The sequence below is a fragment of the Rhinolophus sinicus genome, chromosome 12 (assembly GCF_057876585.1).
Source record: "Rhinolophus sinicus isolate RSI-liver-muscle chromosome 12, RSI-T2T, whole genome shotgun sequence".
NCBI classification, from domain to species: Eukaryota; Metazoa; Chordata; class Mammalia; order Chiroptera; family Rhinolophidae; genus Rhinolophus; species Rhinolophus sinicus.
This window is the reverse complement of record NC_142512.1, coordinates 57,387,618-57,493,948: the sequence shown is the minus strand read 5'-3', so window position 1 is coordinate 57,493,948 and position 106,331 is coordinate 57,387,618. Positions and strand designations below refer to the sequence as shown.

Below are 106,331 nucleotides of genomic sequence, written 5' to 3'. Positions count from 1 at the left end.
GCCTGTGGGCGCACTGCAGGCAGCCTCGCCCCCGGCAACTGCTAGTCTACCTTGATGTTCAGCCCGGGGCTGCCACTGTGCCCGGCTGGGTGTCCCTGCCAACCGGCTTCCTCCAGGCCTTCACCTTGGGTCCTCCCTCATCCTCACCCTCCCTTCACCACCGGGGCAGTTGTGGTCACACATCTGGGGTTACAGGGGTTCCCTTTGGTTCCAATGTCCCTTTGCCCTGCAAGTCACCTCTGCCTTTCTCTTGCCTACAACCAATGGGAAGTGGGAGGCAGAAGGGCTGAGTGGCTGTATCCAGTGGGAGGCACTGGCAGGGCGACGAGCGGCAGGGAGGCTCCGCTACTATTTAGTGCCGACACCGTCAGCGCCAGGTCTCACTGGGTCAGGAAGGGCCCCAGGCCTCGGGATGCTGAGCCCTCGCTGCAGGGGCTCGTGTTGGGGTGCTTACCACCCCTTAGCTTCCTTGAACCCTGTTCCTAAAAACAGCTCATTAAACTCTCTGTGGCCATGTCCTTTGACAATCCTGGCTGACAACAGTTTCAGTCTATTTCTCCCAGTGCTTGTTGGTTTGAGAGAGGAGGTACCCTACTACCTGCAACAGCAAGTTCCACGGACGCTTTTTACGTGTAAAGTTTCAAAACAAATTCAAAGATTTTTCTCCCCAAAGAATTTATATCTAGAATGTCCTTGGGGGAACAGTTTTATGTTTTTCAAATTATACAGCTGAACAGCAAGGTTTCTTACCACATTAATTTTAAGCAGTTTTGTATGGACGAAACAGCACATGCTGTGCCCCCATTGTCCCCGGCAGGAACCCACTCCCCCTGTCCCTCCAGTCTGCAGGGAATGTACATCGGGAGAGGGCGCCAGACCTGTCACTGTCAGAGTCAGGCAGCTGAGGCCACGAGGAACAGAGTGGCTCCGCGGGAGTGTGCTGGGCCCGTAACCCAGAGGTCCATAGGTCAGAATCATCTTCTGTTACAAGGGCACCTTTTTGTCCATCATGACCTCTGGCTTTTGGGTCCATGGGCAGCAGAACCCACTCAACCTTTGAACCCTCGCATCCATGTCCATGTCCCATGAAAACACACAGGCCCCTGTCAGCAGATGGTTCATGGTGTAATGGTCAGCGCTCTGGACTCTGAATCATGGATCTGAGTTCAGATCTCAGTAGAACCTGCATGTGTGAGGGTGTTACCTGCTAACGGTGACAGGGAAGGACGCGCTCTGGCTGTGGGCCAGCTGGTGACGTGGGTGTGGTGAGGGAAGGTACAACACGTGACAGGTGACGTGGGCCCATCTGAGCACATGCCGACCCCGGGCTGGGGAGGGTGGCCTCTGGCTGATGCGACTCCACTCAGACACGCTCGGGCTTTGTTCCGTATCCGTCACCAGAGAGTGGAAAAGCGGACTGTAAGCGAATGATGCCGAAACGTGCTCTCGCACAACAAGTCCAGTTACGAAGCCCTATTGTGGGCAGGTGCATGGTAGAGAACCAGGTGAAAACACCTAACATGCCAAGGCTTCCCTGCGTGAGGGTCAGGAGGATGTCGTCACTGTGGAGAAGCACCCAGGGCTGTCACAAGCGTCTCATGTCACGGGACGGGCCCTGATGAGGATGGGGTCCCGGGTCTGGTAGGTGCCTGTTTGCCAGCCCTTTCTGTTGAACTGTTTGTGGGCGAAATGCTATCTCCCCCTCCTCATTTAAGGCAAGCCCCACAAGCGATGGGTGCAGGGTGAGGGGCCCCATGTGAGGGGTCGCGGAGAGGAGCTCCGGCAGGCTGTCAGGCCTCCCCCACCTCAAGGTGAGTGTAGCTTAAAGACTGAACGGAAAAGTGCACATGGGGGGGCCCCTGGCGCCAGTCCCCACAGAGCCCACAGGGAGACGGTCTGGCCCCAGAAGGAATGTGGCCCAGCGCTGCCAGAACTTAAGATTCTTTTTAAGAAAAGCCAGAAATTCAGATTTGTGTAGGAGCCCCCCTATTCCAAAAGGTAGCAGTTTATTCATGTTATGGCAAAAACATTTTCAAGAGTTAACGTATGTGACTAAAACCAGGAGCCAAACTAGGTGACCCAGGACTGCGGCTGCAACCGGCCCGCCCCCACCCGCCATGCTGGTGTTCATCAAGCCGCAGGCACGCGGACGCACTTCTCAGGTCTGTGCGGGCCACATGGGGATCTTTTCAAGCCTAAAAGAATCTGTCTTCATTCCTGTTCTTTGGGATTTTTCGGTTTTAGGATAAAAGGATATGTAAACTGGGGCGATGTTTCTCACACAAAATGCTCCAATCGCACACATTACGAAGACAGCACCACATCAGAGCAAGGGAGCCGTCAACAGGTGGGGGCAGGGAATTCTGGAAACCAAAGTCATGAAAGCAAAGCTGAGCTTTCTTCCGAGTCTCTGCACCCCCCTTGGGCACCATCTGTACCGGCTGTTACCACTTGATGTCTCGGCTGTGGGTGGGGTGCCCCGGGTCCCCATAAGCTGTGTGCAGGGTCTCCTGGGCCCGGGGGGAGTCAGCCCCGCCCAGCCACTCCTGGTACAGCGCCTGCACATGTGCACTGGTCTCGGCGGGCCGCACCGGGATGTGGGCGTAGATGCCTTCCATCTGCCGCAGCAGGGCCTTGTCCGTGCGCCCATCCTCCGCCTGGGCCTGGCCCCTGCCGCTCAAACACCCTGAAACACAGGCAGGGAGAGCGTTCTCCCCCTTCCGTCTCAAAGGGCAGACGGCTCTGGGCAGGAGAGGAATGATAGCCAGAGCCTCGAGCTGGGCCCTGGACACATGTCCCCAACGAGGCCTCGGGAACCCTTCCTGTTTCCTGCTCCAACGCTGCTCATGACACGCGTCTACGCAGAACTGAAATAACTCGCTAACCTTTTTTAACTTTGGGTGGCTGTGTACGCAAATCTGGGTTTCCAGTTTCCCTTGAAACGTATTGAAACCAGGAGGGCACAGAAACTGTTAACAAGCCACCATCTCCCCAGCGTCTGCTTAATGCCTCACTGCACTGGTCCTACCAGGGCTGCATCTGGGAGGGGACAGGGACCCAGGAGCCCACACACCAAATGCTGCGGCCTGAACAGAAACCCCTCCCATGTCCACATATGGGTGCTACGTGCTTTCAAATGTGTGAGATGGTATCAGAATTTACAGGATAAAAATCTACTTAAAAGAATCTGCAGCCAATTTCCCCTTGGCCAAGCCTCTCTCCACTTGTGTGCTCCCCTGACAGCACCCAACAGTTGCCACGTTTGACCTCAAATCTCAAAAAGACACTCGGCCGAGGCAGGGAACTCTGCACACTCCCTGTGAGTGGTCTGCGCCTCTCCTCAGACCCTCAGCCCCCTGCTCCCCCAGCCAAAGCTCTAACTCCAGGGCATAGGTGAGACAAGCCCAGCCCCCACCCCATGGGGCTGCAGGCCTCCTGGGACCCCCTCTGCTATCTCACCAGCCGCCTCCTGTCCTCAACTCCTCCCCCCAGGGGGTTCCCAAGGTGACATCTGAGTACCCGCTCTTTCCTCACTAGGTGGGTGTGCAGGAGGGAGAGGCACCATCATGTCACAGCCACTGGGGCAGCGTCCACACTCCCTCAAAGCCATGGCGCTGAGTGAGCCCCAGGGACTCAGCCTTACCCCCAGCGCAGGCGAGGACCTCCACAAAGTGGTACGGGAACCTGCCCTTCTTCAGCTTCAGGACCATGTTCTGGATGTTCCGAAAGCCGCATGCAGCCGCGAAGCGGAGCAGAACCTCCCCGTCCCTCTCAAGGGTAACTTCCTGGAAGTCTTTGTTCCTGCAAAATGAACACACGGGCTGAGCTGTCGTGTCCTCCTGTGGCTTGAGGAGCATTTCCAATCTAAGTTCAGAAGTCCGTGAACAAACACAAACAAGGCCTTTGGATCTTAAGTGGTGTGAGCCCTGCAAACAGGACAGCCCCCTGGCATGCACACGCTGGCCTTGGGGACTGTCCCAAGGCAGCACTGAGCACATGCGCAGCCTGCAGCCGCCCCTGCGCACCTCAGGGCACGGTAGGTGACCTCGCCCACGTCCTCGTTGAACAGCTCCTTGGCCGCGTGCCGGAAGACGTGTGCCAGGTACCCGTCGGAGCTGGCCCCGTCGTGCCGTCTCAGCTCTCCCTCCTCCAGGTCTCCGAACCTCAGCAGGCAGACAGAGCGACAGCGACAGTTAGATCAGTGCCTGAGTTTTACGATGCAAGGCCGCCACGGCAAGATGAAATCCTCTCCAAGTACCTCAGCTCTGGGCACATCCCACTTTACTGCATTTTGATGAGCAGCATGAAACCTGTTTGCATCCGAGTCTGAAGTGGGGGGTGGGGGATGTTCAGACTCCTCAGGGAGTCACTTCTCAGCTGCACCTGTGCCAGGGTGTGTCCCTCAGGATACGGAAACCGGGACTCTGAGGGTGACTCGAGAACACACTGGCGTGAGCCCCGGTCAAAATGGGCCGTGCGGTCAGTTGGCTCAGCACAGGCTGTGGCCACAGGCCCTCGAGTAGCTAAAATTCTATAAACCTCAGTCCAGCCGTCCACAAAAGGGCCTCAAATAGTCCCCACGCCACCACCAGAGGACCCACTGAGTGGCCCATGCGCGCCCCACACGCAGGGGCACCAGTGTCAGCTAGCATCACCACCGACAGCAGGAGCCCAGACTGCCACTCTCAGTGCCCAGGGACCCACGGAATCTGTCGCCTGGGGGTAGCCACACCTGGAGCAGGTCTAGACGCAAACGTCGGAACAGATGGCGCTTGGCATGGCGGTGCAGGTGATAAATGGACGGCCCCGCACCCAGACCACGGACACCCGACGCCCTGCAGCCTCAGAGAATGGCATCCCACACCAGGGGCCTGCCCACATTCGATTCAAGAGCCAGGATGATGGCCAAGGTTGCAGTGGAGCCGTGCAGTGACATGGGAAGTGGCACCCCAGGTCAGGTGCCACCTGCACCCCCATCTCAGCACAGCACGTAAAGTAGGGAGGCCCTGGGACATGTGACACCAGAGATCATGCAGGAGGCCCATCCCCAAGGTGGTCCTCCCTGCAAAAGCCACTTACAGAGTGTCCACAGCAGCGTCTTTCACTGACAGGTCACTTTGCTCCATTATCTGCACAATTTCACCTACAGATGAAGGAGAGGCAGGAGGCGCTGTGAGAGGACGCAGCCGGCGCAGGCGGAACCTCACACTTGCCCCACACCTGTGTCCATGTTATTTTCTTCCTCACAGCAAATTCTAAGTCAAGGTGACCCTGGATGCTGTCCCTCACACAGCAAGGAGCCATCTCAAGGGCAAAGTAACACTAATAGAATGGAAAATGTGACTAAAACCTCAGAGAAGACTCTTAATTCCTCTGTGCTCTTGAAACGAAGGACTGTGGCAAACAAACTCACAATATTTTGTTTCCTAGAAGACTTTGTGGTGACCTCATGTCACCACAGAATGACCGAAAACACACTGGCAGCATTTACATGACACACTGTCTCTATAATGAGACTGCCGGACACCAGAACACGCCTGGCTCCCCTCACAGGCAGGTCCCCGAGGAACCCGAGAGCAAACGGGAACCTAAACCAGCCACTGTGGCACCAGATGTGTGTCAGGTGACTGAACACACCATCTCTGTTCCCAGGAAGAGAGGCCAGGGCATGGTTCCCCTAAAACCCACTGTCCGCAGCAGGTCGCCTGTGGCCCCTTCCTCCTGCAGGGGACGGGGACAGGTTGCTGCGGGCCCTCTGTCCTACTCGCCCTGCCAGTCTCGACCCCACAGCAGCCCGCACAGCAGAAGCCTGTCCTGGGCGTCCACGGGCTGGAGCTCCGGGTCAGGGCCCCATGGAGGGTCACTGCCCCTGAAGGTCGCCCCGGCCCCACCCACCTCTCACCTGAGGTCAACACGCAGTCAGCTCCCCGGGAACTATGCAAAGTTGTGGGAAAATCTTCTCGAAGGGCCTCCAGCTTCTTGTCATAGCAAGGGGCCACAATGACGTGGAAAATCTTGTCTGGGGACAGGTTCTGTGGAGACGAGCAAGCCCGAGCTCAGGGCCGTGCAGCGTGAGGAGGCCACTCACCACTGCTGCCCAGCGCTCGCCCGCAGGCCACCCGCCCAGCTGCCTGCTGCGAGCCAGGCGGCCCTGGTCTGAGCCCGGTCTTCCACAGGCCAAGTTCCTGCCTCACTCCCATCACCCCCCTCGCCCCACCGAGAGCGGCACCAGGCCCACGTGGGGCTGTCGCACTCTCAGCGGCCTGGGGACTTGCAAGGAGAGCTTGGGAACCTGAGCCCGTTTCCCCTGACCTGTATGCAGTGACCAAACATGGCAGAATAAGCCACTGCTGGGCTGTTACTGGACACCCTGACTTTCCAGACACTTCCTACGGGACACCTGCCGGGGCTGCCCCACCCCGTGCCCATGGCTGGGCCAGAATTTGGTGGCAACGCCACCAGGAGCCAGTATCTGCCGAGTGAATTCTGAGGTGAGGCCTGGGAGGAAAGGCCTACTGAGGCCGGGGCGAAGCCCGGGAAGGACATCCTTCCCGCGTTGCAGGGCTCCAGGAAGCGTGCCCGGCGGCCCCTCAGCAGGGCTGCAGGACTGACGCGCAGCATTTAGGACGAGACACTCCTGAGCGCCTGGGAACAGTGGGGGTGGGGCAAGCCAAGGTATGAATCCTACACCTCATTTTCCTGTCCCCCAAGCTGAACACACACATGGATATCACATTTATAACTGTGGTGATCTTACAAAGAGACCAGGTAGAAAGGAAACACTCCCTATCGCTGAACTAACAAGGCTGCCAGGACTGTGGCTTTAAGCAGGCTTCAGGAGACTGAAACACGCCTGCTGCCCAGTCTCTCCAGTTCCCACAGTGCCCGACAACGTTTGCTCCCCGAGGAAACTGTCATCTGACTGAGGACGACACGTGGGGAGCTCCGAAAGACCCCAGGAGGAGGGCCACATTGTGGGTCGCACTGGGGCATCAGGGAGCTCCGGGAGGACCAGGCCTGGCTACTGCCAGTCCCCGGGGGCAGCCCTGTTTCGCAAGCCAGTGGTCTGAGTTGGGGCTGGGAGAGGGAAGGGGACAATACAGTGACCAGCTGAAGACCGGGTGCCACGCCTAGTGGTGGTAGGGGACCCTGGGAAGCCAAGGGCCCTGGGAAAAACTCGAAGGGCAAGGTAGGGCCTCAGGAGTTTGGTGGGAGTGCCCGTGGTGTCGGGGCGGCCGTGGCCAAGGCCGGCAGAGGCCTGCTCACTGCGCTGCAAACGGCCAGGGCGGCGGCCACACGGGGCTTCCTTGGTGCGTTCCTCTCCGGGCAAGGCCCAGACGCCCTCAGCAGGGTGGGCACTGTTTCCACTTGGCCTGGGGCTGAGAGCGCCCAGCTGTGCCCAATGGGAGCCCGCAGCCCCGCTCGCCCTCAGCTCCCAGCACCAGCCGGCCCCCACGTGGAAGCCAGGACCATGACCCATGCCGCCCTCCGGGAAGAGGTTGGCTCACCTGCCGTCTGGCGAAGTAATCCTTCACCAGAGAACCCATGATCTGCTGGGGAGACTTGGCAGTGCAGAGGTGGGGGGTGATGGGGTGACCCAGCACCCGCTCAGCGTACCGGACCCAGCCTGCGGACAGAACGGGTCCTATGTCAGCTCCTCAGGGCTGCTTCCTCCTGCTTCCCATCACACCCCAGGGATTCAGAGCTCCTGAGACCCCATCCCCCTGGGGGAAGCTGGGACACCTCTTCCTTATCTCGCCACAACGGTCAACAGACCCCTCCCCGAAGCCGTCGCCACCTCAGCAGCTGGGGCCGTGGGAATCCCAGGGACGTCCCCAGCCTGCAGGGTGCTGGGCACAGGCGGCTCTGTCGGCCCTGGACCAAAGGACAGAGTGTGACGGAGAGCCAGGACAGCTGGTCCCCCAAAAGACAGGGGAATGCTCTCAAAGGGTTGGCTCCAAGGCAGTGGCCCAGCCTGCATGGTTCCAGCTCTACCTCACCAGCTGCAAACTTGTTCCCACAGCCATGCCCCCTGGGGGCACTGCTGCTGCTGTGGGTGCCAAGGGTATGCACAGGTCAGAGGTCAGCAGACCCAAAGCCCACTCCCTTCTCCCGTTGGGCCTGGCCTGGCGAGGAGGGCATCTCGTGACACCTGCTGACCCTGCAGATGGGCGTGTACACCAAGGGGTGTGGGCAGACCCCTGGGGCAACCGACTGCCCATGCCCCTGCTGGGGAAGAGCTGCAGGCACCAGACTCGACAATCCCTGAACGAACTCTCACATCACGCTGTGACCTGCATGCAGGCCTAAGCGCACTCAGGAAACAGCCATGGTGACCCACAGAAGCCCCTACGAAGTGCACTGGAGTGGGGCTCTCCTCGTCCCCAACTCTGCACGTGTGTGTGCACCGGCTTACCTTAAAGAACAACTACCACGAACAACAGCGCCATTGGGGGCCCAGGCATTACGACCTCGGGGCTGGCCTTGTAGGGCCCCGCCCACCCTGGTCTCAGCCCAGGTGCCAGCACCCCCAGACGCAGCTCTCAGGCAGATGGCATCTGTGCTGTGGGCATGCTTGCTGTGTGCTGGGAAGGCTTCCAAGGCCTGGGCAACCACACAAGATTAGGCCAAACTCCGGGAGGCACAAGCCGGGGCCCCCAGAGAAGCCCGGCCTGAGGGGAAGAGGCTGAGCAGGGGTGCGGGGGATAAACCAGGACCCATGGCCCACAGCGCCTGGCACCCGAAGCCAGACGGGCTAGCGCCTTCCCAGGGACACCTGTGATCAGCAACTCGTGACTGAGCAGGGCAGGGGGCAGAGACGCCACCTGGAGTCCCCACTGCGAGCTGCATGGCAGCACGGTCATGCTGAGAGCCACCCCCTTCTCAGTGACCATCTCTGAGGGCACGAGAGGGTAATGTGCTCAGAGCAGTGGACCAGCACGCGGCCAGCCACTCTCCAGATACTTTGCTGGGCTCAGAGAGCCAACTTCCTGCAATTCTGCCCATGAGCACTCTCGAACCGCGGGATCTCACAAGGCCCCTCCAGGCTGAGCGGCTCAAACGCCCCCTTCCTCTGCTGGGCCAAGGTGCAGCCGGCAGGGACATCGCATGGGTGTGGCCCAGTCCCAGCCTGGACTCCGCGTGTGGGGAAGCCAACACAGGCTCGCCCGCCTCGGTCCGGTTCTACCCACCAGGTCATGTCACCTGACCTTGGTGCTGCTTTAGGTTCCTTAAGTTGTCAGGGAGGCAAAAATGACAATGCCAAATTATAGAAAAGGTGAGTTTTGAACCAGATCTCACCCCACCTCCCTGAATTTGAGAGGGGTGTACCTGAACGGTTAGTTTTGACACGCTGAGGTAATAGAGCTCTGAGAGGAGAATGTAGGATTTTCTACAGGCCCCAAACCTGTAAGTAAACAGCCCTGCACAGCTCAACGAGACAACCGAATGCAGCAAAGGTCAGGCTGGTGAGGCAGGAGTGGCTGGTGCACAGCAGGCAAAGGGGCTGAAAGAGGCGGGAACTCTGGGACAGACGGGGCTCCCAGCAGCACCGTGCTCACTCGCGCACTCGCTGGGGAGAGGGGGGCGCAGAGGGCTCCCTGGGTCCCGTGGGAATGATGGAATGAACTGGCTGCTTGTGGCCCAAGGTACCTGCCTCGCCAGCAGGGGAGGCGTCCTCCTAGGCTCCGCCCCAGCAGGGCCTCCCCCAAGAGGGTCCACAGACAATCTGCTTTGGTGTCAGAAGGCACGGGCTTTCCCACACATCCTGCTGCCCCAGGGGCACAGGCCCATTTGGGGCAGCTCACACTGCTTCCTCCTTGGCTGGGTGGGACCGAGCCACAGTGTCCAGCTGCGTACGGCACTGAGTGACGGGCCCCACGAGGAGAGCATGAGACCCGGGCTGGGACCCACACAGACACCAGGGACCTTGGAAGGTGCCTGCGAGCCAGATGACCCCTGAGCCCTGCACACCTGCATGGCACCTGCAGTGACGCACTGCCGGGGTGGACACCACAGGCAGCAGTGTCCGTTCTGAGCCATGGGCCACACTGAGGCCTCGCACACAGAAATTGGTCCCCAAGCCCGGGAGACCCGGGAGCATCCCTGAGTCACTTTCCTAGGACAAAGCAGGCACCGGGGACAAGCCCGTGAAGTGGAGCACATCCCATGGTGAGCGACACAGCTCAGCCCGTGCACGAACCATGTGGCCTCTTGCACAGACAGCCCATCTCACCTCAGGGTTTTCTCAGTGGGTGGGAAGTATTTCCAAGTTCTAAGCAACCGTAGTATAAACATTCTACATTAATAGAGCACACACCTCGGGATCGACCAGTGACATGTGAGATGCTAGAGAAATCTAGAACCCTGCTGAGCGGAGGATAAAGTGAGGATAGAAACATGAAGAAAAACCTGAAACTTGTGTAGCCCACAACTAGCTCTGACAGAGCAGCTTTCCTTTGCTCTCACAGAGCTCACGTTTTCAGAAACAAACTGTCACTAAACGTCGCTTACCACTACAGCACTTTCTTCCTTCTTCCCTATGCGTTGTCTTTAAACATCTTCTTGTTCCAAAATTTCTAATTTTCCAGAACTAAAAAGCCTGTGATAAGTCACGTCTGTACCTCAGGAACCAGACTCTACACTAATACTAATTAGACTGGTTTAAAAAGTGCTGCCAGATAGAACCTCAGCTTCAACGTAAAGAAATCTTTTTGTTCCATAATTTTTACTAAAGCTGGCAAAGGACAGATGAGTGTTCGCCACGTCATCTTTGATCATGTGGACGTCTGAAATGTCATACTTTTGAGAGAAAATAGATTTACTTTTCCTAATACATAATATTTGCTCCAGAAACTTTAGAAATACAGATAAATGAAGACAAGACATTAGCACTCAGCTGTTAGGTCTCTCCCCCACCCCATCCGCACACCCCAGTCAAACCACCCAGAACTAATGAGTATGCTGAGTGACATGAAATTGTGCACCAGGCCCAAACCCCTTCCCCTGGTCTATGAGGCCAAGTAGGCTGGGCCTACTGACCTCTGAGCTCACCCACTGCCCAGCGCGCCCCACAGGCAGCCTGTGTGAAGGGTGCTTCAGACAAGTGGAGCCACTGCGGCTGGCCCTGGCACTCACCAGGACAGGCGGACGTCAGCATGGGTAACGTGGGCTGCTCCTCACTGTGCTGGTGGTACCGACGCACGAATTCTCTCTGGCTTTCCAGGATACTGAAGTCCGCAGCTATCGTTGTGTCGAACACATAGTGCACCCCTGCAGGGGAGGGGGGCTCAGCTTCACATCGCCGCCCGGGCCTGTCCTCTGAGAGACCAACTGACAGAACAGGTTCCGCAGGCAGCCTCCTGAGCCAGGGTCACCTCCTGAGCCAGGGTCACCCTCCTGAGCCAGGGTCACCCTCCTGAGCCAGGGTCACCTCCTGAGCCTGTGTCACCCTCCTAGCCAGGGTCACCCTCGTGAGCCAGGGTCACCCTCCTGAGCCAGGGTCACCCTCCTGAACCAGGGTCACCCTCCTGAGCCAGGGTCACCCTCCTGAGCCAGGGTCACCCTCGTGAGCCAGGGTCACCCTCCTGAGCCAGGGTCACCCTCCTGAGCCAGGGTCACCCTCCTGAGCCAGGGTCACCCTCCTGAGCCAGAGGTCACCCTTCTGAGCTAGGGTCACCTCCTGAGCTAGTCAAATAAATGCCCTCCATGGTCTCCCGAGCAGGTGTGGAGTCCCCCACGCGTCCCCGGCCACCCTGTGCAAAGATGGTCACTTGCCGCTCCCGAAGGGGCCATCCCGGCAGTAACACAACACCCATCTGCACGAGTCACCTCCTGAGCTAGCGGTCACCCTCCTGAGTTGTCACCCTCCTGAGCCAGGGTCACCTCCTGAGCTAGCGGTCACCCTCCTGAGCTGTCACCCTCCTGAGCCAGGGTCACCTCCTGAGCCTGTGTCACCTCCTGAGCCAGGGTCACCATCCTGAGCGACGGTCACCTCCTGAACTAGAGGTCACCCTCCTGAGCTAGAGGTCACCCTTCTGAGCTAGGGTCACCTCCTGAGCTAGTCAAATAAATGCCCTCCATGGTCTCCTGAGCAGGCGTGGAGTCCCCCACGCGTCCCCGGCCACCCTGTGCAAAGGTGGTCACTTGCCGCTCCCGAAGGGGCCATCCCGGTAGTAACACAACACCCATCTGCACGAGTCACCTCCTGAGCTAGCGGTCACCCTCCTGAGTTGTCACCCTCCTGAGCCAGGGTCACCTCCTGAGCTAGCGGTCACCCTCCTGAGCTGTCACCCTCCTGAGCCAGGGTCACCTCCTGAGCTAGTGGTCACCCTCGTGAGCCAGCGGTCACCCTCCTGAGCCAGGGTCACCTCCTGAGCTAGTGGTCACCCTCGTGAGCTGTCACCCTCTGCTCTCATTTCTATCACTACTGTGGACGTACCGGACTGTGCATCTTTTTTTTAATCAATAGCACATATTTTCAGCAATCAAATAGGTATGTTCTCTCGTCTGCTTTCTCTTTTTCTCTCCATCTATATTTATGTAAACACTGTACAGTGCTCCCCATATAAATGACAGTGTTACCTCGGTTTTCTAATGTGATCCGTTCCGGGAGACCGTTCGAGTTCTGAAATGTTCGAAAACAGAGGCACGGTTTCCTCATAGAAAGTAACGCAAAATGGATTAATCCGTTCCAGACCTTTAAAATCAACCCCTAAAACTGAAAATTTAGCATGATACCATAGATCCATAAAATTTAAGGCGTACGTAAACCGAAATGTTCATCAACAGAGACGTTTGAAAACCGAGGTACCACTGTAATGGAGTATTATCCGGGACCAGCAGCATTTCCTTTCAATTCACTGGTTAAACTAAATTCCAGTCTGTAATGGTCTCTGACATCTTTAAAATAAATGAGTAAACTGATTAAGCCTATCTTTATGATGGTCTTAATTTTATGTTGATTTTTAACGAGCTATCTTTTTAATAAATGTTCTTAAAGTTGGCAAATAAACCCAAGGAAAAAGAATGTATTTTCAATAATTATAATAAAATACTTTAAACAAATAATTTTCATATTTGCAGCCAGTCTAAATCTTAAAAGCAGCCAGTTATTCTTAAAAAGAAACATAATCAATATTCTAAGTATCATCTTAAAGCATCACCTAGAAATTGGTCTGTGAATATCTTCTCATTATTACCATAAAGTACCCAACTACTTATTTTTCAAAAATGTCAAAATCGGGCCCTTCCCCGAGATGGCACAGCATCTAATAACTTCGATCTTCAGAAAGCTAAGACGGGATCGTAACTGCGCCTCAGTTTTGGCAGTACGCTGCGCCATGGGAAGCTGCTGAGCACCGAGCACGCCAAGGGGCAGTGAGGCCAGCTGGCTGGCCATCTATTTCATCAGTAACCCAATGGGTTTGTCTCTAACAGGCCACTGAGGACTAACAAGAATTCATATTTGGCCAATGGCTCAAGTTGCCCTCTTTGAGCTTGCCTGTTGATGGCCGTGTATGAGGATGCTCTGGGGGCCGGAAAAGTCCGCCGCGGGTGGGGGGCCGTTCTAGGCTAACAGCAGATGATACGTCCCAGTGTTCATTCACCGCCGAGACCTGACCCACTTTCGCTCCTCACACAATGGACACAGCCCATCCCTTTCTGCTCTGCTCTCGAGCTTCCTAGGAAACCAGACGCCAGTCATTGCAGACAGGATTCTGTCAAATAAACGTCCTCCATGGTCCCCCGAGCAGGCGTGGAGTCCCCCACACGTCCCCGGCCACCCTGTGCAAAGATGGTCACTTGCCGCTCCTGAAGGGGCCATCCCGGCAGTAACACAACACCCGTCTGCACGACAGCGGGTAAATGACACGCATCTACCACCGTCACAGGCAGGGTCCTCTTACAGCCCTCGACTCTCATGGAAGTGCTTCCCTGGCCTGTGCCCTTGAAAACTGAACTCGAGAGATAAGAAGGGCATATACAAACTCGAGTTATAGCTTCATAGTTGTAGTTATAGCAAGGGCGCCTCACCAAGACTTTTGAGGAAGCCGCAGAGTCTTCTAGATGCATCAGTCACACTGAGGCTGAATTTAGCAGCAAAATAAGGCAGAGACTGAGGACACACTGACACGGCCAGCACCTTGTGCAGTGAGGAGTCACATTTCTAGGAGAAACAGAGAAGAATGTCATACATGTGGGGTCACACAGGGTATGGAAAAGAGACACTATAATAAACAGTCCAGAACAAACAGAACATAACATGTTCTGTGAAAAGATTAGTAAATAGAGAAACACTGGCAAGTGTAACTAAAGAAAAAAGAGGAAAAAGTTAGGGTTAAAAAGCAGGACATCCCAAGATATTCTGTCAATTTTTATAACAATTTCATATTAAAATGCAAATATCTGGAAGAAAATGATAATTTTAAAGGAAAAACATAAATTACAATATTGGCCCATATATAACTGAAATGACTCATAACAGTGAAAAATATACACACTGAAATGGTGCCCAGAGATCTGTCCCCTAAGAGGCCTCAAGCCCAAGTCGTTTAGTCGCAAATTGTAACAGTTTTAAGGAGCCTGACCCGGTGCCTCCTGTCCCCCTGCCGGACGCCCTGCCAGGGGATTTCCAGGGCGCACTCACTTCATTCTCACTCAAATGTCACTTGCTCTGAGGAGGGAGCCAGTTTATGACCAGGAGGGGATCAGCTGTGCCCAGAGCCAGGCTGAGCAGAGAAAAGGAACTGCTGCTCCTCGACAGCCCTGGGAGGCTGACTCAGCCAAGCCCAGAACCGCCCCTACTTCTAAGCTTTCAGTTTCATGAGATAACCATTTCCTTGTCTCACGCCAGTCTGCGTGGGCACCATTATCTGGAGCTGCAATGCTGACTGATGCAGGTATGTACCAGAAGTCTCTGCAAGCATCTATTTCATCATAAAATTTTACAAGCATTTTCACTGGAGTCTGAAAACAGAGGGTAGTGCTATTTATCACCACTGTTACTTGAGAGTGATTCCAAGGTCCTAAACGACATCATCTGAAGAGGTATATGGGTTGGAAGAGATAAAGTTTATCATTTGTAGTCAACAAACCCACAAACCTAAGATAATCCAGGAAACTATTAGCATATTAAGTTTACAAAACAGCCCTGAAGATCAACAGCTTTCGACACACCAATAATAACTGACAGTGTAGAAGATATCAGAATAAAACGTAATACGTAACAAAACAACAATAAAACTCCAATCACATCAAGAACAAATTACAGATACAGAGAACTGAGGAATAACCTGATACAAACATTTATGGGGAAAATTGTCGCCCTTCACTGACGGTCACACAGAGAGCACGTCCACAGATGAAAAGATGATACACTGAAAAACCATTTCTCCCACACTAACCTATAAATTCAATACAACTCCAGTCAAAGTCCTACAAGTAACGCAGGGTAATGTAAGATTAGCCAAGAAAATCTGACCAACAGAAACATGGGCCCAGGTATCAGGGCATCTTAAAATAAAACACATAAACTATACGTATGTTTCACAGTAAGAAAGGCTTTCTTCTGAAATGCAAATTAAACACCATGGGGAGAAGACTGATGTACATAGTTCCGTGGAATGAAACAACTCAGGTGTGAAGGAGGCATCATACACCAGAAGACGAGGGACAGCGACAGAAAGGACCTGGGCCATGTGTAACAGGGGTCCTGGGCTGCAGGCTGAGGATGCCGAGCAACACAGCAGGTTCCTGGGGCTTGCGGGGCCAGCTCACCTCTGGGTGTCCCCACGGGAGAGCATAACCCTCCAAGTTGTCATGTGCCTAGAGGCAGGATTTTGTTGCTAGCAGCTGAATGTAATTTCGAGCTAACACAGAGTATAAACATGCAGCATAAAATGTAAATGGTCAGTAAATGTGTCCACGACCCTCAGGCTCACTGATCAGTAAGAATGTGCAAGGGAGACCTTTCCTACCGCCAGAGCGGGAAGCACGTGAGCCTGGTATCGGTGTGACCAAGAGAGCTGGGCCCCGGTGTCCTCATCTATCGCTGTGGGAGCATAAGGGACAGCCACTTCTAAAGGTCTCTGGCAGACGCTGCCGACCCCACAGAGTCAGAAGTCTGTGGTGGTCCCACAGAGGGTCCCAGGGCCTCAGCCGTAATAACTGTTTCACCTCATAAAATACTGAAACCACGTGGGTTCCAGAGGACGAGGGTGAGCAGGTGGGACAGGTGTACATGGTGAACATGGCCGACAGGGCGAGGATCTCCTGGTTCAGATTCTGGCCTGCTGCCCACCAGGGAGGTCACACCCAGACCCAATGAATGCTGACAACAGAAACACATGTATTTCTGTGTGAACGTGGGACTTGTCGGGGACATGCCACAGGATGGGTGGCAAACACTGAGAAGCCTGCTTGACTCTGCCGAACGCCGCACACCCAGCACTGCCTGGACAGCAGCAAGGGCTCCACGTGACACCTGCGCAGCCATGTGGGCAGGGGAACTTCCTGTGAGCAGTAGTAGCAGCGGGGCAAACCGAGGGGCGTGCTGCCAGCTCATCTGCCTTCATCTTTCCTTCCTTTTCCTCTCACCTGTCTTCCAGGCAGGAGTGACTCTGGGCTTTCTGGAGGTCTGCAGAGCCTCGCCCCAGCCTGTGGAGCCCATCAGGACAGAACCCCACCTCTGAGAATGCCCCCGAGGCCTATGCACATCAGCTCAGCCACTGTGCCATCCCATGATGCCAGAAACACCACCATTGTGTGACCTCACACGGCCAAAGCCTCCCCCAAGCTGGGGAGCCTAGTCGGTGGTACGACCACAGCCCCTGCCCAAGTCAGTGAGGGAGCGTGACTCTGGGCCATTTGATTTTGTTCTGATGGGGAGGGGCTCTGGAGAGGACTGACTATGGAAGGGGACACGGGGCCAGGGCCAACCTGTGTGCACCATGTCCCAGCAGAGACTTCCGAACCCCGGACCTCCACCCGCCTCCTCCAGGCCATGGCGCCGAGCACCCGGACCCCATACCTTATTAAGGTTCAGAACACGGAAGAAGTCCTTGGCATTCTGCTGGGAAACCTGGACTCCTTCCTCTTCAGTCATGCAGCTGTCACACGCCAGGCAGTCACTCAGAAATATCTTGGCATCAGCCAACTTGTGGAATTCTCCCTTCTGTGAAAGAAAGATGCTGTTTTGGCCTGATTCCTCAACAAGAGCTCTGTATCATGTGCTTCTTCAGGGAAAGTAACAGCGTAAGCACTGACACACCTGGGACAACACCAGGGCCAGGCCCAGCACTCCAGATGATAGAGGGAAACAGGGCACGGATGCAGCCCAGTGATGACAGGGAGTCTCACAGGTGACCATGGGAGCAGGCCAGCACTGTCACTTGCACTCCTCTGTCCTGGGAGCTGGTCCCTCCTCCTCCCCACGCCCCCTACTCTATCCCTCGGGGGCTCCAGCTGTGGTCCAGCCCCCACTGCCTGATGAGCTCACCCAGCCCTACGGTGCCCACGGAAGCTCCCTGCCGGCGCTGGCACTCCACGTGCAACAGAGCCCTTTGCCACCCAGGCCTGAACTGTGGACGCTCAGTAACAGTCAGTCCGCTCAGCTGTTCGCCCAGACTACAAACCTTGGCACCCACCTGTGGCCCCTCATCTCTCCTGACAGGTATTCACTCTGCAGCCTGAGGTCCGCTACAACGCCCAAGGTCTAAGACACAAGCCACCCCCTCTGCTCGGAGGCCTCTCCACACAGCTGGTGGCCCTTGTCCCTGTCGCTCCCTATGGCTTTCACTTCCAGCCATACTGGCCCCAGAGGCTCTGGGTCTCACCATGCGGGAAATGCTTCACGAGCCCAGCCCACCTCTCGGGCACTCAGACACCTGCTGGAACAGCCCTGCTCAGCTGGCATTCACGTATTGTCTCTCGTCCATGAAACGCGAGCTCTGGGAATAGGAACCGGGACTCCTTCCCTTGGGTTCTGCAGCACCTCCAAGAGTCCCCGCATACTGAAGGAGCTCAATAAATGTTTGGTGGATGAACACACAAACATTCTGAAGCCTACTGGAGCCATTTCAACAAGTCACTGAGAGCTCCTGACAGCTGTGCATTTATTTTTCCTTCAAACATGACTTGGTAATAGATGGCTCTGGGTGGGCCCCTCCCGACACCACCCTCCTCCCACGTGCCTGAGTGTCACTGTGTAGCTCACCCTGGGACCTCATTACATTGCGGACGCACGCTCACGAGGGTCTGAATGGGGCCCCCGAATTTGTACTTCTAAGGTGGTAGTGGCACAGGATGGGGCTGGGGGGTCCAGAGCTGCCGCTCCAAGGGTCTGGAGCATGTGGCCTGGCACACAGCTGGTGCCTAATAGGTACTGTGGAGCAGCACTGAGAATCCTGCCTCCACTGCCCTGCAGAGGTGCCCCCCCCCCCACCCCGTACTGTCGCACCAGCAGTGCCTCCCCCAGCAGCCTATGCACCGCACAGAGCCTCCTGCGGGAGTTCCCTGGCCAGGCCCAGGCCCTTCCTACGCCTCACGCTGCCTCCTCCGTCCCCTCCTGCGTCCTAAACACATGCGCTCTGCAGAAACCTGTGCATCAACCCTTCCCCCAACCAGCCTCCCTCCCACCTCCACACCAACACCCCACAGAACTCGGCCCACGGAGCTCAGATCACTCGGTTCCGTGTGCTGCGTCCTCTCTTGCTTTTGTCACTCTGACTGGCCCAGCCAGGCCCCACTACCCTCTGCCTTCATGTGGCTTTTTTCGATACTCCCTGTGCTCCACCAGCTGAGGCTGCCCTCCATCACCTGCCCCAAAGCACATCTGATCTGTCCCCTTGTCCAGACAGCCTCAATGGCTCCCACTGGCCTTCTCCCAGACCACTCTGTGCCTGGTGGGCTCATGTCCCACCCCAATCCTCACCATCCTGGCGCCCAGTCCAGTAGCCCCTTCCCTGCCCATCCCGACAGGATGTCCACCCACTGAGCTGGCGGGGCGTCCACTTAGGTTGTGTATACACGTTATCTCGCCGTCACCACAGCCCTGGGGGGTGGGGAGAAGTAACCTAAGTCCCTATGTCCCTGATAAGGAAACTGGGGCTCCCAGGGTAAGCTGTCCATCTAAGGTGATGCAGCCGGAGGGCGGGAGGGGAGGCCCCAGCCCACTGCTCCAGGTCGCAGGCCCAAGCACTCTATGCCCTCTTCTGCCTTAGCGCCTCAGTGCCTGTTTGTTAGCCCCTGCCACTCGCTAAGCCCTCTAGTCGCAGAGCAGTGGGGGACACAGAGGGACCCGGACCAACACCTGTCAGTCAGTCACATCAGGACTGCTAAACTAAAGAGAACACCTGTGCCTGCTTCTCCGTGCTGCCAATTCTCTACTTGTAAGACCGGTACCAGGACTGCCTAGGGGACGACGTGACCTCAACCCCCATCGCATCCTTCTCTCTGTAAATGGGACAACAGTAGGGCTTACTTGAAGTGCTGGTTCTGAGCGTGAAATGAGATCGCACAGAGAAAGCACTTCCTCTGGTGCCCAGCTCAGGGTATGTGCCCCATAAGCCAGCACTACCAGCGAAGGAGGATTTAAGAACTCCAGAAGTGAGAGAAGAAACCGTTAGAAAAATACACTTACAGAATCATAAGATCTGAATCACTGTGTAAACTACCTACCTAAACCCCCATTTTATAGAACGTTTCATTAAAAAACAGAATTGGAGCTTTAAACATTACACCATCACTTTTAATGAACGACCAAGAATGGCATTTTCTTTGTTCCTAACGCAGTTTGTGTTGGTGTACTTTGAGAAGACAGCCCTCTCACCCTGACGGTCAGGTGCCTGCACCTGCCTGAGGAGCCTGCCTGCCTCTAGGCAGGGGCTCGGCTTTAGCCCACTCCTTCCTCACATCTTTCTTTCTTAGAGCAATGATGTGTGCAGCGACGTGAGTTCCCAAAGAGAAGAAAACCAGCAGCTACTGTTTACTCCAGGCTGATACAGAACTGAAGAATCTACTTGCCTCTCCACTCTCCTGGGGCGGACTCGGTACATCGACTGATGCATTCTGTTGGTCATCGGTTTTTGTTTTTTTGCTACATTCCTTGAAAAGGCAAAGGAACAAATGAAAAAACTTTTAATGTGACTCATTTTTTTTTAAATGTGCATGCTCTCTGATCAATTAACCTCACGTCTAGAAATCTTTCCTAAAGAAATAAAAGCACCTGTCCTTGTGAACGCATACGGACACACGGACACGGACACGGACACACACACACACACACACACACCACTATATCTGTATGGTTCACGTTAACTGAAAACTGGCAGCAATGTGCCTTCTGTCAACCGGTAAATTAGTGCCTGACTACCTGGACACCTGTATACTTAGAATACAATGACCTAGAAATATATGAAATGCTCTCAAGAGGCATCTCTTATACAATATTAGGTTAAAAAAGGGCAACTGATAGAATAATAGTTAGGATGTGACCCAATTTTTGGAAAAACAAACAATGCAAAAAATCCCTCAGCTGCACTGTATGGTTTCATGTTATCACAGGATAGGAACACGGTTACATGGTCACCCCGGTGGAGAGGACCAGCCAAGTTTCCTTCCTACACTTCTGTACTGTTTCGTTACTATGAGCACTTAAGTTTTTAGGAAGTATAAAAATCCCTCAAAAACACTACCAATTGTTCACATCAAGAACAGTGCTTGCTATGACTGCCCTGCGGGGTAACAGGTTGGTTTGCTTTTCTGCGGTTCCTGGCTTCAGGGATATTTTGAGCGGATATTTAAGTGCACTGACAACTAAAGAGACAGCAGCACCCAGGGCGCCTGCAAAGGAAACCCGACACGCACGCAGCAGCACCAAACGCCTGGCAAGGCGCAGAGTCAGTGCTCACACCACTGGCTGCTCCGAGTTACGAGCCACCCACCGCCCTCGTCCACCCACCCGCAAGCCGGGCGGACTGTTAAGACAGTGACTGCCCCAGTCTGACCCCGAGGGCGGTCGGGGAAGTGACGCGGAGGCCCAAGCCCTCGCAGCTGCGAGTCCGGGACCGCGGGCGAGCGGCCGCCCGCGCGCCCCCGCCCAAGCTCGCCGAGCCGCCCGCTCTGAGGACAAGGGCTCCAGGGCCGGTCAGCGAGCAGCCCCGACGCCCTGACCCGTCACTCGGCCTCCAGTCCCCCGACCCCGGGGGGCCGACCCCCCGACCCGACCCCTGCCGGACCGACCGTCGGGCCCCAGACGGAGCGCACGGGGCCCACCTTCCGCGTGCAGTGCTCACACTTCATCTGGAGCGGGGTAGGCGAGGGCCAGGGTGCGTGACCTGCGGGAAGCACCGGGAAACTCGGTCACCGCCGCCGGCCGCCCGCCGCCCTTTGTTATCTTCGCCCCCGGCGCGGCCCCACCCAGCGGCTCCGCTCCGCCAATAAGGAAGCCGGAGAGGGGCGGGCCCGGCCCTGGAGCCAATCGCAGCGTGCGGGGGCGGAGTGCGGCCCGCCTCAGTCGGACGCTCCGGAGGTCGGGGCAGCTTTTCGCGCGGCGGCGCCGAGTGAGTTAGTGTCGGAGGCAGTGAGACGTGTTTGTACCGCGGACCTGGGGGACGTCAGCTCCATGCCGGTCACGCACCTCTCTTCTGGTGTTGGCCGGGCGGAGACGGCGCCGCCCCAGCGAGGAGAGGAGAAGGCGCGGCCCCGGCCTGCCGCCATTGCCTCCCCGAGGCGCATCACGTAGGCCGGGGAGGCGGCAGTGCGCACGCGCGGCGGTACTTGGTGAGCACGTGGTCCGCCCGAGCACGAGGACGGTGTGAAGTGTGCGCTGCTGAGCACTGGTGTCTGGTCTGCATCATAGCAGGCACACTGGGGATTCGGCCCTTACACTTTACAAAGAATACTGTTTCTCCACGAAATGATACCACTGTGCAGGGCTAAATGAAAATGGACTCTTAATGATACACATTTTATAAAACCAGGGCATACTCACACAGGATCATCAGAAATGGGAGCATGCTTGGAAGAGTTCAGTCAAGAGTAAGAAAAGCAACTTGTGTGTGTGTCTTTATTAAACTCCAGGCGTCCTCAGGAATCCCAGAACTTTGCAGTCACATAGATCAACAAAATACGTAAGAGTGTTCCAGGTCCCAGAAACCCAACTAGGATCTTTTAATTTTTTCCCCATTAATTATTTAATTTATTTATTTACAGAATTTTTGGTTAATACAGCTTTTTACAAATTGAATTCAGGTATCAACTGGCCGCCAGATTAACGTTCTGCATTGTTCAAATCCATGTCAGCACTTCTCAGAAAACACCTTCCTTCAATCTTCAGCATAAGAGGATGTTTAGGTTATCATTGCATATATTTTTGTTAATGATTTTGAAACAAACAATACTATTATCATGTGTGAAAAAAGCAAATTACACTTAATTTAATCAAAAATAGTGTCCAGGTTTCCCCAATCATCTAATTCCTTTTTTCAGTTTAAATTGGGATCTAAACAAGGTCCAATGTGTTCTAACTAATAGTCTATATTACAATTTGTTTTTGTATTTTTTAAGTGTCTCTTTAGAAAAAAAAAGTCGTTTTGTTCTGACAGAACTTGAGGATCACTTAGAAGCTGCACAGATAGTACAGAGAAGTCTGTGTCTTAAGTCTGTATCTTTGTTTTGTTTTAAATGTGTAGGTTCCATTCAAGAAATCAGATTGTTCACCTAGGGTTTCTTGCAATTACTGACTGCATCCTTCTGGAGTCCTTTAGTATACCTTTGCCCTCTGAATTTACAGTAAAGGGTAATTGGAACATTCTAGTGGCTTGATCCTAGGTTAAATTTTTTTTTTTTTTGGCAAGACTACTTCATAGATGCTGTTGTGTAATTCCATTAGGAGTTTCTACTTTTTGTGATGTTAATTACCAGCCATTGATGAAATTGCCTAGTTCGATTAATCCACCGACCCATCCATCCATTAGGGTGATAGTTAAATCCTACCATTTGTTCTTCATTTATTAGAGGGAATACTTCTACAATGAGAAATTCTTCTCCACTGTTTGGTTTCTCCGTTGTAAAGTTTATAAAGAAAGGCAGGATAAATCCTTGATTCTTTTCCTTCATTAACTGGTCAACAAGACCAAGTTTGTTTCTCAGCATCTTTCAAAAGTGAACAAAGAAATTACATTATGAAGAATGATGTACTTAAATACATGAGTATTTTCAATTCATTCTAATTATTCTTATTGTTGCTCAAATACTTATCTTTTTTCAGCAATGAGAATCTCTTCAGTTAGGCTCTGAAGTTCTTCTAATAAGACACTAATAGTCTCTCTGTTTTTTGATACACTTCCTTGTTCACTTTTTGCTTCAGATCCGAAATCAGTCTTTTCTCCAAGAACCAAGAAGAAAAGGTCTTCTTCCTGCAGTGTCTATCCATCACCCTCTATTGACAAAGCTTAACATCACACCAGAGAGCACAGAAAAAAAATCAAGGGCTCAGATCTATTTTCACAGAGCAGGCAATGAAGTTTGGAATTTAGACCTGAGATATAATGCATTGATAATTGGCACAGTATACAGATTTTATTCACTCAGTTCCCCCACTTATGGACATTGTATTTACTTCCAGTCTTTTGCTATTACCAATATTCAGCAGGATTTTAACCAAATCAGGTATTATTTGTTCACTCATTTAATATTTGCAGAACACCAGCATAGCCTTCATCTTTAAACAGTTTATAATCTAGTAGGAAACGTGAAATTATACAAATAACTGTAATGCAAAGTAGAATTTTATGGGTATCAACCCAGTTCTACCTAAATTCAGAGAAGTAAGATCACTTCCAGCTGCAGCAAGCAGTAAAGACTTAAAGAGTTACTAACAATTTAAATGGACCTTCAAGATGGTGTAGAATCGTAACAGAGGGAGGGCCGTTTCAACAAAGCAGAATGTGAGCTGAGAGAACCTACCGTGTTCAGTCAGAGCCCAGTATTGCTACACCTTAGAGCAGAGGTTCTCAAGGTGTGTGTGATTCCTGGTCCAGAAGTATCAGCAACATCTAAGTTTACAGGTCCCACCCACTTCTGGGAATAGGGTCCAGCAGTCTGTATTACAACAAGCCCACCAGGCGATCCTGAGGCACGTTTATGGTTGGGAACCACAGGCAGAGAGTATCTAAAGTCGACTGGTAAAGGTGAAAAGTTGTCTCCAAAATTTTTATCATGTGCCTATATTGCTAAAACTGCTAGGATTATACATACTGACGTATGTATGCTTTTTATAAGGCAATATTATGCACTGTTGTATTAAATTATGTAAATTACAAAACACGTAAAAATAGATATTGAAAGAAAAATAAATAGGAATGCAAGTTCTAGTATCTTCTTCCAGTATCTCACAGATCTTGCTCATCCCACTTTGGAGACCACTGAAGTAGGCAATGGCTGTGCCGTGGAGGCTCTCCTCTTCCAGGTAGGGCCCGTTTCCTTCATCTGGTTGGAAATAGAAAGGCAACGTTTAAACAATTTTTACCATAAATTTGCATACATCTGTTGTCAGATTAACTTTAAGTGCATATTTTCCTAGCCATTTTAAACGGCGTTTTTAGGTATAAATGACAGAGCTTCTAAGGGTTCAGTTACCCCAGACGTTCTCAGCACAAGGACGGGGCCTCCACAACCCGTGGCCGTCACTGCACAGACCACTTGCTCTCCGATTGCATTTGCTGGCTCCACTTGCTCTGCAACAAAGCCAGGGCTGTTCCGGGATCATTTCTTACTCTACCACGTCGGGGTGGTTAAATGGGAGGTCCGGAAGTCAGCGTCGCCCCCTACCCCAAAGTCAGCGCTGTCGCACCCTCTTTCCTACATTCACTCCGCCGGAGCCCAACCACTCGGAGGATACGCCGCCCTCACGACCGCTGAATCAGCACCACACCCACCTCCTAATTCCAGGAGCCTGCGGTCCCGCCCCCAAGCCGGAAGTGCGCGTCGCCCCGCCCCACAATTCCGGAAGTCACCGCCGCCCCGCCCCACCCTGCGGGTGCGGAAGTCAGACGCCCCGCCTCCAACCCCGGAAGTCAGCCGTCACGCTGCCCCAAGGGCCCGGAAGTCAGTCGGCCCGCCCCCAACCCTGGAAGTCGGCGGATCCAGGCCTCCCTTGCTGCGTCCGCCGGTCTGCGTTTTCGGTAGGCGACTGGCAGTGGTCGCCATCGGGGTGGGCGTCGGGGGTTGCAGGTCCCGCTCTCGGGAGCGCGGGCTCGGGACGCAGACCCTGGTCCTCTGTGAAGTAGCCCAGCGCTTCTGTAGCTGAGCAGAGAGGGGCCTAACTTCCAGAGGACCAGTCCCTGGGGGATTAAGTGACGTGCTTGGTGGCCACAGAGACTCCGGTCAGCACGGGCTGACTCGTTCCCCGGCCTGTGCCGGCCTCGCTGGGGGGCCAGCCCCGGCCTCCTGCCCTGGTGAGCCAGGCGCTCGTCAGCGGGCAGTGGCTGCAGGGCTGCAGCTGCCTGTGTGCCCTCCGCAGCCCCTGGTCTGTTGAGAGTGGTGCCCACACGGTCCAGGGATGTACATGCAGGTGGAGACGCGTACCAGCTCCTGCCTCCATCTGAAGAGGGCTCCGGGCATCAGATCCTGGTCCCTGCTGGTTGGTGAGGATTTCCGTGTTTTCCCCCAAATGAAAAACCTACCTTTAAAGAAGGATGAAAATTAAACTGAATTTTTTTCCTTGTTTTGATCCCAAAATAGAGTAGCTATTTCACTTCTTTGTATTCTTGCAAATCTTGTCTTACGTGCCTGCTGTTATAGATGGTGTCTGTCTGTCTGTCTTTTTCACCACCTAACGTCCTTTCGGTAACGCGGTGCTCTTCCGAGGTCCCCATACCCATGTTTCCCGTTTCACTTGCTTCCATACACCTGGTCGCAGGTGTCTGTGATTTATGTCACAGGCCCACGTGATGGGCGACAGTGCGTCCGTTTTCCTCTTCCTCAGTGAGGAGTAAGTGGGGGCGGCTGCCTGGCCTCCAGTCACGGTGTTGACTGGATTGGAGGTGTGAGGAGCGGCCGCTGTGCCTTCAGCAGCCTGTCTCTGGTCTTTCTTTCCCATGACCCTGCATGTGGCCTCCTGCCTGTTTCTCATGTGGCTGTTGTGATTCTTTGCGTACCCTCGTCTTCATTCCACACCACGTGGGTAAAACCCCCCTCGGCTCCTGTCTGGTTCCCCAGTCAGCTCCGGAGGCCGCATGGACGGACACGTCCAGTGAATACTATGAACAGCATATGCCATGTTTCTGAATGAACTTCCTGGCTGTTCCCCCACTTCTGAATCTGGTGGTCTTCTCTGCCCCTTCTCCCCGCCCACAGCCATCGTTGACAGTGGGGAGGAGGTGGGCTCTACGCAAGGGGGGGGGGTCCAATAAGAAGGCACCTGCTTTCTCTTCGCAGGAATCTTGTCGATTGGCCTGGCTGCTGCCTACTACAGTGCAGGTGAGATGCACCATCTGCCCCCCAGTAACTTCCTCAGCTCTTCAGAAAATAGAACAGGCAAGCCCATCGCTTGTCACCGCCAGCCCCTGGTGGTCCATGGGCACTGCACCACCTTGATGCACTACCCCCGTGCACGGGTGTTCTTCCTAATGGCCACGTCCCGTGCAGCCTGGGCCTTTCACTTCTTACATCTCGGGCATTTTCTTGTGTCAAAAATTATCCTTCGAAAAGGCACTCTCTTGAATCTGCTTAGGGTTCTATTGCAGGGACGCACCATGCCGTCAGCCACTCCCCATGAGTGTCCCCACTTCTCCATCATCACAAACCATGCCGTGATCGCCAAGATCCGACCACTTGAGTAAACACCCAGATCCAGAAGAGCTGAGGGAAGAGCCGGTGGGATGTGTCCCACATGGTCCTGAGTGACAGGCAGGGCCAGCAAGGCCAGGCAGCTGCCCCGGGTGGGGACCCCCAGATGCCACCCCTGCCCTGTCTGGGAAAGCAGCTGTGCTGGGGGGGGACCCTGTGGGCAGGTTGGCCTCTGCCCCTCTACTGCCATCCTCACTGGCTGTGCCCTGTGATTACCCTCCAGATAGTCTGGGCTGGAAGCTCTTCTATGTCACGGGCTGCCTGTTCGTGGCTGTACAGAACCTGGAGGACTGGGAGGTAAGGCCGGTACGGGTTTCAGCTCGGGTTCGCTGCAGTGAGACTCAGCAGGAAGGCAGGTCCAGGCCTGGTGCCCCATCCTGAGACGTTAGCGCAGGGGTTTCTGGTTAGCTGGGTTCGGCCCCTGGGTGTTGGCTGTCCATGACTGTTCCTGGGCCAAGGAATCGTCTGAAGCTACTTTTCTCCTCGAAGCTACTCATGACTGTTTTACCCACTTTCCTCCTGAGTGTTGTAGCACAGAATGAAACGAGGTGCCAGCCTGCTCCCTTGGAGGCCGGTCCCCTCCCCCTTACTCCCTTCTTGAGTCCTTTGAACTGCCTGGCCTGGTCCTGCTGCCTGACCCCTGGCCCCCATTCCCTTGTTTGATGATCTTGGCCATTCTACTTTTGCTGGCAAAAAGGAGAGAGCCCTGCCTTGGTGTCCCACTCTCTTTACCCCCGGCCCCCTGAACTGTCCCGAGTCCTAGGGTCAGGCTGCAGGTGTTTGGCTTTGGCAGGGCAGCACTTCAGGCATCAGGGTTACTGGGATGGAAAGGAAAAGGGGTGCCCCCTTCTTCAGTGCCTGCTCAGGCAAGGGTGGGACACAGTCGGCGAGCTCGGGCCCCCTCCCTGGAGGTTGGTGTGCAGTTGGCTCATGACAGAGGCCAGCAGCCAGGTGACCCTTCTGGCGGCTTTTCCAGGAAGCTGTCTTCGACAAGAGCACTGGGAAGGTCGTGCTGAAGACGTTTAGCTTGTATAAGAAGCTGCTGACTCTTTCCAGAGTCGGCCATGACCAAGGTTTGTGGGGAGCAAACGGGACACTGGGTACCATGAGCTGGATGGAGGGCAGCGAACATGTGTGATGGCTGGGACCGGGCCTGAGGCCTGGAAACACTCGGTGACTGGGGTTGTGGACCACCTCACAGACACGGGGTGCCCCTAGATGCACCCTGGCCTGAAGGCTATTGCCAGGCAGCCCCCAGCTCGTTGACCAGACACTAGGGTCCAGGAAGACATTTACAGCAGTTGGGGAAAGGAAAAAGACAGGCAGTATCATGCTAAACTGCCCAACGTGTCAGACTGCTCATGACAGGCAGGCTTCTCAAGGCCACGATGGGTCCAGCAAACATTCCTTCTCACCCAGAGGATGTTAACCGGCAGCTGTGTGGCCCTGCACTGGTCACTGACCTGTGACATCCCAGGTCAGCGTCTCGGCTGTGTTCTGAGGCCCAGCCTCAGACAGTGACCAGCGCCTTCTGCAGAGTAGCCAGCTTGATGCGGTCCGCTGTAGAGGCCCCTGCAGTGACCGCACTCGGCACACGGGGGGGGGGGGGGGGGGGGCAGGGGCCGGGGTTGCTGCTGCTGCCATGCACCTGACCTGTCCCCACCGCAGTGGTGGTCCTGTTGAATGACATCCGGGACGTGAATGTGGAGGAAGAGAAGGTGCGGTACTTTGGGAAAGGCTACGTGGTGATGCTGCGCTTTGCAACGGGCTTCTCCCACCCCCTCACCCAGAGCGCTGTCATGGGCCACCGCAGGTAAGCCAAGGCGGCCAGTGTGATGGGCCAGGGCTGCTCATCTGGCTCACCCGGTTGGGTGGCCCTCACAACAGACCATGCAGTACGTGGGGCACGGGGAGAGGACCCTGGGGAGGCTGGGGACAGGCCTGCCATCACCGCTAGGGGGTGTTGGGGTCACCACAGGGACAGCAGGGGATGGGGATGCCAGGGGTCCCCATGATGATGGGATGGGATGGGGGCCTCAGGGGTCCCTACAGGACAAGGGCTAGGCTGGGGTCGGGTGAGGGTAGGGGCCAGGGCGGAAGGTGCCGGGTCCTGGTGGGGAACGCTGGGGGTGCTGGCACTTCTTAGTGTGGCAACCAGCCCTTCCTCTCGGTGCTGGCCCGGCCCAGTGACGTGGAAGCCATCGCCATGCTCATTGCCACCTTCCTGGAGCTGCACCGCCTTGAGAGTCCCGGGGAGCTGTCTCAGAGCAGCGACAGCGAGGCCGACGGCCCTGAGAGCCAGAGCTGACCCCGCCGGATCCCCTGGCCTTGGTTCTGACAGCACTTCGGCTGGCCTAATGGGCCACCTGCCCGTCTCCCCCCTCACCCGACTGTGTCCCTGGCAGCCCCAGGGAGGCATCCTGCTGCTTGATCTGCCCTCTGAGCAAAACCACAGCTGGACCTTCTCTGCAGCCTCCAACGGGTGCAGGAAGGGCATGGGCCTCCTGGAATCAGACAGTGCCAGCCTGGGCAGTGTGGGGTGTGACAGGGCTGGGCCAGCATTCCTGCCGAGATGGAGCACTGGAGTGGGGAGGTTTGTCAGCCCACGTCCCGCAGGAGCCAACTCGCAGGTTACAGCGGTGCTTCAGCAGGCCAGCGTGGGGCCAGCGGCTGGGTCAGGCTCTGTGGACACGGATCCCAGCGTCTTCTCCGACCGGCTCCCACACAGCATCCTCCTGTCCAGACGTCCCCAGTAGTCACGAGTGCTTGCCTGTGGACGCTGTGGGGCTCCTCTGGGTGCTGCAAACCGTTCTGTACCAAGGTGGCTCACCTCGTACCCAAGCAGGACTACAGCTGGGCTGTCAGGGGAGCAGCCCCTCCCCCCCTCAGCCTAGGCCAAGGCTACTTGGCAAGAAAAGAGGTTGTCTTGTCCAGCCTCGTGCATTCAAACCAGGACCTCGCCCTTAGAAGTCAGAGTCCCAGCTTCTCTCAACCCTGGGAAGACCTGGCAGTTGGGCTTGGTGTGTGGCAGGAAGTGGGCTGTGCCCATGCAAGCTGGACCTGGAGAGCAGAAGCTCTCGAAGCTGCATCTGGGAACGGCCGGGGAGAACCTGGAAAACCGGGGGATTGCCCAAATCAGGGCTGCAACTGCTTGGGGGACAGTAAGGACAGCAGTTGCTGGCATCCTCTCTTCTCAGCAGCCAGCCCTTAGTTTGGGAACAGTCTATTTAAACCTGCCCACTTAGGTTTTTCAATGGCCAAATCCGAAATGCTTTTTCCCTAAAATAAAAGAGTGGAACGCTGTAGTTGGGTTCTGGTATGTTGGTGTAGAGGGCTGAGAGATGCCCTCTGAGGAGGGGTAGGGATCAGCCTGCCAACTCCACGCCCACCTGGGCTAGCTTGTTTTAGACCCTGTGCTGGGGCCACTGCGAAGGCCTGACTGCCACCGGCCTGAGCCAACAGCGTAATGATGTCGGCCAATTCCTTCAGCGTGACTTGGAGCTTCTACTTTCCTTTTTATTTCAAAAGCATTAACGTTCTCTGGCAGACCAGTGAACAGGGCCCCATGTGCATTTCCTTCCGTGTTTTCCACCTTCCTCTCCCCACGATAACTGCATGCACCATGGGCGCCGTCTCTGCACGGCCGGCCATCCAGGACTCAGGACTCAAGCCCGACGTGGCTGGACGAGGGTGTGGCAGGCCCCCTCTGCTCAAGGGTCCTGACCTGTGTCCGGACCCGGGCTGGCCAGGGGGGGCCCGGGGCCGGCCGCCTCGCCGAGGTCCTGCAGCAGCTGCTGCAGCTGCTGCAGACTGGGCTGCACGTTCTCCTCTAGCCACTCCTCCACAGCATCAGGGTAGAAGACGCGACGCAGGGCGGCCTCCAGCTCCCCAGCAAGGGCGCTCCACCTGCCCAGGAGACTGAAGGCCCAGACAGCAGTGAGCCTGCCCGAGGACGACCCTGGGCACAGCTCATGGCCTCACCCCCATGTCGGTCTGGTCCCGTGCCTCAGTTTACCCATCCATAAAATGGGGCAGTCGGCATTGCTGGGAATCAACGAGTGACTGTCACATTTAACATCTGAACCCGAAACGTACTGTACGACTGGCTGGCAGGGCTTTTCTTGGTGCCCACACCTGTCACACACCTGTCAGTGGTGAACAGCTGGGGGGACAGTGTGTTGGCCTCAGCACAGAGCTGTGAGCCAGGAGAGCCCAGGGAGGCTGACTGGCAGGGACCCTGTGTCCGCTGTGCTGGGTAGGGCTCAGCATGTGGCTGGTTGGGCCGGGTGAGCCTGGAGCCAGCCCAGGTCATTCTGGTGCCCCCGTCTCAGGCTAGGAATGGCCTGGCTTCTCTGAGGTTTAAGGGCATGGCCAATTCAGTGAAGTTGAGTCGCCTGGGGGGTCCACGGCTGTGACACCCAGAAAGCTTGTCAGAGCCAGTCACCACAGAAAGCTGCCACCACGCAGCAGAGGATGGCAGCCCTGGGGGTGGGTGCCGTGGGGGCGGAGGGCTACCTGAGGGCCTGGGGCTGGATGTGCTGGATCATGACTGGGTGGACGAGCTTCCGCCTGCGATGGTAGGAGCTGAACCAGCCGGTCACGTACCTGGGGGCAAGTCCACGCACGCAGGTGGGCCCCACGCAGGGGCAGGGGGCAAGGCAGTCTCAGCATGGTACTTCACAGTCTGCTAGAAATTCTAAAAAGCTGTCTCCCCCCTAGGAAGTCTTGGTGCAGGATGGGCCGCCCTCGCCCTGGCCGGTGCGGGGTGTGGGGCGGGGACTCGCTCCCCTGCCCACCCACCTGTCCCTGTGCAGCATCTCGTCCACGGAGCTGCGTAGGTGGAGGCCAACTTGTGTGATGAGGGCCAGGATGTCGCTGCCAGGGAAGGAGGCAGCCGCCTCACTGCACAGAGAACAAAGGTGCTGAGACGAGGTGAGGGGGGTGGGGGTCAGGACAGGGGGTAGGGATTACCTTGTGAAACCGGTGATTTCCAGGCTCGGAATTCCAAGGAGGTTCTCTACTCTTGCTTTAACATCTTCAGCAAAGCCTCCTGAAACCAACCAGATAGAGGCAGTGAAGAGGGAGGGAGCCTGCACGGGCCACGCTGTCCTGACCTCCAGGCTCTCAGGCCTGGGCGGTGAGCCAAGTGGCCCAGGAGGGCCGCTGGCCAGGCCAGCCGGGAATGTGCCATCCCAAGGAAACCCCGCTGCTTCTCATGAAACGTGAAAATGTGTTGTGTTACACTGAAAATTCAAGCAATGAGGGCGCGTCCCAGCAGCAGCCCGCCTCGGCCCTTCTGGCAGCCCCCATGGGCCAGGCTCACGTGGCACCTTGCAGCTGTTGCCCACATGATTGGAGGCTCCAGAGCAGCGAGGCCTATGGTGCCAACGCGCATAGATGCCCGTGAGAGCTGGGCAGGCGGGCGTAGGATGGTGAGGGTGCACGGCTCCCAGGAGGCATGAGGCAGCCTCCCCGCAGACAGCAGGAACCAGCCAGCCAGTCGCGGGCCTTCGTGTGAGCAGCCCGGCCACGCACTGAACAGCAGGGAGCCAAGGACCGCCCTTTGGCGTCGCGGGCACAGCACAGGCCTCTTCAGACGGCGTGTTGGTCAGGCCCGCAGGCCTGTGTCCGGACAGCTCTGCGCCAACGCCATTCCTCAGCGGCATCACAGCCTAAATGCACACGAGTCATTGCTGCCCTGGTGGCCGCTCTGGGACCCTCCCATGGCGCCCGCGGTGAATAGGAAGTGGCAGTGCTGGGCATCCAGGATGTTGACGAGCCAAAGCAGCTCTGTCTGCACCCCATCTGTGATGGATCTTTGGGGGTTCACCGTGTCTGGGGCCACGTCCCCTAACTTCCTGGCCTGTCCTCAGTTTAGGCTTGAAGACCTGAGCCAGCAGCAGCAGATGGGTGTCTGGGCCAGGCTGTGGCCATGTGCTCCCCCTACCGCAAACCACAGTCCAGCCCGAGGACGCCCGGCCTTTGCGCCTCCTGTCCCCCCGTCCTCCTGGGAAGAGCAGGGCACCGTACCCTGTAGGAGCGACTGCAGACAGACGGCCAGGGACGGGATCCCCACGGGCAGCAGCTCGCACAGCACGGAGAAGTGGTCGTACCTGCGTCCACGGGAGAGGGGCACTCAGTTCCCCCGCACAACAGCAAATCTGGTACACTGCTCCCTGTACCACAGGACAGGCACCTAGAAGCTTCTGTAGAGCTGGTTGCTGCCTCTGGAAGGGCCCCTCAGCTTCCATGTCTGCAGACGCTGCCCACAGGGCCCTGCCTGAAATCTTCAATGAGTTCTTCCTTGACTCAGCTTTGTGAGGTCAGAGGGTTGGGGTTTGCCTCACAGGCCCTACCTCCAGCTGCCACCCCCCACCCTCCCCCAGGGCTTGGGCTGCTCCCCTGCCCTTGGTCCTGGGGCCAACTGGCCTCCTCCAGCTTCCCCATCACAGAGGGGGACCTATAGCCAGGACTTGGCCAGGACCAGCTAGACTTTTAAGTTGGTGTGAATTCCTGACGAGCCCACATCTGGCCCTGTCCTCACTCTACGTGAGCCACGTGTGTGTGGCCTCCAGGAGGCAGCGGGCTCTGGACAGGCATGCACAACAGACAAGGCGTGGGGCCAGGAGGGCAGCAGAGGGCACTGACACCCGTGCAGAGCTTGAGGGGCAGCTGCAGGGGTGAGGGGCCCAACTCCGAATGGCTCTTCTGTGCAGTTGCTCTTTGGGACGCAGGCCTCACCTCTGCCAGCCGGTCAGGACAATGCCCTGCAGCGTGTCTGCTGGCCCATGGGCCGCCACCTGCAGCCACTGCATGTGGTTCCTGAGATGGTGCTCGATGGGCGTCAGGGCCTGGCTCACCCCCGTGGCCCCTTTGAAGGCACTTGCAGCCCACAGCTGCCGAAAACCGCACTTCCGATATTTTTCCATGAGGAGGGCTAAGGGACAAAGTGAGAAGTGTGACCAGCCGGGTCCCGAGGAGGCTGTGGCCACCAAGCCCCCCAAAACATCAATGCCCAATGCCAGGAGGTCCTGACAGAAATCAGAGGAGCCACGCCCGCTGGGCTTAGCTCGGGGTGGGCTTAAATCTCAGAGCAGACGCCGCTCATGGGGACCCCAGGCCACCTGTTCACTAGGACAGGCCATCCTCTGAGGACCCGGCCGCAGGACAGGTGCCGAGGGCCGCTTCCCCAGGGCTGGCCGGGGCTCCTTAGGGGAGGGGCCTGTGGAAGCAGAGGCAATTCAGATTCCGATGAGCCAAGCGACCGGGGCCCCCGCCTCCCCCCAGCTGGGCAGTCAGGGCTAGAGGGTCCCCCCAGCATCACGGTACTGACCCTTGCCGTGGACATCCAGGTCGGCCGTGTAGTCCCAGAGCATGGGCTGCACCAGCTGTGGCACCCCTGATGCTGGGGGCAGAGAGGACATGAGTGCTGAGACCATCCACAAACAGCTCTCAGCCCACACTTCTTGCATAAAAATGCAACACAAGCCACCTTTTCCAGGACACGTGATTTTAGGTACAGAGTCAACACTATGCTGTGTTTGGGGGCAACGCCCCAGCCACAAAGACAGCCAGCCATGAAATGACCAGACCCCTGGAGTCCCGCGAAGGACAAGCCCAGAGCTTCCCGTGAGGGCAGAATGCTGTGTGCAGGCGGCCTTGGGTGCTCAGCCCAGGTGCAGCAGGGACACGCTGCTGATTTAATTCTAACTAATCCTAACCAAAACCCAAGTGGTCACATGTGGGTGGTGGCTGCCATGAGGACACCTGAGCCTTGCAGAAGCGTGGGCATGACCGGGCACCGGAGCACCACATGTGGCCCTGGCCAGGGCTGTGAGTGGACAGACCTCCAACCTCCCGACTCATCCCAAAGCCTCAGGCAGGGCGAGCGCGGGGCCGGGGAGGCCACTGCTTTCCTCAGCGAACCTCAGCCACGGCCCCAACAGGTCCAGCCTCCAGCTGAGCGGGGCCGAGGCTGCTGGAAGCACTGGACATGGTCAAGGCCATGTCCATGAGGACCCTTCCCCTGCATGTCACCCTTCCTGATGGCCCAGGCTTGGGCCTCGTGGCTGCTGTCGTTCACTTCAGTACTCGGGCAACACTCAACTGCACCTTTTAGGGCAACGGCGCCTTCACAGAGAAACTTTAAGTGGTTCTCACGGCACTGGACTCAAAGTTTCGGGGTGACTTAACAGCAGACTTACGGCAGCTTGACGACAGTTTCTACTTGGGGGGTGGGGTGTGCTTGGAGGCAGCGCCGCTCCCTTCCCCGCGGCACCCGGAAGCCCTCCCCGTGGGGCTGACCTGAGAGCTGGTCCTCAGGGATGTCCCGCAGCATGTCGTCCCACACCAGGGGCTTCGTGGCAGGGTGCCGGGCCAGCACGTGGCTGGCCACCGCCTTCACGTGGGACAGGCACAGTCTGGCTTTGGTGTTCTGCTCCTGCTGCAGCCACTGCCGCGAGGCCTCGCCCTCTCCAAGGTAATACACCTGGAAGGAAGGACGACTCAGGAGGGCTTTGCCTTCGGATGGCTGGTCCTTAGCCGTGGACACACTCGGGAGTGACCAGGGGTTCATGCCGTGGCCTGAGAGCACCGCAGGGCCGGCTGCATGTGAGGAGGTGGCAGTGGAGGGTGACCCTGCCTTCTTCACTGAGACCTAACCTTCCACTCGAGATTTCCTTTCACAGCATCCAGGGGCAGAAATAGCTCCGATGTCTACCAGCAGGAACACGCGGTCTGTACATGGGCTGGAGTGTTACTCAGCCACAGAAACGCGCGAAGCACATTCTCAGTGAGAGAAGCCAGACACAAAAGGCCACATGCTGTAGAATTCCATTTATGGAACGTGGAGAAGAGGCAAATCCACAAACATGAAGGAAACAAGGGGTTTCCAGGGGCTGGGGGCAGAGACGGCAGTGGCTGCTTGAGGGTTGTGGGGTTTCCTTTTAGGGGATAAAAGGTCCTGAATTAGATGGCGGTGGCTGCAAAACATGCTAAATGTACTTAGAAGTCACCGAATCGTACACTTTAAAATGGTTACAATGGTAAATTTTATGTTATGCGTATTTTACTACCCCCAAAAAGATTTACTTTGAAGAAAAAAATCAGCTCCTGGCGCTAAAACATCTGCAAACCACCATCCTAGCTCAGGTCCAACCACGCTCGGTGGCCAGCTCAGCATCGTCCTGCCCGGGCTCTGTCCATGCTTCTCGAGCAGTAAAGCAGAAGGCGAGGTGTGGGGCACGGCCCCCGGCACCCCAGGGACCACCTTGCACTGCCAGTGCTCCATGGCCCCCGAGGAACACTTCCTTTCTCCCACCACCCAGAACTGTGTCTTTAGGTGGAGAAAGTAACCGGCACAAACTCGCACCGCTGCCAGCCCTGGCAGCATGATCTGGCCCCCTGCTGCCGGGTGTGAGCGGCACAGCCATCTCGGGCCCAGCCACTCCCACTCCTGACCACTGGTGCCTCCTGGCGGCTGTGCCTGCTGCACTTGCAGGTCTGCCTGGCAAGGTCACGGTCAGCAGCACCAGTGCCCTCACTGGGGATCACCTCCTTGGCCAGTCCTCCTTTATCCTTCGGCACGTGGACTATTTTTCTGTTTAAAAGAAGCCGTGAGGTGGGAGATGACGACCCTGAAGTGAAAGCAAGGAGCTGCTGCACAAGAGGCGATAGAGGCACCCACCTCGTCACATCCGACATGGAGCCACCGGGCACCCGGATGCAGCTCCATGACCTGGTCTAGCATGGCTCCGACCAGTGCCAGGGACTCCGCCTCGTGGGGGTTCAGGGTGTTGGGGAAAAATGCCACTTCTCGGAGGTGAGCGAGAGCCTCGTGCTTCAGCACAAACTGCAGAGAGATGACATGAGGGAACTCAGTGACACTGGGGAGAGAAGCTCGTGCCAAGCTCCTTGCAGCAGGGGACGGCTGCGAAGGAAGCCTGCGTTCCTGGCTCCGGCCTTTGAGTCGTGACCGGCCGAGTCTTGGTTTAAACTCCGACACCTGCTCAAAGTCACCACAGAGGGCGTGTGTGGCAGTGTGAGAGGTGGCCCTGGGTGGTGCTGACAAGAAGCAGAGCCCAGGAGGCCCAGCGGCTTCATCACAGCCCTTCTTTGTCCTTCCAATTCTAACTGGGCCTGGTGAGAAAACACATTAGATCAGGTCCATTCACATTCAGATTTGACGGCTGGGCGGGCTGCTTGCCCGCCCATGAAGAGGACGGTAGTGGCATGAAGAGGACGGCAAATCCTCTGAACAAAACAGAACCAGAACCGTTTGTCAAAAACAACCTCTTCGGGGCTCTGGAAGTCGCCCAAAGGTGGACAGCAAATTGGGAAACGTGGGTTCAGGCAAGACTGCTGTACCTGAGTAAGAACAGATTCCGCAGCTCCGTGCCTAGGCTGCTTCCCTCCCCACTCAGGGCTGGCTGTGGTACCCCCTCGGGCACCGTCAGTAAAAGCAGCAAACACACCCAAACTCTGTGGTCCCCATTGGGGGGCACCGCCAGCAGCCAGAGATGTAAGTGACTCTGGAAACGCGGGGTCGCCCACAGGGCAGCTGACTGGGGACTACACACCTAAGAAGGCTGGGTGGGAAGTAGCCTCGGCTGAACTCAGAATGCCCTCCCCTAGCCCCCAAGGCACAGGGTGGAACCTTACAGGCTTAAGTACAACCGCTGCCCAAACGCTGTGAAGTCAGAGGGGTGAGCCCTAGGAAGCCAGGCTAAAAATAAGAATAAAAATCTAGCAGAGGCGGGCCGGCCCGGTGGCTCAGGCGGTTAGAGCTCCATGCTCCTAACTCCGAAAACTGCTGGTTCGATTCCCACATGAGTCTCAAGTGAGCTCTCAACCACAAGATTGCCAGTTCAACTCCTGGAGTCCTGCAAGGGATGGAGGGTTCCGCCCCCTGCAACTAAGATTGAACACGGCACCTTGAGCTGAGCTGCCTCGCCGGATGGCTCAGTTTGTTGGCGCACAGGCTCTCAACCCCAAGGTTGCCAGTTCAATTCCTCGACTCCTGGAGCTGAGCTGCGCCCTCCACAACTAAGATCGAAAGGACAACAACTTGACTTGGAAAAAAGGCCTGGAAGTACACACTGTTCCCCAATAAAGTCCTGTTCCCCTTCCCCAATAAAATCCAAAAAAAAACTAGCAGAGGCATCAGTGGACACACATAGCAGGAAAGAGAGACCCTGCAGATTAAACCCAGGCAATTTACAACCACCTGCAGGGGAAAAAGTCAGATCTGTTATAATCTGAAACATCCAGTTTTCAACCAAAAAAAAATTATGCAACGTGCAAATAAAATGGAACATGAAACCCAGACTCAGGGCAAAAAAAAAAAAAAATTGCTAGAAACTGATGCTAAGTGAGCCCTGATGTTGGATTTATCCGACAGTAATTTCAAATAAACTGTTACGAATGTTCCCAGAGTTAAAAGAAACTATTTACAATAATGGAAATGAGAAATCCATTTAATGGGCTCAGCACCAGATTTGAAATGTCAAAAAAGTCAGTGATTTGGACAACAGATCAACAGAAATTACTCAACTTGAATAACAGAGAGAAAAGGTGAAGTGGACAGAAATCAGGGACCCATAGGACAACATCAAGCATAACAACGTATATGCCAAGGGGGTTCCTGAAGGAGAGGAGAGGGCGGAAAAAACACTTGAAGAAATAGCCCAAAACGTCACAAAAGTGATCAAAAAGACCAGCTCCAAGAAGCTCAACAAACCCACAGCAGGGTAAATGCAAAGAAACTCACCTCTACCATAACACATTGTAACCAAACTGCCAAAAGGCAAACCCAAACAGGAAATCTTGAAAGCATCAGGGAGAAAAAGACAAAACTTAGGGGAATAAAACAATTAATGGCTGACATACCATGTTCATGGACTGGAAATGTCAACATAGTAAAGAGGTAATACCCCCCAAATTGATTTATAATTTTAACAGAATTTCAGTCAAAATCCCAGCAAGGTTTCTTGTAGATATACAGACAAACTGACTCTAAAATAAACATGGAGAGGCAAAGGAACTAAAATAGCCAAAACAATTCTGAAACAAAAGAATAAAGTTGGAGAAATCTCACCACGTGATTTTAAAGCTATAATAATCAAGATAACGTGGTACTGACAAAGGGATAATGCCTCGATCAATGGAACAGAATAGAGTCTAGAAATAGACCCTCACAAATACGGTCAACTGATTTTTGACAAAGATGAAAAGGCAGTTCCAAACTCCAAAATTTCAAACAAAAGATAGTCTTTTCAAAAAACGGTTTAGCAAAGTGGTTATATACTATACGCAAAACACATAAACCTCAACCTAAACCTCACACCTTACACAAAATTGAAATGGTTAAGTCTAAGCGGAAAATGTGCCAGTGTAAAACTTTAGAAGAAAAGAAGAATCTTCAGAACCAGGTGATGGGCAAAGAGTCCTTAGAAATGACACCAAAATCAAAACTATGATTCAATAAAGAAAAACTGATAAACAGAATTCATCAAAATGAAAGACTTTCGCCCTTTGAAATACACTAAGAGAATGAAAAGACAAACTGCAGACTCAGAGAGAATATTTGCAAATCATATCTAACAGAAGACTTGTATCCAGGATATACAAAAAACTTTAAACCTCAACAGTTCAGAAAATAAAATGGGAAAAACACTTGAACAGTTATTTCAGCAAAAGGGTATAGTCGTGACAAATGAACCCACGGAAATGTCTTCCTCCAGAGGCAGCAACTCTGCTGAGACCTGGATTTTGGACTTCTGGCCTCCACAACTGAGAACAAATTTCTACAGTTTGAAGCCACCTGGTTTTGTGGTCCTTTGTTATGTGTGCCCAGGAAGCACTACCACTCTAAGAGCAGAATAAGGCCACGTAAGTGAGGGGGGAGTGTGGGGTGATGGGGCTGTACTTTGAGACAATCAGACCGGCTGCAGTGGAGGAAAGGAGGGGCACAGTGACCCCAGGAGACCCGTTACGATGGTTAACAGTCGGCCAGGTGAGGTGGTGTTCAGACAGGAGGGTGACAGTGGGACGGAGGCAATGCTGAGCCGGGACACGGAGAAGCAAAAGCAGCAGGTCCTGCCAAGGGGCTAAAAATGCAACAGGTGTCGGGGGCTGGTGGGGATGGTCAGCCCCTCCACGTCTGGAAGGGGCCCTTGGAGACGAGCATCTGGGAGTCATGAGGACAGGAAGGGAAAGCAGGAGCAGAAATGGCACTGTCCAGAGAAAGGGCATCAAGTGAAAGAGGGGGCCTCAGGAGGGGCTGTGGGGACCGCCAAGTCAGTGGCAGCTTCAGGACGGTACACAGCTCATGGGTGCCGAGGCACAGACAGAGTAGGGGGACCAGGAAGCGTGGGGTTCCAGAGGAGGGAGTTGTCAGTGATGCCAAAAGCCTCTGAGAGGAAAGTAAGAGATGACAAAACCTGCTGCTGGATTTAGTGACTCAGAGGACACCAGAGGCCTCAGGAGAGATGCTGTGCAGGGGAACGTGGTCCCCTGCGGTGGAAAGTGATGAGAACCCAGAGAGTACCGCAGGGAGAGTCAACCAGGAAAACTGGGGGGCTGGTTATGGGACAGAACCCCAGAAGACACGCTCCAGAACGCGAGCGCGTACCTGAAGTGAAGACAGCTTTGGCACCACACGTGAGTGATGACGTGGGGAAGGGCTGTCAGTAGATCCAACAGGTGACTCATTAGAGGAGAAATGGAACCTGGGAGCTATTCATTCAGTGTTGTGCTTAGTTTGCGTCCCACTGTTTGCTACAGTCGTGAAAAACACTGCTGCAGATCACACAGCAGCGTGGGGAAATGTTTCCGGTATTAAGTGAGGAAAGGACACAGACAACAGAGCATGTTCTCTTTCCTTGACGCTGCACAGTAATACTTTGATGCATACAAGTTAAAAAGCAAATAGCCAGGCCCCCCAGACTCCGGTGGCGTCACACATCCCCCAGGCTCACCCTCCATGCCCGGACAGAGGGGGCTCTGACCACAGCTCTGCACTCCAGCTGTTCGCAGGGCAGGGGCTTTCAGGAGCAAGCTGCTTCCTGCCTGTCGCCCCCCCCCCCCGAACCCCACACCTGGGCACCAGATGACTCCCGTTCCTCCCACTCACCTCCATGTGTCCGAATGTCTGTACCAAGGGAACAACCTCTAGCTCGTTCAATGTGGCCAGATGCAGGATCTCTTTGATTTCAGAGGGGCTGCAGAGACAAAGATCACCCAGAGAGGCTCACACCAGCTCCGTTCACAATAGATCTCACTCATATCAGTTCCTGTTCCTGTTCACACCGCAGCTCCGTTCACACCACCGACCCCGTTCATGCTCCCTAACCCCTTCTTGTCAGGCTCCTGGGAGACTCTCCTGGATAAACACTAACTCGGGAAAACTCAACAGATATTCTAAAGGTTTCAGAGACACTCCGGCTCTACAATTTGGGGAAATAATGCTGTTCTGACCTCAAATAACGGTTTGCTTTTTACCAGCTATTCTTATCCAAACACTACAGCAGGCTGAAGTCATTTTACCAGAAACTGGGCCCACCATCCGACTTCACTGACGCCCAGACTCTCCCTTTAATATTCACTTCCCACAAAGAGCCTGCTGTGACCATGGCTGAGCCGTCCTGCCCCTGCATGGCCCTGGCATGGGGCTCTCTCCACTCTCCACATCTACCCACAACCAGGTCCGCCGCTCCCCTTTGTGGGACCTATAGCCCAAGCTTGTTATCTCTTAAACGTTTCCAAACTCTTCAGTGAACATGTTTTGTTTTTATAATTAAACATGCATTTAAAGACAGAAGAGGATTGTCCCACCCTTGTCCAATCCCCCTGGCCACTGGCACGCCCAGGCCGCCATGGCCCTCACACCCCACCTTCTCTCACAGGGCAGCACAGGTACCTGTATGCGTACTGGGCCCTCAGCATCCTCAGGTGGCCCTCGTAGGGAAACATGTCTTCATACTCAATGAGGAGGCCGTTTGCGCCCAGGGCATGGAATAGAGGAAAAACCTGGGGGAAAAGAGAGGTGTCAGGAAGAAATGACTACTTGAACGGGAAGTCACACATATGCAGCATGTGGACTCTTTTTAGCTACGGACATGGATTGTAGTTGGTATTCGTATTCTCCCTCTGAACTTTTAACCTGGAATTGTATACTCTGTGTTATACCAAATCAAACTAACGTAGTGACATGTTCATCTGACGGGGTGGGGGAACCACATACTGTGAAGCAGGGCTGCCTCTAAAGTGACTGGTGGCTTAGCTGGGCCAGCGGGGACAGCCCACTCCAGTCACAGAGCAGCCTCTTCCGGCGGAGATGCAGCACACAGGAGCTTTCTAGAACACCAGGAACTGGGAGACCGACAGGGCTCTGGAGGGTTGGCGGGAAGTGCCCAGGATGAGGGTTGGTGGTGAGTGCCCAGAACGAGGCAGATGAAAGGTGATAGAGGCAGGGCAGGTCCCAGCTCCCTCACACGGCTCCTCCCCAGCCCTCCCCCACTGCTCCATCTTTATTTCAAAGGATGTGAATTCTTGTCCTCAAGGATTTTTAGGACCAGGTCATGTCTACTGTACACAAAGCTGAGACTTTCCTCCAGTCTGCCGTCACAGCCAAGGTGACAAAGTGCACACTGTGAGCATTAAAGGAAGGGCTTCCTGCAGATGCTTCAAACAGCAGCCCGTGTCCAGGTGAGGGCCCTCGCAGGTTTCATACGACTTGTGACATTCTTGTTGACATTATTGTCAAAGTTTTCTTTCCCCAAGAAGCTGGGACATTCTGACATGTGCTAGATGGAAGGACACACCAGCTTGGGACTGAAAAATCAACTGTGCCTACTTCATAAAATGAGTAATCAGTAACTGACTGTACATCGATAATAACAATCATTGACTGTATAACACAAGGACACGCATGACCTCATCTCATGCCAATGATGTCTACAAAGATCCTACTTCCAAACGGGTCCCATGCGTGGTAGGAGGGGCCAGGACTTGAACGTAACATTTTGGGGGACACAATTCAGTCCACAATGAAGAGGTTGTGGGTTTCTTTTGTCCTTTCTCATTTTCCTTTCCTATCCTGGTTGCTGTCTGCTCTGTGAGGGGAGTTGGGGGAAATTTCATCTATGCTACTGCCACCATCGTGACCCATCCCAGACCCCGTGCTTGAGTTTTAAGCACACACTTCCACAGAACAGCGTTCACAACGTGAAAGGCCAAACTCAACGCAAAGGTGGTTCCCCGGAGAGAAAAGGCATCTCCCACCTCCGCGAGGTATGAGACCCTTGGCGGGGCTCCTTTAAGGTCCAAATGAACAAGGCGCATCTTAAACGGTGAGGAGCCTGACATCTCACTTTTTTTGTGAAGTCACACGACAAAAACCTCTTCGGCACTTCTTCCTAGTGGAGAAAGGGAGAGTCGTAAGCGGGCAGAGGCTCCTTTCGCCCTCGCGAAACCCCAGGGGAGCGCCAGGACCCCAGTGAAGGGCTCGGAGAACCCGGGAGAGGATGTGGAGACCCCGGGAGGAGGACGCGGAGACCCCAGGAGTGGGGCGCGGAGACCCCAAAGAAGAGCTGGGAGACGCCCCGGCCCCAAGAGAAGGGCTTGGAGACCCGGGGAGGACGCAGGGCGGGGCGAGGGCGCGCCACAGACCGACGCTCCCAGGTCTGCGGGTACCGGGAGAATGGAGGAGGGGAGGGAACTTGGGCCCGGCGAGGCGCGATGCGGCTGTGCGTCCAGGTCCGCGCTCGGGTCCGCCGCGCTCGGCGCTCGGCCAGCGATTGCTCGGGCCTGGCGGTCAGCCCCGCGGTCGACGGCCGAGCGCGTCGCTCCGCGTCCCCGGCCGCGCCAGCCTCGCACCACCTCTCCAGGCGTTCGTCCCGGGCTCGGGGCGGCTCCTGCGTTCCGTCTGGCTCCACTGCGGCTGGCCCGATGGCGCCTCAGCGCAGGGGCGCACCCAAGGCGCACGAGGGCAGCGGGGCGACCGAGCGCCGGCGCCCGAGCAGGTACCGGGCAGTGCGGGAGGGCGGAAGCTCAGAGGCTGCAAGGGCCGAGAGGTGGGAGTGGCCCGAGCTGAGGGGAGGGGCGTCGTGTGGGCGGGGCCGTCGTGTGGGTGTGGCCTGTTGGGCGGGGCCTGAAGAATCCCGCCCCCCGCTGGCGACCACGTAACCAGCAGGGGCTAGAAGCCGGTGGCGGCGTGTCTAGGGGGTCCGGGCTGGAAGGGGGGCTCCCCGCCCGAAACCTTCCTGACTGCCCTACCCCAGTGGTTGTGTGCGGGCCTCCCGGAGTGGCCCCCTCCGAGGCCCCCATCACCCAGTCCCCCGTGTGTCCTCCAACATGAGGGCTCCCAGTTGGATGGCCCGAAGAATGAATAAGAGACCGTCTCATCATGTAGCCTTCCAGGGGATTTTGCTAAAGCTTTGAGAACCAGAGTGTATTTTAATCACTGCAGGACAAATCAGCGTGTTGTGATGCTTGCCCCAGGAGCCATGGACCTTGCTCCAAGACCTGAAGAAGCAGCCTCCTTCTGTTTTGGCAGCTTACCCCAAACAAGGGTGCTTATTTCGAGGAGACTCCAGGGGAGTCCCACCTCTAGATCTGGCCCAAGAGGCTGTTTCTTTCGCCCTTGTCCTCCTCTGCGCCTCCCCCTCCGTGCCGTCCCTCTGTCTTAGCAGTGTCCTTGCCTACAGTTCTGCCGCTGCAGGTCAAGGCTTCAGCCACCTTCTGCTGAGAAGGGCTGGCAGTCTCCCTGCCCGATCCAAATTCTCAGGGGAAAGAAATGATGGGCCTGTTGGGTCAGGTGTCCACTCCAGTCTAATCAGCTAGGCCAGGTGGGCTGGAGGTTGGATAGCAGTTCTAGGGATGGGGGTCTTTGAGGGTGAGCAGACGCCCCAGGCATCTATGATCCCTGTTTAAAATGATCATGTGTCCACCCAACATGGTCTGCCTGCCGTGCCCACCTTAGGACTTATTCAATTGGAATTATTAATATTTATATAGCCGTGCGAGGTGTTGAGAGACATAAAAATAGAAGGCAGCCTCCTGGCTTTTCCAAGATTAATTATGTACTTGAGGGAGCAAGGTTCACCTCCATGAAGGCATGCCCTGATCTCTTTCCTCATTTTCTGCCAGTCCTTCAAGCCCTGCAGCCACCAAATCTCCTAGACAACAGAGCGCACAGCTGCTCGGTTACACACAGGCACAAACATACATAATGTACAGACAGACATGTGCATGGATGGGTACATACTACATTAACACACAGAGAGACACATACATGCACACAGACATGCGTGCAGCTCCAGCACATGCAGTGTGAGCCACACAGTGACCCTGGGTTGTGTAGACAGCATCTTACTTGTGGATCATTTCTGTTGCACTTACATTCTCTCTCTGGCTGGCTTGCAGTTTTAATCAAGTGGGTTTGACTCACACCTAATTTAGTTCATGGTGTGTGTGTGTGTGTGCGCGCATGCATTCCCATGCTGAGGGCACAGGTGTGGGGTTGGAGCAGTCATTTCCAGATGCCGGCAATGTGAATAGTGACAGATTCTGGTAGGACTCCTGAAACAGGTTCTCCATGGGCAGCCCCTATTATTGTCTGCAAGGGGTGCAGTGAGCCCCGCCTGGTCTGATGGGGGGCGTGTCCCCCACCGCATCTTCCCACCTGGCAGGTGCCTCTGGATGGATTGAGAGCTCGGATGACAATTAGTGTACGGATAGCTTAAGGCTGTAAGCAGCAGTGGGCATGGCCTCTGCCTTCTCTACTCACGCAGTGCGTTTGGGTGATGGCAGTTGTGCTTTCTGTTCTCAGCCTGAAGAGTGTCCGGGCATCGCGGGAGCCATGGAGGAAGTGGCCGAGCGCCGCTCTCCTGGGGGCCAGTGCCACACTTGCTGCCCTCCTGCTCTGGGGCAGTCTGGGGGGTGATGACGGCGTCACTGAGGTCCTGGCTCACCGCAGCGAGGTCCTGCCTGGCAGGTTCATCGAGGTGCCCTGCTCTGAAGACTATGACAGCCACCGAAGGTTTGAAGGTACGTGGGCGGGGCGGTGGGGATGCAGGAAAGAGCAGCACGTGTGTCTCCAGTGCAGCGCATTTAACATGCACGTCTGCTGCTGCAGTGAGTTGGTGGGATCAGGTTGGAAGTGGTGGAAGATGTGGCAGGTGACTTTGCCCCTCCCCCAGGTTGGTTAGCCCACACCTGGGTCGGGAAGTGCAGGTGTTCAGGTTCTACACAGGGCAGGCCCTCTGGGCACTGCCACGGCTGTGGCTGGCTTTTCACTGAGGTGCCCCACGCAGCGGGCGCTGTCTGATGGAGGTGACGGTTTGTCTGGAGGATGTAACAGTTGGAAAGGGAGGAATGGGAAAGTTGAAACCAGAAAAGGCATCGGCTGTGGAGTGTCTTAGAGTTTTATCGCTGCAGAAAATGTTGCAACAATGAACGTCACTACGAGGCACGTGGTCGGGTGTGCCGTCCTGGCCCCCACAGGAGGAGGGCGTGGTCAGCAGCCTGGTTAGGGGCTGCCTGGTTTTGCCCAGAGAAGCCCAGAGGCGCAGCGTCTGCAGGCCCAGCGGCGTTCAGCACCCTGGAGAGCGCACACCCCTCTGAAGGGCTGGCGCCGAGGCCACGTGAGACCCCTCGCCCTCAGGCCATCTCTGGCTGCTGCATTTTCTGGCACGTTCCTTACTGCCTGGATGCTTTCTCAATTTGAAAAACCTAGCCTGAGCGACTGAGTTTTACAGGCAGAATTCAGTTTATTTTTTGATTCAGAGCAACGCTTTGAACTTGAACCAAGAAGAGGTTGCCAAGTCCTGCCACCAAGGGGCGCTGTTGTGCTGCTCAGGACTGGGTTTAACGGGAAGAATGCAGTTGGCTTGGCCCGGCCTCTCAGCGGCCAGGACTGGTCTGCGGTTGGATGCTCTGTCGTACGTAGGCAGCTTTTCCCGCTGAAGTCCCAGCGTTCAAGAAAATATTTTTCAGTGGTTAGAGGTGAAGAGAAGTTTCCTTCCTACCCATTTAATAATTTATTAATATTAAAAACAGTTGGAATGGGGGAGTTAGCGTTTAATGCATATGGGGTATCAGTTTGGGAAGATGGAAAACTCTGGAGATGGTGATGGTGATGGCTGCTCAACAGTGAGTGTGCTTAGAGCCACTGAGCTGTGCTCTTAAAAGTGGGTAAAGCGGTAAGTGTCGTGTTATGTGTGTTTTACCACAATAGAAAACGATAGCTGGAGTGTAGTTTGAAGCCTCTGGACTTCCCATCCTCAGCTCTGTCTTGGGGCATAGAAGCAAGAAAGGGCTCTTCTGCTGGAGGGGCTTCCGGTTGGCGCAGGGCTCCTATGAGGCTACTCCCTGCCCACCCAAAGGTGTGTGTCTGCATGTGATGTGTCACTGTGTGTTTGCGGAGTGCACACATGTATGTGCGCTGACACTCAACCGCTCACAGCTCACTTTTTCACCCAGATCATGCTCTTGGCCCTTATCCATGCTGAACACGCTGTGTTGCTGCTGGATTTTAAAATTTCAGAATTCCTGGGGTTCTGGTTCTTTTTTAAAAATTGATTATTTTTTAAAATAATTTTTCCTCATTGAGACTTAATTTTAATATCTATTTCTTTTTTTTTATTTTTAATGAGGAATATTGGGGAACTGTGTTTTTTCCAGGACCCATCAGCTCAATGTCAAGTCATTGCCTTCAACCTAGTTCTGGAGGGCGCAGCTCACTGGCCCATGTAGGAATCGAACCGGCAACCTTGGTGTTATGAGCACTGCACGCTAACCACTGAGCAAACCAGCCACCCACTGCTGGCTCAGCTAAAAATTGATTTCTAACCTAATTACATTGTAGCTAGAGATCCTGTGATATTGGTTCAGACTTTCTTTATGGCCTAATGTGTTTTTGTTAATGTCTCACGTGTACCTGAAAAATGTGTTTTCTAACATTGCATGCAGAGCTCTGTATACTTCTAATCCAAGCTCACGTGTGCAAACCCACTATTCCTTGTGGGTTTCGGTCCTTCCGTCCAGCGGTCACTGACAGACGTGTTAGAACCTGCACATGACCACACCTGCCGCTGCTCCTGGCTGGGCTTCCTGTGTGGGCTGTGTTATGTCCTTGACGTGATGGCATTGGGCACTCTCGGCCGCACCTGTATCTTCCTGGTGGAATTGTTCCTTTTATCATGAGCTTGCCCTCGTTTCCCCCCGACCTTCTTGTCCTATAGCTTGTTGGGGGTAGACGGCACTCTCAGACTTTTGGTTGTCATTGAGTTTGTCTTTACTGTCCACCTTTCTGTGTTGTCATGTTTAAGACATAACCCTTGTAAAAAGCATGTATCTGGCTTTGTGTTTTAACTTAAAAAAGACTCTCAGTAGGATTGTATTTACCCCACAGAAATGAGGCACCCATCGTGCAATGGCCCCCAAGTACCGTTTACTTTCCCACATGACACGGCCCAGAGAAGGCCCCCAAGCCAGTCCAGCACCCTCAGAGCCCATGTGGGACTGCGTCCCTCAGCACACACGCAGTGTGTGGCTCATGTGTTCCCAGGTACTCACTCTATCTCCAAGCACCAGGCTCACATTCCAGGCAGGAAGAGGGGCAGAGGGGTGGAAAGCTAACGGCCAGCCAGCCCCACATGACCCGAGAGTGCCTCAAGGCTCCATCTCACTGGCTAGGACGTGTCCCATGGCCCATCTAATGCAAGGAGCTAACTTGCCCTTCCTGCCAAACACAAGGAGCTTACTGAGCGCCTTGTCTCTGATGCTCTGCCCTGCCTGGCCCCATCCGCCCCACTGGGCTTGTCTGCCGCACCTGGCCCCGTCCACCCCACCTGGCCTACGCCCATCTGAGCCGCTGCAGGCCCCGCGCAGAGCGGCAGAGGGAGCCCAGGGTGGAGAGGTGGTGAGCACTTTGGTGGAAGGAGTCTTGGGACCTTGGGGTAGGACAGTGAGGAGAATTGCAAGCACAACTTTGGTCGTCCAGCAGGGACTTTCTGATGGGGGCTCTCAAGCTGGACCTGCAGTGGGTGGGGTGCCAGGAGCCTCCCAAGTGACGGCCTGGTACAGGCGCCCGCCCAGTGCCATGGTGATGTGTCCTGCGTGGGGCTCACGCGGACTGAAAAGTCAGCCTTGCTTATCTGACATCTGAAACTCAGATCTAGCTGGGGTCCGTATTTTATTTGCCAAATCGGGCGCCCCAAATGCTGTGGAAGGCAAGGCCCCATCCCACAAAACCCCGTTGTCCCTGGGGAGGGCCGCCCACGGATGAGTCTTCAACACACGCGCAGCCTTGTCGGGGTTCAGCCCGGGCTTCGCGTCTCATCCTCGCTCCTCTCTCTCCAGGCTGCTCCCCTACCAAGTGTGGCCGGGGCGTCACCGATGCTGTCATCACCAGGGACGAAGCCCGGCGGATTCGCAGGTGTGAGGCTTCTCTGAGCTTCTGTCCCAAATGAGCAGGAAACATGGGGCTGGGGGGTGGGAGGCAGAGAATTACCACTAAAAAGATGATTTGAAGAATTCATTTAGCACTACATAAGAATTTCCTTGTGTGCTTCCAAGGGCAAGGGTACATTTTTCTAATTTCCAGGAAGAAAGGTCATTGCCTTCCATGATGTGGTTGCTGACAGAATCTTCTAGAGGCCAGGCCTTCTCCAGGGGAAGGGGTTCTGACCATTCAGGAAATCAGCGGTGGGGGTTGCTGCCCCATCAGCTCCTGGGGGAGGCGCAGTGGGCACCTATGTAGGCAGCATGGTCGCCCACAGCTGGGGGTCACTAGGTACTGTGTTTCCCCGAAAATAAGGCCTAACTGGAAAATAAGCCCTAGCATGATTTTTTCAGGATGACATCCCCTGAACATAAGCCCTAATGCATGTTTTGGAGCAAAAATTAACATAACCAGTCTTATTTTCGGGGAAACATGGTAATAGTTCCACCTCCAGAACTGGTTCCAGGACCGGTTGGGGATTAGCCTTTTGGCCCACTACCAGTGACTCACCTGGGCAGGAAGTCTTAGTCTTACCCAGACTTCCTTGTTCAGGTGTTAAAAACCAGATCTTAAAGCTTAGATTTTCCAACAAGCTGTTCAGACACAAAGTCTTTGGAGGTGAGCGTCATGAGGGAGGGTTGGCCTCTGGCCCTCAAGTTACCGCAGACACTGCCGACATCTGCCATGTGCCAGGCAGAGTCTCAAGGCAGAGGCTCCCCATTTCCAGACAGCATTGTGGGGCACGTTGAGCAGGCTCGATGGTGTCAGGGATTGACCCCCCCACCCCCTGGGCAGTTGCCAGGCACTGCAAAGCCTCTGTTCAAGACACTGGAAGCGCCTGCGTCTTCAGGATTGGGTGGTCTTGTCAGGTCCAGCTTGGCCTCCTGAGGTAGTGGTTCCAGAGACCGCCCCCAGCCTGTGGCAACCAGGACCCACAGGGAGCAGTTCAGCTATTCAGAGTGGCACTGGGTCTGGATACTAAAGACGGAGGTCTTTAGTTGGTCCTGAACTGTGTCGTGAGTTGTCAGCAAGGTGACAAAATGTTGCTGTTCACTCACTGAGCTTTGGAAGTTGGGTCTTGTGGTGTAGACACGGGCTTATAACACGAATATTAAACAGTCTGTTAACATTGCACCAATCATGTGATTGGTATTTGCCTAGATGTATCGTAGGTAAGACAATCACTAAATCTGACTTAAAATTATCTTCCCCACAGCATAGCGGAGAAGGGGCTCTCCCTGGGCGGATCTGATGGAGGGGTGAGTTGTACATAGTGTCTGCTTTAGTTTTCTTCTTACCCCTTTAACTTTGATATTCAGGCCCTCGGGTGTCCCCACCACAGGCGTGAACGGGCCCTGGGACCCTGCGGCACCAACCACAGCTGCTCCGAGGCTGTGAGAGTTCCCCTCTCCTGCAGGCGCATCACAGCCCCTGCTTCCGATCACATCTGCATTGCAGACCGCAGGGCAAGGGCAGGCTGGGGCAGGGGCGGGGCAGGCAGAGCGAGTGAGGGGGGTGACAGCCTGCAAACGGGAGGGGCTGTGGGAAACAGTGACCAGCATGCGTGGTGGAGCCTCCCCCTCCCCGCCAGAGGCCTCCAGGCCCCATGTGGGCACTGTCATCCACTGTGGGAGACGGCACAGTGTCCACACTGATGCATCCGCCGAGGACCTTTGAATGGTGCCTTATTGAGGAAAAGGGTCTTTGCAGATGTCATTAAGCTAAGGGTCTCGAGATGCGATCACCCTGGATTACCTGGATGGGCCCTGAGTCCAATGACAGGTGTCGTTGTAAGAGGAAGGAGAGGGAGATTTGAGATAGAAGAGGAGAAGACACAGAGAGGAGACAGAAGCCATGTGACGACAGGGGCAGAGATGCAGCCACCAGCCAGGGATGCCTGGGGCCACCAGAAGCCACAAGATCCAATGAAGGACCCTCCCGTGGGGCCTCTGGAGGGAGCGTGGCTCTGCAATGCCCTGATCTCGGACTTCTGGCCTCCAGAGTGTGAGAGGATGAATTCCTGTTGTTGTAAGCCCCTGGTTTGTGGCCGTTTGTTACAGCAGCTGCAGGAAACTGAGGCCCAGGGCAGCTCATCGCTTCCTGGGGGGCCTGTGGGCGTCCTGTCCTGTGAGCGCCTCCTGCTGGTTTGAGTTCCTGTGTGGTTTTCGGAACACGGATCTCCTCCCAGGTGTGGAGCTGTGGGAACATTTCTTCTCTGCGTAGCTTGGCGATCCCTGAATTATAGTCACCAGGTGGCCCTGAACCCGTCTACATGCTGAAGCTCCGAGGAAGATTAATTTACAGACTTTGCTGCAATTTGTAACAATTTCTGTGATTATCGACATCACTTTATTTTATTCTGCAAAGTCTTTTGAGTTCTGAAAATTAAGCTGCTCCTTTTATTTCAGTTTAGTTCAGTTCAGGGGGAAATTTTATTAAACACTATTTGTGTGTGGACTGAAGTTTACTCTTTGCTCAGCATTTACTCGGGAAGTTGTCGTGCAGCAAGCTGACCAGGTTTGATTCCTTTAAGCTCAGTTAATATTTTTAGAGCCCAGATTATGGTCTAATGAACCCCTGGGCTGGTCGCAGCACCGATGAGGAAAGGCACAATCGTTCCCCAGACTGGCTGCCACTTCCCCTCCCGGGCGTGGGGCAGCGTGGGCAGCAGTAAGAAAACACTTTGGTGATTCATTAAGAAGTTGTCACCCAGAAACACCACTCCATGGCGCTTGCCCAAGGGAATGCAAGTGTCTGGACAGACGTGCCCACCAGCTTGATTTCTGAGAGCCCCGGCCAGCTACAGGTGAATGGACGGACAAACAAACTGGGTCACCCAAACTGGGGTGCTCTCAACGACAACTGATAACAGATTATGCTGAGTGAAAAGAGCCAGCTCAAAATGGAGTGCATCCCTCACGATTCTACTTACCTAAAATTCTAGAAAATGTAAATCAGTCTATTATGGCAGAAAGCACATCAGGGCCTGGAGATGGGAGGAGTGGGTGGAGAGAGGCAGGAGGGGTGTCACACAGGGGTGCGAGGTAATTTAGGGGTGATAGATGTGTTTATTTCTTTGATGGTGATGGTGGTTCTTCTGGTGTATTCTGGTGTCAAAACTTACCGAACTGTACATTTCAACACAAGCAGATGGTTGCACATTGGTTTTATATCAACAAAGCTGCAGCGGGGGTGGGGGGAGACTCATGGTTCGCTGATGTATCTGGAGGGACGGTGTCTGGGCTGTTTTAGAATTAGGCAAGAGTTTCCTCTCTAGGCAGCAGAGACCAGGACCCGTCCTGCACAAACCCGGGTCCAACATTCTTAAACCCCAGCGGTGGTGCCGTCTCCCTGACTCAGGGTGTGTGTGGACAGACCTTGGTCTCCTGTGTTTCGCCAGCAGCTGGTAGCGCTCCTGTCACGGCCGTGCAGCCCTCACGCGCTGCTCTGCAAACATCTTTTGCAGGCGTCCATCTTGGACTTGCACTCGGGTGCCCTGTCTGTTGGGAAGCACTTTGTGAACCTGTACAGGTGAGAAGCCCGAAGGGCGGTGACCCCAGTGGTGTGACGTGAGCGTGTGGCTCTGTGTGTTCCCTAGCCGCGACGCCGCAGTGAGGCTCGTGGGTGTTGCATCCAAGAGGCTTCACGTTTTGAGTAAACTGCGACGTTTGCCGCAGGGACGAGGCCCAGCGAGGACCAGAAGGTGTGGCCTTTCTCAGAGGGCAGGATGCTTGTTCACCAAGCTTCAGGGAACAGTCTAGTCCTACATTGGGGCTTCTGGGGAGCTGGGACCTGCCGTAAGCCGAGGGACGGGGCCCAGGGGCAGCAGGGAGAGGTGGGAGGCAGGCGGGCTCCTGTGAGAGGCCAGGAGAAGCTTAAACTCTGCAGCCTTGGTAAACGTCACTGACCCTCATCCTACCAGGCAGTTCTGACCTCCCTCTCCCTCCCTCCCGTTTGTCACATAGTTATCGTTGTAGAAACAGGTCAGCTCCGACATACAGGACCTGCCGATTTTCAAGAACTTGCGGGTCAGCTGGAGGAAAGACTGAATTTGAAGGGAAAATTAATAAAATGTTACACTTGTAAATGCTCCTTACATTTTCACAGATACTTTGGGGATAAAATAGAAAACATTTTTTCAGAAGAGGACTTCCAGTTATACCGGTAAGGAGGAGACGGAGGCCAGCAGTGGAGGGCGGGAGGGACGGGGCTGCGTGCTGCCCTCTCCAGGCAGGGCCGACGTCCAGCCGCAGTGTCCTGCAAGGGCAGCTTGTGAGAGCGAAGCTAACTTAACATTCCATCCGGAAAGTCAGCAAGCTCGGCCCTCCTGGTTGTCGGTTTCCGTTACAATGACCACCCCTGAAGGTCTGGCACCAGGCTGCCCACAAAGGGCAGTTTATACAGACCCGGCTTCTGCTCATCAGACCTCACATTCTCTCTGACATTCAGCTGACAAAGCGCCACTGATTTTAAAAAAAACAAGAAGCAATTTGGTGATTTTGCCTCTGGCACCATCCAGAAAAAGCTGGATTCTGTGCCATAAGAGTCCCACAAAAGGATCCGGACGGAAATGGTCCTGGTGTTGGCGGGACCCTGCTCCTGGACGTACACTGACCAGCTCCCCAGCCTCGGTGGGGGTGCCCTTTGGCTGGTGACATGCACTTCAGAGGGTTAACCAGTGCTTTTTGGATTTCGGCACATGGTTTTAGGGCTTCACCACAGGCAGGCAGGGGCTGTTTCCAGGGGCACCACACTCTGCTGTGTCCCCCACCCCTGATGGTGTACAGTGTCGCCCTCAGTCCAGGGCGGGGTCCTCCAGGCCTCCCTACGCTGCACAGGAACGTGTGGGCCATGTGCAGAGGGCCTCTCCGCGCCCACCACGGCTCCTGTGTGTCCCCACGGACACTGCCCCGCTCCGGGCTTGGTGCTGTGCTCATTCCTACAAGGAACTGGTTCCCGGGTTTCTGGTCGTGTCCATCACATCCTGTCACACGTGTGTGGGTGCTGTGTGTGTGCCCGCCTTTCCACCTTCCTCCAGGCCATGTAGCCCTGTGTGGGCACAGTGCGACCCACGGAGAGTTCTCCTCCGAGGCTGTGCTGCTCCCAGTGACACGTGTCCTCTGCAGGGACGTGCGGCAGAGGGTCCAGCTGGCCATTGCCCAGGCCTTTGGGATCAGCGCGTCCTCGCTGTACCTGACGAAGCCCACGTTTTTCTCCCGCATCAACAGCACGGAAGCCCGGACGGCCCACGACGAGTACTGGCACGCCCACGTGGACAAGGTGAGGCTCTCGGCACGCTGGGCAGGGCCGCGGCACCTGGCACCCGACCGCGGCTGCCCCAGCTCGGCGCTGGCGGGGTTGGCAAGCATCTACGCAGCGTTCACATATTTAGGGCTGTAGGCGTCTTCCTGTCTGGCGTTTCGGGAGTGCCCTACGTCTGGGTCATGCGGGCCGGGAAATAAAACCTGTCTCGTGTGATGGTGGCAAGAAAACACCGGGACAGGCGCGTGAGGACAGGGAGCACCTGGCCAGCCGCCGTCCTTGGCTGCCTGTCCCACCCACAGCAGAGTCCTCTGAGCTGCAAGCTTCGCCACGTGTCCCCACCGCAGTGGCCGTGCTCGCGGCTACGTCCCCTGGAGGCCCTCCCTCTCCCCACTTGGCACCTTTTCTCGGGCAGACCTCTGGCTGCCATTCTGCGGACCTCGCGGATTTCCCATTGTGCTGACACAGCCACACTGACCGGTGTTCTCCGTCAGTCTCGTTGGAGCCCTGTCAGCACAACCACTGACCGGCGTGGTGCCAGGGGCTTCAGGGAGATGTGCTGCGGGGGTTCTGAGGGCTGTGGGCAGTCACCCCCGCCACTACGGGGCGCTCGTGTGACCCAGGATATACCCATGTCTCTGGGCACAAGAACAACAGGAAGCAAAGTGGAAAAGAGAGAGACGGGAGCAGGTCTGACAGAAGCTGACAGATTGGCCTCACTCGGAAGTCAGCACCCGACCACCTGAGCTGGACAGGGACGGCCACACGTGGCTAGTGGCCGGGTCAGCGGAACTGCAGAACCCAATGTCTAGTAAAGGAAACTGAAGTGGCCACACGTGGCTAGTGGCGTGCCCGGGCCCGCGGGGCTCTGGGGCTGGGTCAGATTCAGGTTGGGAGCGCGGGGATGCCCAGCTCCGTGCCGAGAGGCGTCAGTTTCGTTTGTTGCCCTTCAGTGCGTTCAGGCATGACCCTGGTCCATGTGTGACTGAGTCCCGTCTGCCTCTGCCTCATGGCTCCAGAGGCCACTGCTCTGTTGGTCACCATTGCCCAGACCACAATTTCATTAGGGCACCAGGTGAGACCTTCGGTGAAAGACAGACGTAGACATTGCTGAGGAAGAGTCAAGGTTTTACAGCATTTAGGGGTTAGCGTTTAGCCTGCGCCGCCCCAGATGTGTGGGGACAGACAGGCCTGGCCAGCACAGGTGTGGGATGGAGCCCAAAGGAGTCCTTGTAGGAAGGAGGAGGAGCCGTCCACACTCCAGGCAGAAGCGGGTCAAGAGAGCAGCACTGAGCGTAACCTGGCCAGTTACCGGACCAGAGGTGAGGAAGAAACTGCAGGCAGAAAGAGTGAGTCAGCAGTGACAGGCTGAGCGGCCTCAGATGTCTGAGCCGTGCTGCAACCCAGGAGGCCAGGCAGCAATCCTCAGGACACAGGACAGTGTCCAGCCAAGGAGACGTCTTCAGGCACAAGGGGACTCAGGGAGCAGGCGTCTGTTCCTCGCCCAGGAAGTTATCTTGCCACCACCCACAGTCAGGAACAGATACGACCCCGGCCGAGCCCCACGGCCTTTACCACCCGTCACCCGCGCTGCGAAGACTGGCCTCTGACACCTCCTCCCCAGCTCGGTGGCTTTCATGTGGTTTCGGGGCTCCTTTGCAGTGCGTGGTGTGGGCGGGTAGGAGAGGGTCAGGCTCTGGCCCGCTCTGTAGCACCTGGTCTCACGTCCATGCAACTCACACAGGTGTTGATGGGCAGGCAGCTCACTGCTAGGGCGACTGGAGAAGCGCTGCTGGGCAGTTCGCAGGTCCCTGTCACTTTGGTGTTTATTTGGTGAACTGATGCCGGCAAGGGGCCCCGAGATGGGGGGTTGGTGGGGGTGTGGAGCCGAGCCCAGTATGGAGGCACAGTCCAGCCCCACAGGCGGCACGGCACAGCACAGTACCGAGTTCACGAGAAGATGACGTTGGGTCTCGTCACCGTGGCAGGCGTGCTGCCCCTCCCTGCTGGTCAGCCCATCTCCTGTCAGGAGGGACTGTTGTCATGGTGACAGGGGAGTGATAGCCAGTTAGGGGCAAAGGGGCTTTTGGACCTCTTGAGCCTTGATCAAATGTGTCACATGACAGTCGTCCGGGTCTTCTGTGGCCCACGTCCCTGCTGCCTACCTACAGGTGTCAGTAAAACCATCGAACAGTCTAGATGTCTAACCCAGCAGCTCCGAGGTGGGCGTTTGGGACCGCAATAGGATGGGGATGGGGAACTTCGGACGTTTGGTCCTCGGAACCTCGTGATTCCCCGTCTCGTACCCAGACGTGCTCACTGAGGAGTTCATCAGGCTGGAAAGTGTATGATCAGGACTCCTGGACATCACACTCCACCGTGGTCTCAGTGTGAAAAAGCACGTCACTAACATCTTTTGTTAACCAGACGCTGGCTTGTGCGAGTGCACTCTGTGACCCTGGGGAAGGAAACACCTCTGCCTGTCACTCACCATCGAGTCCTCTTCAGTCTAACGGAGGATTTAAACCAAACATTCCAAGTCTCGTGTTGCAAACCATGTCCCCATGTGGCACCCCGGCCTCCCTGCAGAGCCTGCACAGGCACTGCTGACATTCCAGGAGCGTGTCCTGCGGTTTCTGCCACGGCAAGAGGTTCTCAGGAAACGAGTGACGGCCGTCCCTGTTGACGTTCCTTTGCCCGGGTCCAGGGGTCGAGCGGCAGAGGGTCCACACTCAGACCTCATGCCCGTCCTCTGCTCTGACCGCTCACACTTTCCCAAAAGAACGTCCACGCGAAGAGGGCCTGACACAAAAGCACAGATGCCAGGGATCCACTGATGGGAGGTCCCTGGAGCAATTGGGTCACTGAGACAGACGGTGGGCGCCCAGGGCGGGGGACGGGGATGGGTCAGTGTTCAGTGGGGATGGAGGTCAGTTTGGGAAGGTGAGAGGGTCTGGAGGTGATGGGGTGACGGCCGCACCACCGTGTGAGTGCACTGAATGCCGCTGAGCTGTGCGCTCGAACGGGGTGAAAGTGTAAACTGCACGGATGCGTATTTCCCACAATTGAAACAAAAGCTGGGGTTGCCCTTGTGGGTTAGTGGGCGTGGCACCGTCCAGGAGGCACCACAGCGTGGACTTGTCGCCATGGGTCCCGCCCGTGCTGCCTGGGCCTGGGGCTGCGCCGGAGTCCCCAGCAGCAGGTGACAGTGGGTGCAGGGAGGTCGCCATGAGGCTGGGGAGGCGGAGCGGCAGGGCTCATGGCGCCCACAGTGTAGGGCAGACGCGTGTGTGGGCTCCTGCTGCACAAGCCCCGAGCTCGAGTGCTGACGCCCCTTCGCTCCCAGGTGACCTACGGCTCTTTTGACTACACCTCGCTGCTGTACCTGTCTGACTACCTGGACGACTTCGGCGGCGGGCGCTTCGTGTTCATGGAGGAGGGCGCCAACAAGACGGTGGAGCCCAGAGCCGGTAGGGCGCACCGCAGGTTCCGGGGAGGGGGTTGCATTCATGGAGGCCCCTGTGTGTCAGCCACCCAGCATTCGCTTGGATCCAGACACTGGCCCGAGACACCCAGGGGCCCACTGGTCAGAGGGTGAGGTGGGCATGTCCTCGGTCACTGCTGTCACAGAGCCTGCCCCGCCCCAGGTGTGCGGGTGGCTCCTGCCCAAGGGAACTGGGCAGCTTAAGGTGACTTAATGCCCCTGACCTAACAATACTGGTGATGGCACTGAGCCCTGGGACCAGCTTCCCTGGACCTGGTGGTCCCGGACCCCTGCTGTCCCCAGCACAGCATGGTCATGCTGCCCAGAGCTCTGGAGCCTGTGGGAATGCGAGCCCAAGTGGGGCGGGGACAGCAGGGCCCCAGGGCCTGAGGCGCATTAAGCCCAGGAAACGCTCGAGTAGAAGTTTGTTTCATGGAAGGCCCACCCTAAAGCACAGTTATCGTGTGCTGCCCACTGGGGACCCAGGGCAACAAACACTCCTGTCTCGCAGAGCTGGGCGCTGAGGGCTGGACCTTCCTGTGGACCCTGCAGGGTTCAGACAGCCCAGGCGGTGCCCCCAGGGACATTTGTTTCAAGTTGACGTCTTGTGGGTTCCAACAATTTAATGGACCAGAGAAGCTTCTGGTGCTGAGGCCTGATGTCCTATGTCACATGCTTTCGGGAGGCATCCAGGGACCCTTGTCCAAGAGGAGAAACACACGTAGGGTTCAAAACTGAGATGCTTTCATAGTTTTGGTTACTTAGCTGCCAAGCAAAAACCCGCATTGAGGACGCCCAGTTAGTTGTTACTGAAGAGAATGCAGAGCCAGGAAGCACATTTCTCTGAGACAACGTGGGTGGGGGCAGCTCATTAACTGAGCACAGTTGATGTATGTGTCCTGGGTCTGTGTGCCCTTCACCCTGTCACGTGAGTCACCAGTGCTGGCCGGCTGCTAGGAGGTGGGCTTGGGGTGGGCACGTGGCTTGTGAAGAGGGCACAGGGCTCGCGGGCACCCTCATCCCTGAGTCGCCACCCCCCACAACGAGCTCAGTGCCCCCTGCAACCTCGTGCTGCCTCCTCCATCTCTGTCCGCCTGGTTTGTGGTTTGTCACACACGTGGTTTGTCCCTCTCCTCCTCTCCCAGGCCGGGTGTCCTTCTTCACCTCGGGGTCCGAGAACCTGCACCGCGTGGAGAAGGTCCACTGGGGCACACGCTATGCCGTCACCATCGCCTTCTCCTGCAACCCCGACCACGGCATCGCAGACCCAGCCTTCACGTAGCCTGGCTGCAGGCCCCGCCCTCTGGCCCGCCCCTTTGAACAAGGTGCCTTAGGAATCACCGGGATTTCGATTTGCTAATGTTTTGATCGTTTTTCATCTGTGAGTAAATGAAGGGAACCAGCTTTTCATCTCCCAGGTGCCTGCGTGTTTACTCTGGGGTGCTGGTTACATGGGGCCAGAAGCTGGATACTCAGGAAGCAGAAGCAGCAACCATGACACCTGTGGAGAAGGTGCCCGTGAGCAGGTGGCTCTGGGGACCGACGCCCCACACCCAAGGACCTCAGACACCAGCGATGGGGGTTTCTTCCAGAAACCAAGCCCCACTCACCACCTGGCAGGTGCCCCGGGCAGCCCTCTGTGCTGACAAGTACAGTGGGGGCAGCAAGGTTTATTCCCCAAACTGAGTGTGTAATCAGGAGACAGAGCAGTGACACAGATGAAACAGAAATAGCAGATTGAGGCCAAGAAACTAAACATCAATTAAACTTCAGGCCCAGGCCCCTGGCAGCCAGGGGCAACACAGAACATTGTCACTTGCTCGTCGAATCCCATTTTGGGGTCTTTGGACCAATGCTAGAGTTTCTTACCTTGATTTAGGGCCCATTGCCAGCCCTGAACTCCCTTTGCACCCCAACCACCCCCAGGAAGGGCTCCCGCAGCCTCCCAGAGTCCCTAGGATTGTTCCTAAGCCGGCCTGCCTGTGACCTCCCCCGCCAGCCAGCAGATGTGCCCCCCAGAGTGCAGGGGGTGTCTGTGGCTAGGTGACCCGGTCAGGGGCCTGAGCTCATCCCCAGTAGATCTCAAGGCCCCCCCTTGACCTTCCTTCCATCTCAACACCTTTGATTCCAAGCAGATCCCAATGTGGCTGGGAGTGCAGGGTTCCCCCATTCCTGAGAATGCCGCTGGCTGCACAGGGCACCTCTCCCAGCCTGCAGTGTGGGGGTCATGGCTACCACCCCCCTCCCCATGGACATGCCAGGTGGGGTCTTGGGATCTTGCTGTGGTCACACAGCTGGCCTGGTACCCAGCTCGAGCTCCCTGCCCCCGCTGGCCATCCTGGGTTGTCCAGCCCCTGGATAAAGCACAGAGAGCTGGGGAGGGGGTTCAAGACGGCCCCATTCCTGGAGAACTCCAGTAGGCAGAGAGGAAGAGGAGGGGGAGAGCGGAGGGGAGGAGGGAGAGGAGAGGAGGGGAGGAAGAGGGGAGGAGGGTGGCCCCCTTCCAGAGTCTCCACACACCTAGGGTGGGTTCCTGGACCCAGACTTCATCCCAAGGAGAAAGTGGCCACATGTTTATATCTCCTGCCCTCCCCACCCACGCCTGCACAGCCAAGACACCCCCCTTACCTGTGAGGGCTGCAGGAATGAGGGGGACAGACATGAGGTGGGGGGACACCGTGGGCCATCCTCTGTGTACCAGTCTCCATGAGGCCACGGCAGGGTGGGGGTGGGGTTGGCTCAGACAAGCCTGTTCGGGGGGGGCTTTGACACGCCCCCCCCCAGATAGGAGCCCAGACCCCTCAGCCCAAGTCAGGACCACCAAGAGACCCCAGCTGGCGCCCCAACACTGCTGTCAGCTCAGCCCTCTTCCCACCCTCATCTCGCTCCTTCAGCACCTCCCTCACCCCTAAAATCACCCACCCCAAGAACCACCTCCCAGCCAGGTCTTGGGACTGGCACTGCAGTGGGGCACATTTTTTCCATCTCAGCTCTGCCTAGCAGCCATGCCCTGGGAGGAGGGGCAGGAGGGGGAGGGAGCAGCATGAAGGAGGGGGAGGGTATGGGGTTTGAGGCGGTCAAGGGCAGAAACAAGTGCCCTTCTTCCCTCCCCAGTCAGGCCCCCACTGGGCCCCAGGGAGGGCTTGGCCCAGGGCAGCGGCCAGCGAGACGGGCAACGCCCTTGTATTTGTCGGCATTTCACACTGACACATAGTTTTGGGGTGAGACACGGGCTCTGGACTTTCAATCATGCTACAGGGGCCTGAACCCACAAAGGGTGAGGGTGGCAGGACCCACTGGGCTGGGGGGCGCTCCCCACCCGACCCCTTCCTGCAGGTGCCCTGTGGCCTGGGTGACCTCTCCAAGCCTCGCCCTCAGCTTTGAAACAGGAATAAGAACATAATGAATGATGACCCAGTGTCGTGCTTGCCTAGGGGCCGCCTTGGGGACGAGGAAATAGAAAATAGGGACATGGAGGGAGGGCAGGGAGGGCCTGAGCTCTAGACCAGACCCCCCAGGCCACCGGCCACCCCTGTCTGAGCCCATTTACCATCCCGCCCACCCAGCCTCACTCCATGCTCCAGGGCTGGGGAAGGTGGCAGGGCAGAGCAGTCCAGCCTACAGGCCTGCCCCGGGCAGCTGTGGGGCTGGCCTGGTCTCAGGAGCACTGGCCACCGTCCCTGGCATGGGGCTGGACACTTGGCTGGTGTGGAAAAGGCTGGAGTCTGGAGCTCCTGGCTGTCGGCCATTGGCAGCCTGGCTTCCTGCTCGGAAGTGTCATCTGTCTGGAATTCCAATGGAAAAACCTGCCTCTGTGCGTGGCGTGGGGCTCCTGGATTCCCAGTTTGGTGGTTTGTAGGTGCACGGGATGGGGGGAGGGGGCCCTGGCTAGACTCTGGCCGCCTGCCTCCCCCTGACACGGGAATGGGGGCTCCCACCTCCTACTGCAGGCTGAGCTCACCTCTTTCTCGCGCCTGGTGGGGGTGTGAGGAAGGTGCCTGACCGCTTGGGGGTAAGCTCCTGCGAGCTTTCTGGGGTGGGGGAGCCCCAGTGTCCTGCCCTCCACAGCGGCCCTCCAGGCGACCTGGGTCAGGACTGCTTGTCCACTGGGCGTGCACAGCTGTGGACTCAGGTAAGAGTTCAGGTCTCTGCACACAGCTCAGGCCACCCTCCGGGCAGAGCCGCATTTCACGGCACAAGGAGTGTCACAGTGGTCACCCACCCCACGGAAGCTCCATGTGGAGTGAGGACAGTCTTAGGCAGAGCCCCAGGGCAAGCAGCAGTGGGAGCAGTTCATTTCCCAAGAATGATTTCCTGAAAATATTCCATGTAAAGGGAACTGGGGGAGGGGTGTGTGTGGGTATTTCTTTGTTGACACAACTGACACAAAGGGCAGCAGCCCTGGGTGCAGCCTGGTGACACATATTCTGGAGTCCTCGGGCAGCAAGCTGGGCTCTGCTGCCCCCCTGCTGGGGACCCACAGACTCACACAGGCTACGCCCGCTCCTGGGTCCTGTGGCCCGGCCTGGAGGGCGTGGTGTCCACCTCCACTGCTCTGCAGTGGTCAGCAGCCAAACCCAGCAAGACTGACCGGCCTGCGGGGCAGGAATGTGCCCTGCGACTGCTAAAATCATCACCGGCCACCAGGCTCTCATCCTGGACGACTCCTGGGACGGAAACTTCAGGTTTAGCTGTGAATTCCTGGCTTCTGGGCTCTTCCCCGCCTTCCATTTCTACCACCTCCAGGAAGACAAAATAGGAAAAGGCAGCATGTCCCTAGCCGAGGGGCACAGTCTGTCTGCCCATTCCCTGCTGGTGCCAGCACCCCACTGTCCTGTTCCCAGGGGCCCACAGCCCAACCCAACACCATCCAGCTCCCTGGTTTTGCTCTGGGAGCTGAGCTGGGGAAGGGCTGGAGGGATGGGGCAGGGGGAAGGGCCCAGGCCTGGCACTTGGCCCCTCTCCTGATGCAGCTGGGCACCCAGTCCTGGCCAGTCCCGGTCCTGCTTCTCTGCTGCCCGCGGTCTTCCTGAGGAGCTCCCTGCCCCCACCCAGCAGGGGCCACTGTCACCATTCACCCAGCTACAAGGGAGTCACGGACCAAAGTCCAAATTTATGAAACAATGGAGCAGAGTCAGCCTTTCAGATGTGTGTCCCGCTGCTTACAGCAGCCACGTCTGTGGCCGGGATGCAGGGGGCAGCCCGGCCAGCCATCCTCCTGCCTCTTTGGATCCCTGTCCTTGTGACATGGGACAATGTTGACATTTCCAAGCATCTCTGTGAAGCTTTCATAAACACATGCACACATGCACACACACCAGAGCTATACATGCATTCACACACACACACACACACACACGTTTTAAATAACCCTTGGGATAACATTATAGTTTTGCATTGTTTTCCCTCATTTACCAATATCCTCAGATCTATCCCATTAACGGCCTTTCAGCATGCAGCCATTCTTGTTCTCAAACGAAGTCCTGTGTCGCATGACGTTATACTCTATCTGACATTCCGTGGTGTCTCCTACTTTTAAAGTAATGCTGAAGGTAAGTCTGTACATAACTCTATCCACATCGGACTTTTTGATTCAGGACAAAACCCTACAAGTGGGGGTGCTGGCCAAGAGTTGCATGTTTACGTGCCTCTGCATAGGAGATGCCAGCTTTGTGCTTGAGGAGGTTGCTGTTGTCTTCTGCATCGGAATTTTAAATGGCTTATGTCGCCAAATGTTAGCAGTCTCTTCCTTGAGGGATCCGGGCTGTAGGTCATGTTTCAGAGCCTTCTCATGCCTTATGTTAGAAACATATTCACTGTGCTTTCTTTTCACTCTTGTGATTTCATGAGTCACATTTACATATAAAATTCCACCTGGATTTCACTCTGCTTGGAGACTCCCTGGGGCAGTGCCTTTCCATCCAGCCCAGACACCTGGTTCTGTTGCCCAGCAGGCTTGTTTCTGAGCCCAAGCTCAGGGGACGTTTGACCACCTCAGAGAAGCCATGCTGGCGCCTCCATCCTGACTACGGTCATCACTGTTTTTGTAGGTGAACTGAAGGATTTTACCCCTCCTCTCCCCCAACCCTGTGGCCCCAGAGCACAGGCACTTTGAGGGAGGGCTGGACAGAGACCCCCCACCAAGGTGGGAGTGGCAAGTGGAGGGGTCAGTAGAGCCCAAGGAAACCTGTCCTGGAAGCTTCCAGAGACCCAGGAGCCAAAAGCACCCATGATGGATGGCACAGGGTCCCGAGGCCAGGGCCGTGGCGCTTCACGAGCAGGACGCGCGGCCGCCCGTGGGCTCATCCAGGCCTCCGTGTGTTGCTTCTCCATTGGCAGGACCTGGTGTTGGTGAACACTTAAATGCCGAGAAACCTCATCCATCACCCTGGTCTCATTCTGCCTCCATCCATCAGACAGCAGATGGCCCTCCGCTCTCTGCTGCTGACCCCACTGCCCTGGAGGCCGGGGCTGGAGCCAGACAAGGTCCTCTCAGCTCATGGTATCCAGTGCTGTGGCTGCCTCTCCCCTTCCCCCTTCCCTCCCCTCCCCTCTCCTCCCCTGCCTTCTCCCTTTTCACACACCTGCACTAGGCCCCAATGCCCAGGAGGGGGGTCACCCTTAGTGAGGCCTCCAGGCTTGTGAGAAGGGAAGGACCTGGTCAGTGTCGTCCCAGGGACAGGGATGGGGGTGGTCAGTGTCGTCCCAGGGACAGGATGGGGGTGGTCAGTGCCGTCCCAGGGACAGGGATGGGGGTGGTCAGTGCCGTCCCAGGAACAGGGATGGGGGTGGTCAGTGCCTTCTCAGCCTCAGAGGGCTGTGCCGGTCTGGTGAGGGCTCTTCAAGGGCACGCTTCCCGCAGGAAGGCCAGTGGGGCGGGGGGAGGGGACGGGGGGGGGCGCATCACAGGGTGAGGGGCCTAGTGCTTCCCCTCCCTAGCCTGCAGGCAGCTCTGTCCTGGCACCAACCTCAGCCAGCCTGAGGAAGGCCCACAGTCCCCAGACTTGTAGACGTGTGACTGAGACGGTCGCTGTCACAAAGTTTACCCAGAACAGCTGCTCCTTTATTATAAGGGGGAGGAGGTGGACCAGGAACTGCACACACTGCAGGGGGTAGGGGTGCGGGGGGGGGGGCAGGCAGCCCCAGGCTGCCCCTGCAGGGCATAGACGCCACCCTCCCACTGAGGGGTCTCCCAGACACGTCCACACGGACACACATGCTCACAGCAGCTCCGTCCGTATCAGGGACGAGGTGGGAGCAGCTCAGATGCCCATAACCCATGTGCTCACAGGACAGTGAGTGTCCAGCTATGGAAAGGAATCATGGGCTGGCCCACGCCACCACGTGGATGGACATCCAGTCAGCTGACTTCAAGCAAAGCAGGCAGTTCCCGTAACGTGGAGAGCGGCCTCATCTGCTCAGCTGAAGGGTTTAAGAGCAAAACCAGGTTTCCCAGATGCCTCAGTAAAGCTGTCACTGTCTGCCGTGCTGAGACGGAGTTCAGTTCGTCCACCTGAGGCCCTCTACCGTCCAGCCCGCCCTGCTCCGGCCCCTTCAGCTCAGCTCCTGCCAGCCCAGACCTCCCTTCCTCCTGTGCCAGCCCCTCAGCAGCCTCAAAGCCCGAGGGACAGAGAGGGGCTCTGCTGGGGGCAGGACCCAGCCTGGCTACTGCGGGGAGGGAGGCTGGTGAGGCCAGAGGGCTGGGCACTGTGCCTGTCGGGCCAAAGACTGAGGGTCTTAAGTGAGACCAGGCCTCCACAGGTGCCTTCCTGGCCTTGACAGAGTGGCTCTGGGTGCAGGGGTGGGGGGAGGGGGCTGTGGGCAGTGGAACCTGCGGGGTGTCCACGTGGCTGAGTGTGAGTGTACACGAGTGTACACTGCCCCTGGGACAGTGCATTGGGGTGGAACCCACCAGGGTTAGGAGGAACCTTGGGAAGATACTGGCACCATCCGGGCTAAGATGGGGGAGGGGAGGTGTGTGAGTGCTGCCCTGCCCCCGCCCATCTCAGACTGGGTGCCCCACCTGCCCCTCCTGCTCCTACACCTCCCCTGCTGTTCCCTCTGCCTGCTGCACGCTTGCTCATTCCCCCAGATGGGCAGGGCCGGCCTGTGTGGGCTCTCTGTGGGCAAAGCCAGTGGCCTCAGCGTCCCCAGGAGGCACCAGATGAACCCACAGGCCTGAGGAGGCAGAAGCAGGTGAGTTGCAAATGGGAGAGTTCCCCCTCCTGGTTTCAGTGTGGGTGCTGTGTCCCTGCCGTGGAGTGACTCCCGGCTGCCCCCTCCTCCCTGAGCAGGTTGGGGTGGCTGTTCCCTGCCTCACTGCCAGGACTCAGGCCGGACCGCACCCCCCACGGTGTCAGGATGGTCAGAGCAGCCACCAGCAAAGGCCTCAAAGGGAGACGTGCACCCTCCCCAGCCAGACCGACAGGCTCCTCTGAGAGCTGTGAAGGGATATCCCAGGAGGTCTTCCTGGACCCCAAAGGATGTGGGCCCCCCCCTTGCAACCCCGTCCCCATGGCTGAGGCAGGACAGGGATCAGAGCTCAGAGTTTATTGGGACAGAGCCGGGAGGAATGGAGTAGGTTCCACAGAGGCCACGCACCAGCCAGGAGAGGGTCCCGTGCAGGAGCTGTGTGTCTGCCACGAAGCAAGCTGGGCGCTGGCCAGATGCTCAAGTCCACTGCTGTGGCTGGTGAAGACGACTCACCGTGGTTTCAGCAGCTGGCTGTGGCCCTGAGCCTCCCGTGGAAGCTCACAGATGGGCTGGGGGCTTCTGGGCATATGAGGAAGCTGCTGGGCTGACTGAGCTGAAATGAGCCACAGGAGAGGGAGAGCTGGAAACTTTCTGGAAGAGGCCTGAGCACAGGGAGCTGAGAGGGGTTCCAGGGAGTGTCCTAGACTTTGGGGCCCCTCCCCGCAGAACTTCAGCCACTCTCAGACCACCCCAGCACCCAACTGGAGGCCGAACGCTCAGACGCAGGCCCCCCCAGGGGCCTCCTGGGGCAGGCTGATGGGCCCTGTGGCCTGCTGGCTGCCGGAGGACAGTGATTGGCCGGAGTGGTGCTGGAAGCGGGCATGGCACCGCGGAAGGGCTGGGACACGTGCGCGCTGGCGCTGGCGCTGGCGGTACTCGCGGAAATTCCTGGTGAGCAGTGTGTAGAGGAAGGGGTTGACGCAGGAGTTGCCATAGGTGAGGCAGGTGGTCAGGTAGTTGACGATGCGAGCAGCACGGGGCGTGAGCGGCTGGGCCCTGTGGTACTGGGCCAGCAGCTGCCACAGCCAGAAGGGCAGGAAGCAGGCCCAGAAGAGCAGCACGATGGTCAGGATGAGGTAGAACACGCGGGGGTTGGGCAGCCGCCGTGTCTGCGGGAAGGAGGTCCTCTGGGCCAGCCAGTAGGCCCGCGCCAGGCGCAGGTACAGCAGCCCGATGACCACGCCGGGCCCGACGATGCTGGTGCCGAACAGCAGCCCCAGGTAGGCGCGGTGGGCGCCCGGGCCCCAGGCCGGCAGGCACAGGCGCTTGGGGCCCCTGTGCACCAGCCGGATGGCCAGCATCATGGGCAACGCCAGCAGCAGCGCCAGCAGCCAGGTGCCCAGCACCAGCAGCTTGCGGTAGCCCTTCGAGCGCTGCGCAGTGTCCAGCGGCCGGAGCACCGCAGCGTAGCGCTCACTGCTCATGATGGTCAGGGTGAAGATGCTGGCGTGCAGCGTCAGGAGGTCCAGGCTGAAGAGGACGCGGCAGCCCACATCGCCGAAGTGCCACTCCCTGGTGACATAGGTGGCCACGATGAAAGGGATGCTGAGCAGGTACAGCAGGTCGGCCAGGGCCAGGCTGACGACGTAGACGTGCATGGAGGCCGAGGCACGCAGGAAGCGGCACACAACCACCAGGGTGTACAGGTTGCCCACCACGCCCACCGCTCCCATGACCAAGAGTACCAGCCCAATGGCCCCCGTGGCTACCAGGTCTTCCAGGGAGCTGGGCTCCATCGGGCTGGCCCACGAGCTGTTGAGGGATGCGTTGGGGCCACCAGGCAGCTCGGGCACAGGGCTGCCCATCGTAGCCAGCACAGGGACACCGGTGGCAGGCTCTGGGCTCAGGGCCATTTCTGCCGCCTCACTCTGGGCTTAGGGCTGGGGCGTGCTGCGTCTGTGGATGGGGCCGGGGCATCTGTGGGCAAAAGCTTGTCCTGCAGGAGAAGATGCCCATTAAAGATACAGACAAGCCCCCTCCCACTCCCTCGAGACCAGGCAAAGGCACAATTCCCACTGGGGGGCGGCAGGGGGATGGCGCTCACCTAGGGCGCTCTCCGTTCAGAATTCTAGAACACTGCCTCAATTCCCAGCTCCCCAGGGGGACCAGAGAACCACCTGGGCCAGCTGCCCCCAGTACGTGCCCAGCAGTCCCCACCCTGGGCCTCAGTGCAAGTCCAAAGGCCTCTGGGGTTGACTGGGCTTTTCTGAAAACCAGAGCACAGCAGGCAACCCCCAGGGGTGGGATGGGCAGTGGACTGAGCGGAGTGGAGAGACCGCCCCAGGCCTTCCTTTCTCATCTGTGGACGAGCAGGGTCCTCGCTCACCCAGTCCTTTCTCCCAATTTATGTGTCTCGTACGTTTTAAAAATATGTCCTGCTCATATGGCAAAAGTGGTATCTGCTGACTTTACGGGTTCAAATAGGACAATACGTGTGGGGAAGCCCTCTCCATGTGCCCACACGGGGAAACGAGGCTTCATCCCCACCTCCCTGCATACACAGAAGTGATTCACGATGGACTGTGGGCCTGTGAGGACTGGGCTAAGGAGCCTCCAGCCACGTTCAGGAAGAAACAGGAGCATATCCGCGTGGCCTTGGGTGGGCAGGCTCCTCAAAGAGGAACAGAAAATACTTACAATAGAAGACGGGACCAGTTAAGTGGACTTCACCAAAATGAAGAAGTAAACTGAGGGAGGAAACATGTAAACTGTGGGCTGGGAAAAGAACGACCAAAAGACAGACACCAAAGAACCAGGAACCAAAACATATGAAAAAAGTACAAATCAGTACAGACTAACAACTCGTTTGGGCGGTGGGGAGATGGGATTTGAACAGGACCTTCTCGAAACAGGATACCCAAAGGCCAAAAAGCCCAGGAAAAGACGCTCCCTGTCAAAGGTCATGAGGGAGAGGAAGTGAAAACCACTGACAGGGGGACACCAAGTGTTGGGGGCGGGGAGGACCGGGACTCAATTCCAGCTGCAGGGAACGGGAACTGGCAGCCACTTAGGAGACAATGGGGCCCTTTCCCTAAAGCTGAATGCGCGCTTGTCTCTCTTCCAGAATTCCCCCCTCCATTTGTGCATATGTCCAGAGAGAGAGAGAGAGAGAGAGAGAGAGAGAATGTTCGCAGCAGATTTCTTCCTGGGCGCCAGGAGCTGAAAGTGGCCCAACGCCCATAAATAGGAACGTGGATGACCCAACTGTGACATCTCCATAAAACTGCTCCCCAGCAAAGAAGACGGGATAACAGCTGCAGAGAACAGTGTGGACGAAACTCGCACACGCTGTTCTGAGAAAGAAACCAGATGCAAGAGGACGCACTGCGAGTCCCTTTACAGTAGGTTGGGGGAAGTAAAATCGGCATGATGGTGGCTACCTGCGGGGTGTCAACTGTAAGGGACAGTGGAGAGCCCTCTGGGGGAATGGAGATGCGCTGTGTCCTGACCGGCGGTGGTTACACAGGCGTAGACCCGTGTAAAACCTCGCGGAGCTGCACACCTGGGCTCTGTGCTCAGCGTAGGAAGATTATCCTCATGAGAAAAGACCTAAAATGCGGGAACACTTAAACCAGAAGTCCCTGGACGGCCCCACCTCCCCCACATCCAGGGATAATGGGTTCCAGGCTTTTCCCTTCTGCACGTCCTGTGCTGATATTAAAGATAAACTCGGGGCCGTCCCAGCCTCCGTGCAGAAGAGGACCTGGGTGGCCGGGGGTACAGAGACGCAGCCCCAAGCCCCGGCCCGCAGGATAAGACGCAGCCCCAAGCCCCGGCCCGCAGGATAAGGCGCAGCCTCCGTTGGCGAGCAGACCGGACCCCTCCTACCGGCCGGAGGCCCCACTCCGGCTGCCGCCCGCGGGCCCAGGTTCCAGAGCCCTCCCCCACGGGGCTGCGGGGAAGCTGGGCTGCGCGAGCGCAGGGTCCCCAGCATCCCGGTAGGCGGTCCTGTGTCTTGGGCCGCAGCGGAGCTGCTGCCTGGAACCCCGGAGCGACGGCAGGACCCGCCGAGCCCGCGGCGCGCACCTGCCGCTCCACAGCCGTCCCGCGCCCCTCGCCGCAGCGCCCCGCGGCCCGCCATCCTCCCCGAGCTCCGTCCGGGGCACCCCATACTCCAGCGCCCCGCGCACTCACCTCGGTCACCGGTCAGCAGGTCTGACCGCAGAGCCCTCGTTCCCACACGTCTCCAAACGCTCGGTGAAGGAGCGCGGGGCCCTTCCCTGAGCGCTGCTCCCCGGCCAGGCGCGCAGAGGTCGTGGGGGTCCCAGGGTCCGACAAGCGAGGGGAGCCCGCCCGCCAGTCTCGCCTGGTCCGCGCCGGGTCACGATCGCCGTGGCCACCTGCCTGGCCGCCAGCTGGGAATGCCATGCAACCGGGCGGTCGCGCCTGGATATTAATAACACCGGGCGGGGCGCCGGGGGGTGGAAGGGCGCCGGATCTTGGGGGCCGACGACGCAGGCTGCGCTGGAGGGGCGGGAAGATTCGCCGACAACTGGGCGCCGGGTCAGCGCCAGGACCTGGGCGAGGAGAAGTTGCTCAAGGGCGGTGGGTGGCGGGCCCCAGCGGGGCTCTGAGCGGCGCTCATCCTCAGTGGGACCCGAGGGCGGCGGAGTGCGGTGTAGCCACCTCCAGCCTACCTGCCCCAGGCCGCTCCTCTCCCGGTGTCTCTACTTCCCGCCTTCACCCCTCTGCACCCCCATCCCTCAATCCTGCCCTGGACTCCCTGGCGCTTGGCGGGCGATGTGGGGGAAGCAGGTCCTGGAGGAGTGAGGCCTGGGGGAGGGGTGAGAGACCCGCGGGCCTGCGCCCAAGGGCATGAATAGCATTCGTAGTGTTGTGCAACCATCAATTGGACTGGAAGTTGCTTTTATTAATAATACAAGAATGTAGATAGAGGGCTTTTGCAGGGACTTGCCAAATCAATCAGGCAATTCAATCCTTCTTTCCAAACTTCCGACAGACATCTCTCTCTGTACCAGCGATGTCTCCCCCTAGATGTTTAAGAGCATCCAGAATGAATGAGTCTCCATCCGGGCTCCCGTCAGCAGCTGCGCCTGGACTGGCAGTGCCAGCGTGAAGGAGGCACAAACCTGCCTCTAGAACTGCATGACAGCAGAGGGCCTCAGAGAAGTGGTTCCTGAACTGCATGACAGCAGAGGGCCTCAGAGAAGTGGCTCCCGAACTGCATGACAGCAGAGGGCCTCAGAGAAGTGGTTCCCGAATTTTGCTGCACATTACAACTTTCTGGGGAGCTTTGAAGAGTCCCAATGCCCACATCGCAGCATGTGGCAGGTACCCCTAAGGTGACCCCCCAGTTTTCCATGCTCTCCTCATGACTGGGGCTGAAGCCTGTGACTTGCTTCCAACCAACAGAAGCGGTCACGGTGGTAGATGTCACTACCTTGAAGAGGTACACTATGTGCCAAAGGGGTCTCCCTCCTGCAATGAATGACATTACCCTAATTTTTTTTAAACTTTAAAATTTATTTTAACTGTTTTTTTTTCCAAGACCCATCAGCTCCAAGTCAAGCAGTTGTCTCAATCTAGTTGTGGAGGGCGCAGCTCACAGTGGCCCATGTGGCGATTGAACCAGCAACCTTGTTAAGAGCACCGCACTCTAACCAACTGAGCTAACGGCCGCCCGCCATTACCCTCAATTTACACAAGACTCCTAGCTAGCTCTGCCCTTGAAGAGGGAAACAGCTGTGCTATGAACTGTGGCAGGGAACCGTGGGTGGCCTCTGGGACCTCACCGTGCACCCAGCTGGTGGCCAAAAGCCGAGGCCATCAGTCCTACACCCACAAGGAAATGGATTCTGCAGCCGAGAGCACAGCCAACACTGACTGCAGCTGCGTGTGATGGAATAACGGGCCCAGCCAGGTGTGTCCCAACTCCTAACCCATGAGAGCTACAAAAAAATAAATGTGTGTTGTTTTAAGCCACTAAGTTCGGTATTTTGTTACACAGCAACCGAAAACTAACATTCGTCCCATGGCAGTTGTATCAGAATTGTCACATGGGATCCAGGCATGGGAACGCTCCAGTTTGAAACACTCCAGAGCTTCCAGTATGCTACACAATTCAAGAACCAGTGCCGTGACCACTGGTGAGGTTGGAAGTTTTCACAGATACTGGGCCCCTTGATCCCTCCTGCCTCCTCCGATGAACCTGGTCTGAGTCTAATCGATACCCAGGAGCTGTGGTGCACCTGCTGCATGACCCAGACACCTCAGCGTGACCTGCCACAGACTGGGATGTGTGTAACTGGTCCTGCCTCATGTTCCTAACCCATTTGGCCCTCAGGGCCCAAAGTCATGACCTGGAGGCCCTGGGGCCCAGACCTGCCCTGTTCCAAAGCCCTATCCCCACCAGCTTTGGACACACAAGCTCTCCCAATGGAGAAGGTAAAGGGTGAGAAGCCGAAAAGAGGAGACGAGTGTGGACAAGGCTGAGAGATGGAAAAGGACCAGGATGAGTGCCCTGGTCAACCTTAAGGGCCCTCACTGTCCCAAGGGCTGGGCACAAACGCTGCCCACAGCCCAAGAGAGGAAACAGGCCGAACCCCATCCCTGTGCCCTTGTGCTTGCAACAGTGGTTATCTCGATCTCACACATGGGGCCCCGCACAGCTCCTGCGGCCTAGAGAACATTCCGGACATGTTTGTGGGATGGACACAGTCCAGTCTCTTCGCTGGCTTGGTGACCTCGTCCTCAGGATAGCCGTCAGGCGTTCCTGACCCGCTGCGTTCCCGGGCAGTCTCTTCATCCCCCAGATGGTTCAGAGCCAACCTGGGCCGCTGCCGCTCCCTGGCACAGGCTTCACCAGCATGTCCGATATCTGATCTAAGCACGGCCAGTGGTGCCCAGAGAACCACCGAACCCTAGAAGCCTCAGGCACTCGCAGGGTGATGCTGAGGACAGGTGACACAGTTGGAATCAAGCCCTAAAAGAAAGTGTGTTTAGATAGTCAAGTGACTCACCAGATAGAACCTTCCTGAAAATCGCTGTAATAATCAAGGAAAGGATCTGTGTGTGTTCTAATGAAGTCAGTACTTGGAGGCTCACACAGAATGGACATGATGGTCCTGGGGGTTCTGGAGTAGGGAACATTGGACACTCCATTTCCAACGTGCTCCCAGGTGGAGGCAGCCATGTCTGAGGGCTGCGTCCAGGAGGGCGGGGCCTCCCAGCAGAGGGTGCACAGGGCAGGGCTGGCGTGTGCAGGAGGAGGTGGTCGCGTGGGGACACGGGAAGACACGCTGCTCCCCTGGAGGCTGAAGTTCACCCTGAGTCTGGCTCCTCTCTTGGAGGCCGAAGCTGAGCACAGGACCCTGGCTGCCTGGAAATAAGGGTGACAGCTGCGTGGCTGATGGACACGCACAGCCATGTAAGGCCAGAGTGGACACGTGAAAGCTTCAGACACACAAGGTTTGACATAGAAGGACCTGAGGGTTCTCGAGTCCCCAAAGGGCTTCACATTGGGGAAGACCCTGGAAGGTAGTGCCCAGCCCTGCTTGGCCCTGTGGGGACAGATCTCACTCACCTGCTCTGTCCATTCACTGAGCAGCAGCCCCTGGCTGGTCTGGAAGAGTGGAGGGCGGGCAGGCCTACCCCAAGGGTCCACTGTTTGGGCCTGGACTGGGCAGTGCCCACCAACAGGAGCTGGACAGCCTCTTTCTTTGGTCCCTCCCCCCACTCCTGTAGAGGGGCCATTTCAAGTTACATCTGGGAAGGTCCCACGTTCTCAACCCAACATGTCCAACAGCAAGAGTGAGCCCTGTGTGAACTGAGAACTTTGAGTGCCAAGTGTCGGTCAGGTTCATCAGTTGTTACAAATGTATCATTCCAGTGCTGCGGGTGGCTCTTCTGGGAGGGAAGGGGATGACTCAGCAATTTCATTCCCGGTGAGCTGAGGCTCATGGGAGATAGGCAGGTGAACCCAGAGCACCACAGGAACTGGACCTTTATATTCCCAGGTGGGCTCTGCGCCCTCCTTTCCCTGGGACGCCCACAGTCGGGAAGCATACGGCCAAGTGAGAACTCCTGGGCCTGAGCAGAGGGTTTGGGGGGCACAGGCCCACATAGTGCGGGGTTAAAACACCCGCCCAGGTGGTCAGTGTGGCCTGGGGCCAGGGTGTCAGCTCAAGGGGTTCTGTGAGGCTCCCTCAGGTTCTGTCCCACGAAGCTGACCGGGTGTTGGGGTCCCTTAGGGGGTTTGGGGTCGGGGGGTGAGGGCCCTGGAGCAGCTACACTGAGCAGGGGACCGTCTTAAAGGGCGGGGTCTGAAGCCAGCGCCCCCTGTGCACCGCCCCCCCCCCAGGTCCGTGTGCGGCCACGCCCACCCCACCTGCTAGGGGGCGTCTGACCTCAAGCGCTTCCCTTGCAGCTCCCGGGAGAGCAGAGCCATCGTAGCAGCTGGAGAAATTTCCAGAAGCTCACCCTTCCCAGCCTGCAGATCCCTGTTGCCTTGAGCCCGGTTCATCCCTGCCCTGACGCAGGAACTTTCCTGCCGGCTCCCTGCCCTCCAGCTCCCCTCCACCTGTGGGCCAGGCCTGCTGCAGTGCCCTTGCTGTCCACCGGACCGTAGGCAGGCCGCGTGGCCATGTGCCCCCCGGCCAGCGTGTGGCATGGCAGGGAGGGCATGTCCTATCTGCATGCGTCCTGGATGTATCAGCTGCAACATGGGGACCAGCTGAGCCTCTGCTTCACGTGCTTCAAGGTTCCCTTTCTGAGCTTCAAGGCCTTGCTGGTGTCGGAGGACTGAGAGGACAGGACGAAGACTGGGACCCTGAGCTAATGGACCCCGCGGGGGGGCGGGGGCGGGGCCTCAGCAGGAGGCGGGGTCTGAGCAGGGGGTGTCCCCCAGCCTGGGACCCGGCTGGGGTCAGGGCCTAGGTCAGCCTGCCCTGTGGGGACCTGCGGACTGGGGCTGGGGCACCCTGGCGTCTCTTCCCGGGGAGTCAGAAGAGGTGGGCCTCGACCTACCGCCCACCGAGCTGGGCCCTCAGGACGCAGCTCTGCTAGGCCTGGGTCCTGAGGATACTGACTGGACCCAGGGCCTGCCCTGGAAATTTGGGGGGCTTCCTGCCTGCTCACACTGGCCGGGCGCCGCTCTTTGGTGGCAGGGGTTGCCCAAAGTGGACCTGCCCCCGGGGGAGCCCATGGTGCTGGAGCTGGGCACCACCCAGGCAGGGGACCCCGCAGAGACCGAGGCCTGCTTACTGGGCCTGCAGTTCATCTCCTTGGTGGACGGTGCTGATGCTGTCTACTTTTGGAGGATAACGTCACAATGGGCCCGGAGGACCCCAGACCAGGGCTGGACGCTGCTGCTGGAGCCTGATGAGGTGTGGGCCATGGGACCCCCAAATGCAGCCCAGGGCCAGGACCTGCAGCGCTGGAGGCTCAGCGTCCCGGAGACCTCGCCCACAGGGCACAGTGCAGAGCTGGTTCCTGCAGACACTGCCCTGCTGAAGGGGGGCTTCACCATCCTGTCCTGCTCGCCCTGGGTTGAAAGGGATGCAGGGGAGGGGGACTCGGCATCCAGGCCACAGTCCTCCACCCAAGGACTGGGTCCCGACATCCCTGAGACCTGGAACGGGGGGCCTGGGGAGAACCCAAGGCCCCAGAAATGAGGGACCATGGCCTTGGTGGCCACCATTGTCTTGGTTGCCCCAGAAACCCAGACACTGGCAGGTACTGGCAGCTGCGCTCCATGGCAGCCATGGGGTCTCTTGGCAAAGGACAGGAACTTGGTACCTGGTGGGAGAACGGGGAGTGGCCTGGGGACTGAAACATGGGACCCGCCATGGCCTCGGGTGGAAGGGAGCCAAATGCCTGTAGCTGGCCTTTGGGAGTACTTCTGTGTCAGATGTCATACAGTTCGGAACAGGACTGCTGTGTGAACATTTGCTCTGCAGCCTGCGAAGTGGGCAGCAGGACAGAAACCTGCCCCAAGCCTGCCGGGCCATGCCAAGGGCTGGCACAGGTGTGACAGTCCCAGGGACACGTGTTCGCCTTTGTCTTGATGGTCTCTGGGCTTCATAGGACCCGTTATCGGCACTGGTGACTTTGGTCTGCAGTGGGACACACTGGGGACAGAGTCCCAGAGAGCAGTTTCCAGGCTCTCAGCTTCACGTGGAAAGGTGCTGGCTCGGGTAGTAAATGGTCATCAGTTGTGACTAATTGGCCGTCAGCTATTACCAGTTTGCCATTGGCCACTGATATAACTGCCATCGCTTAGCTAGCAAGCACGGATTGTGGATTGCAGAGAGGCGGATTGCAGCTAGCAAGTGGGGTTGGTTGGCAGAGAAGAGGACGGCGGGTTGCAGATTGTGTGGCTCCTGCTTCCTATGTCTCAACCAGCCACCAGCGAGACTATAGTGGTCTGACTCTCCTATCTGTGGCTCTATGGGTGTTCCTTTTTGGCCTCACCGTGTCCTGTGTTCTTATGTGGGGAGTGGGACCAGAGACCCTGCATGACACACACCTTGTTTGATGTTGGCTGTTTCATGCAGTTCGGCCATTTAGTTTGTTCCTATGTCGTTTTTAAGTAAAGTCAGAGAGTCTTGCATCAGTTCGGGTACAGAACTCTTCTTTAGCAATTCCTGTCAGTTTGCTTTGTCGTCTGCCTTCTGGCAATCCCAGCTTCACCAGTCATAGGTCACCAGGTGGCTGGAACCCACAGCTTCTAGATCAGTGACAGCAGGAAGCCTGAGGGTGACCCAGTCTAGGTTCCCTGTTAATTCCTGGGAAGGACAGGATTGGGCCCCAGAAGCTGTTCCCTTGGCATTGGAAACAATGCCAAGCTGAGTGCCTATCCCCTCCCACTCCAAGTGCTTCCATAACAGAATCAACATCCGGAGAGTGCCATCTGTATTTGGGGCATATTCTTCTCTCTTTTTTTCTGTGTCTATTTAGAATTTTTTGTTTTAAAAAAAAGGTTTTTAAAAGTGTGGTCTCTGCATGGTACCCACAAGAAGAAAGAATGGATGCAGGAGAGACAGGAGGGGAGGGCTGGGCGCCGACACCCAGTGTGGCCAGCACTGCCCTGGGTCCCTCTGGGGTGGGGTCTAGGTGACGTGGGTATTATTATCCCCCCTGGGCAGATCCAGAGCCTGGTTAAGGCCCAGCGTTCCCTCTCCCTTCATGGCCAGGTGTCCCCTCCTGAATCCAGATGCCCCAGAGTTGTGCAGACAACAGTGCCTGATCAGGAAAGGGGCCATCGGCGCTGGGAACCACAGAGCACTTCCCTGAAAGGACATGTGGCCTTGACACCATGGCACATCCTTACCGTGCTGGCTCAACATGCCTGCAGGGGACCTGTGCCATCTGGGTTTCCAGGCAGCTGGGGACAGAGTTAGGGGGTGAGGAGGTGGAGTGAGACCCCCCAGAATTGGGCCCCCACCACCCAGGGGGATTTCTTCACCAACGGCCAGGGCGGAGGCTGTCCCGTGGAGTCAGCAGAGATCCCTCTTGGGGAAGGGTCTTTGCACTTGGGGGTAAAGCCTGAGAAGAAGGCTGGTCAGGAGACGCTGCCCCCTAGATGGACTGTGTCCCCACTCCAATGACCAGGCACCAAGGGTCCCTCACACACCTTTCCATGGGACCATGTGCCAACCTTGACAACCTGCATCCAGCCTGTGGAGTTCTCAGCACCAGGTCCCACAGCCGTGAGACCCCCTGGGTTTACCCAGCGTCCTTTGTCTTGGGACACGGACTGGGTTTGTGTCCCTGGAATGTAGCAATATTGGTTCTCTGAGAAAGCATGTGTGGGAGGTGAACAACTAAGATCTGTGTGTCTGACGATGTCCCTTCTCACCTCAGCTGACAGCCGCCGCTTCTCTGTGGAAGATTCTGGTTTCAGCACCGCCCTCCCCGCCCCCCATCTCTGATGAGAATATTCAATGCCGCTGAAGTGGGCAGGGTCACTCACTGCAGGCCGAGTGGGTTTCTTGGAGATGGGAGAGATGACAGAAGTGGCGTCTCCTTAGAAACACACGTTAAATGACGCTAAGGGGGAAAGGCCTTGGATCAGACATTTGGGTGAATCAGGAAGGTCACACCGGCCCTTGCTGCTGTCTCTGAGGCTGCTCAATGAAAAACACATTTTTTAAATCAAAAGCTGCTTTAAATATTTCAGTTTAACCTGTTCATGTTGAAGTGAGAGCAAAACCACACTTGCGCAGACAGTGTGAGCTGGGAGGGGCAGACGCTTGACACGGGTCAAGGCCGGAGTCACCCAGCGGCTACTGTGAGCCGATCCCATCCGCACCCCGGGGGCCACCCTGCCACTGCCGGTGGCCGCCAAACCCCTGCACGGCTCACAAGTCAATCCCACCGTGCTCGTCACCACCATGGCCCCCACTGCTGGACATGCCAGGGACACTATCAGGGGACACCCCAGGCGGACAAATGGCCCCACAAAGACTCATGGCCTCCCCTCCTTGTTCGCCCAGCTCCCAGCTCCCAGCTCCCAGCTCCCAGTGGGCGGGCTCTGGGGTCCTGTCCAAGGAGTGGGCTGCCAGAGGGGGGAGGCAGGCAGGGACGTGCTGACCCTGGCCGCCAGGAGAACCCCCCACGGAGGAAGGGGTGTGGGTGTGACAGCCCTCAGGCGCCCATCCTGCCAAGGGCACACAGTTTTCTTTCAAGACCCACAACTGGAGAAAGCCAGGCACAGAAACACAGAACTGAAACAAGCCCAAAAATCTTTGGTGATGAAAAGGTTATGGAAGCGGGGCTTCCACGTGCACCTGGCCCACCCCCAGGTGGCCTGCGGAGACCTGTGGCGACCCACCCGGCTCCCAGGGGCGCGGGAGCGGCCAGGGGCCAGCAGCATCCTTTCCCAGGCGCGGACTTACTGTTTGCCAACGGCGCCCCCTGGTGGCCATTTCAGGCGGTGGGCCTCGGGTGCTATGCGGCCCCAGACAACGGCCCTCTGCAAAGCAGGCCCTGCCCAAACCCAGTGCCCACCCAGCTCTGGAAACCAGGACCCAAGAACTCCCAGCTCTGCCACCTGCTCTGTGCAGTCAGGACATTGGACGTAGGCTGTCGGGCTCCAGAGTCCTCTCCTGACAGAAAGCCTGGCTGGTGGCCCCGTCCCAGCCACCCCAAGCTAGGTCCCTCTCTCCCCCAAACCAGCTCTACTGCAGGCCAGGCCCTAGAGGTGCGCTGAGTGTGCAAGTGTGAGTGTGTGCAAGGGTGTGTGGTATGGGTGTGAGTGTGCACTTTCTGTTGGGCACGTCCTCCAGGGCCCCTCAGAGCAGGTGCCTTGTTTTTTGGGTCCCATCCCCGCCCGCCCAGTCTGGTGAATTGAAGTAAACGGGAAAAGCTGAATAACAGTCATGGGACCTGATGCAAAGGCAGGGACCACAAAGTCAGAGGACTGAGAGCCAGATGTTGGCAGAGGTCACCTTTGGGGATGGATGACACTAGACAATCACGTTTTCTGCTTGTCATTGTTTTCCATGGCTTCTAAAATGTACGCGAGCCATGGTGGAAATAGGAAACCAAACGACTGTAACGTTCTCATGTTGTCTGCAGCTCCGTGTCCACAGTGCAGGCTGTGCTGGGCCATGAAGAAGCATGGAAAAAGCCCAAGGAGGTGACATGTCCAACCATCCCTTGCAGACAGGAAAGCTGAGGCCCCGCGAGTGGGGTCCGGGTGTACTGGACGCCGTTGCTGGGGGTGGAGGCGGGGGGGAAGGGTCCGCCTAGCCAGGACTGACATGAGGACTGACCTCTGTGCTGTCATTATGGCCGTGGACCTGCCTTGGTTTGACCTCTTTCTGTGACAGCTGAGATTCTCCCTATAAACAGCCCGTGGTTGGAAGCACTGAGCCCCACAACACTCCCTGTGGTGCTGTGAGCAGGCAACCCTGCCCCAGGAGCTCTGAGCCTCATCTTTGTAAACAAAGCTCCAGTGACAGCCATGCTTGTCTGGGACTCACTGTGTGCCAAGCCCTGGGTGACAGGCCTGCACACACACAGGGGTCTGCGCCCCCAGGGTCTCAGGCCTCCAAAGGCCCAGGTCTCCTTGGGCAGTCTGGGTCCAGAGCCCCCAGCTCCCTCTGCAGGTCAGGCTGAGGTCACAGCCGTGTGCACATCCAGTGTCCAGAGATCCTGTGGAAAACAGGGCTGGGTGCAGCCACCCTAGAACCAGAGCCACAAGGTGTCCTGCCCACGTCCAGTGCCCTGCTGCCCAGGCCAAAGGTCGCCCTTGGCTGCAGAAACTTCCAGACAGCCTGCTGAGGCCTGATAAGGACTGGCTCGCACCCTGGGTATCTGTTCTAGGGGAAGTGGAGAGAGGCCCCGAGGAGTGGGCAGTGCTGGGGCAGCCTGCGAACGCCACACAATGCTCGTGTCACCCTGAAATGGTTTCACCCCAAGGTCACCCTGGCACCGCTTAAAACGCCAGCTCCTTAACATCCAAGCTTTTGAAAACATGCAGTAACGTGGGAAAGTGACATGCTGTCCCTGTGTTGGGTTGGCTGCCAACATGCCATGTAGCAGACATCCGCTGCACGGCCCTCAGCAAAGCCCAAAACTCTGCTCCACGTGGGAGGTCGCGACTCGCCGCTCCTGTCCTTAGCCCCAGACGACACGACACGGGACACCCATGTGGCTCAACACCGAGCTCTCAGTGCCAGACTTAATTATAGCGACAAAAAGCCACGCTTACATCCATGGCTTAGGGGACAGGACTGATGGGTTTAGAGGATGTTGGCCTGATTCGAACAGTTCTCCAATTAGAAAACCTCTAAGAAAGATGCTGCTGCACGCAAGCCCATCAAGCAGGCCTGAATTTCACACACATCAGGGAGTGCCCTGGGGAGGAGGTGGCGAAACCAGGAGCTGATTACAACCAGCCATTTCCCCGACATGCGGAGCCGGGCCCAGACTTGCTTCCAAGTTGCTGGGGGGCGGGGGAAACGGAAGAGGCCAGGAATGGAAAGCAGGCTGGAGTGCATCCGGATTCGTTCACTCTCTTCATTTGTGTGGAACTCTGAGCTTTTACATAGTAAAAAGCTCCCAGGCCTCTGCCTTGCTCCTGCTGCCCCACCGTGAGGACAGAAAGCGGGTCGTCTCTGTCCCACTGTTACAGGGGACCCTCCTGTGTCCGTGTCACCTGGCATTCCCCTGGTGGGCTTGGAGGACCTGGGCCAGGTCATGGACACTGGACCGGCCCATGGCTGTGACCCCAGCCAGACCTGGTCGTGTTGTGGAGGGTTGTGCCAGCAGAGGTTGGTGGTGCCAGCGTCCTTGGCTCCACTTGGAGCCGGGCCCATGGGCCCCGCTCAAGGTCCAGGCACCTGGACACCCAGCCCGACAGGCTTTTTCCCGTGTACAGGTCTGTACACTCACAGTGCTGTACATCCATCACCCCCATCTAATTCAGGACCTTTCGTGACACCAAAGGAAACCTTGTACCCCTTAAGCAGCCCCTCCCACCCCCACCCCAGCCCCTGGCAAGCAGCAGTGTGCTTTCCATCTCCAGACGTGCCTGTTCTGGGCATTTCATGCACGTGGAGCCACATGCTGTGTGGCCTTTGTGTCAGCTTCTCTCACTGAGGGCCGTGTGTTCAAGGTTTCTGTGTAGTAGCATGTCTGTACCTCGTCCCTGTTTAAGGCTGAATACAAGTCCATGTGGATTTGCTGGGTCATAAACACAGTGACTCTATGTTCAAGCTTTTGAGGAACCAACGCACTGTGTCCCCTGCTGGCTGCACCCGTCATGTTCCCACCAGCGGCGCCCTAGGGTTATGCCTCCGGGCCTCTGCTGAGACAGGCCAAGGCTTCTTTGGAGGCTGGAGAGGACCAGGCAGGGAGGGAAGGAGGGAGGCCCTCGGAGGAGCCCATCTATCCACAGGGGTGGCAGGGAGTCAGGGAGGCCACGCACAAGCCAAGGCCCAGATGCGGTCTGTGCTTTAGAGAAATGGGAGCAGGACGGCGGGGCACACGGCAGGTGTGGCCACGTCACAGTCTGGGCGCAGGCGACAGAAGTCTCCACTCACGCTGGCTTAAACATCCGAATATTTACAAATGGTAGGCGCTGGTTCATACTTGCTTTGCTTCAATGAGCTGTAACCTGACAAGTGCCACCCGCTGCATTATTTCCAGTGACACATTAGGTAGCTATTTGGCTGGATTCTGGGCCGGGGGCGTGGAGGATGGCTCATCACTGCGGGCTTTTTGGCCCACTGATTCTGGATGCTTGGGCTTCAGGTAGGGGGAGAAATCTGATGCTTCTGGAGCAGTCTGCACGATTCCACCACCTGCTCTGCGACCTTGGAGTTTTCACTGTAATCCCAAGGAAGCATCTCACCCTGTGCTGCCTTCCTCCTGAAACCCTCCCTGCCTGTGTCATCAGATATCTCAGCCAGCTGCAGGCAGGCCCCTCACCCACAGTTCGCCCTCCCGGGGTGTGCAGCACAGCCCACTTGGGGGCCACTTCTAGGCACCACTAAGGAACCTGTAACAAAGGATGTCACAAAACAGTGATCTGGCAGGAAAAGTCCAGAAAGAAAATGGTCAAATCATTGCTGGAGCTCAGCGCATGGCGTGTGCTCAAAAACTGCGTGGGGTACGTGAAGGGCCTCATGCTCTCCAGAGCCTGGGGTTCTCGGTGGTTTGTCTCTGCACACAAAGCTTTGATTTTGCCAAGTTTGCTACAATGAAATGGACTTGTACTCTGTAATTTTAAAAACTGGACTTTTCTGTTTGCGCAGTGTCTTGGGCCGTTTGGGCTGCTGTAACGGAACAGAACAGATGGAGCACAGCAGGACGCAGATGCCTGGCCTGACTCAGCCCTTCCGGGCAGACACCACCGAGACTCCCTCTGAACCTACGAACCTACCGGGGAGAGCCGGACCACTACTGGTTCCTGAAAAAAGGGGAGCAGGAGCTCACCCACCACTCCAGGAACCCCATGGATCTCTGGGCCCAGATGTCTTGCTCTCCAGGACAGCCATCTTGGGGTCACTCTCCCGTGGGACACAGAGAGGTGGACAGTTGGGCTCCTCTGTGGGCCGGCCGTCTGTCTGTCCAAGGCCCTCTACCCAGCCACCAGCTTGGCTCCCAAGGGTCTCTGGGGAAGCTCCTCCCAGCCCCTCTTCCACACGGATACCCAGAACCCTCTCCCTTAACTGACATTTTCTAGCAGCCGTGCAGAAGGTCTTTCTGGGTCCTGTCCCCCAGGCCCAGCTGAGGAGTCCCCTGGGTCAGGACCCTGGTGTTGAGACACCTCTTGAGCTCCTCCCTCGTCCCAGGCCTCGGATCAAAGGGCTCACATCCCGCAGGGCCAGCCCTGGCCCACGCTGCACTAAGGTCGCCCTTAGTCTTCCCCGGGAAGTGTCCTGGTTCCCTGGCAATTCTGGGAGGCGGAGGCTGGCAGCCAAAGTGAGAGGGTGGTGGGGTGGGTGACGGCACCGGCACCATCTCGGGGCACGTGGGGGACGGGTGAGCAGGGTGAGCTGTGCTTTCAAAGGCTCGGACCCTTAAAGCAGCGTGACCCCTTCCCACCGCTGGTCCCTGGAATTCCTGGGAGGAGGGCACAGTCTCCTGGGCGCTGGCCCCCACTCAGCCCCATGTCTGCTGCGTAAACAACAACTGGGCTGGGAGAGAATCCACATCATCAGAACAGAGTCCAGCAAATATTAAGGACATAAAAGAGAATGTTATGTTGTGAAGAAAAACCCGTGGGGGTGCCCGGCCCCCATAGAAGAGGACTGCATGGCACTAGGTCTGAACCCCACACTCTGCTCCACGGGGACCCCACGCCTGGCAGGGCCCCAAGGGCTCCCTGGGTGTCAGGGTCTGGAGCAGCTGGCCAGAGGCCAGGCCGCCTGGGAGGGCAGCACTGCAGGCCCCACCCAGGCCTTGGGAGAGGCCGGTTGACTCAGAGACCAGCCAGACTCACATGCCCACCGGCCCTAGGCGCCCGCTTCCCACCAGCTGGGCCCTCGTGCACTGAGCTCTGAGGCACCAGACAGGGTCTTGCTGCTTAGGGACCAGAAGGAGCAGACCCAGCGAGCCAGCGGGGATGCAGGCACATAGCAGCACGGGGAGGGGCCTCGGCCCTGTGTGCCCCAGAACAGGAAGGGTTGGAGGGGAGGGCACCTCTCAGCCTCAAGGATACAATGCCCTTCTCACCCCTGCCGACCCTGAGGGCAGAAGGGGGTGGAGACCACAGCCCAGAATGTCAGGGGCTCCTCCCTTTACTGAGGCCAGGTGGCTGGGAGATGCCTCCTGGGCTTTCAGACAGCACATCTCACAAAAGGGCCTGTCACTTGCTCCTGGCACATGGAGGGGCAGGGCCACCAACTTGGCACTGTGTATGTCCTCTGTCCTGTCAATTGAAACCTCTGCATGTGAGCAGAGGGGGCCATCCCCAGAAGGCCATCACAGGCGGGTTTCAGCTTTCTGTTTGCATCTACTTTGTAAATGTTGTACCATGAAGACTGAGTCATAACAAGGGGAAAGAGTGTTTTAATGTATAAACTCAGCTAACAGAGGCAGGTGCCCACTGGAGAGCCTGCCCTGCTGGCCCTCCCCCTCCTCCCAGACCTCGCTCCCCCTTCCAGGAAGAGCTGCCACCGCAGGAACGCTACATCAGGATGTGTTGGCCAGGCACTTCCCCAAAAGGAAAGGATGTGGACAAGTGAAGTTCTTGTTCCTGGTCCAATCAGCTGTGGCCCAGCTGTGACTGGGTCTGTGCCCACCCTGGTCCAGCTGTGGAAAGACTGGAGTGCTTAGTGCCAGCTGGGCACTGGGGGCCCAGGAAGGAGCTGAGGGCCAGCCCTTTGGGGTTGCCCATCCAGGACTCATCCACCGTTGGGGCCCCCAAATACCCCCTTGTTATCATTTCCTCACATGCTGCTCCTGTACATGTGTTGGGAAGACCAGTGGGGGACAGAGACTTGGGAAAGTGTCACCAAGCTAACATGCAAAGGCAGGGCCCCAAGGGCACGCACACCTACAGCAGCAAGGAAAGCACCCCAGAATTTAGTGAGAAATGTGGCACACTGATACAGACAGCAGTTTACAATGTTTTGAAGAGAGTAAAGGAGCGTGCAGACATGAGAGAAGAGTGGGCCTCAGCAAGGAAGGGTTAATGCTGAGACTGATTCTAGAGAAAGCTACGAAGACAGTGAACTCCCAGGGCTGCTCAGGCACCAACCAGCCAGATGTGTGGGGAAAACAACAGCCAGTTCCTCATTCCATCAGGAGCAGAAATATTGGATGGGTCAAGAATTTAAATAAGTCTGAAATTTTAAAACTTAAAAAGTTTCCAAAAACAGATAAAGTAGAATTACATTACGTTGGAGGAACAAGAACAGGAAAGCAGCAACCAAGAAACAAGCAAAAATTTTAGATTAAAAAAAAAGAACAGCTGCTATATTGACATTGAAATATCTATACTTTTATTAAAAAGAGAAAAAGAACAGTGGGGACGCAGTGAAGGGGACAGGTGAAGTTACTCGCTGGTGACAGGGAACATCACTGCACGGCTGGGATATAAGAACATGCTGCTGGAAGATTTTTTTCAGTTAAAGAGGAAATCATAACTGAAATCTAGAACTTCCCAGAACCAGAGGAAAGTGAAATTTCACGGGTCACGTGATGAAGCAGAAACTGTGATTCAAGACAAACCACGGATGAAACATCAGGGGGAGGAGGAGCTGGAAGGAGGAGCCACGTACCTGTCACCTGTCTGGAGAAGCAGGTTTGCATATACGCAGAAAATTGCTACAAAGCTCTACAAAGAAATGTTCGCTAGGGACAGTCATAAGACACCACAGCTCGCTTCATTGTATGGTCTTAATGACATTCAAGTCCTTTGTAAGGCTACTGCCTTACTTTAAAAACAAAAACAAAAAAACAAGCTAGTAAACAAAAAAAAAACAGCAACAAGACATGTAAAAGCTTTATAAGGGTATGCGTGTTCATCAAACTCCCAGTAGCACCTCACTGCATAGGGAGGAAAGACTCAGACCCACCTGCCTGAGCAGCCCCAGGGACTTGGGGGACCCCTGTGGAGCTGGATGCAAGGAGAAGGGTGGGCTGACTTGGGAAGTGGCCTCAGACACAAGCCCATCCCTTGGGCACAGAGGTGGGGCATGGGAGTAGGGCAACTGGTGGAGGGTACACAGAGGGCTGGCATTTTGGTTCCCGGGCTGGGCTGTCATTTGGTTCCCAGGCTGGGCTCTCTAGTGCCCCATTGGCCCTGTGTGTGTGTGTGTGGGAGGGGCATTATGGGGGGGGGAGGTGTCACCCTGTCCATGTCTCCTATGAGGTCATCCTGTGAGAACCGTCGCTTTGAGTTTCACCTGTCCAAAGGCTAACCCCTTGGAATATTCTGGAGGACTTTGTCCTTTTCTGCCCAGCTCCAGAGAACAGGCTGCTGGCTGACCTTCAGACCTCATGTCCAGCGGGAGCACTGGCCCTTCTTGCCCTCTGAAGTACCTTGGACATTCTAGACCTCACCTATGAGGCAGCTGGGACATTCTGCTGTGTCCAGTCTGGGCCCTTCCTCGGCCACCCCTGAAATTCGAGGGATTCCCAGAATTCCGTTCTGCATCATCCTCCCTTCTCAAGAAAGTGGGGCATCGCTGCGTGTCAAGTGAGGACTTGCCCACTCATGGGTCCACAGCCTGCGGGGACAGCTCCCCTGGGGCCCCAGACACACCTTTTTGTCCCTTACCCTGCTCCCTGCCTGCCAGGGAGGATGTCAGCTTGGGTTCCCGTGGAAGGGGAGGCTCTGGGAACCTCCAGGCCACCTCGTGCCACAACTAAACCAGCAATACATGTGGGCTGTGCCTCCTCCGTACACCCCAGCCTTCCCCATGCGGCCACTGCAGGACCCCATGCTCGCTCCCCTCACCACCTCTGCCTTCCTGTGGGCTTTTGGGAGTGTCGGGCTGACAACAGGCATCCCTGCCCTAGGTGTCCCTGGTCACTCTGGATGGGGACAAACCCTTCTCCTGCACCCCCCTGCTGGGACTGTCTCCCCAAGCCTCTCCCCTCTCCCAGGCGCCAGGCCAGGGTCTCCTTGTTTCTCGTGGCTGTTGGACTCCTGGCTCCAGTGGCCCAGGTGAAGCTGAGCAACAAGGCACTGTGGGCTGGATCCACACACAGGCCACTCTGTGATGAGGAAGGTGAAGCTTGGAGGGTTTAAGCAGCTTGGTCAGTGGGGAGTGGCAACAAGCGGACGAAGGTGCTTCTGAAAGCTGGTGAGGCTGAACACGCTGGTCCACACACTGGTTCCCTCCAGCAGCCCGAGAACAGCCAGCCGGAGCCGGACAGAGAACGGATCAGACACCTCTGCCCTCTGCTTTCACTGCCATTAACTCCCGCAGGCCTCCTTATTCCCACTTTCGGAGACTCGGGGAAAGCTTTATCATAGTGACCTTATAATAAGCACCAAAACCACTATGTACGGAGAAATGCACAACCCCCCTGAACAAACCCCACGCTTCCAATGCTTCTCCCAGGCAGGTCCGTGTGTACCCATGCCCACTGGGAATGACCTCACACAGGTGTGACTCCCGGATTCCTGAGCTTGTGCACAGTGTGTCTCCGGGGGCCCCCCTGCCCCCCTTCCCCCTCGCAGGATCCTGGGTGGAGAGGGAGGGAGCTGGCAGGAGGGCTCCCTCTGCTCAGGGCTAATTGTGGGCAATTCAACCTTCCCCTCCTCACAGGCTCCCTCATTACTTCTCATTTCCCCCTGCGCACGCCCCTCCTCCAGGTGGACCCAATCGCAGCCCCTCTTCTCTTCCCGACCTCTTTGTGGGTTCTGGGCGCACAGCTTGCCCAGTGTGGGCCACGCACACAGGCGAGGACTGGGGGTCCCCTGATCCCGGCAGGGAGGTGAACCCACCCAGCTCCCCAAAGAAGCATCTGTCCAGCTCGGCGGGAAGACCTCCAGGCATGGCTCTCCTGGGAAACAGCCGCTGTTGTTTCCCTGTTCTCTTTAGAATGACCATCTAATGACGTGCGTCTCCTAAAAGTTTCGTGAGGAATTCACTACCAAGAAAGTCATAAACACTTTCTGTGAACTCGGACAGTTCCTGAGACGGGTGACTTCCCAGAACCCGGGCTTGTTTCCTGAATCTAGGACTTGGGTGCGGCGCCTCGCGCGGATCCTGGAGCCTCATTCCCGCCGCCTCCTCCCCTGGCTCCGCCCTCAAATCGCTCACTTTTCCTCCCGCTTGCAGCGCGCAGACCCGCCGCGGAGCCAAACGTCCAGGAGCGCAGCCGGCGGGGAGCCGGGAGCCGGGACGCAGGAGGGAGGCGCGCGGGCGGGGAGCAAGGGCGCAGGTAAGAGGCGCGCGTGCGGAGGACCCGCGCGTGGGTCAGGGACTCTTGGTCCACAAGCCGGGGCACAGGTGAGAGTCGCGCCAGCCGGGAGGGCCGGAGATGTGGTGAGGGGTTTCGAGGACGGGGACGAGGCTCCGGGTATTGGGGTTCCGTGTACTCGGGGTCGCCGGGTACACGCGGGGATAGAGCCTGCGGAGCGCGGGACCCCAAGCTCCTCACCCGCGCTGTCCGCCTCTTGCAGAGACGCGGCGCTCAGTGCCGGTCCCGGGTCCGTGTGCTACAGGACCAGGGACGCAGAGTGCACGCCAGGGGAGGGGAGAGGACAGCGGCTTCGGGTCCCCGTGGGGACCTGCGTCTCTGCAGGGCATCCCCAGGCTCGTTCCTGGAGGGGCAGGCCGGCGGCATCTCAGGCCACCGGTCCCCTAAGTCTGAACATTTCCCCTTGACCATGCGTGGGGCGAAGGCATTCCCACCCAGGCCCAGATGGCGGCACTCACACTCAGTGTGCACTCTCGTGGAGGCACACAGATGCCGTGGACTCACGTCGGCAAAACAGAAAGAAACGCCTGGAGTTCCCCTGACTCGGGGGGCGGGGCACTCCCCCGGCCCTTTCATTTTTAGTTTGACTGCGGAGCAGCCGTAATCTGTAATCCGCCGCTGGTTAACGACTTGCAGTGTGAAAGCCTTTTCCGCGCCAGCGTCAGTGCCAGTGTGTAGTTGAGCCAGAGCCCCGGGAGGCCCTCCTGTCCCGGGACTGCGACAGTGAGGTGGGGGGAGATGTACTTCCAGCCCCAGGGCCCAGCGGGAGGGGCGTTCTCAGAGGAGGTGCTTTCGAGCCTGGGGGAGTGGGGGAGACAGCCGGGCAGAGCTGTGAGAGATGGGGAGGCTTGCCTCGCCTGGCCCTACCTGGGGACTGTCCTGCTTAGCTGGGACACAGGGACAGGACATGGGCAACGGAGCCCTGGGGCTCCACGGCCTTTGCAGGAGGCAGCTGTCTTCTGGAGGTGGTTGGTCACCTCTCCGCGGAGGGTGAAAGGCCGGCCTGCCGGTCAGTGTTGCATGCAGCCTCCCTGGGTGAACACCAGTGCGCATGCCTGGCTGTTGCCTGAGTGCCAGTAGCCGCCTAAAGCAGCACCAGGTGCTGTCGGGTGCTGTGGAGATGGAGGCCCCCATTACCTGGCCCCGCCACACGCAGGTGCCAATTGGTGGGTGGATGGTTTGAGAGAAATCTGAATTGTTGCTTGTTTTCCCCAAGTCCAAAGTCTGGAGGCCCAACACACACACACACACACACACACACACACACACACACACACACACCCTGCGGCACCATGGGGGGCCTCTGCCTTCTGCAGGCCCTTTCCCTGTTGCTCTGGCCTCCCTCTTTCTGTTTTTTTTTTTGTCTTTTGGAGCATCGGCTACAACTGTGAGGCCTCAGGCAGAGGGAGGGGAGCTGCCAGATGTACAAACACATTTGTATCAGATAATGAATCACTTTTTTTTTTAAAACATGATGTGGTTTTGCGTTTTTGTTGTTGTTGTTATTTTTTTTAAGGAGGGCACAACTCACAGTGGCCCATGCGAGGATCGAACTGGCAACCTTGGTGTTATTAGCACCACGCTCTAACCAGCTGAGCTAACCAGCCACCCCAATAAATCACTTTTTAAATATAGGTGTGTCCCAAATATCACACGGGACGTACTCCTCCTGCAGCGTGACTGCTCACGTACCTGACGATCGTCACGTATCTGACGATCAGACATGAGTGAGAGTCTATACTGCGCCAGGAGAGCTGAGAATGGCCTGTTTCTGCAGAGTGCCTTTTCTCCTGATAAATTACACAAAGCAGCCAAAAGTCGCTGGTCATAGGGTGGCACCCCGAATGCCATGAAACCTGGGCAGCTGTCCAGACAGAGCCAGGGCCCTCTGCTGAGGACTGGGCGGCCTCCTGAGGACCCAGGACAGGTCAGAACCAGACCTGCCACTCCCCCACCCCACCCCGCTGCCCTCCTCATGTCTCCTCAGCCCTTCAGTCCTTCTCAAACCAAGGATGACAGTTTTTGGGGCCCATTCTTGCAGCCTATGCAGCCTGACCCTGCTGTAGTTGGAGCCACACCTTTCCTGTACCTGCCACACACAGGTCTGCAGGGCTGGCCCGGAGGGGGGCTGCTCCTGACACCTGATCCCTGCTGGGAGGTGCTGCTGCCCCTTGCACCCAGCCCCTTCTCCCTGCCTACGCTGCCTGCATGCCAAACAGCCATCTCGGCCTGGAGCATGTGACTCCCTGGAATGCCCGACGGGGACTCCCCCAGCCCGTCGACTCTATTCTGAGGCCCAGGACCCTCAGACCAATAAGTGAGGATCCTCAGGGTAGGTCCAGGCAGCAATTATTACCTCTGACCCTCCCAGGGACCCTAGCGTGCTTCCAGGTGGAGACCTGTCTCTGTGAGGGCCGCTGGCATGGGAGGTCACTGAGAAGGACTGCTTAGGACAGTCGCAGGCCAGTGTCCCTTGCTCCAGCTTCAGATGAGCTCACCCTACCTGAAGGCTGGGCTGCCTGCCAGCAAACAGGCCCTGGTTCGCAGCCAGACGCTGCTGCCGCCTTCACCAGAGCTCTGCAGACACCTGGGCTGCACTGTGACTTGGCCGAACATATTACCCATCCAGGCTCTGGCAAAGACACAGAGCTGGCCCTCCATGCCACCCAGTGTCACAGATGGTGATGGGGACTGTGACGGGGGCTGTGGCACCAGGCCAAGGGGCGCTCAGTTTGGGGGCAGAGGAGTCCGAGCAGGCTGTCCCTTTATCCAGATTCTGGAGCCATCAATGGGCTTTCGCAGAGAGGCAGGACCATAGGAAGAACATGAAGAGTGACCAGGGGGTGTCTGGGCCGAGGGCAGGGCCGTCCAGGGCCTGGGAAAAATTCAGAGAAGGCCACAGGCTTTGGGGGATGGGAGGAGAAGCCTGAGCCCGGCCAGTGCCTGTCTGGGAGCCCACGCCCTCCGCGGGCACAGGCTCCAGCCTCCCTTGGCGGTCACAGCAGAGGATGGCCAAGGGCCATCTTTCCAGGGTCACACCCCCGCGGGAGGACACCAGCTGGGGGTGGAGGGCCCATGGCACCTCCTGGTTTGTCCCATGGCCACTGCATCATGTGTATGTAGCACACGATGACGACAGCTGTGTATTTGTTAAGGAGAGGCTAAAACTGATGTTGGGGTTTGAAAAATGAGTCAGTGTAAAGTAATTGTTAGGATTTCGGGGTACGTGGTGTCATGAAAACACACAGGCTGGCGGGGCCGGGGAGGCTGGCAGGCAGACAGAATACCTGAGAGCAAAGGGCGCCCAGGCTGGGACTTACCCAGGCTCGGGACTTACCCAGGCTCGGGGCTCTGCATGCTGACCGCCTCAGAGGGCCACGGCCCTGCAGGCAAAGGTCGCCGTCCTCACCCTGCCTGCCTCATGTGACAGGCCAGGCTGCCTTCCTTTTGCTTTCGCTTTGCTTGTCAACACACACTCCCTCCCAAGTCCAACTCTGCAGGTCAGCATGTGTTACATAAACACACCTCTTCACATCACCTGGTGCAGGTGAGGACCAGAGCTGAGATTTGATCTGCCCAGCTCCGCTGGGGGGCAAAGAAGGCCTACCCAGTACCTACTGTGGGCACTGATGGAGCCCTTGATGGGAGCCGCCCTGATGGAGGCTGGACAGGTCCCCAGGGATTGACCACCTACTGGGTGTAGAGCCTGGGAAGGCCCTGAGGGAAACACCAGGGATGACTCCAGGGCCCGCCCATCCCCAGTGCCCTGTGCCTGAGTGGGCGTGGGTGGGGCAGGCATGCAGGGGGTCAAGAGCAGGGATAGGATCATAGGAGGGTCCCCAGAGGAGGTGGCCCTGCCACACTGGGTGGCCCTGCCCCAGCAGGGAGTGAGGCCCTGAAGCCACAGTGGTTCTCAGGGTTTGCAACGACCCATCTGTTTTCATTTATTCTCAGTCAGCATTTCAGAAAGTTCACATGGAACTTAAAACGTGATTTCCAATTTATCAGAAAGGACAAACGACCGGGAAGATGTGCCCAGAAGGTTCCCAGGGGAGGGTTTCCTTCCGGACCATGTGGAGCTCTGGGATCACACCTGCCCTTCCCGCTATGTCCCGAGGCCACACGTGGGGAGCACAGGTATGGACAGAGGACTCAGGGTGCCATCAGTGCCGCTGGGCATTCAGTGGGTGCACGGGCTTCCGACAGGATGCTCTGCCCTTCACATAGTGCCCAGGACCCGGGGCGGGTCGCCCAGGACACATTCTTGTTTGGGTTCCCTGGGGTGAATTCTCCACACGGCCCTGAGGACACCTGCCCACCTGTTCAGGTGTGCCTTCACCTATCTCTGCAGGGCTGGATTGAGCTGGCCTCTTGGGGAGTGTGTCCCCATGTCCGGCCAGGGGACAGCTTGGCCTGCTTCCTCCTGCCCCTGGGACTGGGGTCCCGGGACCCGCATCCATCTGCCGGGAAGTGTGGGGGCCAAAGGTTTCACCAAGGTCGAGGTTGGCTGGAGGTAGTAGAGTAGAGACAGCTGAGTCTTCTGATGGCTGAGGCCGCCAGGGGAGGGAGGTGTAACCTGCAGAAGCCCTGCCCCTATGCAGAAGGAAGCAGGCCAAGCTGTCCCCTGGCCGGACATGGGGACACGCTCCCCAAGAGGCCAGCTCAATCCAGCCCTGCAGAGATAGGTGAAGGCACACCTGAGCAGGTGGGCAGGTGTCCTCAGGGCCGTGTAGAGAATTCACCCCAGAGAAGTCCTAGAGGGACATCAGGGGACCTGTAAAGGCCCCACAGATTGTTCTTGAGGCAGAAGGAGACGGGCAATGCTGAGGGCCTACCCCAGGCTTCCTCCAGGGCCTGGCCAGTGCCCAGAGCTGAGACCACACAGGTGAATTCCCTGCTCTCCCCTGCGATGTGTAGCTCAGGGCACAGCCCAGTCTTGGGCAGGGCAGGGCAGGGCCTGGGTAGAGGGCACAGCAGGCTCTTGTCCGGGGACCAGGGGTGACGGCCGCCAATCAGCCAGGAAGCCTTTAGACCCCGTGAGCCTCGTGGGAGTATTTTGTGTCAGATCTTTCCAACTTAAGAAAAGTTGTTTTGTAAAAGTATTGAGGAAAAAGATTGAGCCGATCTTAGCTAAGGGGCCAGGAAAAGCCCCAGCACAGGAAGTTGTGACACTTCTTTCTAGAACCTTCCATCCACGTGAGGTTTCCAGCAACATTTAATGATTTTGAGCTGTTTATGCTGATCCTGGTGATTGCTGACAGGCAACGAAACCGAAAAGGCTGCCAGTGGATGGCGTCCAACTGTGAAATCTCAGCCTGTCTCATGCTTTTCTGAGCAGGTTCAGGCAGGATCGGGTAGCCACCCGTCCACTCACCAAACTCCTGGTTCTTAGAGAAAAATTGATTAAAGTGCCACGGATGTCCTTGTCGGGAAACAAACATCTAAAAAAGACAAAGAGAGCGATGAGAGAGGCCCTGCCTTCCTGGGGTGGGAACAGACAGCAAAATGGCTGGAAATTTGGGGCAAAACCACGAGTCCCTGTGCCAGGGGCACATCAGCGAGGGCATGTGGTGCCTCACCCTTTAAATGCCTTGGGCACACACCGCCTGCCATCCTACTGGAAGAAAGTAAAGTTGGACCCTGTCACATGTCACTTGCAAAATGACTTAGAGGTGGATTCAAGATTTGAACGTAAAAGTAGATAAAGTTTGGCCACCCATGGCTGCTTCACAGTCTAGGAGGCCTTTTTAAAAGGTCACTTAAAGAAACAAACAAAAACAGTTTTAAAACGAAACCTGAAGCTTTAAGGAAAAGACGTGCAGGACGGCGGATTCGTGTGGAGTACTTTTATTCCAGAAACAATCTAGGGAGAAGTGACAGCCAGGGGACATTTCTGCCTCTGGTTGACGGTTCAGTTCTTTAAAACAAGGGAATCTCACAAACCCGCAAGGAGAAGACAGACAATCCCAGAAAAATGGACAAAGGGCTCGCAAAGGCCTGGCAAGATGGCAAAAGGAGGCCCACCCACCAGGCACAGCCCAGAGCGTTAGAAACAAGGAAAGGAAAGTTCTCTGTGTTTTAGGAATGCAGGGGGGGGCACCAAACAATGCCTAACACAGCAAGGGTGTGATGGGGGGAGCGGGCGGCTGGAGAGGCCTGTGGTGGGCGCAGGTTAGGTGCTGGGGGCCCATGGCACTGATGACCATGAGCAGATGACGGAGGGGTGGTGGTGAGAATGACACCCACACACATGGTGGTGGCACAGCCCTCGGCCTTGCTGCTGAGTCCACAGATGCCGGGCGTAGTTGAGGTAGTTGGGTCATGGCGGTTGCCTCTGATTTATGAAACGTCAGAACTCGGCTACTCATATAGTCTGGCGATGCCTGGGTGTGCACAGCACGGGCCATTCGACAGTGGCCTCCCTGTCGAGGAGACTCGAGGTCTCTTTGTAGGAGGATAGGCTCCTACCACGTGCAGGCCACTCTGGCTGTGGCATGGCTTCCTGTCCAGGATGCCCAGGGTCAGCACCGTCCACTGCAGACCAGAGCACAAGCACCCCAGAATTCCCTGTGGATCGAGGGAGGAAGAACCCATCATCCCTCCATCGGCCTGGCCGTCTGACCCTCTGCTCTGCCTGGTCCGTCCTGGGGGTGGCGTCCTGACGGGCCAGCCCTGGCCATGAACACACCTTGTGTTGGGTCCCCGCTTGTCCTCCCCAGCAGTGTGGCCGCCGACCCACAGCCCCTGCAGGCCTGGCGTTCAGGAGGATGGCAGAGCGTGGGGTTTGCATTTTACATTCTTGAAACCTCAACTTGGATGTTTCTCTCAAGAGCTGGACATAGTCGTTTTCTTTCCGTCATGAGGCCGTGCAGGGCAAGGTGGGTTCCCTGGCCCCAGGTCAGCGGGTTTGTGTTCCCTGCCCCACTCCCACAGGGCCCCTGGGGCTGGCTGGTGGGGTCATGAAGTCGGGCTGACGTGGGAGGGAAGGGCCTCCCGGTACCCTGGCGGGGACGTGCAGGCCCAAGGGCCACCAGCCCTGCCGTGAGGCCAGGAGTGAGTGAGACCACGGGCGGTCAGCAGTCGGGATTCTCTGCACTTCCTGTCCAACTTTCCTGCAAACGTAAAACTACGGAAAAACAAAACAGAAAGTCCTTTATTTTTACCTCCAAGGGTTAACAAATGGAGTGGCAAGCAATTGCAAAGCACTTTTAAATAGTTTGAAGTAATGAGGATGAATGTCACACTTGAGGGCGGCCGGTTGGAGGTGGCGTTTGCTTCAGGAAAAGTGGAGTCATGGCGTTCAGATCACAACTCATGAGTTCCTCATGAAGACGCGTCTTGTTGATGAGAGCAAATCAGGCAAGGGGGCAAAGTGTCCCCTAACGGGGTCCAAAATAAAGCTGGAGCACCCGGCTGTGGGATCCACAAGTGGGGACAGGGGCTGGGTGTCCACGTGGTCTTAGCATCGTGTGAGGTCCAAGGACCCTGCATGGCCTGAGTCGCCTCTCTTGCTCGCACTGTCCAGCAGTTCTGCATGTTTAATCACCAGCTGAAAGGGTACACCCCACGGGGTAAACGGGTTCTCCCAGGGACTTGCTCCCCGGCCAGTCTTTGTCCCTTTTGTCTCACAGTGGCCAGCACTGCGCACATTGGAAAGGAACAGAGAGAAGGAGTGGCTCGGCGGCATGGCGCCGGGTCTGGCAGGGGTGCGGGCATCTCAGCATCAACAATCAGGGATGAGCCTGGGGACCCTGCCCGCCCAGGCCCTGCTGCCGCCTCTTGTACAGCAGCCAGAGGGGCCTCTGACCCATCAGCTTCTCTTCTACAGGGAGCGTCCCTAGAACCAGTGAGGAGGACTCGGGACCCTGCTGGTCATGCTGACCTCTGCACCCTCCCTGCTTATTCCCATGATGCTCTGGGCCCTCCTGCTCCTGCCCTCCTCCCTGAGTGTTCATAAAGGTGGTAAGTCTTGAGGTCCCACTCTCTCTGCAGGACAGGGGCAGAGGGGGTGAGGCACAGGCCCTTGTCACAACCATGACCCCAGGGAGGTCTGTTGGTGAATGTCCTGAGGCCCAGTCATGACCCACATGTGTGACTGTCCCCTCCACACAGGATGGGACAACCCCACCTGCACCAGTGGCGTGGTCTCTGTGTCCAGGGGTGAGCGTGCTGAGATGGCCTGCAACATGTCCAACCCCTTCAAACTCATCAGCATCTGCCTGGTTGTCCCCGGGAAGGAGTGTCGGCTCATCTTCAAAGACATGGCCCAGGGACACTTCTCCCAGGATGGGTGGAGGCTCCGGGTTCAAGGACGCACGGCGCAGCTGGTGATGGAGGAAGCCCAGGACACCCAGGCAGGGAAGTACAAGTGGGAGATGGTTGGACGCCAAAGAAGTATTAAATGTACCACCCTGAACATTTCAGGTGAGTGGGGAAGAGGACAGCGGGCGGGGCGAGTGGGGCATCCGGCTTGATTCTCGCAAAGGAAACCAGACAAGACTCAGCCCCTTCCCCTCCCTGCAGTCGCCCTCGGTCCACTCACCCTCCCCTGCAGCCTGCCCTGGACACTGTCCACCTCAAGAGCCGGTTGTGCTGCCCCAGACCCAGACCGCCTCTCTGACCACCCTCCTACCTTCACTGCCGGCTCCCTCCCTCCCTCACTTCTTAGGACCCGGCCACTTCTTTGATTCACTGAGAAAATGGAAACACTCAGCAGAGAACACCTTCCCCTCTTCTGTGTCCCCTGCATGTCCTCCCCAGAGCGGCCCCTGCACCATGGACGCCCTCCCCAAGGGCACTGATCCCTTCCCTCCCTTAGAGCCCCCTCACCCACTGCCCCCTCCTCTGTTGCTGCAAAACTCCTCACGTCTGCCCCACCCCCTCCAAGGCCTGTGGTCCCCGCATCTGGTTCTAATGCCATCGTGGTCACTGAGCTCTGGCGACAGGGAGCTGCTGGTTGGGTCCCCCTCACCCCCAGGGGCAGTGGGAGTGGCTGAGAACGGCCTCCAGCCTGGCCGGACCCTGGGAAGGGGCCAGTGAGACCTCCTGGACTCCTGTACCCAGGTCTCATCTGACACCTGGGGGGCTGCCTCCCCCTTTCTCCCTGGCAGAGCCACCGGACCTACCTTTCACGCCGTTCTTCTCCAGAGCTACAAGTGAGGAGCCCCCTGGCGTCCCCCCTTGAGCTTTCCCACCCTCAGGGGTGCCTGTGTACCCCATTTTCCAGCCCATTCTCCCTCCCTGGGCTTCCTGGCCATGGTGGTGATGACCCCCCAGGGAGGGCTCAAGGTGGGCAATGGCTCCTGCCTGTGGATGAATGATGGAGTCCCCGCCTGCTTCCTGCAGGCCCAGAGATGACAGTCCCCCAGCCCGAAGCCATCTCCCAGCACCAGAGGCGGACTCCCATGGGCCCCGTCCTCCTCCTCGTCATCCTCTCCATCCTGGGGCTCGGCCTTGTGTTGTGCTGGTTCAGAAGGCGCCGTTCCGCCAGGACCCAGCAGCTCCTGCAGGTACACGGCTCTCGGCCTGGGCTGTGGGCTGTGGGCTGTGGGCTGCGTGGGGAGGGTTAGGAAGGACCCCGTGTGGACACTGGGCCCCATGGCCTTGCACCCACCAGGGCACAAGGGAAGGTGGAAGGAGTGCAGGGTCCCAGAGAACTGGTGGCCCTCCCCCAGAGGACCCCAGCCAGGTGCACCAGGTCCCCACTGTCCCCAAGCTGTCACTGTGTCCCCACACATCCTGGAGGGCAGCATGGTGCGGGGGTCTGGACTTCCACGAGACCTAGGATGGGTGGCACGAGGTGTGTCTGCGACGTTTCTGCGCGTGCACACACGTCTCCTTGCCAGCTCTCATCCCTCCCTCTTCACACCCCCCCCCCCACAAAGGAGCCAGTTCTGAGCTGAGGATGGGCGCCCATAAGGAGGGTGATGAAGCCCATCTGGCATCCGGAATCCAGCCCCAGGATCCCCACCCCGACCAGCGCTGGCCCGGGAGCTGAGCTGCGCCCTCCACAACTAAGACTGAAAGGGCAACAACTTGACTTGGAAAAAAGGCCTGGAACTACACACTGCTCCCCAATAAAGTCCTGTTCCCCTTCCCCATTAAAAAAAAATCCTCAGTTGTTAAAAAAACAAAAAACACTTGACCTGACAGGACCCTCCCTCCCCCCTCCATCCAGGGTGTGGGCTCCCCCCCTTCCCGTGAGGGGCGCTGCTGTAACCTCCCAGATGCCCCAGTTTTTTGGTATGAAGTTGATCTTGGGCATTTTCCTATCTTTTGACTGTGAGCAAGAACAAGTTTTGGGGACCCTCCTGCCAGCGGTCATGGGGCCAAGATGGGGGCTTACAGGCCTGAGGTGCATCAGCCCATCACCACCACTAAGGGGCGCAGCCGCGGGGGATGGGGGTGGTGGGGGGAGGCCTGGAAAAGGGAGGTGGGACAGGTGGATGCCGGCAGGACCGACACGCCACACGTGTGTCTGTCCCAGGCTGGGCCCCCTGCCCCATCTGCACTGCCTGCTGGCCCTCCCCCACCCCAAACCCATTTATGCCAGATGTCTTCATAATCGCCCCTGCATATACCTATATATGCATTTTTGTTTTACCCGCCCACCCCCTTGCGGCTGAGGAAGTTGGTTGCCAGTGGTCGGTTGGCCACTCATAGCAGCTCAGGGGCAGCCCAGCTCCTGGGAGAGCCGTTGTTCACAGTCTTAGCTGTAGAGGGCGCAGCTCATGGGCTGGCCCATGTGGGAATCGAACCGGCGACCTCTGCTTTAGAAGCACGGCGCTCCAAACACCTGAGCCACCAGGCCAGCCAGCCCTATAGATGCATTTTTAATGGCAACAGATCCTTGAGATTTTTTTTTAAATAAATTTTTTAAAGCCTCCACATGTAAACACGAAAGTAGGTAAATTAGCTGGCATTTTTAATGAGCACTCGGAGGGCTTTTTCTACAAGTTGCACATTCAATTCTTTGAAAAGCATCCATAACGCTAATGCTTAAGATGAATAAAATAAATAACACAATCAAGAAACCATCAAATGAGCTGGGAAATAAAACTTTTGTATTAATAAATGGAAAAATACCTAAAGCTCTAAAAGAAGCTGCTTTGTGTCAAAGTGGCACAACGTCCCAAGGCATCGGAGAAACGCAGACCTGTGGAAGTTCCCACTCACTACAAGGACCCCACGTGGGGTCCCTGGTGGTGCTGCCACCTGTGGCCCCGCGGGAACTGGCTGCTTTTGAATCTCGCGTGTTAAAATAAGGCTCAGCTACTGCAATGCTGGGATTGTGCCACCACAGGGCAGGCCAGTCAGACACAGTGGGCAAGGCACCCGGGGCCTTTCTGCTTGGGGGAGCGACAGAAATCTATTCCATCTCGCCTAAAACAGAACAAAAATGTTTCTGCGTTCAAAATTAAATCAAAGGTCATTTTAATACTGAGATTATGGTGGGGCAGAGAGTCCTTGTGACCCCAGCACACCCCCAACAGGAAAGCTGGAAGGCAACAGCAGGTCTGGGTCTGTGAGTGTGATTTCTTCTTGTTGCTTATCTGTATTTTCAAGCATGTCTCTAAAGGAGATTTATTTCTGGGCCCTTACAGTGCAGAGCCTGACCCCCTCCTCTCTCTCCCCCCCCTCCAGCCCCCACATTGCGGGGAGTGACTGACATGAGAGGCCAGATTCCTGGCCACAAATCAGGTTCTGGTAGGAAGTGACCCAGAGGACCAGGGCAGCTGGAGCCTGACCCCCACCCAGGCCCCCTTTCTCCTGCTCATGTGCCTCCCACCATCCTGTCTCCATCCCCTGATGTGCACTGTGGAGATGCAGGAGGGGTGGGGGCCGGGACAGTCAGTCACCTGTGGGCACTCAGTGGGACTGTGGGAGAGCACGAGGGCCTCTACTCACCACGCCACCGCCTCCAGGAAGCCCTACCAGAGGGGCCCCCACCAGCCACCCTCCCTGCCTGCCTTCTGTTCCACCCCCACCCTGAGCGCACCAGGAACTGACCTTTCACTGGGGCTTTGGTGCAGCACCTTCTGGGTAGTGGCGCACGGTTGGCTGCTGCAGACAGGAAGTCTGCTGACCCGAGACAGGGACTTTGCCTTTCCCCAGCACTGGGCGAGGTCGCTGTGAGCATGGCTCCAGGGCTCTGTCTGCTCCCCATGCTCCTGGGACTTGCAGGGGCCCTGCCTGGGGCCCTGGCCACCCAAGGTACGTGCTCCCAACTGTCCCTCGTTGCATCCCCCACTGCAGCCTCCCTCAGTGGGCTCAGTGCCCCCACCTGCCTGGGCGCGCTCCTTCCCGGGAAGGGGGTGGTCGGGGATGCTGAAACTGACCTTCCCACAGAGCCTGACACAAAACAGTCAGTGCCTAGACGCTGGTGGTGTCTGGTACAGCACCCCGTGGCTTTCATCTCTGTTCTCTGCCTGAATGTCTGGGGCTTTCCACAATTTAGTTTGCTTTTTTCAACAGTTGTGTGTGAAATTGTGCAGTAAAGACAGGAAGATCAGTTACATGGGTGGGGGCTGCAGGGGGACTCTCAGGCACAATTCTTGTGCCAAAAAAACCCAAAACAAAACCGCAGAATTTAGTTTGCAGAGAAGTTGAGGTTTGAATCATGTTGAAGGTTTGTGTTTGCACCAGGAAGGTGGTTTTGCTGAGCCCAACTGGGCAGACAAGGGGTGTTTCTGGGTGTCCCACAGACAAGCAAAGATGTGCCCACCCAACAGAGCCACTGGAAATGCTGGGGGAACTGAGGCAGCCAGCATTGGAGAAAGGGAGATGGGACAGTGCCTGCGGCTACCTTGGGGACTGTCATTTAAGAGAGACAGGCTTAGAGGCAGGGAGAGTGGTCAGAGCCACTCAGCGAAGGGCTGGCTGCTTTGGAAGGAAGAAGCCCTGCTCCAGCTCCCCCGACCCTGGGGGCGAGAGGTTGCAGGCAGGCTGGCAGGACCCTTCAGAACTGAGTACAGCTACCGGGGTGATGGCACCCTGAATTGCTCCAAGGCTCCCATAAGGTGCCTAGTCTGTGGTGACCCGTCAGTGAGGCCTCTCCTTCCTGCCACGGTCCCCTGCAGGGAGGATGGTCATGCCCCCTCTGGCCAGGCCAGTGGTGACAGTGGCGGGTCCTTCCTGCAGACGTGTGTCAGTTCCCCTATGTGATCAGCCCAAAGGGGGGCTCCATCAATATCACCTGCTCCTTCGACCCGTCCCACGGCGGGGTCTACCTGAAGCAAAATTGGGGGTCAAACCAGGCCAACGTGATTTACTATGAGGATGAGATGGAACCCACCGTGGACAACCGGTTCTGGGGCCGCATCACCTTCTTGGAGTCGCCGCAGAACCTGACCATCACCATACAACACCTGCAGCTGGCAGATACCGGCATCTATGTATGCCAGGGCATCAAGCACATGAATGTCTGTGACTCCAGCATGTTGGTCGTGGTGACAGGTAGGGAGCGAACCCACCCCTGGGGGCCTGGCTGGCCAGGCCGGCTCTACCTGCTCTTGTCTGGGCACCTTCCTTCTACGCTTGCTGTAGTTGTTCCTTCCAGCTCCAGCCTGCCTCCTCCAGGAAGCTTCCTGGATTGCCCCACTTCAGAGCCCCTCCCTGCCCTGAACCCCAAAGGCTCTCATGGACTCCCCTACCTCTCTCCATTCCTTCTTCCCAGACACACTGTCCCAAGCAGTGAACACATGCCAGGAGGCTCAGCTGATACACGTCGCCTTCCCCGTGGCCCTGGCTGTAGGTTTCCTCCTCATCGGGCTAGGGCTGGGGGCCGTGTGTGTCCTGAGGAGCACGCAGGTCAGTGTGAGCCCTGGTTGTTACCTGTGTCCCTGTAAGCCAGCTGCTCTCAGAGAGCGAGGAGGGAAGGAGAACGGTTAAGCCCCAGGGAGCTGGACACATGGGAAACCCCAGCACCCATGCATCCCCTCCATCAGAGTCCCTGGGAGATCTGAGGGTCCAAGGTGGGAGGAAAACCCCAGAACTGGAGCCTCAAGGAGTCCTAGGGACTTGCAGTTGGGCAGGGATGGGCGTGGGGCCCATAGATGCGTCCTGGTCAAACGTTTAAAGGAGGGGGTGAGAGGACGTCCAGAGAGACCAGTTCAGAGATCGCAATGCCTACATGTGACTGAGAGTGTGCACGTGTGAACATGTGTGTGAGAGTGTGAGTATGAGGTCTATAGGAGTGAAATCATGTGTGAATGTGTGTGAGATGGGAGGGAAAGTTGTGAGACAGGGGCCAGGAGAGGGTCAGCTGGGCCCCTGGTCACTCAGTTGTTTGCGCAGCTCCACCAGCTCCACATTCCCTGGCAGCAGCCCAAGCCTGTATCTGTTCAGATCCTAGGGGCAAGGTCACGCCATCCTCTACCTCTCTACTGCTGCCCTCTGTGCCAGCCCCTTCCACCTCGCCTTCCGTGTTTCCCTGAAAATAAGACCTGGCCGGGCCATCTGCGCTAATGCATCTTTTGGAGCAAAAATTAATATAAGACCAGATATTATGTTATACCCGGTCTTATATCGTATTATATTATATTACATTATATAAGACCTGGTATTCTATTCTATTCTATTCTATTCTATTCTATTCTATTCTATTCTATTCTATTCTATTCTATTCTATTAGCCCCGGTCTTATGTTAAAATAACACTGGGTCTTATATTAATTTTTGCTCCAAAAGACACATTAGAGCTGTTGGTCTGGCTAGGTCTTATTTTCAGGGAAACACAGTAGGCCTAGGGCAACTCAGGAGACCTGGGGGGCTGGGAGGCCCTTCGTGAATTGGCTTCATGCAGGCCCAGCTTGCTGAGAGGGTGTACCTTGAAAAACGAGGGGGCCCTGAGCCAGCTGGCCCCCTGTTGAGAAAGACAGGCTTTATGTTTCAGATCAAGAAACTCTGCTGTGTGAAGGATAAGAGCTCGGTGAGTGTGGTGTACGAGGATATGTCCTGTAGCCGTCACAACACCATGTCCACGCCCAACCACTATCAGTGAGGCCCCAGGCCTCCCTCTGACCAGGAGTGGGCCTGGCGTGGCTCCTGGCACCTCCTACAGGAAGCCTTCCATGCCTGCCTCCCACCTTCAAGGCTGCCCTGCTCACCCTGCTCAGCTGCCCTGGCACCTTGGAGTCACCAGGGAAAATGCCTCCGTATCTTGCACATGGTGGGAGGGGCTTCTCTGCTGGACAGACTTGGGTCCAGGACAGCGGGGAGCCTGGCAGAGGGCGGGGAGAGGCCCCCAACCCAGGCTTGCCGAGAATAAATTGCCTCTCTTCTGCCCTTTCCGAGTCTGGTGTTCTCTTCTCAGCCAGACCTGGGCCCCTCCAGGTTTGTGGTGTGACACCTACAGTCCTGGGCAGGGCGGCCCCAGCAGGAGGCGATGGCCACCTGGACCAGAGTAACCAACATCCTCAGAGACAGGCAGCAGGAAAAAGGAGTCAGCAAAACATCCACGTGCGCAGGTTAGGGATGAAACTATCGCCGCTCACCCAAGACTTAGTAGGCGGAGTGAGCAGGAAGAGAGGAATTCCTCCAGAAGGAGGAGGCAGAAGGGACCCTGAGAGGCACAGGGAACAGAAGGAACTGGCAGCCGCCAGAGGCCTGAGACAGAGGGTAAGGATGGCGTTCCCGGGGTGGTGCTGGGAGGGCACTGTCATTAAAGGAATTGTGGAGGACAGCCAGGAGAGGGACAGAGCCCCATGTCTAGACATCCCAGGGACACGTGCCTCAAAAGCAGAGGAAACCCTAAAACTCAGGTGACATCAGACTTCTCAGATATAGCCGTGAATTCAAGAAGACATGGAATAATACCCTTAAGTATTGGGAGAAAAGAAGGGAGAGCAGGAAGGGGATGGGGAGCAGGAGTAACAAGTAACAGGCAGAACTGAAGAGAGTGCCAGGGTGTCTGAGGAGGGCAGGGAGGGACTCAGTTATCCTGGAACATCTGGAGGGGCTCTGTCACCCCCTGCACCACCTGGGGGCCGTGTGCTCACCCCTGCACCATCTGGGAGCTGTGTGCTCACCCCTGCACCGCCTGCGGCTCATCCTGCCCTCTCACCCCAGAGGAGGAAGCATAGAGTAGCACAGGCAGCTCTGAGAATCAGGTCTAGCCCCAGGGCTGGAGCTCATGGAGACAGAGGCGCTGGCGAGAGAAACAAACATGAAATCACAGGCGCAAGATCAGGGACAAAAGCGAATACTTAGTACAAGAAAAGAAATCACAGATTTTAGAAATCATCCAAAATACTCTGGAAGTAAAAATATTTTTAAGTTAACGGACACCACCAATCATTCTACTTTTTGCTGCATAAGTTCACTGCCCCCTCTTTGGTTGCCCCTTCAGATGACCATGATTTTGGGAGGTGGTTTTCTAGAGAGAGAAATGCAGAGTTTAAATGCTGTTTCATCTGAAAGCACAGCCCTGACCAGGACAATAGGTGCGGGCAGAGGGGGATGTGTTGAGCTAGCTGGGAACACACATAACAAGTGCCCACAGATACAGGGACCCCAGAAATTCTATTTTTCAAGATTTTCATCAACAGAAAAAGGAAGGGGGTGTGGTTATAGTTGTGTCAGGCTGCATCATGGAGCCCACTCCTGGAGCTGAAAACGTGTGTTTTCATGGGTGCTGAAGAGCAGAGGCCCCAGGTAGCAAACACTTCATCTATCTTGGAGGCACTGCACACCCATAAATAGACCCCGCTAAATCCCACTGACAGGTCCCCAGATCAACTCCCCCGTGGCCAGGCCTGGAGGCTGCAGGACATGCAAGCTCAGTGGAAGGAGGCTGGGTTCCACTGTGGTTAAAAGTTCTCTAGCAAATTCACAGCACACCTGCCCTCCAGGTCTTGGGAGGGGCTGAGGCCTGCTGCTCAGCAAACTAGCCTGTTCCCCGCTGGGTGGTTCCTGGAGGTGCTGTGACACTCCAGTGTGCCCCACCTTCACACAGCCTCCAGGCACAGTGAGGTGGGATGGCTATTTCTATTATGGTAGGGACCAGGGTACTTGAGGGGCAGCCCTGATCCCGGGTCACAGACCCCACTGGGGGCATGAGGCCAGCCCGAGCCCCTGTCCCACTGCGGGAACTATGAGGCCTGCCACACACCGAATTTGCTGTCGGTCAGCTCTGGGCCCCCAACGGCAGGGTGTTGGGTGCTCAGCGGGAGGGACAGGCTGGCCGTGCCAGATCAGCGTCCACGAGACTGAAACCAGTGTGGGGCCCGAGGTGGGACCAGGGCCGCAGGTTCTCTTTCCTGTAAATAAGTGACTTCTATGTCCATCCGGATGCTGACCGAGCGGCCCCTGCATGGGTGCAGGTTTAGGTGCTGGGGGCACAGCAGCGCATAAACCAACGAGGGGCCCCGTCCTCAGAGAGCAGGCATCTGGGAGGCAAGGGGGCGTCAGCAGAAAAATAGCTGAGACCGTGGAGAAGCAGGGCGCTGTGCTGACTGGGTGGGGCTCCCCGAGTGTCTGGGGACCTAGCAGGAATGCAGGGAGGAGGGGTGGGACAGGTGGCACAGAGGAGGGGGAGCCAGGCCCCACGTTCACTCCTGGAGGGCTGGGAGATGTGTGAGCCCACCGAGGGGACCACCGGGTCCCGCTGGCTGGGTGGCAGCAGGCA

At 56.9% G+C, this 106,331-nt stretch overlaps 7 protein-coding genes and 1 long non-coding RNA gene across 26 annotated transcripts; 5 read left to right on the top strand and 3 right to left on the bottom strand.

Moving 5' to 3' along the window:
- Positions 1-1,969: 1,969 nt before the first annotated feature.
- Positions 1,970-21,412, bottom strand: NARF (nuclear prelamin A recognition factor). 2 transcript variants are annotated; one of them, XM_019735608.3, is made up of 11 exons: positions 21,274-21,412; positions 20,023-20,103; positions 17,030-17,173; positions 14,035-14,167; positions 11,137-11,271; positions 7,509-7,627; positions 5,903-6,032; positions 5,080-5,143; positions 4,026-4,163; positions 3,644-3,801; positions 1,970-2,686 (listed from the first exon to the last, which is right to left on the bottom strand). In XM_019735608.3, the coding sequence occupies exons 1-11, from the start codon at positions 21,298-21,300 to the stop codon at positions 2,445-2,447; spliced, it is 1,371 nt and encodes a 456-aa protein (XP_019591167.2). In that variant the 5' UTR covers positions 21,301-21,412; the 3' UTR covers positions 1,970-2,444. The 2 variants fall into 2 exon arrangements, with proteins under 2 accessions (XP_019591167.2, XP_088645049.1); XM_088788923.1 differs by lacking the exons at positions 20,023-20,103; positions 21,274-21,412 and adding an exon at positions 12,583-12,625 and having other exon boundaries at positions 17,030-17,168.
- Positions 21,273-43,690, bottom strand: HEXD (hexosaminidase D). 8 transcript variants are annotated; one of them, XM_088788922.1, is made up of 13 exons: positions 43,543-43,690; positions 43,132-43,265; positions 41,768-41,877; positions 40,982-41,069; positions 36,536-36,700; positions 35,155-35,338; positions 34,184-34,255; positions 33,592-33,787; positions 32,881-32,963; positions 31,822-31,900; positions 31,651-31,752; positions 31,366-31,455; positions 21,273-24,489 (listed from the first exon to the last, which is right to left on the bottom strand). In XM_088788922.1, exons 2-13 carry the CDS (start codon positions 43,213-43,215, stop codon positions 24,486-24,488), a joined length of 1,257 nt encoding a protein of 418 aa, XP_088645048.1. In that variant the 5' UTR covers positions 43,216-43,265; positions 43,543-43,690; the 3' UTR covers positions 21,273-24,485. The 8 variants fall into 8 exon arrangements, with proteins under 8 accessions (XP_088645048.1, XP_074177078.2, XP_074177076.2 ...); XM_074320977.2 differs by lacking the exon at positions 21,273-24,489 and adding an exon at positions 30,346-30,768 and having other exon boundaries at positions 43,221-43,265; positions 43,512-43,690; XM_074320975.2 differs by lacking the exon at positions 21,273-24,489 and adding an exon at positions 30,346-30,768.
- Positions 25,031-30,155, top strand: CYBC1 (cytochrome b-245 chaperone 1). 3 transcript variants are annotated; one of them, XM_019735606.3, is made up of 7 exons: positions 25,031-25,184; positions 25,523-25,646; positions 26,440-26,481; positions 27,074-27,147; positions 27,827-27,923; positions 28,519-28,663; positions 28,997-30,155. In XM_019735606.3, the coding sequence occupies exons 2-7, from the start codon at positions 25,562-25,564 to the stop codon at positions 29,604-29,606; spliced, it is 1,053 nt and encodes a 350-aa protein (XP_019591165.2). In that variant the 5' UTR covers positions 25,031-25,184; positions 25,523-25,561; the 3' UTR covers positions 29,607-30,155. The 3 variants fall into 3 exon arrangements, with proteins under 3 accessions (XP_019591165.2, XP_019591166.1, XP_074177092.1); XM_019735607.3 differs by having other exon boundaries at positions 25,032-25,184; positions 29,038-30,155; XM_074320991.2 differs by lacking the exon at positions 25,031-25,184 and having other exon boundaries at positions 25,191-25,646.
- Positions 43,691-43,737: 47 nt separating the features above from the next.
- OGFOD3 (2-oxoglutarate and iron dependent oxygenase domain containing 3) lies at positions 43,738-59,512 on the top strand. 3 transcript variants are annotated; one of them, XM_074320990.2, is made up of 10 exons: positions 43,738-43,871; positions 45,680-45,897; positions 48,263-48,418; positions 49,213-49,288; positions 50,571-50,613; positions 52,821-52,885; positions 53,462-53,518; positions 54,583-54,634; positions 57,963-58,086; positions 59,246-59,512. In XM_074320990.2, the coding sequence occupies exons 1-10, from the start codon at positions 43,798-43,800 to the stop codon at positions 59,380-59,382; spliced, it is 1,002 nt and encodes a 333-aa protein (XP_074177091.1). In that variant the 5' UTR covers positions 43,738-43,797; the 3' UTR covers positions 59,383-59,512. The 3 variants fall into 3 exon arrangements, with proteins under 3 accessions (XP_074177091.1, XP_074177090.1, XP_019591174.2); XM_074320989.2 differs by having other exon boundaries at positions 54,481-54,634; XM_019735615.3 differs by lacking the exon at positions 48,263-48,418 and having other exon boundaries at positions 54,481-54,634.
- A 5,635-nt stretch (positions 59,513-65,147) lies between these two features.
- UTS2R (urotensin 2 receptor) lies at positions 65,148-71,305 on the bottom strand. 3 transcript variants are annotated; one of them, XM_074320064.2, is made up of 3 exons: positions 70,488-71,305; positions 69,734-69,902; positions 66,636-68,289 (listed from the first exon to the last, which is right to left on the bottom strand). In XM_074320064.2, the coding sequence occupies exon 3, from the start codon at positions 68,204-68,206 to the stop codon at positions 67,070-67,072; it is 1,137 nt and encodes a 378-aa protein (XP_074176165.1). In that variant the 5' UTR covers positions 68,207-68,289; positions 69,734-69,902; positions 70,488-71,305; the 3' UTR covers positions 66,636-67,069. The 3 variants fall into 3 exon arrangements, 2 of the variants coding, with proteins under 2 accessions (XP_074176165.1, XP_019591040.1); XR_016018048.1 differs by lacking the exons at positions 69,734-69,902; positions 70,488-71,305 and adding an exon at positions 65,148-65,522 and having other exon boundaries at positions 66,702-68,206; XM_019735481.3 differs by lacking the exon at positions 69,734-69,902.
- On the top strand, positions 69,555-72,292 carry LOC141568905 (uncharacterized). The gene is made up of 2 exons (XR_012492206.1): positions 69,555-69,694; positions 71,314-72,292. It is a non-coding gene; the product is annotated as an uncharacterized LOC141568905 (long non-coding RNA).
- A 91-nt stretch (positions 72,293-72,383) lies between these two features.
- Positions 72,384-76,908, top strand: TEX19 (testis expressed 19). Its single transcript, XM_088801852.1, has 4 exons — positions 72,384-72,460; positions 72,658-72,765; positions 74,852-74,936; positions 75,206-76,908. Exons 1-4 carry the CDS (start codon positions 72,384-72,386, stop codon positions 75,983-75,985), a joined length of 1,050 nt encoding a protein of 349 aa, XP_088657978.1. The 3' UTR covers positions 75,986-76,908.
- Positions 76,909-88,513: 11,605 nt separating this feature from the next.
- On the top strand, positions 88,514-103,993 carry LOC109449459 (uncharacterized). Of its 5 annotated transcripts, none has more exons than XM_088788916.1 (9): positions 88,514-88,667; positions 96,535-96,668; positions 96,819-97,130; positions 97,817-97,861; positions 98,052-98,215; positions 100,739-100,919; positions 101,847-102,161; positions 102,382-102,515; positions 103,599-103,993. In XM_088788916.1, exons 2-9 carry the CDS (start codon positions 96,581-96,583, stop codon positions 103,704-103,706), a joined length of 1,347 nt encoding a protein of 448 aa, XP_088645042.1. In that variant the 5' UTR covers positions 88,514-88,667; positions 96,535-96,580; the 3' UTR covers positions 103,707-103,993. The 5 variants fall into 5 exon arrangements, with proteins under 5 accessions (XP_088645042.1, XP_088645045.1, XP_088645046.1 ...); XM_088788917.1 differs by having other exon boundaries at positions 88,617-88,735; XM_088788918.1 differs by lacking the exon at positions 88,514-88,667 and adding an exon at positions 92,715-92,843.
- Positions 103,994-106,331: the final 2,338 nt, after the last annotated feature.

What these genes read in the sequence shown, in the direction of transcription:
- TEX19 (XM_088801852.1), top strand. Translation starts at nt 72,384, where the DNA reads ATGGGAACGCTCCAGTTTGAAACACTCCAGAGCTTCCAGTATGCTACA. An exon ending in AACCAGTGCCGTGACCACTG is followed by an intron (nt 72,461 to 72,657) that starts GTGAGGTTGGAA and finishes TTTGGCCCTCAG; the next exon opens with GGCCCAAAGTCATGACCTGG. An exon ending in CCCAATGGAGAAGGTAAAGG is followed by an intron (nt 72,766 to 74,851) that starts GTGAGAAGCCGA and finishes GCCCTGACGCAG; the next exon opens with GAACTTTCCTGCCGGCTCCC.
- HEXD (XM_074320975.2), bottom strand. Translation starts at nt 43,215, where the DNA reads ATGTCAGGCTCCTCACCGTTTAAGATGCGCCTTGTTCATTTGGACCTT. An exon ending in GAAATCACCGGTTTCACAAG is followed by an intron (nt 31,753 to 31,821) that starts GTAATCCCTACC and finishes TTCTCTGTGCAG; the next exon opens with TGAGGCGGCTGCCTCCTTCC. An exon ending in ATCCAGCCCCAGGCCCTCAG is followed by an intron (nt 30,769 to 31,365) that starts GTAGCCCTCCGC and finishes CTGGGCCTTCAG; the next exon opens with TCTCCTGGGCAGGTGGAGCG.
- OGFOD3 (XM_074320989.2), top strand. Translation starts at nt 43,798, where the DNA reads ATGGCGCCTCAGCGCAGGGGCGCACCCAAGGCGCACGAGGGCAGCGGG. An exon ending in TGTGGCTCATGTGTTCCCAG is followed by an intron (nt 48,419 to 49,212) that starts GTACTCACTCTA and finishes CTCTCTCTCCAG; the next exon opens with GCTGCTCCCCTACCAAGTGT. An exon ending in TGGGCGGATCTGATGGAGGG is followed by an intron (nt 50,614 to 52,820) that starts GTGAGTTGTACA and finishes CATCTTTTGCAG; the next exon opens with GCGTCCATCTTGGACTTGCA.
- CYBC1 (XM_019735606.3), top strand. Translation starts at nt 25,562, where the DNA reads ATGTACATGCAGGTGGAGACGCGTACCAGCTCCTGCCTCCATCTGAAG. An exon ending in AGAACCTGGAGGACTGGGAG is followed by an intron (nt 27,148 to 27,826) that starts GTAAGGCCGGTA and finishes CGGCTTTTCCAG; the next exon opens with GAAGCTGTCTTCGACAAGAG. An exon ending in CAGAGTCGGCCATGACCAAG is followed by an intron (nt 27,924 to 28,518) that starts GTTTGTGGGGAG and finishes TCCCCACCGCAG; the next exon opens with TGGTGGTCCTGTTGAATGAC.
- LOC109449459 (XM_088788916.1), top strand. Translation starts at nt 96,581, where the DNA reads ATGCTGACCTCTGCACCCTCCCTGCTTATTCCCATGATGCTCTGGGCC. An exon ending in TGGGGCCCTGGCCACCCAAG is followed by an intron (nt 100,920 to 101,846) that starts GTACGTGCTCCC and finishes TCCTTCCTGCAG; the next exon opens with ACGTGTGTCAGTTCCCCTAT. An exon ending in CATGTTGGTCGTGGTGACAG is followed by an intron (nt 102,162 to 102,381) that starts GTAGGGAGCGAA and finishes CCTTCTTCCCAG; the next exon opens with ACACACTGTCCCAAGCAGTG.
- UTS2R (XM_074320064.2), bottom strand. Translation starts at nt 68,206, where the DNA reads ATGGCCCTGAGCCCAGAGCCTGCCACCGGTGTCCCTGTGCTGGCTACG.
- NARF (XM_019735608.3), bottom strand. Translation starts at nt 21,300, where the DNA reads ATGAAGTGTGAGCACTGCACGCGGAAG. An exon ending in GACGCTGCTGTGGACACTCT is followed by an intron (nt 4,164 to 5,079) that starts GTAAGTGGCTTT and finishes CTGCCTGCTGAG; the next exon opens with GTTCGGAGACCTGGAGGAGG. An exon ending in GTCACCTACCGTGCCCTGAG is followed by an intron (nt 3,802 to 4,025) that starts GTGCGCAGGGGC and finishes TTCATTTTGCAG; the next exon opens with GAACAAAGACTTCCAGGAAG.